The sequence below is a fragment of the Tinamus guttatus genome, unplaced genomic scaffold, assembly GCF_059628265.1.
Source record: "Tinamus guttatus ecotype Peru unplaced genomic scaffold, ASM5962826v1 Tinamus_guttatus_pri_ptg000011l, whole genome shotgun sequence".
Classification (NCBI taxonomy): domain Eukaryota; kingdom Metazoa; phylum Chordata; class Aves; order Tinamiformes; family Tinamidae; genus Tinamus; species Tinamus guttatus.
Window position 1 is genome coordinate 139,450 of NW_028288545.1, and position 121,896 is coordinate 261,345.

General features: G+C 50.2%; 1 protein-coding gene across 2 annotated transcripts; it reads right to left on the reverse strand.

Moving 5' to 3' along the window:
• Window positions 1–68,263: 68,263 nt before the first annotated feature.
• NID1 (nidogen 1) lies at window positions 68,264–109,705 on the reverse strand. 2 transcript variants are annotated; one of them, XM_088522792.1, is made up of 20 exons: window positions 109,493–109,705; window positions 101,032–101,331; window positions 99,675–99,904; window positions 98,589–99,016; window positions 97,332–97,481; window positions 96,060–96,311; window positions 94,670–94,870; window positions 93,142–93,387; window positions 92,073–92,216; window positions 90,256–90,384; window positions 87,099–87,242; window positions 86,183–86,305; window positions 79,162–79,377; window positions 78,759–78,931; window positions 77,347–77,473; window positions 74,453–74,624; window positions 72,391–72,548; window positions 71,495–71,618; window positions 70,248–70,360; window positions 68,264–68,493 (listed from the first exon to the last, which is right to left on the reverse strand). In XM_088522792.1, exons 1-20 carry the CDS (start codon window positions 109,703–109,705, stop codon window positions 68,372–68,374), a joined length of 3,765 nt encoding a protein of 1,254 aa, XP_088378918.1. In that variant the 3' UTR covers window positions 68,264–68,371. The 2 variants fall into 2 exon arrangements, with proteins under 2 accessions (XP_088378918.1, XP_088378925.1); XM_088522799.1 differs by lacking the exons at window positions 87,099–87,242; window positions 109,493–109,705 and having other exon boundaries at window positions 101,032–101,387.
• Between the last annotated feature and the right edge of the window lie 12,191 nt (window positions 109,706–121,896).

The following is a 121,896-nucleotide window of genomic DNA, read 5'->3' on the forward strand; positions in this document are numbered from 1 at the left end:
CGCTCTGCGTCGCCCCGGCCCTGCTGCCTGCACAGGGACCTCTCTTCCTGGCTCTGGGAACGGGCAGCGGCACCTGGGGCTCCCATCCATGCAAGCAGGGAGCTGCGGTGCCAGCGCCGGGCGCTGCTGGCCCTTGGCCATCCCCAGGAGAAGCAGCTGCTGCCGCTCGGGCCAGGAATTGCCCTGCACAGGGGTGTCCCGTTCCCCCAGCTCCTGCGCTGCCACCGGCACCCTTGATGCCACCACCGGCATGCTGAGCTCCCTGGCACACCTCACCTGAACATGGTGCTCAGCCAAAGCTCCTTGGCCTCCTGCGTCCTGCAGCGAGAAACAGAAGCAGCGTCAGCGCGCGCCGCTCCTCCTCATCATCGTGGACAGAGACCCAGGGCCTCAGACATATCTGGCCTACTTGGCACTGCTCAACAGCCCTCAACGTGTCCCCAAGACTCACCCGAAAGTGAGCACGCAGGGGCCCATGGGCCAGATGAGGATGAGGCTGTTGAGGCACTTGAGGCCCCCAACCTCCTCCTCCTCCTCATCTGCCCGCCTGGCCGCCGCCTGCTCCTTCCTGCACAGCACCCACAGGTCACGGAGCGGCACCTGGTGCTTGATGAGGAAGGTGGATCCACATCTGCCGGGAGGAAGAGTAGGGAACACTTTGTGGCTGGGTGCTGGGAGGGGTCCCAGTGCCAGCACACGCAAGGGCACTTTGGAAAAGCCTGCGAGAGCTCAGCTACAGGCCCTTCTGCTGCTCAGCCGAGGGCACCTGCGTTGGCCTCCAGGTGCAGCACAAGCACGTGCCGCTTTGCCGCCCCGACAGGGCTCCGGTGAGCAGCCCATGCCCGTTGGGTCAGCGGGGAGCATTGAGGAGGCGCCTTCCGCTGCGGCGGGAGCCGCTGCAGGAGCAGCAGTGCGCGGGTGCAGGGGGCAGAGGCGGTGGCGGGGGGAAGGACAGCTCTGGCCGCTCTTCTCACCTGAGCTTGGCGACGGCGATGGCGTCTGGCAGGAGCAGGAGATGCCTGCTCTTGGTGTGCTGGCGCCGGGTCACCAGCACACGGTCGCAGAGCAGGAGCCGGGGGCTCCTGCGCGACACAAAGGCGCCAAGTGGCGCCGGGAGCCGGGAGGCTCCCCCGGGCACGAGTCCGTGGCCAGCGGAAGGATCCGCGCGGCCAGGATCCCCGCACCCTTGCTGCGTGCCCTCAGCGGGGCCATCTGCGCCCCGGGCGCCGCAGCACATGGCCTGGCCCATGGTGACACGGCCAGGCAGAGGGCTGCGGTGTGAGCCTTTCCCACGCCGACGTACAGCAGGCGCTGGTCAGGTCGCACCGAGCCTACAGCGCTGATTCTTTGCCGAGAATACCGCTGGGCTGGGAGCCTGTGACTCCTTGCTGCCCCGCACCGGCACAGCGCTGCACTGGGGCGTGGGCGGGCACCGCTGGCCTTATCACCCGCATGCCAATGGGGCACATTGTGATGCGCCGCCCGGGTCGCGGGGCAGTGCCGGGCTTGGAGCGGGTCTCTGGGCGCTGAGGGGGATTCTGCCGCTGCCCGGTGACTCTGCCACTGTCACAATGTCCTGTGCTGTTGGGGCGGGCACTGCTGATGGCTCCGGCACGCCCCCTCTGCTCTCCCCATGGCTGTGGGGCCTACATGCCCAGTGCCGGCTCCTGCCCTGGAGTGGGTCTAAAAGAGTCAAGGAGCTGCCTTTGCGGGTGCCAGTGATGGCTCCCAGGCAGAGGCGCACGGTGCTGGGGTGAAAGGAGCACACGGGCTTGGGGAGCATCTTGCTGCCAGCTTCAGCAGCCAGCTCTGTGTCGGTGACAAGCCCCAACGCACAGGCCTTCCCGCCCAGCTGCAGCACGCCCTCTTGCAGCTTGGCTTTGTGATTTGGCAGATGCATGCAGCCAGATACTGAAATCCGCGTACAGGTGTATACACTTAGCCAAACAGAGCAATTGCAATGTAGGGCTCAGTCACCCTACTGCGGCTGTGATTCCCGTTCCTGGTCTCTCTAATACACTCAGTGTCATGATGCTGGACATGCCCAGTCACTGGGAGTGAATGTGTGTGTGTGTTGAAGCCCGCTCGAGCCCGTGGTTCCCTTGGCAGATCCTCTGCTTGTTGTTCAGGTCTTACGCTCTGTGTGGGTCTGAGCCACATTCACCCTTCCCCCATGCTGGCCTGGCTAAACTCAGCAAGACATTTACATTCTCCTGATCAACTCCGCAAGAAACATTATGACACCATTTCCCTGGACGCATACAGCTGCTCATCTCAAAGCAAGTTTGCCCTCTGGTGCCCTTTGCATTGAGATAAGGCAGCTCCCTGTGCAACAGTGGTGGGGAACGAGTCCCACCTTACGGTATTGCTGAGCTTCATGGGCACCCGGCCCTGGCCCATCTGCTGGGATCCTTCTTCCACGGGAGGAGTTGCTTGGTCGGTCACAAAGGGCGAGACGCCTCAGGCCAACAGGCCTGCCCTCGATCCCCGGCAAGGGACAGAGCAGCTGAGGCTGGCTGCCATTTCCAAGCACATGAGGGACAAGGAGGTGATGAAGAGCACTCAGGACGGATTGACAAAGGGATGGGAAATCAGGCCTAGGCAGTCTGCGAGTGTGGGCAAAGAGGACCCTCCAGGAGTGCCACCAGGGAAAATGCCACGTGCGCACGTAGGCAGAAACAACCCTAGGCACCAGCAGAGGCTGAGGGGCAGCGTGCTGGAAAGCAGCTCTGCAGCAAGGCCCTGCGAGTCTCGCTGGGCAACAAGTTGACCGTGAGCCTGCAACGTACCCTTGCATTGCAGCCAAGGCGACAAGCGGTGCCCTTGGCTGCGCTAGGAGGAACACGGCCCGCAGGTGGAGGGAGGCCGTCCCTGCCCTCAGGCCTGGCGAGGCCGCTGCTGGAGAAGAAGGCTGCGCACGGAGCTGGGCTTCCCAGCACAGGAGAGCTCTGGAGCTCGTGCTGCGAGTCCACGCAAGGGCTGCAAAGCCACGGAAGGGCCTGCAGCATGTCTGCAGCGGGGAACGGCTGAGAGAGCTGGGGCTCTTCAGCCTGGGGAAGAGAAGCCTGAGCGGGGATGTGACTCTCTGAAGGGAGGCTGTAAGGAAGGTGGAGCCAGGCGCCTTTGAGTACTGGCCAGAGAGGCAAGGGGCACAAGCTGAAATGCAGACAGGCAGTTGTGTGTGAGTGAAGGAAGAAGCCTCTTGCAGAGAGGGTGCCTGAGCACTGGCAGACGTTGCCCAGAGGGCTTGTGGAGACACTCCCCTTAGAGCTTCTCAGGAGGGGTCTGGGCATGGTGTGGGGCGGGCTGCTCCAGGCCACCCTGCCGGGGCATGAGGTTGCTCGAGAGGTGCTGCAGCAGTTCTTGCCAACCTGCACACTTCTGCTTGCTGCATGTGCCTTGAAAGGGGCTCCCAAAGGACAAAGATTCATTTTCTTCATTTCTTCATTTTCTTCTTTTCTTCTTCATTTTCTTTCCTTCTCCCAAAGCTGCTAGATTCGGGCTCACGTGTGCCAAGGACTGGGAGCCCAGCTCAGCTTGCTGAGCGTGACTGTCATGTCAGCCACGCGTCAGTGCCTTGAGCCCAAAGAGAGACACCCTTGTCCCTGGGGAAGTGCCCAGGCTGCTGCTCCTGTGTGTCCTGAGGTGCTTACAGGCCAGCAAAGGGCCACTGTGTTTTCCTGGCACTCCCACGCTGGTCACAGTCAAACACCGGGAGCTAGCCCCAAGGAAATCTGTGCGTTTGAAGGTGCTTGGAAGCTCTGCCTTGCAACTTCTGTGGCCCCTGAAACCTTTCACAGCACCAGCTGTGTGGCCAGTCTCTTCCTGCGCACATCCAGCACCAAGACAAAACGCCTCTGGCTTTGGCAAGGGAGAGCTGAAAGCCACGTGATGCAAGAGCTGCAGGTTGCTGAGAACGCCCAACGCCTTTTGCAAGTGGCAGTGGCCCGCTGACGCAGAGGCATTACTTGCCCAAATCTCCCCTGCCCTCTCCAACAACAGCATGGGCAGTGCTACCGCTGCTCAGTCCCTTGTCCTGCTGCTACAGCCCTAGGACCCATAGGACTGTCTAAAAGGTGGTGGAAGACAGGTAGTGCCTGGGACTTTGAGACAGAGACAAGGAGCCCTCCAAGAGTCCTGTGGAAAAGTGCTGTATTGCAGTGAGGTTACGTGGCCGTGAATGCAAAGCTCCGCTGCTCCTGGTGCAGAGCTGCCCGCAGCCCTGGCTGGCACGTTCCATGCTCAGCACAGACAAGATCCCGGAGGTAAAAGCACACGGCCTGTCGCATCAGGATTCCCCTTGTTACAAGGTGCTAAGCGTGCTGCCCAAGGGCTTTTTCCTTTTGGTTCTTTACTTCTTTTCTCCTTTTCCTTTGCTTTTTCTTTCTTTTTTCTTTTTTCTTGTCCCTCTGTTTTTTTTTTCTTTTCCTTTATCCTTTTCTTTTTCTTTCTCTCATCTTTTCCTCCTCATTTTCCTCTCCCTTTTTTTTTTCTCCTTTGTAATCTCCCCTTCCTTTGCCCCTTGTTTCTCTCCCTTTCCCCACCCATTTCTCTGCCTCTTTTTCATCCCACTTTTCTTCCCCCCATTCATTCTTCCCATTTCTGCTCCTTTTAGTCTCCCCATTTTCTTCCCAATTTTCCTCTCCTCTTTTCTCTCCCCTTTATCACCCACTCTTCCTTTCTCATTCTCTTCCCTCTTTATTCTCTCCCCATTTTTTTCTCCCATTTTTCTTCCCTCCCTTTGTCCTCTCCTTTTCTTTCACCTTGCATCACCTCTTTTTCTCCCTTATGCACTCACCCACCTCTTTTCTCACACTTTACTATCATCTCCCCTTCTTCCCCCTTCCTTTTCTCTCACCAGTCTTTCTCCCCCCTCCCCCCACCGTTCCTATTTCCCTCTTTTTCTCTTCTACCCCTTTTCCCCTTTTTCAGCCTTTTATTTTCTTCCATTTCCACACCTCATTCACTTCTCTCTTCCTTAGTTCCACTTCCCTTCATTTATTCTCTCTTTCCTCAGGATTTTTTTTTGCCCCCTGTTCCTCCTCCCTTTTCTCCTTCTTCCTCCCTGTACCTTTATTCCCCTTTTGATCACCCCTGACCTTTCCCCCTCGCCCTTTCTTTTCTCCCACTAGCTTCTCCCCCTTCTTTTTCTTCTCCCTTTTCTTATCTCAGCCTTCTTTGCTCTCTTGCCTCTTTTCCCCCTTTTGTCTCCTGCTTTTTTGCTCATCACTCTTTTCTCACCCTTTCTTTCTCCACCCTTTTCTCTCCCTTCTTTTCTCTGCCTTTTCCTTGGCCCTCCCTTCTTTGCTCCTTTCTTTTCTCACATTTCTTTTCTCTCTCTTTCTTTTCTCTCCATTTCTCTCTCCGTTTATTCCCTTTCCTTTTCCCTTTCACTATCTCCTCCTTCTGTGTCTTGCCGTCTTCTCCGTCTCCATTCATTTTGCCTTTGCCGCCTTCTCTTTCTTTCTCTCTCTCTCCTGCTCTTTCGCCCTCTCCCTCTCCTTCTCCTCCTTCTCTCGCTCCTCCTCCATCCCCTTCTCCTTCTCCTTCTCAGTCGCCTCCTGGCTCTTGCGGCTCTCGCGGCCCGCAAGCAGCAGGCAGGAACGGGGGAAGCGGCGGCTGCGCGGCTCTCCTGGGAGCACCCGCAGCAGCTGGCGGGTGCAGAGCCGGCTGCCAGCGGTGCAGCCGGGATGGGGGGCGCTTCTTCCAGGGCCTCCTCCTCCTCCATGGGCAGCTGTTGGCGCGGAGCCGCAAGGTTAGGTGCACGGCTAGGACCTTCCTGGGCCCTTCTCCTTCCTCGCGAGCCCCCCGTCATGGCCAGGGCTGGCTCCGAGAGGCTCCTGCGCAGCGTGCGCAGAGCAGGCACAGGAGGGGTTGAGGTGCAGCGGCCATTTCTGCGCCTCCCGCTGGGGCTTCGCCCTCTCACCTGCTGCAGCGCCTCGGCGGCTGGGGAGCCTCCTGCAGCTTCACCCGCTGGGCTGCTGAGAGCAGAAGCGCGCTCCAGAGCAGCACCTGCATCCGCTGCAGGGAGAAAGAGGCTGTCAGCTCCTTGGTGCTGACCTCTGACGACGCAAAGGGGCACTCCCCGCGGGAGAGCACACAGCTCAGCCCATGGCACGGTGCAAGCCTAGCGCCTATGGAGGTGAGGAGCAGGCCGGGAGGGGACACAAGTGCCTGTGGGGACAGTATTGTGCACGAGGAGAGGGCTGCTGCAGCCCCTTGGGAGCAGCACTGTGAAGAGCAGGCCCGTACAGAGTTTGAACATGGGGGCGTCTTTCGGGGAGCAGTTTTGTCTCTTTGAACTTCTGACTAGTGTTACAGGAGGAAAGCACCGCCTTAAGGTCCTGGGCCCCTGCCCCTCTCGGCAGTGCCCCACATGTCTCCCGGTGGATGACCGAGCCGGCACGCTGCTCGGTGCCGGTCCTCAGGGCACCGTCCTACCTGCAGAGGCATCCGTGAGCTCAGGTGCCTCCGGAGCTGCCTCAGGCCCGCCGAAAGGGTTCAGCGGCTCCGGGAAAGGGCCCCGAGTGTACAATGCCTGCGGAGGAGATGGCTGGCTGTGGGAATGGGCCCTGCCATGAGCCCTTCGAAAACTCAGGTGGCTGCCGCCGTGGCCCAGCAAGGCCTGGGCCAGAGGCAGCCCCCACTCACCTGCACCTCCAAGAGGGCCTCCATGGCGCGGGGCGTCAGCGACCCCGGCTAGGCAAGAGAGCAGAGAGGACGCGTGAGCAGCTGCTCGCGGGGCCCTTCCCCAAGGCCCCCTGTGGTGCTGGGGCCGCAGCGCACACCCCTGCGACACTTACGGGACCGTTGAAGGCCACCACGTTCTCCACAAGGAGCCGAAGGGAGGCGAGGCGGGTGAGCCGGCTCTCCTGGGCTCCTGGGCTTTGGCTGGGCACAGGGCAGGGACGAAAGCAGAGCTCGGTCACTGCCACCCCCTCTGCTCGCTCCCCGCACACCAGCCACGCACCCCCACGCTGCCACCCTGGGCCCGGAGACTTCCCGCAACGCTGGCTGGCTGGCAGCAGCGCTCTGCGTCGCCCCGGCCCTGCTGCCTGCACAGGGACCTCTCTTCCTGGCTCTGGGAACGGGCAGCGGCACCTGGGGCTCCCATCCATGCAAGCAGGGAGCTGCGGTGCCAGCGCCGGGCGCTGCTGGCCCTTGGCCATCCCCAGGAGAAGCAGCTGCTGCCGCTCGGGCCAGGAATTGCCCTGCACAGGGGTGTCCCGTTCCCCCAGCTCCTGCGCTGCCACCGGCACCCTTGATGCCACCACCGGCATGCTGAGCTCCCCGGCACACCTCACCTGAACATGGTGCTCAGCCAAAGCTCCTTGGCCTCCTGCGTCCTGCAGCGAGAAACAGAAGCAGCGTCAGCGCGCGCCGCTCCTCCTCATCATCGTGGACAGAGACCCAGGGCCTCAGACATATCTGGCCTACTTGGCACTGCTCAACAGCCCTCAACGTGTCCCCAAGACTCACCCGAAAGTGAGCACGCAGGGGCCCATGGGCCAGATGAGGATGAGGCTGTTGAGGCACTTGAGGCCCCCAACCTCCTCCTCCTCCTCATCTGCCCGCCCGGCCGCCGCCTGCGCCTTCCTGCACAGCACCCACAGGTCGCGGAGCGGCACCTGGTGCTTGATCAGGTAGGTGGATCCACATCTGCCGGGAGGAAGAGTAGGGAACACTTTGTGGCTGGGTGCTGGGAGGGGTCCCAGTGCCAGCACACGCAAGGGCACTTTGGAAAAGCCTGCGAGAGCTCAGCTACAGGCCCTTCTGCTGCTCAGCCGAGGGCACCTGCGTTGGCCTCCAGGTGCAGCACAAGCACGTGCCGCTTTGCCGCCCCGACAGGGCTCCGGTGAGCAGCCCATGCCCGTTGGGTCAGCGGGGAGCATTGAGGAGGCGCCTTCCGCTGTGGCGGGAGCCGCTGCGGGAGCAGCAGTGCGCGGGTGCAGGGGGCAGAGGCGGTGGCGGGGGGAAGGACAGCTCTGGCCGCTCTTCTCACCTGAGCTTGGCGACGGCAATGGCGTCTGGCAGGAGCAGGAGATGCCTGCTCTTGGTGCGCTGGCGCCGGGTCACCAGCACACGGTCGCAGAGCAGGAGCCAGGGGCTCCTGCGCGACACAAAGGCGCCAAGTGGCGCCGGGAGCCGGGAGGCTCCCCCGGGCACGAGTCCGTGGCCAGCGGAAGGATCCGCGCGGCCAGGATCCCCACACCCTTGCTGCGTGCCCTCAGCGGGGCCATCTGCGCCCCGGGCGCCGCAGCACATGGCCTGGCCCATGGTGACACGGCCAGGCAGAGGGCTGCGGTGTGAGCCTTTCCCACGCCGACGTACAGCAGGCGCTGGTCAGGTCGCACCGAGCCTACAGCGCTGATTCTTTGCCGAGAATACCGCTGGGCTGGGAGCCTGTGACTCCTTGCTGCCCCGCACCGGCACAGCGCTGCACTGGGGCGCGGGCGGGCGCCGCTGGCCTTATCACCCGCGTGCCAATGGGGCACATTGTGATGCGCCGCCCGGGTCGTGTGGCAGTGCCGGGCTTGGAGCGGGTCTCTGGGCGCTGAGGGGGATTCTGCCGCTGCCCGGCGACTCTGCCACTGTCACAATGTCCTGTGCTGTTGGGGCGGGCACTGCTGATGGCTCCGGCACGCCCCCTCTGCTCTCCCCATGGCTGCGGGGCCTACATGCCCAGTTCCGGCTCCTGCCCTGGAGTGGGTCTAAAAGAGACACGGAGCTGCCTTTGCAGGTGCCAGTGATGGCTCCCAGGCAGAGGCGCACGGTGCTGGGGTGAAAGGAGCACACGGGCTTGGGGAGCATCTTGCTGCCAGCTTCAGCAGCCAGCTCTGTGTCGGTGACAAGCCCCAACGCACAGGCCTTCCCGCCCAGCTGCAGCACGCCCTCTTGCAGCTTGGCTTTGTGATTTGGCAGATGCATGCAGCCAGATACTGAAATCCGCGTACAGGTGTATACACTTAGCCAAACAGAGCAATTGCAATGTAGGGCTCAGTCACCCTACTGCGGCTGTGATTCCCCTTCCTGGTCTCTCTAATACACTCAGTGTCATGATGCTGGACATGCCCAGTCACTGGGAGTGAATGTGTGTGTGTGTTGAAGCCCGCTCGAGCCCGTGGTTCCCTTGGCAGATCCTCTGCTTGTTGTTCAGGTCTTACGCTCTGTGTGGGTCTGAGCCACATTCACCCTTCCCCCATGCTGGCCTGGCTAAACTCAGCAAGACATTTACATTCTCCTGATCAACTCCGCAAGAAACATTATGACACCATTTCCCTGGACGCATACAGCTGCTCATCTCAAAGCAAGTTTGCCCTCTGGTGCCCTTTGCATTGAGATAAGGCAGCTCCCTGTGCAACAGTGGTGGGGAACGAGTCCCACCTTACGGTATTGCTGAGCTTCATGGGCACCCGGCCCTGGCCCATCTGCTGGGATCCTTCTTCCACGGGAGGAGTTGCTTGGTCGGTCACAAAGGGCGAGACGCCTCAGGCCAACAGGCCTGTCCTCGATCCCTGGCAAGGGACAGAGCAGCTGAGGCTGGCTGCCATTTCCAAGCACATGAGGGACAAGGAGGTGATGAAGAGCACTCAGGACAGATTGACAAAGGGATGGGAAATCAGGCCTAGGCAGTCTGCGAGCGTGGGCAAAGAGGACCCTCCAGGAGTGCCACCAGGGGAAATGCCACGTGCGCACGTAGGCAGAAACAACCCTAGGCACCAGCAGAGGCTGGGGGGCAGCGTGCTGGATAGCAGCTCTGCAGCAAGGCCCTGCGAGTCTCACTGGGCATCAAGTTGACCGTGAGCCTGCAACGTACCCTTGCATTGCAGCCAAGGCGACAAGCGGTGCCCTTGGCTGCGCTAGGAGGAACACGGCCCGCAGGTGGAGGGAGGCCATCCCTGCCCTCAGGCCTGGCGAGGCCGCTGCTGGAGAAGAAGGCTGCGCACGGAGCTGGGCTTCCCAGCACAGGAGAGCTCTGGAGCTCGTGCTGCGAGTCCACGCAAGGGCTGCAAAGCCACGGAAGGGCCTGCAGCATGTCTGCAGCGGGGAACGGCTGAGAGAGCTGGGGCTCTTCAGCCTGGGGAAGAGAAGCCTGAGCGGGGATGTGACTCTCTGAAGGGAGGCTGTAAGGAAGGTGGAGCCAGGCGCCTTTGAGTACTGGCCAGAGAGGCAATGGGCACAAGCTGAAATGCAGACAGGCAGTTGTGTGTGAGTGAAGGAAGAAGCCTCTTGCAGAGAGGGTGCCTGAGCACTGGCAGACGTTGCCCAGAGGGCTTGTGGAGACACTCCCCTTAGAGCTTCTCAGGAGGGGTCTGGGCATGGTGTGGGGCGGGCTTCTCCAGGCCACCCTGCCGGGGCATGAGGTTGCTCGAGAGGTGCTGCAGCAGTTCTTGCCAACCTGCACACTTCTGCTTGCTGCATGTGCCTTGAAAGGGGCTCCCAAAGGACAAAGATTCATTTTCTTCATTTCTTCATTTTCTTCTTTTCTTCTTCATTTTCTTTCCTTCTCCCAAAGCTGCTAGATTCGGGCTCACGTGTGCCAAGGACTGGGAGCCCAGCTCAGCTTGCTGAGCGTGACTGTCATGTCAGCCACGCGTCAGTGCCTTGAGCCCAGAGACACCCTTGTCCCTGGGGAAGTGCCCAGGCTGCTGCTCCTGTGTGTCCTGAGGTGCTTACAGGCCAGCAAAGGGCCACTGTGTTTTCCTGGCACTCCCACGCTGGTCACAGTCAAACACCGGGAGCTAGCCCCAAGGAAATCTGTGCGTTTGAAGGTGCTTGGAAGCTCTGCCTTGCAAATTCTGTGGCCCCTGAAACCTTTCACAGCACCAGCTGTGTGGCCAGTCTCTTCCTGCGCACATCCAGCACCAAGACAAAACGCCTCTGGCTTTGGCAAGGGAGAGCTGAAAGCCACGTGATGCAAGAGCTGCAGGTTGCTGAGAACGCCCAACGTCTTTTGCAAGTGGCAGTGGCCCGCTGACGCAGAGGCATTACTTGCCCATATCTCCCCTGCCCTCTCCAACAACAGCATGGGCAGTGCTACCGCTGCTCAGTCCCTTGTCCTGCTGCTACAACCCTAGGACCCATAGGACTGTCTAAAAGGTGGTGGAAGACAGGTAGTGCCTGGGACTTTGAGACAGAGACAAGGAGCCCTCCAAGAGTCCTGTGGAAAAGTGCTGTATTGCAGTGAGGTTACGTGGCCGTGAATGCAAAGCTCCGCTGCTCCTGGTGCAGAGCTGCCCGCAGCCCTGGCTGGCACGTTCCATGCTCAGCACAGACAAGATCCCGGAGGTAAAAGCACACGGCCTGTCGCGTCAGGATTCCCCTTGTTACAAGGTGCTAAGCGTGCTGCCCAAGGGCTTTTTCCTTTTGGTTCTTTACTTCTTTTCTCCTTTTCCTTTGCTTTTTCTTTCTTTTTTCTTTTTTCTTGTCCCTCTGTTTTTTTTTCTTTTCCTTTATCCTTTTCTTTTTCTTTCTCTCATCCTTTCCTCCTCCTTTTCCTCTCCCCTTTTTTTTCTCCTTTGTAATCTCCCCCTCCTTTGCCCCTTGTTTCTCTCCCTTTCCCCACCCATTTCTCTGCCTCTTTTTCATCCCACTTTTCTTCCCCCCATTCATTCTTCCCATTTCTGCTCCTTTTAGTCTCCCCATTTTCTTCCCAATTTTCCTCTCCTCTTTTCTCTCCCCTTTATCACCCACTCTTCCTTTCTCATTCTCTTCCCTCTTTATTCTCTCCCCATTTTTTTCTCCCATTTTTCTTCCCTCCCTTTGTCCTCTCCTTTTCTTTCACCTTGCATCACCTCTTTTTCTCCCTTATGCACTCACCCACCTCTTTTCTCACACTTTACTATCATCTCCCCTTCTTCCCCCTTCCTTTTCTCTCACCAGTCTTTCTCCCCCCTCCCCCCACCGTTCCTATTTCCCTCTTTTTCTCTGCTACCCCTTTTCCCCCTTTTCAGCCTTATATTTTCTTCCATTTCCACACCTCATTCACTTCTCTCTTCCTTAGTTCCACTTCCCTTCATTTTTTCTCTCTTTCCTCAGGATTTTTTTTGCCCCCTGTTCCTCCTCCCTTTTCTCCTTCTTCCTCCCTGTACCTTTATTCCCCTTTTGATCACCCCTGACCTTTCCCCCTCGCCCTTTCTTTTCTCCCACTAGCTTCTCCCCCTTCTTTTTCTTCTCCCTTTTCTTATCTCAGCCTTCTTTGCTCTCTTGCCTCTTTTCCCCCTTTTGCCTCCTGCTTTTTTGCTCATCACTCTTTTCTCACCCTTTCTTTCTCCACCCTTTTCTCTCCCTTCTTTTCTCTGCCTTTTCCTTGGCCCTCCCTTCTTTGCTCCTTTCTTTTCTCACATTTCTTTTCTCTTTCTTTTCTCTCCATTTCTCTCTCCGTTTATTCCCTTTCCTTTTCCCTTTCGCTATCTCCTCCTTCTGTGTCTTGCTGTCTTCTCCGTCTCCATTCATTTTGCCTTTGCCGCCTTCTCTTTCTTTCTCTCTCTCTCCTGCTCTTTCGCCCTCTCCCTCTCCTTCTCCTCCTTCTCTCGCTCCTCCTCCATCCCCTTCTCCTTCTCCTTCTCAGTCGCCTCCTGGCTCTTGCGGCTCTCGCGGCCCGCAAGCAGCAGGCAGGAACGGGGGAAGCGGCGGCTGCGCGGCTCTCCTGGGAGCACCCGCAGCAGCTGGCGGGTGCAGAGCCGGCTGCCAGCGGTGCAGCCGGGATGGGGGGCGCTTCTTGCAGGGCCTCCTCCTCCTCCATGGGCAGCTGTTGGCGCGGAGCCGCAAGGTTAGGTGCACGGCTAGGACCTTCCTGGGCACTTCTCCTTCCTCGCGAGCCCCCCGTCATGGCCAGGGCTGGCTCCGAGAGGCTCCTGCGCAGCGTGCGCAGAGCAGGCACAGGAGGGGTTGAGGTGCAGCGGCCATTTCTGCGCCTCCCGCTGGGGCTTCGCCCTCTCACCTGCTGCAGCGCCTCGGCGGCTGGGGAGCCTCCTGCAGCTTCACCCGCTGGGCTGCTGAGAGCAGGAGCGCGCTCCAGAGCAGCACCTGCATCCGCTGCAGGGAGAAAGAGGCTGTCAGCTCCTTGGTGCTGACCTCTGACGACGCAAAGGGGCACTCCCCGCGGGAGAGCACACAGCTCAGCCCATGGCACGGTGCAAGCCTAGCGCCTATGGAGGTGAGGAGCAGGCCGGGAGGGGACACAAGTGCCTGTGGGGACAGTATTGTGCACGAGGAGAGGGCTGCTGCAGCCCCTTGGGAGCAGCACTGTGAAGAGCAGGCCCGTACAGAGTTTGAACATGGGGGCGTCTTTCGGGGAGCAGTTTTGTCTCTTTGAACTTCTGACTAGTGTTACAGGAGGAAAGCACCGCCTTAAGGTCCTGGGCCCCTGCCCCTCTCGGCAGTGCCCCACATGTCTCCCGGTGGATGACCGAGCCGGCACGCTGCTCGGTGCCGGTCCTCAGGGCACCGTCCTACCTGCAGAGGCATCCGTGAGCTCGGGTGCCTCCGGAGCTGCCTCAGGCCCGCCGAAAGGGTTCAGCGGCTCCGGGAAAGGGCCCCGAGTGTACAATGCCTGCGGAGGAGATGGCTGGCTGTGGGAATGGGCCCTGCCATGAGCCCTCCGAAAACTCAGGTGGCTGCCGCCGTGGCCCAGCAAGGCCTGGGCCAGAGGCAGCCCCCACTCACCTGCACCTCCAAGAGGGCCTCCATGGCGCGGGGCGTCAGCGACCCCGGCTAGGCAAGAGAGCAGAGAGGACGCGTGAGCAGCTGCTCGCGGGGCCCTTCCCCAAGGCCCCCTGCGGTGCTGGGGCCGCAGCGCACACCCCTGCGACACTTACGGGACCGTTGAAGGCCACCACGTTCTCCACAAGGAGCCGAAGGGAGGCGAGGCGGGTGAGCCGGCTCTCCTGGGCTCCTGGGCTTTGGCTGGGCACAGGGCAGGGACGAAAGCAGAGCTCGGTCACTGCCACCCCCTCTGCTCGCTCCCCGCACACCAGCCACGCACCCCCACGCTGCCACCCTGGGCCCGGAGACTTCCCGCAACGCTGGCTGGCTGGCAGCAGCGCTCTGCGTCGCCCCGGCCCTGCTGCCTGCACAGGGACCTCTCTTCCTGGCTCTGGGAACGGGCAGCGGCACCTGGGGCTCCCATCCATGCAAGCAGGGAGCTGCGGTGCCAGCGCCGGGCGCTGCTGGCCCTTGGCCATCCCCAGGAGAAGCAGCTGCTGCTGCTCGGGCCAGGAATTGCCCTGCACAGGGGTGTCCCGTTCCCCCAGCTCCTGCGCTGCCACCGGCACCCTTGATGCCACCACCGGCATGCTGAGCTCCCCGGCACACCTCACCTGAACATGGTGCTCAGCCAAAGCTCCTTGGCCTCCTGCGTCCTGCAGCGAGAAACAGAAGCAGCGTCAGCGCGCGCCGCTCCTCCTCATCATCGTGGACAGAGACCCAGGGCCTCAGACATATCTGGCCTACTTGGCACTGCTCAACAGCCCTCAACGTGTCCCCAAGACTCACCCGAAAGTGAGCACGCAGGGGCCCATGGGCCAGATGAGGATGAGGCTGTTGAGGCACTTGAGGCCCCCAACCTCCTCCTCCTCCTCATCTGCCCGCCCGGCCGCCGCCTGCTCCTTCCTGCACAGCACCCACAGGTCGCGGAGCGGCACCTGGTGCTTGATCAGGTAGGTGGATCCACATCTGCCGGGAGGAAGAGTAGGGAACACTTTGTGGCTGGGTGCTGGGAGGGGTCCCAGTGCCAGCACACGCAAGGGCACTTTGGAAAAGCCTGCGAGAGCTCAGCTACAGGCCCTTCTGCTGCTCAGCCGAGGGCACCTGCGTTGGCCTCCAGGTGCAGCACAAGCACGTGCCGCTTTGCCGCCCCGACAGGGCTCCGGTGAGCAGCCCGTGCCCGTTGGGTCAGCGGGGAGCATTGAGGAGGCGCCTTCCGCTGCGGCGGGAGCCGCTGCGGGAGCAGCAGTGCGCGGGTGCAGGGGGCAGAGGCGGTGGCGGGGGGAAGGACAGCTCTGGCCGCTCTTCTCACCTGAGCTTGGCGACGGCAATGGCGTCTGGCAGGAGCAGGAGATGCCTGCTCTTGGTGCGCTGGCGCCGGGTCACCAGCACACGGTCGCAGAGCAGGAGCCAGGGGCTCCTGCGCGACACAAAGGCGCCAAGTGGCGCCGGGAGCCGGGAGGCTCCCCCGGGCACGAGTCCGTGGCCAGCGGAAGGATCCGCGCGGCCAGGATTCCCGCACCCTTGCTGCGTGCCCTCAGCGGGGCCATCTGCGCCCCGGGCGCCGCAGCACATGGCCTGGCCCATGGTGACACGGCCAGGCAGAGGGCTGCGGTGTGAGCCTTTCCCACGCCGACGTACAGCAGGCGCTGGTCAGGTCGCACCGAGCCTACAGCGCTGATTCTTTGCCGAGAATACCGCTGGGCTGGGAGCCTGTGACTCCTTGCTGCCCCGCACCGGCACAGCGCTGCACTGGGGCGCAGGCGGGCGCCGCTGGCCTTATCACCCACGTGCCAATGGGGCACATTGTGATGCGCCGCCCGGGTCGTGGGGCAGTGCCGGGCTTGGAGCGGGTCTCTGGGCGCTGAGGGGGATTCTGCCGCTGCCCGGCGACTCTGCCACTGTCACAATGTCCTGTGCTGTTGGGGCGGGCACTGCTGATGGCTCCGGCACGCCCCCTCTGCTCTCCCCATGGCTGCGGGGCCTACATGCCCAGTGCCGGCTCCTGCCCTGGAGTGGGTCTAAAAGAGACACGGAGCTGCCTTTGCAGGTGCCAGTGATGGCTCCCAGGCAGAGGCGCACGGTGCTGGGGTGAAAGGAGCACACGGGCTTGGGGAGCATCTTGCTGCCAGCTTCAGCAGCCAGCTCTGTGTCGGTGACAAGCCCCAACGCACAGGCCTTCCCGCCCAGCTGCAGCACGCCCTCTTGCAGCTTGGCTTTGTGATTTGGCAGATGCATGCAGCCAGATACTGAAATCCGCGTACAGGTGTATACACTTAGCCAAACAGAGCAATTGCAATGTAGGGCTCAGTCACCCTACTGCGGCTGTGATTCCCGTTCCTGGTCTCTCTAATACACTCAGTGTCATGATGCTGGACATGCCCAGTCACTGGGAGTGAATGTGTGTGTGTGTTGAAGCCCGCTCGAGCCCGTGGTTCCCTTGGCAGATCCTCTGCTTGTTGTTCAGGTCTTACGCTCTGTGTGGGTCTGAGCCACATTCACCCTTCCCCCATGCTGGCCTGGCTAAACTCAGCAAGACATTTACATTCTCCTGATCAACTCCGCAAGAAACATTATGACACCATTTCCCTGGACGCATACAGCTGCTCATCTCAAAGCAAGTTTGCCCTCTGGTGCCCTTTGCATTGAGATAAGGCAGCTCCCTGTGCAACAGTGGTGGGGAACGAGTCCCACCTTACGGTATTGCTGAGCTTCATGGGCACCCGGCCCTGGCCCATCTGCTGGGATCCTTCTTCCACGGGAGGAGTTGCTTGGTCGGTCACAAAGGGCGAGACGCCTCAGGCCAACAGGCCTGTCCTCGATCCCTGGCAAGGGACAGAGCAGCTGAGGCTGGCTGCCATTTCCAAGCACATGAGGGACAAGGAGGTGATGAAGAGCACTCAGGACAGATTGACAAAGGGATGGGAAATCAGGCCTAGGCAGTCTGCGAGCGTGGGCAAAGAGGACCCTCCAGGAGTGCCACCAGGGGAAATGCCACGTGCGCACGTAGGCAGAAACAACCCTAGGCACCAGCAGAGGCTGGGGGGCAGCGTGCTGGATAGCAGCTCTGCAGCAAGGCCCTGCGAGTCTCACTGGGCATCAAGTTGACCGTGAGCCTGCAACGTACCCTTGCATTGCAGCCAAGGCGACAAGCGGTGCCCTTGGCTGCGCTAGGAGGAACACGGCCCGCAGGTGGAGGGAGGCCATCCCTGCCCTCAGGCCTGGCGAGGCCGCTGCTGGAGAAGAAGGCTGCGCACGGAGCTGGGCTTCCCAGCACAGGAGAGCTCTGGAGCTCGTGCTGCGAGTCCACGCAAGGGCTGCAAAGCCACGGAAGGGCCTGCAGCATGTCTGCAGCGGGGAACGGCTGAGAGAGCTGGGGCTCTTCAGCCTGGGGAAGAGAAGCCTGAGCGGGGATGTGACTCTCTGAAGGGAGGCTGTAAGGAAGGTGGAGCCAGGCGCCTTTGAGTACTGGCCAGAGAGGCAATGGGCACAAGCTGAAATGCAGACAGGCAGTTGTGTGTGAGTGAAGGAAGAAGCCTCTTGCAGAGAGGGTGCCTGAGCACTGGCAGACGTTGCCCAGAGGGCTTGTGGAGACACTCCCCTTAGAGCTTCTCAGGAGGGGTCTGGGCATGGTGTGGGGCGGGCTTCTCCAGGCCACCCTGCCGGGGCATGAGGTTGCTCGAGAGGTGCTGCAGCAGTTCTTGCCAACCTGCACACTTCTGCTTGCTGCATGTGCCTTGAAAGGGGCTCCCAAAGGACAAAGATTCATTTTCTTCATTTCTTCATTTTCTTCTTTTCTTCTTCATTTTCTTTCCTTCTCCCAAAGCTGCTAGATTCGGGCTCACGTGTGCCAAGGACTGGGAGCCCAGCTCAGCTTGCTGAGCGTGACTGTCATGTCAGCCACGCGTCAGTGCCTTGAGCCCAGAGACACCCTTGTCCCTGGGGAAGTGCCCAGGCTGCTGCTCCTGTGTGTCCTGAGGTGCTTACAGGCCAGCAAAGGGCCACTGTGTTTTCCTGGCACTCCCACGCTGGTCACAGTCAAACACCGGGAGCTAGCCCCAAGGAAATCTGTGCGTTTGAAGGTGCTTGGAAGCTCTGCCTTGCAAATTCTGTGGCCCCTGAAACCTTTCACAGCACCAGCTGTGTGGCCAGTCTCTTCCTGCGCACATCCAGCACCAAGACAAAACGCCTCTGGCTTTGGCAAGGGAGAGCTGAAAGCCACGTGATGCAAGAGCTGCAGGTTGCTGAGAACGCCCAACGTCTTTTGCAAGTGGCAGTGGCCCGCTGACGCAGAGGCATTACTTGCCCATATCTCCCCTGCCCTCTCCAACAACAGCATGGGCAGTGCTACCGCTGCTCAGTCCCTTGTCCTGCTGCTACAACCCTAGGACCCATAGGACTGTCTAAAAGGTGGTGGAAGACAGGTAGTGCCTGGGACTTTGAGACAGAGACAAGGAGCCCTCCAAGAGTCCTGTGGAAAAGTGCTGTATTGCAGTGAGGTTACGTGGCCGTGAATGCAAAGCTCCGCTGCTCCTGGTGCAGAGCTGCCCGCAGCCCTGGCTGGCACGTTCCATGCTCAGCACAGACAAGATCCCGGAGGTAAAAGCACACGGCCTGTCGCGTCAGGATTCCCCTTGTTACAAGGTGCTAAGCGTGCTGCCCAAGGGCTTTTTCCTTTTGGTTCTTTACTTCTTTTCTCCTTTTCCTTTGCTTTTTCTTTCTTTTTTCTTTTTTCTTGTCCCTCTGTTTTTTTTTCTTTTCCTTTATCCTTTTCTTTTTCTTTCTCTCATCCTTTCCTCCTCCTTTTCCTCTCCCCTTTTTTTTCTCCTTTGTAATCTCCCCCTCCTTTGCCCCTTGTTTCTCTCCCTTTCCCCACCCATTTCTCTGCCTCTTTTTCATCCCACTTTTCTTCCCCCCATTCATTCTTCCCATTTCTGCTCCTTTTAGTCTCCCCATTTTCTTCCCAATTTTCCTCTCCTCTTTTCTCTCCCCTTTATCACCCACTCTTCCTTTCTCATTCTCTTCCCTCTTTATTCTCTCCCCATTTTTTTCTCCCATTTTTCTTCCCTCCCTTTGTCCTCTCCTTTTCTTTCACCTTGCATCACCTCTTTTTCTCCCTTATGCACTCACCCACCTCTTTTCTCACACTTTACTATCATCTCCCCTTCTTCCCCCTTCCTTTTCTCGCACCAGTCTTTCTCCCCCCTCCCCCCACCGTTCCTATTTCCCTCTTTTTCTCTTCTACCCCTTTTCCCCCTTTTCAGCCTTTTATTTTCTTCCATTTCCACACCTCATTCACTTCTCTCTTCCTTAGTTCCACTTCCCTTCATTTTTTCTCTCTTTCCTCAGGATTTTTTTTGCCCCCTGTTCCTCCTCCCTTTTCTCCTTCTTCCTCCCTGTACCTTTATTCCCCTTTTGATCACCCCTGACCTTTCCCCCTCGCCCTTTCTTTTCTCCCACTAGCTTCTCCCCCTTCTTTTTCTTCTCCCTTTTCTTATCTCAGCCTTCTTTGCTCTCTTGCCTCTTTTCCCCCTTTTGCCTCCTGCTTTTTTGCTCATCACTCTTTTCTCACCCTTTCTGTCTCCACCCTTTTCTCTCCCTTCTTTTCTCTGCCTTTTCCTTGGCCCTCCCTTCTTTGCTCCTTTCTTTTCTCACATTTCTTTTCTCTTTCTTTTCTCTCCATTTCTCTCTCCGTTTATTCCCTTTCCTTTTCCCTTTCGCTATCTCCTCCTTCTGTGTCTTGCTGTCTTCTCCGTCTCCATTCATTTTGCCTTTGCCGCCTTCTCTTTCTTTCTCTCTCTCTCCTGCTCTTTCGCCCTCTCCCTCTCCTTCTCCTCCTTCTCTCGCTCCTCCTCCATCCCCTTCTCCTTCTCCTTCTCAGTCGCCTCCTGGCTCTTGCGGCTCTCGCGGCCCGCAAGCAGCAGGCAGGAACGGGGGAAGCGGCGGCTGCGCGGCTCTCCTGGGAGCACCCGCAGCAGCTGGCGGGTGCAGAGCCGGCTGCCAGCGGTGCAGCCGGGATGGGGGGCGCTTCTTGCAGGGCCTCCTCCATGGGCAGCTGTTGGCGCGGAGCCGCAAGGTTAGGTGCACGGCTAGGACCTTCCTGGGCACTTCTCCTTCCTCGCGAGCCCCCCGTCATGGCCAGGGCTGGCTCCGAGAGGCTCCTGCGCAGCGTGCGCAGAGCAGGCACAGGAGGGGTTGAGGTGCAGCGGCCATTTCTGCGCCTCCCGCTGGGGCTTCGCCCTCTCACCTGCTGCAGCGCCTCGGCGGCTGGGGAGCCTCCTGCAGCTTCACCCGCTGGGCTGCTGAGAGCAGGAGCGCGCTCCAGAGCAGCACCTGCATCCGCTGCAGGGAGAAAGAGGCTGTCAGCTCCTTGGTGCTGACCTCTGACGACGCAAAGGGGCACTCCCCGCGGGAGAGCACACAGCTCAGCCCATGGCACGGTGCAAGCCTAGCGCCTATGGAGGTGAGGAGCAGGCCGGGAGGGGACACAAGTGCCTGTGGGGACAGTATTGTGCACGAGGAGAGGGCTGCTGCAGCCCCTTGGGAGCAGCGCTGTGAAGAGCAGGCCCGTACAGAGTTTGAACATGGGGGCGTCTTTCGGGGAGCAGTTTTGTCTCTTTGAACTTCTGACTAGTGTTACAGGAGGAAAGCACCGCCTTAAGGTCCTGGGCCCCTGCCCCTCTCGGCAGTGCCCCACATGTCTCCCGGTGGATGACCGAGCCGGCACGCTGCTCGGTGCCGGTCCTCAGGGCACCGTCCTACCTGCAGAGGCATCCGTGAGCTCGGGTGCCTCCGGAGCTGCCTCAGGCCCGCCGAAAGGGTTCAGCGGCTCCGGGAAAGGGCCCCGAGTGTACAATGCCTGCGGAGGAGATGGCTGGCTGTGGGAATGGGCCCTGCCATGAGCCCTCCGAAAACTCAGGTGGCTGCCGCCGTGGCCCAGCAAGGCCTGGGCCAGAGGCAGCCCCCACTCACCTGCACCTCCAAGAGGGCCTCCATGGCGCGGGGCGTCAGCGACCCCGGCTAGGCAAGAGAGCAGAGAGGACGCGTGAGCAGCTGCTCGCGGGGCCCTTCCCCAAGGCCCCCTGTGGTGCTGGGGCCGCAGCGCACACCCCTGCGACACTTACGGGACCGTTGAAGGCCACCACGTTCTCCACAAGGAGCCGAAGGGAGGCGAGGCGGGTGAGCCGGCTCTCCTGGGCTCCTGGGCTTTGGCTGGGCACAGGGCAGGGACGAAAGCAGAGCTCGGTCACTGCCACCCCCTCTGCTCGCTCCCCGCACACCAGCCACGCACCCCCACGCTGCCACCCTGGGCCCGGAGACTTCCCGCAACGCTGGCTGGCTGGCAGCAGCGCTCTGCGTCGCCCCGGCCCTGCTGCCTGCACAGGGACCTCTCTTCCTGGCTCTGGGAACGGGCAGCGGCACCTGGGGCTCCCATCCATGCAAGCAGGGAGCTGCGGTGCCAGCGCCGGGCGCTGCTGGCCCTTGGCCATCCCCAGGAGAAGCAGCTGCTGCCGCTCGGGCCAGGAATTGCCCTGCACAGGGGTGTCCCGTTCCCCCAGCTCCTGCGCTGCCACCGGCACCCTTGATGCCACCACCGGCATGCTGAGCTCCCCGGCACACCTCACCTGAACATGGTGCTCAGCCAAAGCTCCTTGGCCTCCTGCGTCCTGCAGCGAGAAACAGAAGCAGCGTCAGCGCGCGCCGCTCCTCCTCATCATCGTGGACAGAGACCCAGGGCCTCAGACATATCTGGCCTACTTGGCACTGCTCAACAGCCCTCAACGTGTCCCCAAGACTCACCCGAAAGTGAGCACGCAGGGGCCCATGGGCCAGATGAGGATGAGGCTGTTGAGGCACTTGAGGCCCCCAACCTCCTCCTCCTCCTCATCTGCCCGCCCGGCCGCCGCCTGCTCCTTCCTGCACAGCACCCACAGGTCGCGGAGCGGCACCTGGTGCTTGATCAGGTAGGTGGATCCACATCTGCCGGGAGGAAGAGTAGGGAACACTTTGTGGCTGGGTGCTGGGAGGGGTCCCAGTGCCAGCACACGCAAGGGCACTTTGGAAAAGCCTGCGAGAGCTCAGCTACAGGCCCTTCTGCTGCTCAGCCGAGGGCACCTGCGTTGGCCTCCAGGTGCAGCACAAGCACGTGCCGCTTTGCCGCCCCGACAGGGCTCCGGTGAGCAGCCCGTGCCCGTTGGGTCAGCGGGGAGCATTGAGGAGGCGCCTTCCGCTGCGGCGGGAGCAGGGGGCAGAGGCGGTGGCGGGGGGAAGGACAGCTCTGGCCGCTCTTCTCACCTGAGCTTGGCGACGGCAATGGCGTCTGGCAGGAGCAGGAGATGCCTGCTCTTGGTGCGCTGGCGCCGGGTCACCAGCACACGGTCGCAGAGCAGGAGCCAGGGGCTCCTGCGCGACACAAAGGCGCCAAGTGGCGCCGGGAGCCGGGAGGCTCCCCCGGGCACGAGTCCGTGGCCAGCGGAAGGATCCGCGCGGCCAGGATTCCCGCACCCTTGCTGCGTGCCCTCAGCGGGGCCATCTGCGCCCCGGGCGCCGCAGCACATGGCCTGGCCCATGGTGACACGGCCAGGCAGAGGGCTGCGGTGTGAGCCTTTCCCACGCCGACGTACAGCAGGCGCTGGTCAGGTCGCACCGAGCCTACAGCGCTGATTCTTTGCCGAGAATACCGCTGGGCTGGGAGCCTGTGACTCCTTGCTGCCCCGCACCGGCACAGCGCTGCACTGGGGCGCGGGCGGGCGCCGCTGGCCTTATCACCCGCGTGCCAATGGGGCACATTGTGATGCGCCGCCCGGGTCGTGGGGCAGTGCCGGGCTTGGAGCGGGTCTCTGGGCGCTGAGGGGGATTCTGCCGCTGCCCGGCGACTCTGCCACTGTCACAATGTCCTGTGCTGTTGGGGCGGGCACTGCTGATGGCTCCGGCACACCCCCTCTGCTCTCCCCATGGCTGCGGGGCCTACATGCCCAGTGCCGGCTCCTGCCCTGGAGTGGGTCTAAAAGAGACACGGAGCTGCCTTTGCAGGTGCCAGTGATGGCTCCCAGGCAGAGGCGCACGGTGCTGGGGTGAAAGGAGCACACGGGCTTGGGGAGCATCTTGCTGCCAGCTTCAGCAGCCAGCTCTGTGTCGGTGACAAGCCCCAACGCACAGGCCTTCCCGCCCAGCTGCAGCACGCCCTCTTGCAGCTTGGCTTTGTGATTTGGCAGATGCATGCAGCCAGATACTGAAATCCGCGTACAGGTGTATACACTTAGCCAAACAGAGCAATTGCAATGTAGGGCTCAGTCACCCTACTGCGGCTGTGATTCCCGTTCCTGGTCTCTCTAATACACTCAGTGTCATGATGCTGGACATGCCCAGTCACTGGGAGTGAATGTGTGTGTGTGTTGAAGCCCGCTCGAGCCCGTGGTTCCCTTGGCAGATCCTCTGCTTGTTGTTCAGGTCTTACGCTCTGTGTGGGTCTGAGCCACATTCACCCTTCCCCCATGCTGGCCTGGCTAAACTCAGCAAGACATTTACATTCTCCTGATCAACTCCGCAAGAAACATTATGACACCATTTCCCTGGACGCATACAGCTGCTCATCTCAAAGCAAGTTTGCCCTCTGGTGCCCTTTGCATTGAGATAAGGCAGCTCCCTGTGCAACAGTGGTGGGGAACGAGTCCCACCTTACGGTATTGCTGAGCTTCATGGGCACCCGGCCCTGGCCCATCTGCTGGGATCCTTCTTCCACGGGAGGAGTTGCTTGGTCGGTCACAAAGGGCGAGACGCCTCAGGCCAACAGGCCTGTCCTCGATCCCTGGCAAGGGACAGAGCAGCTGAGGCTGGCTGCCATTTCCAAGCACATGAGGGACAAGGAGGTGATGAAGAGCACTCAGGACAGATTGACAAAGGGATGGGAAATCAGGCCTAGGCAGTCTGCGAGCGTGGGCAAAGAGGACCCTCCAGGAGTGCCACCAGGGGAAATGCCACGTGCGCACGTAGGCAGAAACAACCCTAGGCACCAGCAGAGGCTGGGGGGCAGCGTGCTGGATAGCAGCTCTGCAGCAAGGCCCTGCGAGTCTCACTGGGCATCAAGTTGACCGTGAGCCTGCAACGTACCCTTGCATTGCAGCCAAGGCGACAAGCGGTGCCCTTGGCTGCGCTAGGAGGAACACGGCCCGCAGGTGGAGGGAGGCCATCCCTGCCCTCAGGCCTGGCGAGGCTGGAGAAGAAGGCTGCGCACGGAGCTGGGCTTCCCAGCACAGGAGAGCTCTGGAGCTCGTGCTGCGAGTCCACGCAAGGGCTGCAAAGCCACGGAAGGGCCTGCAGCATGTCTGCAGCGGGGAACGGCTGAGAGAGCTGGGGCTCTTCAGCCTGGGGAAGAGAAGCCTGAGCGGGGATGTGACTCTCTGAAGGGAGGCTGTAAGGAAGGTGGAGCCAGGCGCCTTTGAGTACTGGCCAGAGAGGCAAGGGGCACAAGCTGAAATGCAGACAGGCAGTTGTGTGTGAGTGAAGGAAGAAGCCTCTTGCAGAGAGGGTGCCTGAGCACTGGCAGACGTTGCCCAGAGGGCTTGTGGAGACACTCCCCTTAGAGCTTCTCAGGAGGGGTCTGGGCATGGTGTGGGGCGGGCTGCTCCAGGCCACCCTGCCGGGGCATGAGGTTGCTCGAGAGGTGCTGCAGCAGTTCTTGCCAACCTGCACACTTCTGCTTGCTGCATGTGCCTTGAAAGGGGCTCCCAAAGGACAAAGATTCATTTTCTTCATTTCTTCATTTTCTTCTTTTCTTCTTCATTTTCTTTCCTTCTCCCAAAGCTGCTAGATTCGGGCTCACGTGTGCCAAGGACTGGGAGCCCAGCTCAGCTTGCTGAGCGTGACTGTCATGTCAGCCACGCGTCAGTGCCTTGAGCCCAAAGAGAGACACCCTTGTCCCTGGGGAAGTGCCCAGGCTGCTGCTCCTGTGTGTCCTGAGGTGCTTACAGGCCAGCAAAGGGCCACTGTGTTTTCCTGGCACTCCCACGCTGGTCACAGTCAAACACCGGGAGCTAGCCCCAAGGAAATCTGTGCGTTTGAAGGTGCTTGGAAGCTCTGCCTTGCAAATTCTGTGGCCCCTGAAACCTTTCACAGCACCAGCTGTGTGGCCAGTCTCTTCCTGCGCACATCCAGCACCAAGACAAAACGCCTCTGGCTTTGGCAAGGGAGAGCTGAAAGCCACGTGATGCAAGAGCTGCAGGTTGCTGAGAACGCCCAACGTCTTTTGCAAGTGGCAGTGGCCCGCTGACGCAGAGGCATTACTTGCCCATATCTCCCCTGCCCTCTCCAACAACAGCATGGGCAGTGCTACCGCTGCTCAGTCCCTTGTCCTGCTGCTACAACCCTAGGACCCATAGGACTGTCTAAAAGGTGGTGGAAGACAGGTAGTGCCTGGGACTTTGAGACAGAGACAAGGAGCCCTCCAAGAGTCCTGTGGAAAAGTGCTGTATTGCAGTGAGGTTACGTGGCCGTGAATGCAAAGCTCCGCTGCTCCTGGTGCAGAGCTGCCCGCAGCCCTGGCTGGTACGTTCCATGCTCAGCACAGACAAGATCCCGGAGGTAAAAGCACACGGCCTGTCGCGTCAGGATTCCCCTTGTTACAAGGTGCTAAGCGTGCTGCCCAAGGGCTTTTTCCTTTTGGTTCTTTACTTCTTTTCTCCTTTTCCTTTGCTTTTTCTTTCTTTTTTCTTTTTTCTTGTCCCTCTGTTTTTTTTTCTTTTCCTTTATCCTTTTCTTTTTCTTTCTCTCATCCTTTCCTCCTCCTTTTCCTCTCCCCTTTTTTTTCTCCTTTGTAATCTCCCCCTCCTTTGCCCCTTGTTTCTCTCCCTTTCCCCACCCATTTCTCTGCCTCTTTTTCATCCCACTTTTCTTCCCCCCATTCATTCTTCCCATTTCTGCTCCTTTTAGTCTCCCCATTTTCTTCCCAATTTTCCTCTCCTCTTTTCTCTCCCCTTTATCACCCACTCTTCCTTTCTCATTCTCTTCCCTCTTTATTCTCTCCCCATTTTTTTCTCCCATTTTTCTTCCCTCCCTTTGTCCTCTCCTTTTCTTTCACCTTGCATCACCTCTTTTTCTCCCTTATGCACTCACCCACCTCTTTTCTCACACTTTACTATCATCTCCCCTTCTTCCCCCTTCCTTTTCTCGCACCAGTCTTTCTCCCCCCTCCCCCCACCGTTCCTATTTCCCTCTTTTTCTCTGCTACCCCTTTTCCCCCTTTTCAGCCTTTTATTTTCTTCCATTTCCACACCTCATTCACTTCTCTCTTCCTTAGTTCCACTTCCCTTCATTTTTTCTCTCTTTCCTCAGGATTTTTTTTGCCCCCTGTTCCTCCTCCCTTTTCTCCTTCTTCCTCCCTGTACCTTTATTCCCCTTTTGATCACCCCTGACCTTTCCCCCTCGCCCTTTCTTTTCTCCCACTAGCTTCTCCCCCTTCTTTTTCTTCTCCCTTTTCTTATCTCAGCCTTCTTTGCTCTCTTGCCTCTTTTCCCCCTTTTGCCTCCTGCTTTTTTGCTCATCACTCTTTTCTCACCCTTTCTTTCTCCACCCTTTTCTCTCCCTTCTTTTCTCTGCCTTTTCCTTGGCCCTCCCTTCTTTGCTCCTTTCTTTTCTCACATTTCTTTTCTCTTTCTTTTCTCTCCATTTCTCTCTCCGTTTATTCCCTTTCCTTTTCCCTTTCGCTATCTCCTCCTTCTGTGTCTTGCTGTCTTCTCCGTCTCCATTCATTTTGCCTTTGCCGCCTTCTCTTTCTTTCTCTCTCTCTCCTGCTCTTTCGCCCTCTCCCTCTCCTTCTCCTCCTTCTCTCGCTCCTCCTCCATCCCCTTCTCCTTCTCCTTCTCAGTCGCCTCCTGGCTCTTGCGGCTCTCGCGGCCCGCAAGCAGCAGGCAGGAACGGGGGAAGCGGCGGCTGCGCGGCTCTCCTGGGAGCACCCGCAGCAGCTGGCGGATGCAGAGCCGGCTGCCAGCGGTGCAGCCGGGATGGGGGGCGCTTCTTGCAGGGCCTCCTCCTCCTCCTCCATGGGCAGCTGTTGGCGCGGAGCCGCAAGGTTAGGTGCACGGCTAGGACCTTCCTGGGCCCTTCTCCTTCCTCGCGAGCCCCCCGTCATGGCCAGGGCTGGCTCCGAGAGGCTCCTGCGCAGCGTGCGCAGAGCAGGCACAGGAGGGGTTGAGGTGCAGCGGCCATTTCTGCGCCTCCCGCTGGGGCTTCGCCCTCTCACCTGCTGCAGCGCCTCGGCGGCTGGGGAGCCTCCTGCAGCTTCACCCGCTGGGCTGCTGAGAGCAGGAGCGCGCTCCAGAGCAGCACCTGCATCCGCTGCAGGGAGAAAGAGGCTGTCAGCTCCTTGGTGCTGACCTCTGACGACGCAAAGGGGCACTCCCCGCGGGAGAGCACACAGCTCAGCCCATGGCACGGTGCAAGCCTAGCGCCTATGGAGGTGAGGAGCAGGCCGGGAGGGGACACAAGTGCCTGTGGGGACAGTATTGTGCACGAGGAGAGGGCTGCTGCAGCCCCTTGGGAGCAGCGCTGTGAAGAGCAGGCCCGTACAGAGTTTGAACATGGGGGCGTCTTTCGGGGAGCAGTTTTGTCTCTTTGAACTTCTGACTAGTGTTACAGGAGGAAAGCACCGCCTTAAGGTCCTGGGCCCCTGCCCCTCTCGGCAGTGCCCCACATGTCTCCCGGTGGATGACCGAGCCGGCACGCTGCTCGGTGCCGGTCCTCAGGGCACCGTCCTACCTGCAGAGGCATCCGTGAGCTCGGGTGCCTCCGGAGCTGCCTCAGGCCCGCCGAAAGGGTTCAGCGGCTCCGGGAAAGGGCCCCGAGTGTACAATGCCTGCGGAGGAGATGGCTGGCTGTGGGAATGGGCCCTGCCATGAGCCCTCCGAAAACTCAGGTGGCTGCCGCCGTGGCCCAGCAAGGCCTGGGCCAGAGGCAGCCCCCACTCACCTGCACCTCCAAGAGGGCCTCCATGGCGCGGGGCGTCAGCGACCCCGGCTAGGCAAGAGAGCAGAGAGGACGCGTGAGCAGCTGCTCGCGGGGCCCTTCCCCAAGGCCCCCTGCGGTGCTGGGGCCGCAGCGCACACCCCTGCGACACTTACGGGACCGTTGAAGGCCACCACGTTCTCCACAAGGAGCCGAAGGGAGGCGAGGCGGGTGAGCCGGCTCTCCTGGGCTCCTGGGCTTTGGCTGGGCACAGGGCAGGGACGAAAGCAGAGCTCGGTCACTGCCACCCCCTCTGCTCGCTCCCCGCACACCAGCCACGCACCCCCACGCTGCCACCCTGGGCCCGGAGACTTCCCGCAACGCTGGCTGGCTGGCAGCAGCGCTCTACGTCGCCCCGGCCCTGCTGCCTGCACAGGGACCTCTCTTCCTGGCTCTGGGAACGGGCAGCGGCACCTGGGGCTCCCATCCATGCAAGCAGGGAGCTGCGGTGCCAGCGCCGGGCGCTGCTGGCCCTTGGCCATCCCCAGGAGAAGCAGCTGCTGCCGCTCGGGCCAGGAATTGCCCTGCACAGGGGTGTCCCGTTCCCCCAGCTCCTGCGCTGCCACCGGCACCCTTGATGCCACCACCGGCATGCTGAGCTCCCTGGCACACCTCACCTGAACATGGTGCTCAGCCAAAGCTCCTTGGCCTCCTGCGTCCTGCAGCGAGAAACAGAAGCAGCGTCAGCGCGCGCCGCTCCTCCTCATCATCGTGGACAGAGACCCAGGGCCTCAGACATATCTGGCCTACTTGGCACTGCTCAACAGCCCTCAACGTGTCCCCAAGACTCACCCGAAAGTGAGCACGCAGGGGCCCATGGGCCAGATGAGGATGAGGCTGTTGAGGCACTTGAGGCCCCCAACCTCCTCCTCCTCCTCATCTGCCCGCCTGGCCGCCGCCTGCTCCTTCCTGCACAGCACCCACAGGTCACGGAGCGGCACCTGGTGCTTGATGAGGAAGGTGGATCCACATCTGCCGGGAGGAAGAGTAGGGAACACTTTGTGGCTGGGTGCTGGGAGGGGTCCCAGTGCCAGCACACGCAAGGGCACTTTGGAAAAGCCTGCGAGAGCTCAGCTACAGGCCCTTCTGCTGCTCAGCCGAGGGCACCTGCGTTGGCCTCCAGGTGCAGCACAAGCACGTGCCGCTTTGCCGCCCCGACAGGGCTCCGGTGAGCAGCCCGTGCCCGTTGGGTCAGCGGGGAGCATTGAGGAGGCGCCTTCCGCTGCGGCGGGAGCCGCTGCAGGAGCAGCAGTGCGCGGGTGCAGGGGGCAGAGGCGGTGGCGGGGGGAAGGACAGCTCTGGCCGCTCTTCTCACCTGAGCTTGGCGACGGCGATGGCGTCTGGCAGGAGCAGGAGATGCCTGCTCTTGGTGTGCTGGCGCCGGGTCACCAGCACACGGTCGCAGAGCAGGAGCCGGGGGCTCCTGCGCGACACAAAGGCGCCAAGTGGCGCCGGGAGCCGGGAGGCTCCCCCGGGCACGAGTCCGTGGCCAGCGGAAGGATCCGCGCGGCCAGGATCCCCGCACCCTTGCTGCGTGCCCTCAGCGGGGCCATCTGCGCCCCGGGCGCCGCAGCACATGGCCTGGCCCATGGTGACACGGCCAGGCAGAGGGCTGCGGTGTGAGCCTTTCCCACGCCGACGTACAGCAGGCGCTGGTCAGGTCGCACCGAGCCTACAGCGCTGATTCTTTGCCGAGAATACCGCTGGGCTGGGAGCCTGTGACTCCTTGCTGCCCCGCACCGGCACAGCGCTGCACTGGGGCGCAGGCGGGCGCCGCTGGCCTTATCACCCGCGTGCCAATGGGGCACATTGTGATGCGCCGCCCGGGTCGCGGGGCAGTGCCGGGCTTGGAGCGGGTCTCTGGGCGCTGAGGGGGATTCTGCCGCTGCCCGGCGACTCTGCCACTGTCACAATGTCCTGTGCTGTTGGGGCGGGCACTGCTGATGGCTCCGGCACGCCCCCTCTGCTCTCCCCATGGCTGCGGGGCCTACATGCCCAGTGCCGGCTCCTGCCCTGGAGTGGGTCTAAAAGAGACAAGGAGTTGCCTTTGCGGGTGCCAGTGATGGCTCCCAGGCAGAGGCGCACGGTGCTGGGGTGAAAGGAGCACACGGGCTTGGGGAGCATCTTGCTGCCAGCTTCAGCAGCCAGCTCTGTGTCGGTGACAAGCCCCAACGCACAGGCCTTCCCGCCCAGCTGCAGCACGCCCTCTTGCAGCTTGGCTTTGTGATTTGGCAGATGCATGCAGCCAGATACTGAAATCCGCGTACAGGTGTATACACTTAGCCAAACAGAGCAATTGCAATGTAGGGCTCAGTCACCATACTGCGGCTGTGATTCCCGTTCCTGGTCTCTCTAATACACTCAGTGTCATGATGCTGGACATGCCCAGTCACTGGGAGTGAATGTGTGTGTGTGTTGAAGCCCGCTCGAGCCCGTGGTTCCCTTGGCAGATCCTCTGCTTGTTGTTCAGGTCTTACGCTCTGTGTGGGTCTGAGCCACATTCACCCTTCCCCCATGCTGGCCTGGCTAAACTCAGCAAGACATTTACATTCTCCTGATCAACTCCGCAAGAAACATTATGACACCATTTCCCTGGACGCATACAGCTGCTCATCTCAAAGCAAGTTTGCCCTCTGGTGCCCTTTGCATTGAGATAAGGCAGCTCCCTGTGCAACAGTGGTGGGGAACGAGTCCCACCTTACGGTATTGCTGAGCTTCATGGGCACCCGGCCCTGGCCCATCTGCTGGGATCCTTCTTCCACGGGAGGAGTTGCTTGGTCGGTCACAAAGGGCGAGACGCCTCAGGCCAACAGGCCTGCCCTCGATCCCTGGCAAGGGACAGAGCAGCTGAGGCTGGCTGCCATTTCCAAGCACATGAGGGACAAGGAGGTGATGAAGAGCACTCAGGACGGATTGACAAAGGGATGGGAAATCAGGCCTAGGCAGTCTGCGAGTGTGGGCAAAGAGGACCCTCCAGGAGTGCCACCAGGGGAAATGCCACGTCCGCACGTAGGCAGAAACAACCCTAGGCACCAGCAGAGGCTGGGGGGCAGCGTGCTGGAAAGCAGCTCTGCAGCAAGGCCCTGCGAGTCTCACTGGGCATCAAGTTGACCGTGAGCCTGCAACGTACCCTTGCATTGCAGCCAAGGCGACAAGCGGTGCCCTTGGCTGCGCTAGGAGGAACACGGCCCGCAGGTGGAGGGAGGCCGTCCCTGCCCTCAGGCCTGGCGAGGCCGCTGCTGGAGAAGAAGGCTGCGCACGGAGCTGGGCTTCCCAGCACAGGAGAGCTCTGGAGCTCGTGCTGCGAGTCCACGCAAGGGCTGCAAAGCCACGGAAGGGCCTGCAGCATGTCTGCAGCGGGGAACGGCTGAGAGAGCTGGGGCTCTTCAGCCTGGGGAAGAGAAGCCTGAGCGGGGATGTGACTCTCTGAAGGGAGGCTGTAAGGAAGGTGGAGCCAGGCGCCTTTGAGTACTGGCCAGAGAGGCAATGGGCACAAGCTGAAATGCAGACAGGCAGTTGTGTGTGAGTGAAGGAAGAAGCCTCTTGCAGAGAGGGTGCCTGAGCACTGGCAGACGTTGCCCAGAGGGCTTGTGGAGACACTCCCCTTAGAGCTTCTCAGGAGGGGTCTGGGCATGGTGTGGGGCGGGCTTCTCCAGGCCACCCTGCCGGGGCATGAGGTTGCTCGAGAGGTGCTGCAGCAGTTCTTGCCAACCTGCACACTTCTGCTTGCTGCATGTGCCTTGAAAGGGGCTCCCAAAGGACAAAGATTCATTTTCTTCATTTCTTCATTTTCTTCTTTTCTTCTTCATTTTCTTTCCTTCTCCCAAAGCTGCTAGATTCGGGCTCACGTGTGCCAAGGACTGGGAGCCCAGCTCAGCTTGCTGAGCGTGACTGTCATGTCAGCCACGCGTCAGTGCCTTGAGCCCAGAGACACCCTTGTCCCTGGGGAAGTGCCCAGGCTGCTGCTCCTGTGTGTCCTGAGGTGCTTACAGGCCAGCAAAGGGCCACTGTGTTTTCCTGGCACTCCCACGCTGGTCACAGTCAAACACCGGGAGCTAGCCCCAAGGAAATCTGTGCGTTTGAAGGTGCTTGGAAGCTCTGCCTTGCAAATTCTGTGGCCCCTGAAACCTTTCACAGCACCAGCTGTGTGGCCAGTCTCTTCCTGCGCACATCCAGCACCAAGACAAAACGCCTCTGGCTTTGGCAAGGGAGAGCTGAAAGCCACGTGATGCAAGAGCTGCAGGTTGCTGAGAACGCCCAACGTCTTTTGCAAGTGGCAGTGGCCCGCTGACGCAGAGGCATTACTTGCCCATATCTCCCCTGCCCTCTCCAACAACAGCATGGGCAGTGCTACCGCTGCTCAGTCCCTTGTCCTGCTGCTACAACCCTAGGACCCATAGGACTGTCTAAAAGGTGGTGGAAGACAGGTAGTGCCTGGGACTTTGAGACAGAGACAAGGAGCCCTCCAAGAGTCCTGTGGAAAAGTGCTGTATTGCAGTGAGGTTACGTGGCCGTGAATGCAAAGCTCCGCTGCTCCTGGTGCAGAGCTGCCCGCAGCCCTGGCTGGCACGTTCCATGCTCAGCACAGACAAGATCCCGGAGGTAAAAGCACACGGCCTGTCGCGTCAGGATTCCCCTTGTTACAAGGTGCTAAGCGTGCTGCCCAAGGGCTTTTTCCTTTTGGTTCTTTACTTCTTTTCTCCTTTTCCTTTGCTTTTTCTTTCTTTTTTCTTTTTTCTTGTCCCTCTGTTTTTTTTTCTTTTCCTTTATCCTTTTCTTTTTCTTTCTCTCATCCTTTCCTCCTCCTTTTCCTCTCCCCTTTTTTTTCTCCTTTGTAATCTCCCCCTCCTTTGCCCCTTGTTTCTCTCCCTTTCCCCACCCATTTCTCTGCCTCTTTTTCATCCCACTTTTCTTCCCCCCATTCATTCTTCCCATTTCTGCTCCTTTTAGTCTCCCCATTTTCTTCCCAATTTTCCTCTCCTCTTTTCTCTCCCCTTTATCACCCACTCTTCCTTTCTCATTCTCTTCCCTCTTTATTCTCTCCCCATTTTTTTCTCCCATTTTTCTTCCCTCCCTTTGTCCTCTCCTTTTCTTTCACCTTGCATCACCTCTTTTTCTCCCTTATGCACTCACCCACCTCTTTTCTCACACTTTACTATCATCTCCCCTTCTTCCCCCTTCCTTTTCTCGCACCAGTCTTTCTCCCCCCTCCCCCCACCGTTCCTATTTCCCTCTTTTTCTCTTCTACCCCTTTTCCCCCTTTTCAGCCTTTTATTTTCTTCCATTTCCACACCTCATTCACTTCTCTCTTCCTTAGTTCCACTTCCCTTCATTTTTTCTCTCTTTCCTCAGGATTTTTTTTGCCCCCTGTTCCTCCTCCCTTTTCTCCTTCTTCCTCCCTGTACCTTTATTCCCCTTTTGATCACCCCTGACCTTTCCCCCTCGCCCTTTCTTTTCTCCCACTAGCTTCTCCCCCTTCTTTTTCTTCTCCCTTTTCTTATCTCAGCCTTCTTTGCTCTCTTGCCTCTTTTCCCCCTTTTGCCTCCTGCTTTTTTGCTCATCACTCTTTTCTCACCCTTTCTGTCTCCACCCTTTTCTCTCCCTTCTTTTCTCTGCCTTTTCCTTGGCCCTCCCTTCTTTGCTCCTTTCTTTTCTCACATTTCTTTTCTCTTTCTTTTCTCTCCATTTCTCTCTCCGTTTATTCCCTTTCCTTTTCCCTTTCGCTATCTCCTCCTTCTGTGTCTTGCTGTCTTCTCCGTCTCCATTCATTTTGCCTTTGCCGCCTTCTCTTTCTTTCTCTCTCTCTCCTGCTCTTTCGCCCTCTCCCTCTCCTTCTCCTCCTTCTCTCGCTCCTCCTCCATCCCCTTCTCCTTCTCCTTCTCAGTCGCCTCCTGGCTCTTGCGGCTCTCGCGGCCCGCAAGCAGCAGGCAGGAACGGGGGAAGCGGCGGCTGCGCGGCTCTCCTGGGAGCACCCGCAGCAGCTGGCGGGTGCAGAGCCGGCTGCCAGCGGTGCAGCCGGGATGGGGGGCGCTTCTTGCAGGGCCTCCTCCATGGGCAGCTGTTGGCGCGGAGCCGCAAGGTTAGGTGCACGGCTAGGACCTTCCTGGGCACTTCTCCTTCCTCGCGAGCCCCCCGTCATGGCCAGGGCTGGCTCCGAGAGGCTCCTGCGCAGCGTGCGCAGAGCAGGCACAGGAGGGGTTGAGGTGCAGCGGCCATTTCTGCGCCTCCCGCTGGGGCTTCGCCCTCTCACCTGCTGCAGCGCCTCGGCGGCTGGGGAGCCTCCTGCAGCTTCACCCGCTGGGCTGCTGAGAGCAGGAGCGCGCTCCAGAGCAGCACCTGCATCCGCTGCAGGGAGAAAGAGGCTGTCAGCTCCTTGGTGCTGACCTCTGACGACGCAAAGGGGCACTCCCCGCGGGAGAGCACACAGCTCAGCCCATGGCACGGTGCAAGCCTAGCGCCTATGGAGGTGAGGAGCAGGCCGGGAGGGGACACAAGTGCCTGTGGGGACAGTATTGTGCACGAGGAGAGGGCTGCTGCAGCCCCTTGGGAGCAGCGCTGTGAAGAGCAGGCCCGTACAGAGTTTGAACATGGGGGCGTCTTTCGGGGAGCAGTTTTGTCTCTTTGAACTTCTGACTAGTGTTACAGGAGGAAAGCACCGCCTTAAGGTCCTGGGCCCCTGCCCCTCTCGGCAGTGCCCCACATGTCTCCCGGTGGATGACCGAGCCGGCACGCTGCTCGGTGCCGGTCCTCAGGGCACCGTCCTACCTGCAGAGGCATCCGTGAGCTCGGGTGCCTCCGGAGCTGCCTCAGGCCCGCCGAAAGGGTTCAGCGGCTCCGGGAAAGGGCCCCGAGTGTACAATGCCTGCGGAGGAGATGGCTGGCTGTGGGAATGGGCCCTGCCATGAGCCCTCCGAAAACTCAGGTGGCTGCCGCCGTGGCCCAGCAAGGCCTGGGCCAGAGGCAGCCCCCACTCACCTGCACCTCCAAGAGGGCCTCCATGGCGCGGGGCGTCAGCGACCCCGGCTAGGCAAGAGAGCAGAGAGGACGCGTGAGCAGCTGCTCGCGGGGCCCTTCCCCAAGGCCCCCTGTGGTGCTGGGGCCGCAGCGCACACCCCTGCGACACTTACGGGACCGTTGAAGGCCACCACGTTCTCCACAAGGAGCCGAAGGGAGGCGAGGCGGGTGAGCCGGCTCTCCTGGGCTCCTGGGCTTTGGCTGGGCACAGGGCAGGGACGAAAGCAGAGCTCGGTCACTGCCACCCCCTCTGCTCGCTCCCCGCACACCAGCCACGCACCCCCACGCTGCCACCCTGGGCCCGGAGACTTCCCGCAACGCTGGCTGGCTGGCAGCAGCGCTCTGCGTCGCCCCGGCCCTGCTGCCTGCACAGGGACCTCTCTTCCTGGCTCTGGGAACGGGCAGCGGCACCTGGGGCTCCCATCCATGCAAGCAGGGAGCTGCGGTGCCAGCGCCGGGCGCTGCTGGCCCTTGGCCATCCCCAGGAGAAGCAGCTGCTGCCGCTCGGGCCAGGAATTGCCCTGCACAGGGGTGTCCCGTTCCCCCAGCTCCTGCGCTGCCACCGGCACCCTTGATGCCACCACCGGCATGCTGAGCTCCCCGGCACACCTCACCTGAACATGGTGCTCAGCCAAAGCTCCTTGGCCTCCTGCGTCCTGCAGCGAGAAACAGAAGCAGCGTCAGCGCGCGCCGCTCCTCCTCATCATCGTGGACAGAGACCCAGGGCCTCAGACATATCTGGCCTACTTGGCACTGCTCAACAGCCCTCAACGTGTCCCCAAGACTCACCCGAAAGTGAGCACGCAGGGGCCCATGGGCCAGATGAGGATGAGGCTGTTGAGGCACTTGAGGCCCCCAACCTCCTCCTCCTCCTCATCTGCCCGCCCGGCCGCCGCCTGCTCCTTCCTGCACAGCACCCACAGGTCGCGGAGCGGCACCTGGTGCTTGATCAGGTAGGTGGATCCACATCTGCCGGGAGGAAGAGTAGGGAACACTTTGTGGCTGGGTGCTGGGAGGGGTCCCAGTGCCAGCACACGCAAGGGCACTTTGGAAAAGCCTGCGAGAGCTCAGCTACAGGCCCTTCTGCTGCTCAGCCGAGGGCACCTGCGTTGGCCTCCAGGTGCAGCACAAGCACGTGCCGCTTTGCCGCCCCGACAGGGCTCCGGTGAGCAGCCCGTGCCCGTTGGGTCAGCGGGGAGCATTGAGGAGGCGCCTTCCGCTGCGGCGGGAGCAGGGGGCAGAGGCGGTGGCGGGGGGAAGGACAGCTCTGGCCGCTCTTCTCACCTGAGCTTGGCGACGGCAATGGCGTCTGGCAGGAGCAGGAGATGCCTGCTCTTGGTGCGCTGGCGCCGGGTCACCAGCACACGGTCGCAGAGCAGGAGCCAGGGGCTCCTGCGCGACACAAAGGCGCCAAGTGGCGCCGGGAGCCGGGAGGCTCCCCCGGGCACGAGTCCGTGGCCAGCGGAAGGATCCGCGCGGCCAGGATTCCCGCACCCTTGCTGCGTGCCCTCAGCGGGGCCATCTGCGCCCCGGGCGCCGCAGCACATGGCCTGGCCCATGGTGACACGGCCAGGCAGAGGGCTGCGGTGTGAGCCTTTCCCACGCCGACGTACAGCAGGCGCTGGTCAGGTCGCACCGAGCCTACAGCGCTGATTCTTTGCCGAGAATACCGCTGGGCTGGGAGCCTGTGACTCCTTGCTGCCCCGCACCGGCACAGCGCTGCACTGGGGCGCGGGCGGGCGCCGCTGGCCTTATCACCCGCGTGCCAATGGGGCACATTGTGATGCGCCGCCCGGGTCGTGGGGCAGTGCCGGGCTTGGAGCGGGTCTCTGGGCGCTGAGGGGGATTCTGCCGCTGCCCGGCGACTCTGCCACTGTCACAATGTCCTGTGCTGTTGGGGCGGGCACTGCTGATGGCTCCGGCACACCCCCTCTGCTCTCCCCATGGCTGCGGGGCCTACATGCCCAGTGCCGGCTCCTGCCCTGGAGTGGGTCTAAAAGAGACACGGAGCTGCCTTTGCAGGTGCCAGTGATGGCTCCCAGGCAGAGGCGCACGGTGCTGGGGTGAAAGGAGCACACGGGCTTGGGGAGCATCTTGCTGCCAGCTTCAGCAGCCAGCTCTGTGTCGGTGACAAGCCCCAACGCACAGGCCTTCCCGCCCAGCTGCAGCACGCCCTCTTGCAGCTTGGCTTTGTGATTTGGCAGATGCATGCAGCCAGATACTGAAATCCGCGTACAGGTGTATACACTTAGCCAAACAGAGCAATTGCAATGTAGGGCTCAGTCACCCTACTGCGGCTGTGATTCCCGTTCCTGGTCTCTCTAATACACTCAGTGTCATGATGCTGGACATGCCCAGTCACTGGGAGTGAATGTGTGTGTGTGTTGAAGCCCGCTCGAGCCCGTGGTTCCCTTGGCAGATCCTCTGCTTGTTGTTCAGGTCTTACGCTCTGTGTGGGTCTGAGCCACATTCACCCTTCCCCCATGCTGGCCTGGCTAAACTCAGCAAGACATTTACATTCTCCTGATCAACTCCGCAAGAAACATTATGACACCATTTCCCTGGACGCATACAGCTGCTCATCTCAAAGCAAGTTTGCCCTCTGGTGCCCTTTGCATTGAGATAAGGCAGCTCCCTGTGCAACAGTGGTGGGGAACGAGTCCCACCTTACGGTATTGCTGAGCTTCATGGGCACCCGGCCCTGGCCCATCTGCTGGGATCCTTCTTCCACGGGAGGAGTTGCTTGGTCGGTCACAAAGGGCGAGACGCCTCAGGCCAACAGGCCTGTCCTCGATCCCTGGCAAGGGACAGAGCAGCTGAGGCTGGCTGCCATTTCCAAGCACATGAGGGACAAGGAGGTGATGAAGAGCACTCAGGACAGATTGACAAAGGGATGGGAAATCAGGCCTAGGCAGTCTGCGAGCGTGGGCAAAGAGGACCCTCCAGGAGTGCCACCAGGGGAAATGCCACGTGCGCACGTAGGCAGAAACAACCCTAGGCACCAGCAGAGGCTGGGGGGCAGCGTGCTGGATAGCAGCTCTGCAGCAAGGCCCTGCGAGTCTCACTGGGCATCAAGTTGACCGTGAGCCTGCAACGTACCCTTGCATTGCAGCCAAGGCGACAAGCGGTGCCCTTGGCTGCGCTAGGAGGAACACGGCCCGCAGGTGGAGGGAGGCCATCCCTGCCCTCAGGCCTGGCGAGGCTGGAGAAGAAGGCTGCGCACGGAGCTGGGCTTCCCAGCACAGGAGAGCTCTGGAGCTCGTGCTGCGAGTCCACGCAAGGGCTGCAAAGCCACGGAAGGGCCTGCAGCATGTCTGCAGCGGGGAACGGCTGAGAGAGCTGGGGCTCTTCAGCCTGGGGAAGAGAAGCCTGAGCGGGGATGTGACTCTCTGAAGGGAGGCTGTAAGGAAGGTGGAGCCAGGCGCCTTTGAGTACTGGCCAGAGAGGCAAGGGGCACAAGCTGAAATGCAGACAGGCAGTTGTGTGTGAGTGAAGGAAGAAGCCTCTTGCAGAGAGGGTGCCTGAGCACTGGCAGACGTTGCCCAGAGGGCTTGTGGAGACACTCCCCTTAGAGCTTCTCAGGAGGGGTCTGGGCATGGTGTGGGGCGGGCTGCTCCAGGCCACCCTGCCGGGGCATGAGGTTGCTCGAGAGGTGCTGCAGCAGTTCTTGCCAACCTGCACACTTCTGCTTGCTGCATGTGCCTTGAAAGGGGCTCCCAAAGGACAAAGATTCATTTTCTTCATTTCTTCATTTTCTTCTTTTCTTCTTCATTTTCTTTCCTTCTCCCAAAGCTGCTAGATTCGGGCTCACGTGTGCCAAGGACTGGGAGCCCAGCTCAGCTTGCTGAGCGTGACTGTCATGTCAGCCACGCGTCAGTGCCTTGAGCCCAAAGAGAGACACCCTTGTCCCTGGGGAAGTGCCCAGGCTGCTGCTCCTGTGTGTCCTGAGGTGCTTACAGGCCAGCAAAGGGCCACTGTGTTTTCCTGGCACTCCCACGCTGGTCACAGTCAAACACCGGGAGCTAGCCCCAAGGAAATCTGTGCGTTTGAAGGTGCTTGGAAGCTCTGCCTTGCAAATTCTGTGGCCCCTGAAACCTTTCACAGCACCAGCTGTGTGGCCAGTCTCTTCCTGCGCACATCCAGCACCAAGACAAAACGCCTCTGGCTTTGGCAAGGGAGAGCTGAAAGCCACGTGATGCAAGAGCTGCAGGTTGCTGAGAACGCCCAACGTCTTTTGCAAGTGGCAGTGGCCCGCTGACGCAGAGGCATTACTTGCCCATATCTCCCCTGCCCTCTCCAACAACAGCATGGGCAGTGCTACCGCTGCTCAGTCCCTTGTCCTGCTGCTACAACCCTAGGACCCATAGGACTGTCTAAAAGGTGGTGGAAGACAGGTAGTGCCTGGGACTTTGAGACAGAGACAAGGAGCCCTCCAAGAGTCCTGTGGAAAAGTGCTGTATTGCAGTGAGGTTACGTGGCCGTGAATGCAAAGCTCCGCTGCTCCTGGTGCAGAGCTGCCCGCAGCCCTGGCTGGTACGTTCCATGCTCAGCACAGACAAGATCCCGGAGGTAAAAGCACACGGCCTGTCGCGTCAGGATTCCCCTTGTTACAAGGTGCTAAGCGTGCTGCCCAAGGGCTTTTTCCTTTTGGTTCTTTACTTCTTTTCTCCTTTTCCTTTGCTTTTTCTTTCTTTTTTCTTTTTTCTTGTCCCTCTGTTTTTTTTTCTTTTCCTTTATCCTTTTCTTTTTCTTTCTCTCATCCTTTCCTCCTCCTTTTCCTCTCCCCTTTTTTTTCTCCTTTGTAATCTCCCCCTCCTTTGCCCCTTGTTTCTCTCCCTTTCCCCACCCATTTCTCTGCCTCTTTTTCATCCCACTTTTCTTCCCCCCATTCATTCTTCCCATTTCTGCTCCTTTTAGTCTCCCCATTTTCTTCCCAATTTTCCTCTCCTCTTTTCTCTCCCCTTTATCACCCACTCTTCCTTTCTCATTCTCTTCCCTCTTTATTCTCTCCCCATTTTTTTCTCCCATTTTTCTTCCCTCCCTTTGTCCTCTCCTTTTCTTTCACCTTGCATCACCTCTTTTTCTCCCTTATGCACTCACCCACCTCTTTTCTCACACTTTACTATCATCTCCCCTTCTTCCCCCTTCCTTTTCTCGCACCAGTCTTTCTCCCCCCTCCCCCCACCGTTCCTATTTCCCTCTTTTTCTCTGCTACCCCTTTTCCCCCTTTTCAGCCTTTTATTTTCTTCCATTTCCACACCTCATTCACTTCTCTCTTCCTTAGTTCCACTTCCCTTCATTTTTTCTCTCTTTCCTCAGGATTTTTTTTGCCCCCTGTTCCTCCTCCCTTTTCTCCTTCTTCCTCCCTGTACCTTTATTCCCCTTTTGATCACCCCTGACCTTTCCCCCTCGCCCTTTCTTTTCTCCCACTAGCTTCTCCCCCTTCTTTTTCTTCTCCCTTTTCTTATCTCAGCCTTCTTTGCTCTCTTGCCTCTTTTCCCCCTTTTGCCTCCTGCTTTTTTGCTCATCACTCTTTTCTCACCCTTTCTTTCTCCACCCTTTTCTCTCCCTTCTTTTCTCTGCCTTTTCCTTGGCCCTCCCTTCTTTGCTCCTTTCTTTTCTCACATTTCTTTTCTCTTTCTTTTCTCTCCATTTCTCTCTCCGTTTATTCCCTTTCCTTTTCCCTTTCGCTATCTCCTCCTTCTGTGTCTTGCTGTCTTCTCCGTCTCCATTCATTTTGCCTTTGCCGCCTTCTCTTTCTTTCTCTCTCTCTCCTGCTCTTTCGCCCTCTCCCTCTCCTTCTCCTCCTTCTCTCGCTCCTCCTCCATCCCCTTCTCCTTCTCCTTCTCAGTCGCCTCCTGGCTCTTGCGGCTCTCGCGGCCCGCAAGCAGCAGGCAGGAACGGGGGAAGCGGCGGCTGCGCGGCTCTCCTGGGAGCACCCGCAGCAGCTGGCGGGTGCAGAGCCGGCTGCCAGCGGTGCAGCCGGGATGGGGGGCGCTTCTTGCAGGGCCTCCTCCTCCTCCATGGGCAGCTGTTGGCGCGGAGCCGCAAGGTTAGGTGCACGGCTAGGACCTTCCTGGGCACTTCTCCTTCCTCGCGAGCCCCCCGTCATGGCCAGGGCTGGCTCCGAGAGGCTCCTGCGCAGCGTGCGCAGAGCAGGCACAGGAGGGGTTGAGGTGCAGCGGCCATTTCTGCGCCTCCCGCTGGGGCTTCGCCCTCTCACCTGCTGCAGCGCCTCGGCGGCTGGGGAGCCTCCTGCAGCTTCACCCGCTGGGCTGCTGAGAGCAGGAGCGCGCTCCAGAGCAGCACCTGCATCCGCTGCAGGGAGAAAGAGGCTGTCAGCTCCTTGGTGCTGACCTCTGACGACGCAAAGGGGCACTCCCCGCGGGAGAGCACACAGCTCAGCCCATGGCACGGTGCAAGCCTAGCGCCTATGGAGGTGAGGAGCAGGCCGGGAGGGGACACAAGTGCCTGTGGGGACAGTATTGTGCACGAGGAGAGGGCTGCTGCAGCCCCTTGGGAGCAGCACTGTGAAGAGCAGGCCCGTACAGAGTTTGAACATGGGGGCGTCTTTCGGGGAGCAGTTTTGTCTCTTTGAACTTCTGACTAGTGTTACAGGAGGAAAGCACCGCCTTAAGGTCCTGGGCCCCTGCCCCTCTCGGCAGTGCCCCACATGTCTCCCGGTGGATGACCGAGCCGGCACGCTGCTCGGTGCCGGTCCTCAGGGCACCGTCCTACCTGCAGAGGCATCCGTGAGCTCGGGTGCCTCCGGAGCTGCCTCAGGCCCGCCGAAAGGGTTCAGCGGCTCCGGGAAAGGGCCCCGAGTGTACAATGCCTGCGGAGGAGATGGCTGGCTGTGGGAATGGGCCCTGCCATGAGCCCTCCGAAAACTCAGGTGGCTGCCGCCGTGGCCCAGCAAGGCCTGGGCCAGAGGCAGCCCCCACTCACCTGCACCTCCAAGAGGGCCTCCATGGCGCGGGGCGTCAGCGACCCCGGCTAGGCAAGAGAGCAGAGAGGACGCGTGAGCAGCTGCTCGCGGGGCCCTTCCCCAAGGCCCCCTGCGGTGCTGGGGCCGCAGCGCACACCCCTGCGACACTTACGGGACCGTTGAAGGCCACCACGTTCTCCACAAGGAGCCGAAGGGAGGCGAGGCGGGTGAGCCGGCTCTCCTGGGCTCCTGGGCTTTGGCTGGGCACAGGGCAGGGACGAAAGCAGAGCTCGGTCACTGCCACCCCCTCTGCTCGCTCCCCGCACACCAGCCACGCACCCCCACGCTGCCACCCTGGGCCCGGAGACTTCCCGCAACGCTGGCTGGCTGGCAGCAGCGCTCTACGTCGCCCCGGCCCTGCTGCCTGCACAGGGACCTCTCTTCCTGGCTCTGGGAACGGGCAGCGGCACCTGGGGCTCCCATCCATGCAAGCAGGGAGCTGCGGTGCCAGCGCCGGGCGCTGCTGGCCCTTGGCCATCCCCAGGAGAAGCAGCTGCTGCCGCTCGGGCCAGGAATTGCCCTGCACAGGGGTGTCCCGTTCCCCCAGCTCCTGCGCTGCCACCGGCACCCTTGATGCCACCACCGGCATGCTGAGCTCCCTGGCACACCTCACCTGAACATGGTGCTCAGCCAAAGCTCCTTGGCCTCCTGCGTCCTGCAGCGAGAAACAGAAGCAGCGTCAGCGCGCGCCGCTCCTCCTCATCATCGTGGACAGAGACCCAGGGCCTCAGACATATCTGGCCTACTTGGCACTGCTCAACAGCCCTCAACGTGTCCCCAAGACTCACCCGAAAGTGAGCACGCAGGGGCCCATGGGCCAGATGAGGATGAGGCTGTTGAGGCACTTGAGGCCCCCAACCTCCTCCTCCTCCTCATCTGCCCGCCTGGCCGCCGCCTGCTCCTTCCTGCACAGCACCCACAGGTCACGGAGCGGCACCTGGTGCTTGATGAGGAAGGTGGATCCACATCTGCCGGGAGGAAGAGTAGGGAACACTTTGTGGCTGGGTGCTGGGAGGGGTCCCAGTGCCAGCACACGCAAGGGCACTTTGGAAAAGCCTGCGAGAGCTCAGCTACAGGCCCTTCTGCTGCTCAGCCGAGGGCACCTGCGTTGGCCTCCAGGTGCAGCACAAGCACGTGCCGCTTTGCCGCCCCGACAGGGCTCCGGTGAGCAGCCCGTGCCCGTTGGGTCAGCGGGGAGCATTGAGGAGGCGCCTTCCGCTGCGGCGGGAGCCGCTGCAGGAGCAGCAGTGCGCGGGTGCAGGGGGCAGAGGCGGTGGCGGGGGGAAGGACAGCTCTGGCCGCTCTTCTCACCTGAGCTTGGCGACGGCGATGGCGTCTGGCAGGAGCAGGAGATGCCTGCTCTTGGTGTGCTGGCGCCGGGTCACCAGCACACGGTCGCAGAGCAGGAGCCGGGGGCTCCTGCGCGACACAAAGGCGCCAAGTGGCGCCGGGAGCCGGGAGGCTCCCCCGGGCACGAGTCCGTGGCCAGCGGAAGGATCCGCGCGGCCAGGATCCCCGCACCCTTGCTGCGTGCCCTCAGCGGGGCCATCTGCGCCCCGGGCGCCGCAGCACATGGCCTGGCCCATGGTGACACGGCCAGGCAGAGGGCTGCGGTGTGAGCCTTTCCCACGCCGACGTACAGCAGGCGCTGGTCAGGTCGCACCGAGCCTACAGCGCTGATTCTTTGCCGAGAATACCGCTGGGCTGGGAGCCTGTGACTCCTTGCTGCCCCGCACCGGCACAGCGCTGCACTGGGGCGCAGGCGGGCGCCGCTGGCCTTATCACCCGCGTGCCAATGGGGCACATTGTGATGCGCCGCCCGGGTCGCGGGGCAGTGCCGGGCTTGGAGCGGGTCTCTGGGCGCTGAGGGGGATTCTGCCGCTGCCCGGCGACTCTGCCACTGTCACAATGTCCTGTGCTGTTGGGGCGGGCACTGCTGATGGCTCCGGCACACCCCCTCTGCTCTCCCCATGGCTGCGGGGCCTACATGCCCAGTGCCGGCTCCTGCCCTGGAGTGGGTCTAAAAGAGACACGGAGCTGCCTTTGCAGGTGCCAGTGATGGCTCCCAGGCAGAGGCGCACGGTGCTGGGGTGAAAGGAGCACACGGGCTTGGGGAGCATCTTGCTGCCAGCTTCAGCAGCCAGCTCTGTGTCGGTGACAAGCCCCAACGCACAGGCCTTCCCGCCCAGCTGCAGCACGCCCTCTTGCAGCTTGGCTTTGTGATTTGGCAGATGCATGCAGCCAGATACTGAAATCCGCGTACAGGTGTATACACTTAGCCAAACAGAGCAATTGCAATGTAGGGCTCAGTCACCCTACTGCGGCTGTGATTCCCGTTCCTGGTCTCTCTAATACACTCAGTGTCATGATGCTGGACATGCCCAGTCACTGGGAGTGAATGTGTGTGTGTGTTGAAGCCCGCTCGAGCCCGTGGTTCCCTTGGCAGATCCTCTGCTTGTTGTTCAGGTCTTACGCTCTGTGTGGGTCTGAGCCACATTCACCCTTCCCCCATGCTGGCCTGGCTAAACTCAGCAAGACATTTACATTCTCCTGATCAACTCCGCAAGAAACATTATGACACCATTTCCCTGGACGCATACAGCTGCTCATCTCAAAGCAAGTTTGCCCTCTGGTGCCCTTTGCATTGAGATAAGGCAGCTCCCTGTGCAACAGTGGTGGGGAACGAGTCCCACCTTACGGTATTGCTGAGCTTCATGGGCACCCGGCCCTGGCCCATCTGCTGGGATCCTTCTTCCACGGGAGGAGTTGCTTGGTCGGTCACAAAGGGCGAGACGCCTCAGGCCAACAGGCCTGTCCTCGATCCCTGGCAAGGGACAGAGCAGCTGAGGCTGGCTGCCATTTCCAAGCACATGAGGGACAAGGAGGTGATGAAGAGCACTCAGGACGGATTGACAAAGGGATGGGAAATCAGGCCTAGGCAGTCTGCGAGCGTGGGCAAAGAGGACCCTCCAGGAGTGCCACCAGGGGAAATGCCACGTGCGCACGTAGGCAGAAACAACCCTAGGCACCAGCAGAGGCTGGGGGGCAGCGTGCTGGATAGCAGCTCTGCAGCAAGGCCCTGCGAGTCTCACTGGGCATCAAGTTGACCGTGAGCCTGCAACGTACCCTTGCATTGCAGCCAAGGCGACAAGCGGTGCCCTTGGCTGCGCTAGGAGGAACACGGCCCGCAGGTGGAGGGAGGCCATCCCTGCCCTCAGGCCTGGCGAGGCTGGAGAAGAAGGCTGCGCACGGAGCTGGGCTTCCCAGCACAGGAGAGCTCTGGAGCTCGTGCTGCGAGTCCACGCAAGGGCTGCAAAGCCACGGAAGGGCCTGCAGCATGTCTGCAGCGGGGAACGGCTGAGAGAGCTGGGGCTCTTCAGCCTGGGGAAGAGAAGCCTGAGCGGGGATGTGACTCTCTGAAGGGAGGCTGTAAGGAAGGTGGAGCCAGGCGCCTTTGAGTACTGGCCAGAGAGGCAAGGGGCACAAGCTGAAATGCAGACAGGCAGTTGTGTGTGAGTGAAGGAAGAAGCCTCTTGCAGAGAGGGTGCCTGAGCACTGGCAGACGTTGCCCAGAGGGCTTGTGGAGACACTCCCCTTAGAGCTTCTCAGGAGGGGTCTGGGCATGGTGTGGGGCGGGCTGCTCCAGGCCACCCTGCCGGGGCATGAGGTTGCTCGAGAGGTGCTGCAGCAGTTCTTGCCAACCTGCACACTTCTGCTTGCTGCATGTGCCTTGAAAGGGGCTCCCAAAGGACAAAGATTCATTTTCTTCATTTCTTCATTTTCTTCTTTTCTTCTTCATTTTCTTTCCTTCTCCCAAAGCTGCTAGATTCGGGCTCACGTGTGCCAAGGACTGGGAGCCCAGCTCAGCTTGCTGAGCGTGACTGTCATGTCAGCCACGCGTCAGTGCCTTGAGCCCAAAGAGAGACACCCTTGTCCCTGGGGAAGTGCCCAGGCTGCTGCTCCTGTGTGTCCTGAGGTGCTTACAGGCCAGCAAAGGGCCACTGTGTTTTCCTGGCACTCCCACGCTGGTCACAGTCAAACACCGGGAGCTAGCCCCAAGGAAATCTGTGCGTTTGAAGGTGCTTGGAAGCTCTGCCTTGCAAATTCTGTGGCCCCTGAAACCTTTCACAGCACCAGCTGTGTGGCCAGTCTCTTCCTGCGCACATCCAGCACCAAGACAAAACGCCTCTGGCTTTGGCAAGGGAGAGCTGAAAGCCACGTGATGCAAGAGCTGCAGGTTGCTGAGAACGCCCAACGTCTTTTGCAAGTGGCAGTGGCCCGCTGACGCAGAGGCATTACTTGCCCATATCTCCCCTGCCCTCTCCAACAACAGCATGGGCAGTGCTACCGCTGCTCAGTCCCTTGTCCTGCTGCTACAACCCTAGGACCCATAGGACTGTCTAAAAGGTGGTGGAAGACAGGTAGTGCCTGGGACTTTGAGACAGAGACAAGGAGCCCTCCAAGAGTCCTGTGGAAAAGTGCTGTATTGCAGTGAGGTTACGTGGCCGTGAATGCAAAGCTCCGCTGCTCCTGGTGCAGAGCTGCCCGCAGCCCTGGCTGGTACGTTCCATGCTCAGCACAGACAAGATCCCGGAGGTAAAAGCACACGGCCTGTCGCGTCAGGATTCCCCTTGTTACAAGGTGCTAAGCGTGCTGCCCAAGGGCTTTTTCCTTTTGGTTCTTTACTTCTTTTCTCCTTTTCCTTTGCTTTTTCTTTCTTTTTTCTTTTTTCTTGTCCCTCTGTTTTTTTTTCTTTTCCTTTATCCTTTTCTTTTTCTTTCTCTCATCCTTTCCTCCTCCTTTTCCTCTCCCCTTTTTTTTCTCCTTTGTAATCTCCCCCTCCTTTGCCCCTTGTTTCTCTCCCTTTCCCCACCCATTTCTCTGCCTCTTTTTCATCCCACTTTTCTTCCCCCCATTCATTCTTCCCATTTCTGCTCCTTTTAGTCTCCCCATTTTCTTCCCAATTTTCCTCTCCTCTTTTCTCTCCCCTTTATCACCCACTCTTCCTTTCTCATTCTCTTCCCTCTTTATTCTCTCCCCATTTTTTTCTCCCATTTTTCTTCCCTCCCTTTGTCCTCTCCTTTTCTTTCACCTTGCATCACCTCTTTTTCTCCCTTATGCACTCACCCACCTCTTTTCTCACACTTTACTATCATCTCCCCTTCTTCCCCCTTCCTTTTCTCGCACCAGTCTTTCTCCCCCCTCCCCCCACCGTTCCTATTTCCCTCTTTTTCTCTGCTACCCCTTTTCCCCCTTTTCAGCCTTTTATTTTCTTCCATTTCCACACCTCATTCACTTCTCTCTTCCTTAGTTCCACTTCCCTTCATTTTTTCTCTCTTTCCTCAGGATTTTTTTTGCCCCCTGTTCCTCCTCCCTTTTCTCCTTCTTCCTCCCTGTACCTTTATTCCCCTTTTGATCACCCCTGACCTTTCCCCCTCGCCCTTTCTTTTCTCCCACTAGCTTCTCCCCCTTCTTTTTCTTCTCCCTTTTCTTATCTCAGCCTTCTTTGCTCTCTTGCCTCTTTTCCCCCTTTTGCCTCCTGCTTTTTTGCTCATCACTCTTTTCTCACCCTTTCTTTCTCCACCCTTTTCTCTCCCTTCTTTTCTCTGCCTTTTCCTTGGCCCTCCCTTCTTTGCTCCTTTCTTTTCTCACATTTCTTTTCTCTTTCTTTTCTCTCCATTTCTCTCTCCGTTTATTCCCTTTCCTTTTCCCTTTCGCTATCTCCTCCTTCTGTGTCTTGCTGTCTTCTCCGTCTCCATTCATTTTGCCTTTGCCGCCTTCTCTTTCTTTCTCTCTCTCTCCTGCTCTTTCGCCCTCTCCCTCTCCTTCTCCTCCTTCTCTCGCTCCTCCTCCATCCCCTTCTCCTTCTCCTTCTCAGTCGCCTCCTGGCTCTTGCGGCTCTCGCGGCCCGCAAGCAGCAGGCAGGAACGGGGGAAGCGGCGGCTGCGCGGCTCTCCTGGGAGCACCCGCAGCAGCTGGCGGGTGCAGAGCCGGCTGCCAGCGGTGCAGCCGGGATGGGGGGCGCTTCTTGCAGGGCCTCCTCCTCCTCCATGGGCAGCTGTTGGCGCGGAGCCGCAAGGTTAGGTGCACGGCTAGGACCTTCCTGGGCACTTCTCCTTCCTCGCGAGCCCCCCGTCATGGCCAGGGCTGGCTCCGAGAGGCTCCTGCGCAGCGTGCGCAGAGCAGGCACAGGAGGGGTTGAGGTGCAGCGGCCATTTCTGCGCCTCCCGCTGGGGCTTCGCCCTCTCACCTGCTGCAGCGCCTCGGCGGCTGGGGAGCCTCCTGCAGCTTCACCCGCTGGGCTGCTGAGAGCAGGAGCGCGCTCCAGAGCAGCACCTGCATCCGCTGCAGGGAGAAAGAGGCTGTCAGCTCCTTGGTGCTGACCTCTGACGACGCAAAGGGGCACTCCCCGCGGGAGAGCACACAGCTCAGCCCATGGCACGGTGCAAGCCTAGCGCCTATGGAGGTGAGGAGCAGGCCGGGAGGGGACACAAGTGCCTGTGGGGACAGTATTGTGCACGAGGAGAGGGCTGCTGCAGCCCCTTGGGAGCAGCACTGTGAAGAGCAGGCCCGTACAGAGTTTGAACATGGGGGCGTCTTTCGGGGAGCAGTTTTGTCTCTTTGAACTTCTGACTAGTGTTACAGGAGGAAAGCACCGCCTTAAGGTCCTGGGCCCCTGCCCCTCTCGGCAGTGCCCCACATGTCTCCCGGTGGATGACCGAGCCGGCACGCTGCTCGGTGCCGGTCCTCAGGGCACCGTCCTACCTGCAGAGGCATCCGTGAGCTCGGGTGCCTCCGGAGCTGCCTCAGGCCCGCCGAAAGGGTTCAGCGGCTCCGGGAAAGGGCCCCGAGTGTACAATGCCTGCGGAGGAGATGGCTGGCTGTGGGAATGGGCCCTGCCATGAGCCCTCCGAAAACTCAGGTGGCTGCCGCCGTGGCCCAGCAAGGCCTGGGCCAGAGGCAGCCCCCACTCACCTGCACCTCCAAGAGGGCCTCCATGGCGCGGGGCGTCAGCGACCCCGGCTAGGCAAGAGAGCAGAGAGGACGCGTGAGCAGCTGCTCGCGGGGCCCTTCCCCAAGGCCCCCTGCGGTGCTGGGGCCGCAGCGCACACCCCTGCGACACTTACGGGACCGTTGAAGGCCACCACGTTCTCCACAAGGAGCCGAAGGGAGGCGAGGCGGGTGAGCCGGCTCTCCTGGGCTCCTGGGCTTTGGCTGGGCACAGGGCAGGGACGAAAGCAGAGCTCGGTCACTGCCACCCCCTCTGCTCGCTCCCCGCACACCAGCCACGCACCCCCACGCTGCCACCCTGGGCCCGGAGACTTCCCGCAACGCTGGCTGGCTGGCAGCAGCGCTCTACGTCGCCCCGGCCCTGCTGCCTGCACAGGGACCTCTCTTCCTGGCTCTGGGAACGGGCAGCGGCACCTGGGGCTCCCATCCATGCAAGCAGGGAGCTGCGGTGCCAGCGCCGGGCGCTGCTGGCCCTTGGCCATCCCCAGGAGAAGCAGCTGCTGCCGCTCGGGCCAGGAATTGCCCTGCACAGGGGTGTCCCGTTCCCCCAGCTCCTGCGCTGCCACCGGCACCCTTGATGCCACCACCGGCATGCTGAGCTCCCTGGCACACCTCACCTGAACATGGTGCTCAGCCAAAGCTCCTTGGCCTCCTGCGTCCTGCAGCGAGAAACAGAAGCAGCGTCAGCGCGCGCCGCTCCTCCTCATCATCGTGGACAGAGACCCAGGGCCTCAGACATATCTGGCCTACTTGGCACTGCTCAACAGCCCTCAACGTGTCCCCAAGACTCACCCGAAAGTGAGCACGCAGGGGCCCATGGGCCAGATGAGGATGAGGCTGTTGAGGCACTTGAGGCCCCCAACCTCCTCCTCCTCCTCATCTGCCCGCCTGGCCGCCGCCTGCTCCTTCCTGCACAGCACCCACAGGTCACGGAGCGGCACCTGGTGCTTGATGAGGAAGGTGGATCCACATCTGCCGGGAGGAAGAGTAGGGAACACTTTGTGGCTGGGTGCTGGGAGGGGTCCCAGTGCCAGCACACGCAAGGGCACTTTGGAAAAGCCTGCGAGAGCTCAGCTACAGGCCCTTCTGCTGCTCAGCCGAGGGCACCTGCGTTGGCCTCCAGGTGCAGCACAAGCACGTGCCGCTTTGCCGCCCCGACAGGGCTCCGGTGAGCAGCCCGTGCCCGTTGGGTCAGCGGGGAGCATTGAGGAGGCGCCTTCCGCTGCGGCGGGAGCCGCTGCAGGAGCAGCAGTGCGCGGGTGCAGGGGGCAGAGGCGGTGGCGGGGGGAAGGACAGCTCTGGCCGCTCTTCTCACCTGAGCTTGGCGACGGCGATGGCGTCTGGCAGGAGCAGGAGATGCCTGCTCTTGGTGTGCTGGCGCCGGGTCACCAGCACACGGTCGCAGAGCAGGAGCCGGGGGCTCCTGCGCGACACAAAGGCGCCAAGTGGCGCCGGGAGCCGGGAGGCTCCCCCGGGCACGAGTCCGTGGCCAGCGGAAGGATCCGCGCGGCCAGGATCCCCGCACCCTTGCTGCGTGCCCTCAGCGGGGCCATCTGCGCCCCGGGCGCCGCAGCACATGGCCTGGCCCATGGTGACACGGCCAGGCAGAGGGCTGCGGTGTGAGCCTTTCCCACGCCGACGTACAGCAGGCGCTGGTCAGGTCGCACCGAGCCTACAGCGCTGATTCTTTGCCGAGAATACCGCTGGGCTGGGAGCCTGTGACTCCTTGCTGCCCCGCACCGGCACAGCGCTGCACTGGGGCGCAGGCGGGCGCCGCTGGCCTTATCACCCGCGTGCCAATGGGGCACATTGTGATGCGCCGCCCGGGTCGCGGGGCAGTGCCGGGCTTGGAGCGGGTCTCTGGGCGCTGAGGGGGATTCTGCCGCTGCCCGGCGACTCTGCCACTGTCACAATGTCCTGTGCTGTTGGGGCGGGCACTGCTGATGGCTCCGGCACGCCCCCTCTGCTCTCCCCATGGCTGCGGGGCCTACATGCCCAGTGCCGGCTCCTGCCCTGGAGTGGGTCTAAAAGAGACAAGGAGTTGCCTTTGCGGGTGCCAGTGATGGCTCCCAGGCAGAGGCGCACGGTGCTGGGGTGAAAGGAGCACACGGGCTTGGGGAGCATCTTGCTGCCAGCTTCAGCAGCCAGCTCTGTGTCGGTGACAAGCCCCAACGCACAGGCCTTCCCGCCCAGCTGCAGCACGCCCTCTTGCAGCTTGGCTTTGTGATTTGGCAGATGCATGCAGCCAGATACTGAAATCCGCGTACAGGTGTATACACTTAGCCAAACAGAGCAATTGCAATGTAGGGCTCAGTCACCATACTGCGGCTGTGATTCCCGTTCCTGGTCTCTCTAATACACTCAGTGTCATGATGCTGGACATGCCCAGTCACTGGGAGTGAATGTGTGTGTGTGTTGAAGCCCGCTCGAGCCCGTGGTTCCCTTGGCAGATCCTCTGCTTGTTGTTCAGGTCTTACGCTCTGTGTGGGTCTGAGCCACATTCACCCTTCCCCCATGCTGGCCTGGCTAAACTCAGCAAGACATTTACATTCTCCTGATCAACTCCGCAAGAAACATTATGACACCATTTCCCTGGACGCATACAGCTGCTCATCTCAAAGCAAGTTTGCCCTCTGGTGCCCTTTGCATTGAGATAAGGCAGCTCCCTGTGCAACAGTGGTGGGGAACGAGTCCCACCTTACGGTATTGCTGAGCTTCATGGGCACCCGGCCCTGGCCCATCTGCTGGGATCCTTCTTCCACGGGAGGAGTTGCTTGGTCGGTCACAAAGGGCGAGACGCCTCAGGCCAACAGGCCTGCCCTCGATCCCTGGCAAGGGACAGAGCAGCTGAGGCTGGCTGCCATTTCCAAGCACATGAGGGACAAGGAGGTGATGAAGAGCACTCAGGACGGATTGACAAAGGGATGGGAAATCAGGCCTAGGCAGTCTGCGAGTGTGGGCAAAGAGGACCCTCCAGGAGTGCCACCAGGGGAAATGCCACGTCCGCACGTAGGCAGAAACAACCCTAGGCACCAGCAGAGGCTGGGGGGCAGCGTGCTGGAAAGCAGCTCTGCAGCAAGGCCCTGCGAGTCTCACTGGGCATCAAGTTGACCGTGAGCCTGCAACGTACCCTTGCATTGCAGCCAAGGCGACAAGCGGTGCCCTTGGCTGCGCTAGGAGGAACACGGCCCGCAGGTGGAGGGAGGCCGTCCCTGCCCTCAGGCCTGGCGAGGCCGCTGCTGGAGAAGAAGGCTGCGCACGGAGCTGGGCTTCCCAGCACAGGAGAGCTCTGGAGCTCGTGCTGCGAGTCCACGCAAGGGCTGCAAAGCCACGGAAGGGCCTGCAGCATGTCTGCAGCGGGGAACGGCTGAGAGAGCTGGGGCTCTTCAGCCTGGGGAAGAGAAGCCTGAGCGGGGATGTGACTCTCTGAAGGGAGGCTGTAAGGAAGGTGGAGCCAGGCGCCTTTGAGTACTGGCCAGAGAGGCAATGGGCACAAGCTGAAATGCAGACAGGCAGTTGTGTGTGAGTGAAGGAAGAAGCCTCTTGCAGAGAGGGTGCCTGAGCACTGGCAGACGTTGCCCAGAGGGCTTGTGGAGACACTCCCCTTAGAGCTTCTCAGGAGGGGTCTGGGCATGGTGTGGGGCGGGCTTCTCCAGGCCACCCTGCCGGGGCATGAGGTTGCTCGAGAGGTGCTGCAGCAGTTCTTGCCAACCTGCACACTTCTGCTTGCTGCATGTGCCTTGAAAGGGGCTCCCAAAGGACAAAGATTCATTTTCTTCATTTCTTCATTTTCTTCTTTTCTTCTTCATTTTCTTTCCTTCTCCCAAAGCTGCTAGATTCGGGCTCACGTGTGCCAAGGACTGGGAGCCCAGCTCAGCTTGCTGAGCGTGACTGTCATGTCAGCCACGCGTCAGTGCCTTGAGCCCAAAGAGAGACACCCTTGTCCCTGGGGAAGTGCCCAGGCTGCTGCTCCTGTGTGTCCTGAGGTGCTTACAGGCCAGCAAAGGGCCACTGTGTTTTCCTGGCACTCCCACGCTGGTCACAGTCAAACACCGGGAGCTAGCCCCAAGGAAATCTGTGCGTTTGAAGGTGCTTGGAAGCTCTGCCTTGCAACTTCTGTGGCCCCTGAAACCTTTCACAGCACCAGCTGTGTGGCCAGTCTCTTCCTGCGCACATCCAGCACCAAGACAAAACGCCTCTGGCTTTGGCAAGGGAGAGCTGAAAGCCACGTGATGCAAGAGCTGCAGGTTGCTGAGAACGCCCAACGCCTTTTGCAAGTGGCAGTGGCCCGCTGACGCAGAGGCATTACTTGCCCAAATCTCCCCTGCCCTCTCCAACAACAGCATGGGCAGTGCTACCGCTGCTCAGTCCCTTGTCCTGCTGCTACAGCCCTAGGACCCATAGGACTGTCTAAAAGGTGGTGGAAGACAGGTAGTGCCTGGGACTTTGAGACAGAGACAAGGAGCCCTCCAAGAGTCCTGTGGAAAAGTGCTGTATTGCAGTGAGGTTACGTGGCCGTGAATGCAAAGCTCCGCTGCTCCTGGTGCAGAGCTGCCCGCAGCCCTGGCTGGCACGTTCCATGCTCAGCACAGACAAGATCCCGGAGGTAAAAGCACACGGCCTGTCGCATCAGGATTCCCCTTGTTACAAGGTGCTAAGCGTGCTGCCCAAGGGCTTTTTCCTTTTGGTTCTTTACTTCTTTTCTCCTTTTCCTTTGCTTTTTCTTTCTTTTTTCTTTTTTCTTGTCCCTCTGTTTTTTTTTTTCTTTTCCTTTATCCTTTTCTTTTTCTTTCTCTCATCTTTTCCTCCTCATTTTCCTCTCCCTTTTTTTTTCTCCTTTGTAATCTCCCCTTCCTTTGCCCCTTGTTTCTCTCCCTTTCCCCACCCATTTCTCTGCCTCTTTTTCATCCCACTTTTCTTCCCCCCATTCATTCTTCCCATTTCTGCTCCTTTTAGTCTCCCCATTTTCTTCCCAATTTTCCTCTCCTCTTTTCTCTCCCCTTTATCACCCACTCTTCCTTTCTCATTCTCTTCCCTCTTTATTCTCTCCCCATTTTTTTCTCCCATTTTTCTTCCCTCCCTTTGTCCTCTCCTTTTCTTTCACCTTGCATCACCTCTTTTTCTCCCTTATGCACTCACCCACCTCTTTTCTCACACTTTACTATCATCTCCCCTTCTTCCCCCTTCCTTTTCTCTCACCAGTCTTTCTCCCCCCTCCCCCCACCGTTCCTATTTCCCTCTTTTTCTCTTCTACCCCTTTTCCCCTTTTTCAGCCTTTTATTTTCTTCCATTTCCACACCTCATTCACTTCTCTCTTCCTTAGTTCCACTTCCCTTCATTTTTTCTCTCTTTCCTCAGGATTTTTTTTTGCCCCCTGTTCCTCCTCCCTTTTCTCCTTCTTCCTCCCTGTACCTTTATTCCCCTTTTGATCACCCCTGACCTTTCCCCCTCGCCCTTTCTTTTCTCCCACTAGCTTCTCCCCCTTCTTTTTCTTCTCCCTTTTCTTATCTCAGCCTTCTTTGCTCTCTTGCCTCTTTTCCCCCTTTTGTCTCCTGCTTTTTTGCTCATCACTCTTTTCTCACCCTTTCTTTCTCCACCCTTTTCTCTCCCTTCTTTTCTCTGCCTTTTCCTTGGCCCTCCCTTCTTTGCTCCTTTCTTTTCTCACATTTCTTTTCTCTCTCTTTTCTCTCCATTTCTCTCTCCGTTTATTCCCTTTCCTTTTCCCTTTCACTGTCTCCTCCTTCTGTGTCTTGCTGTCTTCTCCGTCTCCATTCATTTTGCCTTTGCCGCCTTCTCTTTCTTTCTCTCTCTCTCCTGCTCTTTCGCCCTCTCCCTCTCCTTCTCCTCCTTCTCTCGCTCCTCCTCCATCCCCTTCTCCTTCTCCTTCTCCTTCTCAGTCGCCTCCTGGCTCTTGCGGCTCTCGCGGCCCGCAAGCAGCAGGCAGGAACGGGGGAAGCGGCGGCTGCGCGGCTCTCCTGGGAGCACCCGCAGCAGCTGGCGGGTGCAGAGCCGGCTGCCAGCGGTGCAGCCGGGATGGGGGGCGCTTCTTGCAGGGCCTCCTCCTCCTCCATGGGCAGCTGTTGGCGCGGAGCCGCAAGGTTAGGTGCACGGCTAGGACCTTCCTGGGCCCTTCTCCTTCCTCGCGAGCCCCCCGTCATGGCCAGGGCTGGCTCCGAGAGGCTCCTGCGCAGCGTGCGCAGAGCAGGCACAGGAGGGGTTGAGGTGCAGCGGCCATTTCTGCGCCTCCCGCTGGGGCTTCGCCCTCTCACCTGCTGCAGCGCCTCGGCGGCTGGGGAGCCTCCTGCAGCTTCACCCGCTGGGCTGCTGAGAGCAGGAGCGCGCTCCAGAGCAGCACCTGCATCCGCTGCAGGGAGAAAGAGGCTGTCAGCTCCTTGGTGCTGACCTCTGACGACGCAAAGGGGCACTCCCCGCGGGAGAGCACACAGCTCAGCCCATGGCACGGTGCAAGCCTAGCGCCTATGGAGGTGAGGAGCAGGCCGGGAGGGGACACAAGTGCCTGTGGGGACAGTATTGTGCACGAGGAGAGGGCTGCTGCAGCCCCTTGGGAGCAGCGCTGTGAAGAGCAGGCCCGTACAGAGTTTGAACATGGGGGCGTCTTTCGGGGAGCAGTTTTGTCTCTTTGAACTTCTGACTAGTGTTACAGGAGGAAAGCACCGCCTTAAGGTCCTGGGCCCCTGCCCCTCTCGGCAGTGCCCCACATGTCTCCCGGTGGATGACCGAGCCGGCACGCTGCTCGGTGCCGGTCCTCAGGGCACCGTCCTACCTGCAGAGGCATCCGTGAGCTCGGGTGCCTCCGGAGCTGCCTCAGGCCCGCCGAAAGGGTTCAGCGGCTCCGGGAAAGGGCCCCGAGTGTACAATGCCTGCGGAGGAGATGGCTGGCTGTGGGAATGGGCCCTGCCATGAGCCCTTCGAAAACTCAGGTGGCTGCCGCCGTGGCCCAGCAAGGCCTGGGCCAGAGGCAGCCCCCACTCACCTGCACCTCCAAGAGGGCCTCCATGGCGCGGGGCGTCAGCGACCCCGGCTAGGCAAGAGAGCAGAGAGGACGCGTGAGCAGCTGCTCGCGGGGCCCTTCCCCAAGGCCCCCTGCGGTGCTGGGGCCGCAGCGCACACCCCTGCGACACTTACGGGACCGTTGAAGGCCACCACGTTCTCCACAAGGAGCCGAAGGGAGGCGAGGCGGGTGAGCCGGCTCTCCTGGGCTCCTGGGCTTTGGCTGGGCACAGGGCAGGGACGAAAGCAGAGCTCGGTCACTGCCACCCCCTCTGCTCGCTCCCCGCACACCAGCCACGCACCCCCACGCTGCCACCCTGGGCCCGGAGACTTCCCGCAACGCTGGCTGGCTGGCAGCAGCGCTCTGCGTCGCCCCGGCCCTGCTGCCTGCACAGGGACCTCTCTTCCTGGCTCTGGGAACGGGCAGCGGCACCTGGGGCTCCCATCCATGCAAGCAGGGAGCTGCGGTGCCAGCGCCGGGCGCTGCTGGCCCTTGGCCATCCCCAGGAGAAGCAGCTGCTGCCGCTCGGGCCAGGAATTGCCCTGCACAGGGGTGTCCCGTTCCCCCAGCTCCTGCGCTGCCACCGGCACCCTTGATGCCACCACCGGCATGCTGAGCTCCCTGGCACACCTCACCTGAACATGGTGCTCAGCCAAAGCTCCTTGGCCTCCTGCGTCCTGCAGCGAGAAACAGAAGCAGCGTCAGCGCGCGCCGCTCCTCCTCATCATCGTGGACAGAGACCCAGGGCCTCAGACATATCTGGCCTACTTGGCACTGCTCAACAGCCCTCAACGTGTCCCCAAGACTCACCCGAAAGTGAGCACGCAGGGGCCCATGGGCCAGATGAGGATGAGGCTGTTGAGGCACTTGAGGCCCCCAACCTCCTCCTCCTCCTCATCTGCCCGCCTGGCCGCCGCCTGCTCCTTCCTGCACAGCACCCACAGGTCACGGAGCGGCACCTGGTGCTTGATGAGGAAGGTGGATCCACATCTGCCGGGAGGAAGAGTAGGGAACACTTTGTGGCTGGGTGCTGGGAGGGGTCCCAGTGCCAGCACACGCAAGGGCACTTTGGAAAAGCCTGCGAGAGCTCAGCTACAGGCCCTTCTGCTGCTCAGCCGAGGGCACCTGCGTTGGCCTCCAGGTGCAGCACAAGCACGTGCCGCTTTGCCGCCCCGACAGGGCTCCGGTGAGCAGCCCGTGCCCGTTGGGTCAGCGGGGAGCATTGAGGAGGCGCCTTCCGCTGCGGCGGGAGCCGCTGCAGGAGCAGCAGTGCGCGGGTGCAGGGGGCAGAGGCGGTGGCGGGGGGAAGGACAGCTCTGGCCGCTCTTCTCACCTGAGCTTGGCGACGGCGATGGCGTCTGGCAGGAGCAGGAGATGCCTGCTCTTGGTGTGCTGGCGCCGGGTCACCAGCACACGGTCGCAGAGCAGGAGCCGGGGGCTCCTGCGCGACACAAAGGCGCCAAGTGGCGCCGGGAGCCGGGAGGCTCCCCCGGGCACAAGTCCGTGGCCAGCGGAAGGATCCGCGCGGCCAGGATCCCCGCACCCTTGCTGCGTGCCCTCAGCGGGGCCATCTGCGCCCCGGGCGCCGCAGCACATGGCCTGGCCCATGGTGACACGGCCAGGCAGAGGGCTGCGGTGTGAGCCTTTCCCACGCCGACGTACAGCAGGCGCTGGTCAGGTCGCACCGAGCCTACAGCGCTGATTCTTTGCCGAGAATACCGCTGGGCTGGGAGCCTGTGACTCCTTGCTGCCCCGCACCGGCACAGCGCTGCACTGGGGCGTGGGCGGGCACCGCTGGCCTTATCACCCGCATGCCAATGGGGCACATTGTGATGCGCCGCCCGGGTCGCGGGGCAGTGCCGGGCTTGGAGCGGGTCTCTGGGCGCTGAGGGGGATTCTGCCGCTGCCCGGTGACTCTGCCACTGTCACAATGTCCTGTGCTGTTGGGGCGGGCACTGCTGATGGCTCCGGCACGCCCCCTCTGCTCTCCCCATGGCTGTGGGGCCTACATGCCCAGTGCCGGCTCCTGCCCTGGAGTGGGTCTAAAAGAGTCAAGGAGCTGCCTTTGCGGGTGCCAGTGATGGCTCCCAGGCAGAGGCGCACGGTGCTGGGGTGAAAGGAGCACACGGGCTTGGGGAGCATCTTGCTGCCAGCTTCAGCAGCCAGCTCTGTGTCGGTGACAAGCCCCAACGCACAGGCCTTCCCGCCCAGCTGCAGCACGCCCTCTTGCAGCTTGGCTTTGTGATTTGGCAGATGCATGCAGCCAGATACTGAAATCCGCGTACAGGTGTATACACTTAGCCAAACAGAGCAATTGCAATGTAGGGCTCAGTCACCCTACTGCGGCTGTGATTCCCGTTCCTGGTCTCTCTAATACACTCAGTGTCATGATGCTGGACATGCCCAGTCACTGGGAGTGAATGTGTGTGTGTGTTGAAGCCCGCTCGAGCCCGTGGTTCCCTTGGCAGATCCTCTGCTTGTTGTTCAGGTCTTACGCTCTGTGTGGGTCTGAGCCACATTCACCCTTCCCCCATGCTGGCCTGGCTAAACTCAGCAAGACATTTACATTCTCCTGATCAACTCCGCAAGAAACATTATGACACCATTTCCCTGGACGCATACAGCTGCTCATCTCAAAGCAAGTTTGCCCTCTGGTGCCCTTTGCATTGAGATAAGGCAGCTCCCTGTGCAACAGTGGTGGGGAACGAGTCCCACCTTACGGTATTGCTGAGCTTCATGGGCACCCGGCCCTGGCCCATCTGCTGGGATCCTTCTTCCACGGGAGGAGTTGCTTGGTCGGTCACAAAGGGCGAGACGCCTCAGGCCAACAGGCCTGCCCTCGATCCCCGGCAAGGGACAGAGCAGCTGAGGCTGGCTGCCATTTCCAAGCACATGAGGGACAAGGAGGTGATGAAGAGCACTCAGGACGGATTGACAAAGGGATGGGAAATCAGGCCTAGGCAGTCTGCGAGTGTGGGCAAAGAGGACCCTCCAGGAGTGCCACCAGGGAAAATGCCACGTGCGCACGTAGGCAGAAACAACCCTAGGCACCAGCAGAGGCTGAGGGGCAGCGTGCTGGAAAGCAGCTCTGCAGCAAGGCCCTGCGAGTCTCGCTGGGCAACAAGTTGACCGTGAGCCTGCAACGTACCCTTGCATTGCAGCCAAGGCGACAAGCGGTGCCCTTGGCTGCGCTAGGAGGAACACGGCCCGCAGGTGGAGGGAGGCCGTCCCTGCCCTCAGGCCTGGCGAGGCCGCTGCTGGAGAAGAAGGCTGCGCACGGAGCTGGGCTTCCCAGCACAGGAGAGCTCTGGAGCTCGTGCTGCGAGTCCACGCAAGGGCTGCAAAGCCACGGAAGGGCCTGCAGCATGTCTGCAGCGGGGAACGGCTGAGAGAGCTGGGGCTCTTCAGCCTGGGGAAGAGAAGCCTGAGCGGGGATGTGACTCTCTGAAGGGAGGCTGTAAGGAAGGTGGAGCCAGGCGCCTTTGAGTACTGGCCAGAGAGGCAAGGGGCACAAGCTGAAATGCAGACAGGCAGTTGTGTGTGAGTGAAGGAAGAAGCCTCTTGCAGAGAGGGTGCCTGAGCACTGGCAGACGTTGCCCAGAGGGCTTGTGGAGACACTCCCCTTAGAGCTTCTCAGGAGGGGTCTGGGCATGGTGTGGGGCGGGCTGCTCCAGGCCACCCTGCCGGGGCATGAGGTTGCTCGAGAGATGCTGCAGCATCTTGCCAACCTGCACACTTCTGCTTGCTGCATGTGCCTTGAAAGGGGCTCCCAAAGGACAAAGATTCATTTTCTTCATTTCTTCATTTTCTTCTTTTCTTCTTCATTTTCTTTCCTTCTCCCAAAGCTGCTAGATTCGGGCTCACGTGTGCCAAGGACTGGGAGCCCAGCTCAGCTTGCTGAGCGTGACTGTCATGTCAGCCACGCGTCAGCGCCTTGAGCCCAAAGAGAGACACCCTTGTCCCTGGGGAAGTGCCCAGGCTGCTGCTCCTGTGTGTCCTGAGGTGCTTACAGGCCAGCAAAGGGCCACTGTGTTTTCCTGGTACTCCCACGCTGGTCACAGTCAAACACCGGGAGCTAGCCCCAAGGAAATCTGTGCGTTTGAAGGTGCTTGGAAGCTCTGCCTTGCAACTTCTGTGGCCCCTGAAACCTTTCACAGCACCAGCTGTGTGGCCAGTCTCTTCCTGTGCACATCCAGCACCAAGACAAAACGCCTCTGGCTTTGGCAAGGGAGAGCTGAAAGCCACGTGATGCAAGAGCTGCAGGTTGCTGAGAACGCCCAATGCCTTTTGCAAGTGGCAGTGGCCCGCTGACGCAGAGGCATTACTTGCCCAAATCTCCCCTGCCCTCTCCAACAACAGCAAGGGCAGTGCTACCGCTGCTCAGTCCCTTGTCCTGCTGCTACAACCCTAGGACCCATAGGACTGTCTAAAAGGTGGTGGAAGACAGGTAGTGCCTGGGACCACTCACCTGCACTTCCAAGAGGACCTCCATGGCACGGGGGGTCAGCGACCCCGGCTAGGCAAGAGAGCAGAGAGGACGCGTGAGCAGCTGCTCGCGGGGCCCTTCCCCAAGCCCCCTGCGGTGCTGGGGCCGCAGCGCACACCCCTGCGACACTTACGGGACCGTTGAAGGCCACCACGTTCTCCACAAGGAGCCGAAGGGAGGCGAGGCGGGTGAGCCGGCTCTCCCGGGCTCCTGAGCTTTGGCTGGGCACAGGGCAGGGACGAAAGCAGAGCTCGGTCACTGCCACCCCCTCTGCTCGCTCCCCGCACACCAGCCACGCACCCCCACGCTGCCACCCTGGGCCCGGAGACTTCCCGCAACGCTGGCTGGCTGGCAGCAGCGCTCTGCGTCGCCCCGGCCCTGCTGCCTGCACAGGGACCTCTCTTCCTGACTCTGGGAACGGGCAGCGGCACCAGCAGATGCATGCAGCCATATATATTGAATTACTTTTTTACCCTTTCTCTACTCTGCTGTGTAACTGTCCAATACTTTTAAATTCAGAGGTTTTTTTTCTAATTGTATTTGACTTGAACTGTGTTGCTTCTCTTTTGGATCTGTGCCTTAAAACTGTTTTCCCCATCCATTCAGCTCTAATGAAATATAATACAGAATCCTACTGTGCTGGTCTCTTTGTAATGAGAGACACCAGACATCCCTCTTGTATAGGAAATCAGTTTCTCATCTGTCTGTTGAAAGCAGTGTCCAAGACAATTCTCTGGATCTGTTCAAAGGAAGTGGCAGTTTTGTCTGAATTTATGAGGGGAGGAGAAGCCTAGGGAAAGCTTATAGATGTTGGACTGTGGTACGAGAGCTGATAGCTGCCAGGTGGGTAGAAAACAGCCACGGCTGCGGCTGCCTGCACCTACTGGTGTATCAGTGTTTGTCTCCCAAGTGAGTATAACAGGTAATTGCAAGCACTAGATTTAGGGGGAAGGTGCTGAAGTAGGAGTCGTTGCTGGGTGCTCCCCTACGAACTGAGCAGGGCTTGTGTAGTGCCTCTTAGGGAAGCATGAGAGAGCACAGTAACACTGGTAATTAGGTACAGGGATTCCACCTCTTCATGTTGTTCATTAGGGATTAATTAATGGACAAAACAGGGCTACATCAGCTGTATTTCCAGTACATGCCTTTTGGTGCAAGATCCATTCATATCTTCTGCCTTCATGTGTACAGTCGGCCTGTTTGAGCACTTTTGCCTGAACAGAGAGGTTCATGTCTCAAGCTTTCTGTACATACCATAAAGCTCTGGCAGAGAATAAGTCTTCTCATAAGAGAGAACAAGAGCCAGCTGTGAGGCTTTGAATTTCATGTTCTCTCCAAACCGAATGCCACTGCACTGGTGCAGGATTTCTGAAGGCCAGCAGCCATGGTGTGAGCAAGCCAGACCTCGGTGAAAGAACAAAGGGACTGCTGACTAAGGGATAAGCAAGTGGGCCAAGGTCAGAGGGAGTAAAAGAGCTGAGACAAACAACTCGAGGGGGACGGCTGTTAAACATAAGGGCACGTGGACACTGCTAGTTATCCTATTGTACTGTATAGACGCGTGGACACGGGGTCTTAACCAACCATTGCTAAGAAGCGCTGGCGTGTTCATGGAAGCATTGCTTATAAGCGCGCTTGGAACCCTGAATAAATTGGCACTGCTTGATCACATTGATCGTGTCCGTGGTGTCTGAGACTCCCGCGTCACACTGGAATTCACAATGCCTAACACTCACTGTCCCATTTGAATGCCTTAAATTAGTAACTGTAGACTTGCAAGGAACAGACTTACCCTCTTATTTAAGAGAAAACAACTACCTAGCACTGTTGTCATTTTTAGCACTTTGTACTATATACCACAGCTCTGTATTATTTAAAGGTGAGATTTGTTCCTTAATTTTGAATTTATTTATATTCTGCTGAGAAAAGGGCAACACAAGAATTCCATGCTATTAGCCTACAGCCTCCACAACTCGTTCATCATGTGGTGTAGTAAACAGAGTCACTTAACACCGTTCTATTTACAGCGTGCAAGCAAGTAGAATTCAAAAACGTAACACCTTCTTTACAGAAAAAGGAAAAAGACACTAAAGCTTTGAGAAATGTATGTTTGCATAGACAACAACCAAAGAAAACACTGAACTGCCTTTTGCATCCTTGGTGGTGGCACTCTCCATTAACCTCAGTGCAGCTGAATGCACGAGGTTTTAAGCAGATATTAGAAAAAAAAATGTGTTGCAGCTAGCAAAAAGAATTTTCCTTGCAAAGTAGTTTCTAAACGTGGCACCCAAACTCATCCACGATTTCAAACATTGCACTCAAATAATCGAGGTTTTCAAATCAGAGCAGAAGAAAAAATATATGAGAAAGCAACTGATTAAAACATATTACTGAACTCCAAAATCAGGTTATTCCTAAACAAAATACTGATCAGTCATATTATCTGGAAAATCTTTTCAATTAACACAGTTGGGAGGATTGCAAATTACTGACATGATTTGACAAGAAGTTGACTTTTACACTGCTGAATTTGTGAATCACTACAACTAATACATTTTTATTAGTGGACTTAGAAAGATCTTTGCCAAGACCTTTCAACCAATGCTTTGTCCTCTGTAAATACAGGAAGAAACCCCAAAGATCGGATCAACATGCGACTGTAACCAGACTATTTTTTGACCTTCTGCCACCAGATAGTGTCCAGTTACACAAACTGTAACAGCATTTGCATTATTAATAATAATAAAATCAGAATTGCTGAATGCTCACTCTTAAAGCTCTTGCTAATATTTAGGATAAGCTCTTTTCCAGGGAGATTTGACTTTTGAAGCCTTATTTTTGATCTCTGTACAATCTTTAAACCAGGAATGACAAAGTCTTTGATGTGGATTCTTACATAAACAGAAGCAATAAACTACAGAACATCTAACTGCAAATAAAGGAATGTTAGCCAGGATTGCAGTAATGCAAAATATCCTTCCTAAGGGTAGAGGGAGAAGTGGAAATGAGAATGCAAGGAGGGGGCCCAGAGAGTGAATACCATGAGCAAGTGGCCAACTGAGCAAACAGTAAAGATCAGGAAAACCAGTATAAGCAAAATGAAACTCTTCCTGTGTGGCAGGGACCTTGGCATGTGGTCTCCTACCTCTCCTCTGAGAGTTACTGTTAAGCCATTCTGTTGTAAGGAAAATTCAAGAAAGGGTAAGAAACACTGAAGAGAGCCCAGAGACAGTAACAATATAAAAGACAAAATAATAAAAGTAAGATTTTAAGAGCCAGGCAGCAACGTGCACTGGAAAACACAGCCTTTTCACCTTCCACCTTTATTCCTCTATCATCCATGTAATTAAACACAGTGCAAGCAAGGGAAACTCAGTTCCCACATCTGCCAGCAAATAACGATGCAGGCACCAGGGGGCCTCAGTCTTTCACTAGCAAAAGAGGCCATCGCATGGCCTATTCACTTGGTGATTAACATCCTTCCAGGTCGTTGTTTAGCAGAGTTTAAAAATGTACCCGTAAGGAAAAAGAGATAGGAGCAATAGAAGGGGAACACTAAAGCTGATCTGCACAGAAGTCTGTAATGAACGGGCTAGAATGCGACTCCAACTCAGTTTTACTACTTGTATGGCATGATTCTATTGGGGGAAAACAAAAAAACTTTATGTTACAGAAGTGTCATAGAGGGAAAACGAGTGATTCACAACTGAGAAAAAAAAAGGATTAGTTTGAGATATTTTTATCAGCTACACTAGTAGGTAATGACAGGTTTTTACAGTAACCCATGCTGTTTGAAAAGGAAGCAAAGTTCAGACATGGAACTTTATGATTTCCTGGATTGTTTGATTGTAATTCAAAGAATTCTCTATCATCTGTTTTCCTCAAAGTGATGCCTGCAAGTGAAGAAAACTATTTAGAGTCTTATCCTGTAGGGTTACAAATCAATGTGTCCACTCAAATGGACTTCACTTAGACCACTCAAATTATATATATAATCTTTCTCCTAGAGACCCTGGGCTTGTAATTGCTAGCATACTCTAAATAATTTTCAGATGCTGTGTTTTGCATGTCTGACAACCAGATGAACTCAGAGTGATTGAATTCACATTTTCTACAGAATTACCTTGATTTCTTTTATGTTAAAAAAAAAATCACTAGGATTACAGCCAAGTTGTTGCAGAGGTGACTATAGAGCAAAGTAATAGGACTGTGTGATAGAGACAATTATGAGGACAATGTGATGCCCAATCTATTTTCCATTTGGGGCAATTATAGCTGGATGCACCTTAGAGTTCCAGTCAGTACACTGATCCGAGACACAGAAAACAGAAAATACTCTTTTGCTCAACTCCCTGAGAATCATCAGAAAGCCTGAAAATGTACAAGCACCTAGCAAAGTAGTACTCAAATTCACATCCTCTCTTTAGAATTGTAATTTACTTGGCTACCTGCAACACTGAATCAGAAATATGCAATTACTGTAACTAAGGTGATATCAGGCCATTTTGCCTAATGACACTTGATCTATATACAAGACTGTAGTTCATTTAAGGACTATGTGCAGCTAGCTAGCTATTTGACTAATGATATTGACAGAGTATTCATGGTTTAAAACACTGCTCATGTCATGCTACTTGATGGTATACCTTGGCATCAAGGATTAAGCTCTGTGACAGACCTGAAGTCATACTGTACTTGGCTGTATTTTGCTCCTGAACGTTTTGGTAATGTAAAAGACTAGACTGTCTTTTAAACATCGCACAAGATGGTAACACTAACAGTAACTCAGAATGGAATAAACACAGAATGTGAAACACAGACAAAAACAGAAAACAAGAGGTCTTATCTCTGATGTAGCCTTCAACTACTCTTGATTATTTCTACCTCCTCCATATCCATTACTGCAGCACCTTCTCTACGTGGTAGGAACCTGGGCAGAGCGCACCGGGTCTCTCCCCTAGCCTCTTTGCTCAGGTTTCCTATCTATGTAAATCAGGGAAGAAGATGGAGAGAGCTGATGGCCACAGAAGCACAGCAATCCTGTTAACTGTGCCCCCTGCCACAACTTCACACACGTTTGCATCTACTGCCTCAGAATCTGCCTCCCTTGCAGTTGCCTCCGACAGCACCCCCATTCTCCTTTCTGGGACAGATCTGTATCTCCTACGTGGTTGTCCTGCCTTTTTTCCCTCATGTTGAAAGCCCTGTACTATACAATTCCTCTGTGTGCTTCACATGTCTTCTAGATATCCCACCAGAGGAAGAAACAGGGGTTGCCCAGATCATTCAACATCACCACAAACAGAGACTGAATGCTGGTAAATAATTAAAAAAAACAAAGGCCAAAATATGTAATTCTGGCTACTTGTGAGACCAACAGTTTGTTCTTCACCCATCAGTTTAAGAATCTTTCTCAAGGAAAACACCAGTGCAATACAAAAGACGAATAAATATTACTGCAAGCCCAACCGCTTTGCCACAGAACGACAGCAACTGCTCACTCATTCCACAGGCAGTTGGACCTTTTGGTAGTGGAACCTCAAAGCCATCAATAGGTTCATTTGGAGGAAATAATATAGGAATCCTTTCTTCATTTTGCTAACATGCTGTCCCAAGCTTAGAAATAAGATAAAGGACAGTTTTCAAGTGAGGCAGAATTTAAACAAAGGCAGCAATTCAATTACTTACTAAACACACTTTTGCCAAAGCCCCAGCTGGGGACTTGGATTCTGGAGGTATTATTTACTTCATGCCCGGAAGAAAAGTAGGGGGCTTTTCACAGCTGTAGTCTCTATAAACAAGTATTTCCTACTTGATTTTTTTTAGGTAAGATCTTCATTTTATAGTGCAGCCCTAATGTTTCTTCCAAGCAAGACACTATAAAATCCTACACAAAATTAAGCTGCATTTAAACATACGATAAACTGATTCAGTGTGAAATCGTCAATGAGGGGCCATGATCCTCTGACCCTCTAATAATCACCTGTCATTCTTAATTTTATGCCTGGAAGTTAAAATATAATTTGTTGTGACAAAATTGTGCAATTGAAGAATTGCAGAGTAAGCACTTTGCCAGCTTGGAACAACACGGGGCAGGATGCTGGGTTTCAGCACGCCACAGCGGATTTTCCCCACATGTAGATAGCTCTCCAGCTCTCCAGAGGATAAAAAGCATGTAGGAGTTTTCAAAAACCCTTCAGCATGAAAGGTTGCTGACTCACCCCATCAGTTCATCAGAAAATCAGTACTACTAACAACATGATTAATTGATTTGCTCCTTACTATATTATTGATAAAACATTACTAAGGTTCTTGTGATCAAGTATGTTTGTTTGCTGGAAGATCTAAGTGGAAACATTTCTGCTACATTTCCCTGTGTAGCCCCCAGCATGGTTCAGCACAAATCTCCTGCAACTCCACACAACATCTTAGACTCCAACAACTCTGCTTGTGGTCGCACTGCCCATCTTCCCACCAGGTAGCTGAAAAAGTTAACTGTACTGGAAACTCAGACACCACATATCACTTCCTTCTGTAGGCACCTTGTTTAATAGAATTTTTTTTAAAAAATCTTTATTGCCTGTACTACAGATACCTGTAGAGAGTGTAAACTTTAATATTTCACCAGATATGCAAATAATTCTGGAGAAAGAGTTATCAAGCACCTTCATTTCAATGCATTTTTGGTATTTACAGTAATACATACCTGATTAAGTGTATGAATAAAATGAATTAACAGTTATAAAAAAAGTTATATAAAATAATTTTAAAGTGTTCTGTATAGTTTGTTACCTTTTATGATAAATATATAATTAAAGAGGAAGTTGTCACATATTTAAGACCCAGAATTGTCTCTGTTTATAATGTGAAAACCTAGAGGAGAATCACCCAGGGACTGTAGTGTCTGAAGAGGGGAAATGGGGATGTTAGTAGCTAACTGCTCAGGCCACCAGACTGCAAGGGGTAGTGTTCTGGCAGAAGGCTCCCAAAGCCTATTTTGGTCTGTTGTTGCAGGTAAGCTGCCCTCCCAACACAGAGAGTGGACGGTTAACTTCTCTCCCAGTTATGTACCACTATTTTGATATAAGAATATGCATTTTCATTTTCCAACTCCATAGAGATAATAAAAAACATTTCACCTTTGCTTTGATTTCCAGTATAACTTTTTGCTGTTACTGAACACTGGCATATGAACGGGATACCACCATCACTTATTTTGTAAAGCCCTAAGACATAGAGGATCTTCTGAAAAATCACATTTTTAACTGCCCGTGGTTTCTCATGGTCTATGAAAAGACATGTCAAGTTTGCTGAAGAAGATAAATGGCTAGGATGAGATTCAAAGGCTTATAATACAGGATGAAACATAAAAACCTTATCACAAAACCCTGAAGATGCAAAAAAATGTGCCCCTATCTCTTAAAAAAAGTTAAAAAGCCTTCAAATGAACCAACACCCAATCTTTGGCAAACAATCAGCAATTGAGATCCATATCTAAAACCTGCTAGGTGGATTTTAGGAAATTACTCCAGAACCCACATCAGCCAGGTGAGAAAAAAAAAAAATCTCTTTAAAACCAGTGTACCCTGTCAGCAAATGGATAAGGCACTTCTGTAGCACTCACAAGAGTGAGAAGGCAAGATTCAATTTTGAAAATTGGAGCATGCTGGCAGTGGAAGCAATGCAGTTAGACATTAGATGTGTGTAGTTATTAGGTGTTCTCACCCACATCTGTTCATCCCTGGGACCCACAGCTGTTTCTCATCTAAAACTAGGGCCAGCTGCACTTGTGCTGGGCTAAGCATGCCTCTGTGCTGATGAGATGCCAGTCTCGGGAATGAGTCACACTGTTCTATTTTGTACTTTAATTTTGCCAAGAGATCCTGCCTTCTAGCCCAGCACACGTGCTGCTACGCCACCACATTCATCTTTAAAAGAAAGAAGACAGAATCACTAGGAACAAGAAGCAGCTGGACCCAACCTGGGCGGCCCAGTCTTGCCTAACTGGTACAAAGTGGTTATTGCTAGTGCGTGTGGCTGCACGTCTCTGTTGTGGCCTGGTGGAGCACTTATCTTTAGGGTCTGACTGTGCTGACAAGACTGAAGCATTTACAGTACATTTCCAGGAGTCTGCTGCTCAAGCTTGTTTTAACTCTCAGTTTCTTTCTATACAGTCCACTCCAACTGTGTTGTCAGGGCAGCGGCAAGAACGGCCTCCTGGTGTCGCCAGACAGAGGTGAGTACAGCCACCATTATTCACCGTGCAATAGTTATGTCCTGAAAAAGAGATGTAGAATGTTAAAGAACAGCAGAATAAAGTGACAAAACACATCTCCCAAAAGTGTAGATTTCATGACTACATTAGAGGGACAAGTCATGCTGAGGTTCAGAGTGAAACTTTGGAAGATAAGAGTCATCATATCCTTTGCATGAACTTCTGTTTCACCTCAAAAAAAGATCCAGATATTTGTGAAAAAATAGGACAAGCAAAGTAAAGAATTTTGGCTGTTCCTGAAACATGCTTTATAAATTGGCTGAGCGGTCACACACATAATAGAATGAAGAGATGGTGACTGAAGAAATATGGAAGTGAAACAGAGGAGAACCAAGTCCAAAATACTACAGGATATCACCCCTGGACAGCAGCCACTACAATTACATAGAAGAATGATCGATTAAAACAAAAACAAAAAATCTAGGGGAAGTGGAGAAGAACATTAATGTTGAGGGATAAAATGAAAAAGACAACAGTGATGTGGAAAGGTGATAGGAAATCAGAGAGAAAAAAAACACTTTAATAGACATATGGTGAGAGGGAAGTCCCAAGGTTCTGAATAATACAACCTAGTTATTTACTCAGAGCAAACATTGTCATACAGTGCCTACCACAACAGAACTGTGAATTAACCAGTAGTAACAACAACAACAACAAAAATCTCAAATATGATGTTCATAGAATCATAGAATGCTTAAGGTTGGAAGGGACCTCTAGAGATCATCTAGTCCAACCCCCCTGCACACGCAGGGTCACCTAGAGCATGTGGCACAGGACTGTGTCCAAGCAGGTTTTGAAGATCTCCAGAGAAGGAGACTCCACAACCTCTCTGGGCAGCCTGTTCCAGTGCTCTGTCACCCTCACTGTTAAGAAATTTTTCCTTAAGTTCTTGTGGAACTTTTGATGCTTCATATGCCTCTTTTTTATATTCTGAATGAAACATTCACTTAAATTATTCAATTTGTATAATAATAATAATAAAAGATATGCAGATTGAACCCAAACTAACTCCGTGTTTTTTTTTCTTTTTTTCTTTTTTTTTTTTTTTTGGTCTGAAGTAAAAGACCAGATCCCCTACAAATCTAACAGCACTGGAATAACAACAATGCAGACTTTTCTCCCAACTGCAAATTGCTAAAAACAATATAACTTGCAATGGTATTGCTTCCAAAAGAACAAACTGTTATTTCAAGACTATCAACTTCCTATCTTTTAAGCTTCACACGAGACTTTTCAATAATACATCTGAGAAGCTTAGCGTTCACAGAGCAGAAGGATCAGCCTGACCACCTGCTGTTTTCTGAACATTCCTGTTTTTAAAACACTGGATCACACATCCCAGGACATCCGGAGACTATGAGGTTTCTATAGTTTTATATTAAGAATGCATAATTAAAATACGTAAATAAAAGACCCTAGCCATGAACATAGCATTCTGTTTAGATGATGGCAATATAACAGCTTTTGTTACAGGAGATTTTCACCTTGCTCATAATCCTCATTTTGATTTTTCCATAAAGGGCGAAACAGGTCCCTTGCCCTTGCCCCCTCACCATTCTGGTTCCATGGAACTTCTGCTTTTACGGAACAAGTTTCAAGTGGTTTTTGACTTCTCAAGAAATAAAAATCGAAGCAATAATCAGCTCCTCACTAACTACCTAGACTGGTCTGCAGGACCCTAGTGGGTGCTGCTGATAAATCATTTGCATGCTAAGGTGCTGTACAGCTGAAGAAAGTTGAGAAACATCTGGATTACCTCCTGGGCACTGTGCAAAGGCTGTAGTGATTCCATAGAGACGAGAACGCTTGTGAGGCTGGAAGTTATCATTTTCTATCGAAACTGAGCGATCCACAGCTACAACAGCATCCCTTCAGTAGGTAGGAGAGAATATACGGAAGCAAAATGAACTTGAAAGTACACAGACAAGAGAAAAAAAAAAGAAAAGGTGGGGAGGAGAGGAATCTAGAGCTGGTTTTTGTCATGATTAGGCAGCAACTTCAGAAGCAGAAATCCAACAAACGAGACCCCATCTTTCATAGACAACTCAAACACAACTCTTATTCTAGGCAGCAAAGAGATCTAGCTGCAGGAAGCCCCTTCCAACATAGAGCTGCATCCCTCTAAAGGAACACAACTCAGTACTCGCAGTGGCAGAGCTGACATTAGTTATTATTCATAATGATTATGAGCGATGTTGTATTTCAGCTGGAGCCTGATAACCAGAAGATAGGAACACAAGCTATTCAGAAGCAGTCATTTCTTTCTTTTAGAAAAAGCGCAGACCACTGACAGAACTGTAAAACTGCTTCCCATGTATGCAAGAATGTTCTAGAATGGTATTTCAGAGCTATTTTCTAAGCATTCTAGCTTGGCAATTCTTACTATTAATAGCTCTTCCTGCAATTGATGGAAGCATTTGTGTAGCAGGTTTGCAAATACAACTCACATCACTACAAATTCAAGTCAAAATATAGATTTAAAAACACATGGTTTGTGAATTTTTTGTAGGAATTCTAATAAATACTAATGTCTAGAAGTTTTAAAACATTTTTGATGAAGAGTGTTGTCAATAGTAAAAATGTCTTTTTCTTGTTTCTTGTTGAATATTCAGTTAATACTGAGGATAGAAAGCCTCAAATGAATAATTCCTGCTTTCTACATCACAGTAAGGACAGCCAGGAGGTAAACATGTAAACTCCCACTCCTGTAAACTCCCACTCCTTTCCCAAAACTGCTCAGGGTTAAGTTCTTTTCTTAGAGAACAAGTCATTATGTTGATACCCCTTCCCCCCAGTTAACTGGCAACATCAGTAGGTCAACTCTGCATATTCACTCCACCCTGCATCAGCTATTGCCAGGAAAGGAAGGGAAAAAAAAAAAAGAGAGAGAGAGAAAAGGAATGTGCGAGTGGTCAAAAACAAGAAACACAGTGTTTACTTCAATTTCTGACAGGGGGAATAACAGATTAAAGCATTCCATATTTTCTTTAGCAGATAACATACCTTCTCCAGTCTGTGTAGTATAAATTCTTCCCATAGCTTGTAACACTAAAAGGGTATTGAATTCCTTCAACGATCTTTCGCCGACCAAGCTGATTAGGGTTCATGCATTCCAGTCTCTTGGTGCCTGAATACAGTGAAACAATTAAGTCTTTGTACAAGACGAAGAGATCTCTGATGGGGGAGGAATGATAAACATAAGCACACAGGCACACACACAGCAAAACTTTCTGGAAGCCTTTCAGCACCCTACATGGACAAAGCCTTGCCCATGCCACAGACTGGATGGGAAGTACTTTGGTGTGACAGTGCTGCGCAGCACACCACCTAATTTACACGTACAGTATAGCCATGGCCATCACTCACAAGCCAACTCTCTTTGTACAGATGCAAGCAGTCTACTATGCACTTGGAGAACAGCATCAGTGAGCATAAAGAGCCATCAGCTTGTCTGAAGTAGGGGTTTTCAAGATTAGGGAGATCAGAAACAAAGGCAACTTTGCAATGAAAATACGACGTTCTGTGGGGCAGATTACACGAGGCAATGCTTTTTCTTGTCTTAAACTCTTATCTGTGAAGAGACAATTTCTTAAACAAAGGGCTAAATACTGTCTAAAACATATCCGTGTATAAGAAACATACACAACACATAAGAAACATATAAGAAACAGAAGAAACATAGATCTAAACCTGTCACGTGTTCCTAGAAAGTTGCTTAGTCAGAATCTAAATCTTTGAGTTTGCCCACAATGTCATGCAAATTCTAAAATGCTAGTAACAGTGTGATTACTAAAAGCAAAGAACAAGGTGTGAAGTCTTTGATGCAGTCCAAAGAAATTTGGGATTGGGCATACTTAAGCCTTCTATTATTATAAAGATATATTTCATCATCTCTTTACCTGCATCTACCCAGCACAACATTGAGGAATAAGTATCAAATGTCAGCCCATTTGGTAACCCCAGATCGTCTTTAACAAGAATTCTTCTGTTTGTGCCATCCATGTAGGAGGTTTCAATTTTGGGAGCTTCTCTGTTCCAGTCAGTCCAATACAAGTTTCTGAAGAGGAAGAAAAAAGGCAAGAATTAAGACAGTGATTAGCTGCAAATGATTTTGTTAATTTAAGAAAAACTCTAAGGAAACAAAAATAACAAAACAAAAAAATTAGTTAAGGCCATAAGAACTATATTGTGCTTAAATAGAGAAGCATAGTGAAGATTCATCAACTGTTGCAGTCTCCATCAACAAAACAAAAGAAAAAAGAAAAGAAGCACATACACATGTGTGTACATGCACACGTGCGCAAAATGCTTTCGGCAGGCATTTATGGGATTCATTCAAAATTACGTTTTCCTTTTCAGTGCACCAGATAAGCAAGTCACAACATACCTGGTCAGAGTATCTTATGGTTTTGAAAAAAACCTCTGAGTGATTAGCTCATTAACGCTGTAGTACTAACAGCCTTTTGTTAGTGACTGTTTTTAGTTTGGATGCACTTTCCGAAGTAACTGAGAATTAACAAGGCCCACAAAGCAAACATCTTTGTTGCTCATTATCTAACACTGAGAATAAATCTATGGGGAAACTGAGAGGCCTGTATTACTTGCCCTGAAGCCCGAGCTCTGCCAGAGTCAATGTAGTTGTGCACAGAACACAGGTCTCCCCTCAGGCTGACTATGCCTGTGCCTCTCCTCTCCCTTCACACAAGTAAGTGCATTTCTCTTCTCTACCCTGCTGTCATGTGATGCTCAAGCACAGATGTTTTCACCTTATCTGACTTAGTTGAAAAGTTTATATAATTATATAAATGAGAGAAGTCAGTACCTCTACTTTTTCATTTAGTTTTCAATCATCTGCAAGTTCAAGTGCTGTGGGCACTGATTGTTTATTTGGTTGGGTTTTTTTTCTTCCACTATAAATCTTGATTCCAAACATCTGGAAAGAGGATGCATCTTCCAAAAATCTCTCACTGGACAATATACCACATGTGTTCACAAATGAATTCTCACATAACAGCATTCCAAATGCCTCACATCAACTGAGTAATCATTTATTAGAGCTTTCCAGAAACTCATGACCAAAAAGGAAGCCTCTCTGCTGCTGTGCTGCTGAGTATTTTTGACTGAAATGTCTCTTCTCAGAAGTGGCTTTGATGCAGAAAGTTGCACCAAGTTAATAGCAGACAAGTTCAGAAGTTAATGAACACCTATTCAGCATTATAATGGGTGTTCTATTTGGTTTAATTTTCCCTGTTTTTGTTACAGTATTCAAGAAAAATAATGTCAGCTGATCAAAGACTACAAAAAATATGTCTGTTTCTGTTTTTTCAGACAAGGTCATAGCCTGAAAAAAATGTAAGTTGTCTTATTGAAATCCCACAGGGCCATTTCTGTGATTGCACTTTACAAGGCCAATCCTATAGTATATAGTTATCTGTATTTTCAGAAAAAAAAAAAAAAAACACACACACATTTAGTAGAACCTTTTCAGGCAGCTGAATAACAGGAATGAAAAATGACAGAAAAGATACTGCGGGAGTTTTTGAAAAAAGAATATTGTACAGGAAGCATGTCTAACACTAGGAAAACGAAAGTATCGAGTTGTTTAATGTAGTATTTTAATCCACTAATCTTGCAAAAATAAATTCTCTTAAATAGGGAAGATGCTTGCCATGCCGTAAACAACATACAGAAAGAAACAAGCATTTAATAGTCCTTTCAATAAAATATCATGGGATTGCACTGTTGCATTTTAAAGACATTTTATTTTCAATATTCTACTTAGATATAGGCCAATGAATTTATTCAATTTCTGTTTGTTAGTTGTTTTAGGAAAATACAGTCCTATTGCTGTCTAAAGACAGTCTAAAAATATGGACATTGAGTATATGCTCAAATTAAAGAAATTTAAAAAGCATTAATTAAATCAAGCTTTGCATGCATATCCTGAAAACATATTTATACCCTCTCACTGGATCTGCTACAATTGCTCTAGGGTTCACCAGGCCAGTGTCAAAGAGGACACGACGCTGACGACCATCCAGCTTAGCCACTTCTATTCTATCAAGTTGAGAGTCTGTCCAGAAGACGTTACGACCTAGATGATCCAGAGCTATTCCTTCAGGGCTTCCCAAGTCTGCAAAAGAATACAGAAAATAACCTTAGCCATCATATTTATTCCCAATATCTGGTATCAGCCTCATAAGCACTCCCAAGCTTTTAACTGAGAAGAGTCTTCTTTCCGTTTTCTGACTGTGGTCCACTTCGTATGGAAAATGTTAGCATGTCAGAAGAGAAGTGTGTATTTTGTTTTACAAAGCTGAAATCCTTGCAGATGCCTCCAAGGTATAAGTAAAAGGTCTATAATCAGAGAAAGACAGCAAATCCCAGTTCTAATACGTACACCACTACCGAACACATCAGAATCTTGTCTAGAATTCTGGAATTAAATAAGTGGTTGGAGCACTGGAGTGCCTCGTGGCCTCAAGAATAGCAAAACGGTAGGACAGAAACCATGCAGCAGCCTCCCCAGCTCCTCTTTTCTTCCACTACATGGGCATAAGTTTACTGGGCCAGTGGCTGGATGAGCCTGATGGAGCTGCACCCCTCCATGTTCAGGGTTACGGTGCCCAGGGGCCAGCCAATAGAACCTGTGTCTGGCTAAAGGCTTCCTCAGTCTTCTTTACACTATAATTGAGTTTCACCAGTGTCTAACCCAATTTACACATACATTGCTCTGCTACACTCAGACCCTAAAAGTTGACAGCAGAGACAACACAGCAGAGTTTATCAGAATCTTTCTTTACCCTATTTAGTAAGCCAGAACATAGAATGGATTTTATAATTTTTAATGCTCCCCCATAAACATTAGAGGCACCCCTCTGAAAATTGAACTTATTCTAATTTAAGCCAATGCAATACTTGAAAGATAATCAAGTTCCAAAGCACTAGAGATAATGACAAGTGACATTAGCTAACTGATGGAATTTAGAGTCATTTCCTTGTTTTTGCAGAGGAATTTTTTGGAACAAATTTTGGAACTGTATGTGCACAGCTTTCCTTGGACAGTTAGCTGTTCCAAAAGCAACAGGAAATATCAAATAATGACCTTACTGCTTTAGCCTTAGTAGTTCCTAACTCAAATGAAGGATGTAGAATAAATATATAGCACATGAAGGTTTAATTCAGCCAATGCAAGAACTGTTCTATGCTTTTCAAGGTCCATATATTCATTGAAAAAGAACTAGTAGGTAGGTGATATATAAAGACACCAAAGGCAGGTACACATAATTTTTTTTACTCCAGTTCCAGTTCCAAAAGAAACAGGAAATACTGCATGTAGTCACTTCCAAAAGACGCAAAATGACCCTTCGTACCAGTTAGCTGTCAAGGATACCTTGAAATGCAGATCCACACATTATACAAATGTCCATGAATGAGGGAATGTAGCATGTTGGCCTTCTATTACTTCTCAAGCTTATTTACTGATAGCCATCAAACACATATATGGCGGATAAACTGCATTTCTGGAGAAAAGACATTTGAGCCAGAAAACTGGATGCAGCTGTCTTACATTTGCAACTTTATTGTGAATAAGTTGCAGAATATTCTAGATAGCCTCTGCTTTCTCATCTGGATAGATTAAACTTGTCCTGGACACACATCCTTTTGGATGCCTGTCTGTTGTTGAAGAGGTGAATACAAACAAGATGTGCACAAGTATCCCTGCTTCTGACTCTCAGCTCGCACATCAGGGTAATGCTCATCAGCTCTCTCTTTACTCTTCTCAAGAGCACTTAGGCATTCTTTAGCTTAGGTGCACTGGCATCACACTGCTGCTTTTACTTCCCCAAGTGCCCACATGGAGCTTCACCTGCCAGCTGGCAGGAACCACATCACATGCAAGCCAGACCCCGTTAGGAAGTTCCTATCTCCTCTGTGCTACAGGCAGGAGCTGCTGAGGAAGGCCTCATTTTGAGGCGAGGGCAGGGACAATCCCCAGACAGCCTCTGGGATGAGGAGATCACCCAGTGAATGGTGGCAAAAGAGTTCCCAGTCTCTTTCAGAAACAGAAGGTGGCAGCAGGCAAGAGATCTGCTGCCACTGGTGCACAAGAGCCTGTTCCCTGGCCAGCTTCCTTTTTCAGCTATGAGCCAGGAGAGTTAAAAAAAAAGTCTAAGGAAAATTTGTTTCCTGTCTGGTTGACAATCAGCTAGAGAAACTGGCCTCTGTGAAGAGGGAAGGCAACATACAGGCTTCATATATCATCACCTTCCACCTCACCATCTTTCCAGAGCACAACTGCTCTAAGGCCAGCTCCTGTCACAAGATCTGTCCCTGGGAAATAGACAGGCTTGCACAGATATGCGTGGCTGGTAAGATTTAAGGGGAAAGCTCTCCTTCCAGACCTGCCTCCACAGCTGCAGATCTCAGAAAGCCTCCACAGGCAATACAGCTGCAGAAGCTGATGAGACCTGGATGGGGCCCTGCAATAAAACATGCCTCTGCAAAGCAACCCAGCTCGAATCACAAGAGCTTAAACAAAAAAAGTGCATTCCACAAAAATACATGTGAACTGAAGCAAGCAGCTGCAGCTCACAGAGGGGAAAAGGCAAAGATCAGAACAAAGACAGAAATTCTCATGGGTCTTCTGAAATAGAGAGAGATGTTTTCCTATTTCCTAAAATTTTAGGAGTGTCAGTTTTGGCTAGCCATGTCCAGCAAAGACAACAATTCAAGCGCTGGGTACTTAGCATTGCATTACTCTGACTCCTTATCAAAGAGCCAGTTAACATTTCATACGGAAAATAAAAAGCAGTAATTAAGAAGAGAAAAAACAAAGAAACTTAAGTTGCTACCTGTTTTGATGATGGTTGTTGGCTCTCCACCGTGTAAGCTAGCTCTGCTGATTGAAGGGCCACTGATGTCTGTCCAGTAAACCATCTTCTCCATGCAATCATATGCAACTCCAATAATAACTTTGTCCTGGTGGTCAACAAGCAAATTAGCAGAACTCATACTAGATAACAATTATTTGCCAGCCATACTAGCTTATGGGTCTAAATCTCCTTGCTTGAAACAACATTTGTGGACAGACTTGGGGTGGGGAGGTGGGCAGAGAAAAAGTTAGGATGGCTAGTCATTGCAAAGTAACTTAGAGAAGTACTTTCAGTTATAAGTCCCTTTTCACCAGCAGACACCATTTACAATTATTTTGAAGTGGTATTGTGCATATTAGTACTGAACTGCAGGTCTCAATTCTTCAATTTCATCTGCATATCCTTCTAAAGAAGGCTTGTAGTGTTGTTTTATGTGTTGCTCCTCATTGTTTCTCTCTCAATTATTCCTTGACTTCAAGGAGAAATAATCGCTTCATAAACTCTAACTGCACTTCTGTATTCACCAATCTATGCACAATGGCTGCATTTCAGTAGTGCTACCTATATAGCATAACTCAAAAAACACTCTAGCAATGTAAGTTTTAGCAGTTTATCAGTTTACTCTGTAAAATAAATACTCCATAAACCATACTGCTGTAGTGAATATGCTCAGAAGTGTGGAACATGCATACATAATAGTCTAGGCAGAAGAAAGTGGGACTAAAATTTGAATTCAAAGTTGAAACACTTTCCTCAAGCCTCTACTTTCCTCCTTCCAATGAAGGATTTCTTGGAAAAACACTAATTTTACATTGATTCTTCAACCTCCTTTTTCCTCTGGGAAAAAGATTTACCACCCACTGGGCCTACAAATGGATACAGGAACATGAAAAAGAAAAACAAACTATATATCCATAGGCAAGAATTACAGAGTATCGAGTGAAGAAACAAAGACATCAGAACTTAAGACAGAATTTTGAGGAAGCGTGAGAAAAAAAACACCTCATTAGTCTTCAATAACAACAGAAGACTCTTACAGGTCTCGAAGTTTTATGTCAGTTAGAAATGAACAGAAAGCCGGTGAAAGTCTGAGTGTAGCAATGTTTGTATGATGAGCTCTTGGAGGCATGAGACATCACAAATATTACATTTTTAATATATGATACATTCTTTCAAAGGCAGATTTTTTTTATATAGCTCAGCTTTACAGTCCTTTATTAACTGGATCAAGAATTTGCAATGACAAACTGACAGGATACTGACATTTTAATGCAAGGTAAAAACTGAGTTTTGAACTTAAATAATCAAATGACACAGAAAACAAAACCTCTTTCATCATCTTTTCTACAGTTCTTTCCACAACACATGGCCCGTTATAGAAGACTACTTACTGGAATATGCAAGAGTGCTTTTGCTCCGTTTTTCTTCATGTTGTTTCCCTCTAGGGGAACATGTTCAATTTTCCCACTTTGGGCAAACAGCAAATGTGTTCCAGGGGGGAGAGGTATTGTATCTGGTCGAACAGAGGGCCCAATAGCAAGAGGAGGAGCAGCCGTGCTCAAGCCTTGTTGATAAAGAAAGAAAGAAATGGAAACAAAATTAGCCTGTACAACACCACAAGCCTCCATTCTCCAGGGAGGTGAGTTACCAAAGAGATGCAGGCCTAGGCATATGACCACTGAGAGAGCAGAGGACTCTCCGCTCCAAGCCGCACTGGATCTCCAGCGCGTAGCCAAGCCCTGCACTGGGAAACAACACACTTCACACAGGAAAAAAAATGCTTTAACCACTTACATGGTGGTTGAACTCCTGGGCTGCTTCTGGTGCCATCAATTTCATTCCCATCCCTATCCACACACCAACAATATCCGGTGCTGGAATGACACTGAGTGGGGAGGTAATTCCCATGCTCATCACACTGGGGAATGAATTGACCAACTCTTGGGAAGAAAGTGCCTCCGCTTCCAAGAGCTCGTTCTTGTTCATGCTGACATTTGGTCTTCTCCACTTCTGTGGAAAGATACAGTTCCATGAATACTCTTATTTTAAGCTAGTATCTTTGTTACATTCACAACATATGTACACTGAGCAATTACAACACAAGCATTTTTGTCTCGAGAGGACTGTGGCACTGTTACAAACCTTGAAAGCAGCACATGCCTTCAGGGCACCTTCAGGAACAGTCTGCCTGACATAAATGTGAAGCTTCCTATCCAGCAGGGTTCAAAACAATCCCTGTCTTTTTCTCTGGGGACACAATAGCAAGAAACGTGTAAATGGAGCTGAACTAAGTTTACCCCAATGTCTAATTGGTTTGTGTCTATCCATGGGTCCTAAAATCTAACTAATTAGCCAGGTGACACAGTGCATAACGCTTTTATATATAGTTAAAAGAGGAGTCTCTGTTCAGAGTCACAAGAGAAAGTCATGACAAGAGGCTGATGCCAAGTTCTCTGAAACACTTGAGAGTTGTGACAACTCATTGCTCTGATGCACACTAGGACTTTGAAAGTTTTGGTATTAAATTTGAGCATCCCTTTCATATTTTAAGGAAAAAAAAAGATTGTTCAGTGCCTGGTACACACAGAAACACACATAAACAGAGAAACATAAAACACACAACAGCTACGTCACCTGCATATGTGTGACTGTAGCGATTACAGAGGAAAGATCAACTTTCAATCATCAGGAAATTAAGGGATAATCAGTTCTTTTGGTTTGAATTTTAAAACAGTCTTGTCTGAAAAAAATACATATTTTCATATGCTATTATCTTTCAAGAAATAGGGAACTTGATTTTACATCAATACATCCTTCCAGATGCCAAACAGCGTGATGAATCCAAGACATTTATTAATATAACCTTTTCTCTTCTCAAGTTAACCAAATCTGGGTGAGTTCAGGGATCTTAAGTGTAATGTAGAAGTGCTCTGTCCACTGGGAAAGAAAGATGTAATTATGGAGCTTATCTCCTTATCAATGATTTCCATAGGCCGTTAGAAATACCTCTGCAAAACATCTGCAAAAAAAATGAAGAGGCTTAAGCTCTCCAATTCCATTTATTCCTTTCATGCTTTTATACATGGGCCACATTGGTGGGCAGCATTAGCTGTCTGTGGCTCGGGCCAGAGCCCTCCGTGTTGAACACAAAGCTAATTCCATGTGCCTGCAGACAACTGCGGTGCAACAGTCACACAAATACAAAACAGCATAGTTGGGGGTTTTATTATTTATTTACACTAGTTATGCAAGCAAAAGCTTTGGACAAGTTTCATGCACCTGGACGCAATTAGAGAAACATAAATGTCTAGAGATCAGCTCACTCTAAACAACTATTTGGCCTCAGTTTTAATGTGGGTGGTGGAGAGCCTTGAGAGATTCTACACAATCAGACCCCAAAGGATTTATTATTTACCTCATACTTTATTAGCATGCATTCAGTGAAATATGTAGATACAAACATTGAATTGCAGTAATAGATAGAGCCACACTGCTTTTTTAGAGGTCATATTACGTGCGCTATGCCCATGAGAAGGCAGAAAGAAAGACTATTGGTAAATTGACCCCATCTTGTTTTTGTTTTGCAGTCCATCTGTATTATCTTTGAGGCACACCGTTAGCTCTTCCTCAGCAGGGATATAAAAATAATTCTAGAAGTGGACCATTTGTCCTGCCTGCCCCCAACTCCCAGAATTAGAAAATCTCAAACATCTTACAACATCTTACAATTGCCTTACAATTTTTCAAAATAAAAAGACTAGATGAATTTTATGAAAAAGGAGTTAGCAAGTACAAACTACGCAAACAAATATATTAACTTTCAGCTAGGAGCAAGCTTCTATACATAGAATACACTCCTATAATTAGGAAATTGAAATTTGAATAGACATCAGTATTTTAGGACATAACTCACATTTATATCTGCAGATTTGAAACAAGAATACCTGCAGAAGCTTTGAGGAATACCTATATTGCAATGATCAAACTCACCTCACAAACATTCTACTTATGCAATTCACCCCACTAAAGTCAAAAAAATAGACAAAATCTACTTCTCTAGGAGCCTGCGTATTATGTGTTTTCTTTTTTAAAAGCCTATCAGCACAGATTTTCCACTGCATAAGGAGATGCTAAATACCTATTTCCACTCACTTTCAGTGATAACTATCTTACTACCTCTGCTGTTGAAAGTTGTTCTTACAGATATTTATCATAAACATTACTTATGATATAAAGTAGAATATGTTGTCTTCCTTAAAGACTAGATTCACTAGATTCAGTTTTCATTAGATTGACTAGTCTTAGAATTCACTAGAATTACCACGTTCGTTGCATAAACAAGATCTCACACATCCTACAGCAGCATCTTCCCTGCACCTTTAGCAAGGCTGTGGGATGACATTTTTGCCCCTCCTGATGCAGCCATTCCCTTGAGCATGTGTCAGAAAACACAAGAAGACTTCTTAACCTAAGAGTTAGGGTGCTCAGCTAGGAGTGGGGAGCCTAAGTGTCAGTACGTAGATGATAGCCACAGTCTTTGAAGCAGAGAGATATCTGATCAGTATAATCAGTGGATTATCCAGTGGGTAACTCATGTTATCGTAAAGTCGACACTGACATCTGGTCAGCTAAATCAAGACCTGAATCAATTGCTGCTTAGATTTCCAGTCACTATAAAGACAGTCTCCACATCTAGCTTAGAGACCCCTGAAGGAAAGCAAGCTGCATCCCAGCCCAGCACTGCAGCCTAGGAGGCAATGGAAGCACAAAAACTTAAATACAGGCGACAGCTGGTTGTGATAAGGAGACTGTTTATGTAATTATACATTTTCTCAGTGCTCTTACGACAAGATGGTCTTATTACGCAAACCTTAAATTGTTTTAATTAACTGTCTGAAATGAGGCTAGCTATGACTGAGTTTGAAAGATCAGATTCACATGGTAAATAAAGCACATTACTTCTCCTCAATGAGTTAACAATATGAAGTTTGACATAACATATATCAAGAGTTGGCATGTATTTAGATCTCACAGGGACTACCTTGTAATTCAACTTCCAGACAAACATTATGGCGAGCATCTTTTCTTGCCTTCAGCACACTGGTCTGATAAAGGTACTTAATGCTTTCCCTTTAATATAATCAGCCATATTTCATCTAATCATAGTCCTTCAGAGATACAGAACGGCTCACATTAGGAGAGTTTTCTGGTCTCTTTGACTCCTGCATAACACAAACTTCCACTAACTACAGTAGATAAATATCATTTGCTCTTAATTCCTAGTATAACTGTGTTCTTTTATCTACTGCTATTCTTGACTCTTGAAAATGGAAAATAAGTCATGCCTATTTTAAGGCTCCATTTGTATTTCTATATGGTATTTTACTTGGGCCTACAAGCCAGCATTATTTTTTAAACAGAGTATTACATTGTAGGTTACCTTAATTTGACAAATGACTAAAATCTGAAAAACACCTAAGTCAATGGGTAAATATCATAAAGTATCTTGGTATCTTTAGTAAGTTCCAACCTTATTTTGTCTTGGTTTTAAATTTTCTTATTAGATATTTAGTTTCTAAATTAGGATTCTGGAGAAAAATTGACAACTACAGTTCACATGATTTGTGGAAGACAAATAGGCTGCAAAAGACGAGAACTACAAGACCCGGTGACTAGATGAAACAAGCTCACAAAATCAACAGGTCATTTCACACAGTCAGATGACAGGGTATGCTTTCAGGAATACCCTGTATAGATCAGCTTCTGAAGATGAAGACACATGTTGGAAAATGATGACTATGGAAAGCTAACAGAAGATAGTCAATTCAATGCAGCTACCCAGCTGAATGCCATAAGAAGTGTGAGGGGGCATAAAAAAGAATTCAGCATCTACATAGGCAACACTGCACAGGTATGGAGAAGCAAATTATTATCATCTCACATGCAATTTGTGAGATCATTCATAGCTTACTGTGTCCAGTTCTGCTGTCTGAAGTTCAAGATATCAGTGAAAATTTAAACCAGTGTACGGAAAATTGCTCCTAAAAGGGAAGCCCTAGTTTAAAACAGGGACTGAAAGCCAGACAAAGAAGTAATGTTTTCGCAGAGGGAATTACAGTCCAATACATTATACCTATCTCAATTATTTAGTTTTGTGGTATCCTTCAAAAATCTGTAAAGACCTCATATAGCTACTCAAACAGATTTACATTGAAAAGTTAAAACTTCAGAAATGTTTTAAAACTGTATCTGAAAATCAAAGAGTACTTAGAAATTTCTCATGTGGATTCACTTCATTCCTCACATATCACAAGAAGTATTACTAGGATTTTTAACTGCTGTTCTCAGTTGTTGCCAAAAAAAACAAGACATAAAAAATAACACACTTCCCTCTGTCCATTCATTTTGCTTTGGAATTCTTCTCTTACAGTGCTGTGCTCTCAGAGCATTTCTCATGTGAAATGGATTGTATACAGACTAACAGGACTACGTATGGCTCTTAATGGTCATACCCCCAGTCCAAGAATCTGGATTTGTTTCTGTTTAGTAAACAGTGTCTGGGGTCTGCAGGGGCAGAAACACTCAGACATCTGGTTTTTTGAAATGGAAAAATGAAGCGTGAGGAAATAATGAAGCACAGACATTCTTAATAGCTGGAAGTAATGGGACATTCTAACATTAACTCTTTCATTGACCCACTGGCTTTCTCTGGAATTACTGTAATGCTACAGATATTTTCCTATAATGTTTTCCCTACGAGAACTGACAAATGATTTCTAATGCCAAAATCAATAGTTTTTTTGCAAAGTTCTGATGCAAGACCAAAATGTGCAACACAAACTCATTACTTGCCGTGTCTACTTGTTTTAAGAGTTCCTGTTCAGCACTGGCTATATTCAACAATATGTTTCATAAAATAATAAAGATGCCCAAATAAACAGCAATTGTGCAGCAAAACAAATGAGTATTTGGATGAATTAAATTTTCCGTGCTGTTAACCAGGATTTCAGTGACTTGGTTGAGGCAAATTAGATCAAAACCTTACTGGATAAAAAAGGGAAGAGGAGCCTCTAATTAAAGCTAAATACAATAGATTCTCATCTGGAAGCTCCATCCTCGAACAACTTGCTTTGCAAGTTAAGTGCTAAAAATAAACTAAGCTGCTTTTCATTAGGCTTCAGAAAGTACATTTTGAGTCCAGCTACAGGAAATGATCAACTGCTAGATTGTTGCATACACGCTTGTAAGAGTACATGCTGCCTGAGTAACAGATGACATCCTAAGGGCAGCTATTTTTCCATGACCTCTCCTCTGAAGGAGCAGCTAAGATTGTGAACGCTGCCATTGATGCAAACTAGTAGAGCAAGAGCATTAATCTCCTGCATAGGGTTCAGCAAAAGTGATATTTGTCATCTACCAAGTTTTGCTGGTTGCAGCACTTCATGAGCACAACTGAGGCAAACATTTCTAAAGCACGTTCTACTGGTAGAGCAAAACAGCATTAACAAGACAGGCACGCATGAAGATTAACAAATAGTTAATATAGAAATACTAGGTTATTCTCCATCACTAGCATTAATATGAAAAAGCAAGCAGGCATTCATACATAAAAAATAAGTTAAATAACACCGAAATACTGGCAAAAAGTGACAAAACCTACAGCTTCAAAACTAAATGCTGCAAAACATCCCACAAACTACACCCTGCTTTTTTTTCTCTTTTTTTGCCTTTCCAATGAATGCGTTTTTGCCCTTTTGGTTCAAAGCATTAGCACCCACTTGTGCATACAGCAAAAACTTCAGAATTAGGGATGATGGTGGCAAACAGAGGAGCAAAGAAAGAATGTTCCAGCTAGACAGCAGGTAGTGATGTTTTATCATGCAGACAAGCACGTTTAGGCAAGCATTCAATTTTACATTAAAAAAATCCTATGTTAAAAAAAAATAAAAAATACAGCTTTGAATTACCAAAGACTTGGACTAAAAAGACCTGGGGCTTTGAATCTGCTCAGAAATAAGGCCTAATTTCTTGAATGAGAGCATGCACTGTTCTAGAAAACCTAAGTGCAGTCTCCTGGTTTTGCCATGCTTTTGAATGAAAGTAACAACAGCAATGCTACTTGGTGCTTAAGTGATCCTTACTTCTTATTTTCAGCATGGCTTCAAGATCAGGCGTTTAATACTTCAAGACCCAAACTGCAGAGCATACATGCAAGAACAAAGTGCAAAGGGATAAGGAAACCTCTGCTGAATAGGAAAAAAACTGAGTGAAAACAGAAACATCTTAGTGCTAGTTTCTAATCAGCCCAGTTTTTAATTAACTGGTTAGTTTTTCTGGACTCCTGCTGGTTATACTGGGGAAAGCAGGCATCTAGATATCACTGAAGACACTAATGCAGGTAACTCTGGTTTTACCCTTCACTTTACTCCTATAATTGTTCTTCATACATTCCATAAGACATCTAGAATTGTTGGTAGTGTACATGAAATGCAACCAATTATTCACAGAATTGGTCTGTCACCAAACGTTTATATAACGCAATCAGAAAATACCACCAGACTGGGACTAAGGACTGCTGGGAATAGAACAATTAAAACATAATACAGGGGATGTCAAGCAGGAGAAGGGATAGCAGCCAAGAAACAGATTCTAACACAAGATTGGTGAAGTTCAAAACTTGAGAGACTGTGGGAGAACAAACAATAAAGACCATAACAAGAAAACATGCAATTTGATCCATAGAGAAAACTAACGTATGTCATCCAATTCCCAAATCATATTTCTCTTCCTACTTTCAAGAACTATAAAATTTTACCTCCTAACACACACCGGAAACCATCCCCACGATAACCTGCCTTACAGTGGCAACTGAAGGAACCGGGTGTGTTGTAGCAGAAAGCATCTGGATGACAGCGGCCCTGTTGACATTCATCTACATCTGCAAAATAAAAGAGCAATTTCAGATAACTGTTCTTCCTGATGGACAGCAAGTTACAAATCCAAGTAGTAAATTAAGTTACAAATCTGTTTTCTGACTTTCAGGTACCTATTTGAGGATATCCAATTGGAATTACAGACTTCAAATTATCAGAATTTGGAAGAATGTCTGTACAGAAACACTAATTTTAAAAAGTATGCATGTATTATCATTCTGACTTAAATTCCTGCACCTTCCTATTCTCAGATCAACAATGTTGATGGGTAACTGTTAACTTACAGTACTCTAGATTAACATGCCCATGTTTTACAAAAAGTAAACTTATGGATAAACACAGTAAGAGGGTATGATTTGGCCAGCGAGATTTCCAATATGGAAAATAATGTAGTGTAGGGGGGAGTGTAGTGGGAAGCAGCCTTATCCGAAGAAATGAAACACAGCACAGCATTTCTACAAACTCAGAATTCTAAGCACCATATGTCACCATCTTAATATTATAAAACAGTATTGTACAAACAGTTCTAGCAGATGACAATCTGATCTGCTAACTGCAACTATTGCAATTTTTATACCTACCTCATGTCTGACCAACTAGAGCACAAATACTGAATAGTAAATTCAAACACGGGTGGAGGAAAGGACATGAGCTTAACGCAGGGCTTGTCTGCGGGATTAAATTACAACATTTCCTATTTTAAATAAGAAGTAACTACAGGACGCGGCTTGGTTGGACAACCAGCCAAACTGTACAATAAAGAGTATTAAAAAGACCACAATGAATAGTGCTACCCACCCTCACAGGCTCGCCCGTCACCAGAGAAGCCAGGGAGGCAGGAGCAGATGTAGGCAGACCCTCCTGTGTACACACACTGGGCACGCTGAGGAATGTCGCAGTTGTGTGTGCCTGTCTGACAGTGGTTTATAGTATATTCGACAGCTGCAGGTAACATCAAAAAAAATTAATTTCCCTCATCAAAGTCTGAAGCTTTCAGTACATTTATAGAGTGAGAACTGAAAGGATACAAAAGTTTTTTTTTTTTTTGACGTTACATATTTTTAAATGTTTTGAAAAGAAAGGGCCTCTCAGCATCTCAGAAATATTTGTTAATATGCAATATGGGAGAAAGGCTACCACAGTCAAACTCTAGCATCCAAGATACTTTTGTTCATAGAAAATGGTCCCAGATGAAGAAATGCAAGGCATTAGGTGGATTAGGAACTGGCTGGATGGCAGAGCTCAGAGGGTGGTGATCAGTAGTGCAGAGTCTAGTTGGAGGCCTGTAGCTAGCGGGGTCCCCCAGGGGTCAGTCCTTGGTCCAGTCCTGTTCAATTTATTCATCAATGACCTGGATGAAGGCACAGAGTGCTCCCTCAGCAAGTTTCCTGATGATACCAGACTGGGAGGAGTAGCTGATGCCCCAGAGGGCTGTGCTGCCATCCAGAGGGACCTGGACAGACTGGACAACTGGGCGGTGAAAAACCTCATGCAATTCAACAAGGCCAAGTGCAAGGTCCTGCACCTGGGGAGGAATAACCCCAGACACCAGTACAGGCTGGGGACTGACCTTCTGGAGAGCAGCTCTGCAGAGAAAGACCTGGGTGTCATGGTGGATGATAAGGTGACCATGAGGCAGCAGTGTGCCCTCGTGGCCAAGAAGGCCAATGGGATCCACGGGTACATTAAGATGAGCGTCTCCAGCAGGTCGAGGGAGGTGATCCTGCCCCTCTACTCAGCCCTGGTGAGGTCGCATCTGGAGTATTGTGTCCAGTTCTGGGCCCTACAGTACAAGAGGGATGTGGAGCTGCTGGAGAGAGTCCAGCGCAGGGCTACAAGGATGATCTGCCCTATGAGGAGAGGCTGAGGGAGCTGGGCGACGGGTGTAATTTCCCCACTCGTTTGGTGATTATGGATCCAGAGCAACTTACTGTCTCAAGCCAAAATGAACCTGCCAAAAGGTAACTGGAGCATTTAAAATGTTTGTCTTGTGCTAGAACTAGAGGAAACAGCCAGAAATTGAAGCATCAAAAGTTCCACAGGAGCTTAAGGAAAAGTTCTTAACAGTGAGGGTGACAGAGGCAGGAACAGGCTGCCCAGAGAGGTTGTAGAGTCTCCTTCTCTGGAGATCTTCAAAACCCGCTTGGACGCAGTCCTGTGCCACGTGCTCTAGGTGACCCTGCCTGTGCAGGGGGTTGGACTAGATGATCTCTAGAGGTCCCTTCCAACCTTAAGCATTCTGTGATTTTATGATTTCGGAGACACCTCACAGACTAGCTAAGTGGCCAGTTTGCTGCACTGGGAATTACTAGATATTCCGCTATACTAGCCTAGCATTGATCCAGGATTGTTGTCACTCGGCAACAAATAGGAACTGTGACTCACTCAATGGGCAAATAAACATATTTGTCAAGTAATAGAGAGATTTTGACTAATTCTGGCAGCTGGGGCCTCCCTGCAGTTACTTCTCAGTGTTGGAGACTGTGGTATTTAAAAGAACATAATACTACAGAATTGTTGATCCCAGAAGTGCACATGTCCACAGCATGTGCATCTAGGATCAGACTTTCAGCTACTACAGCAAGGAGGCACTGGGGCTTTCTTTACACAATTCTTAGTAAGAGCTGTCAGAGCACAGAGAGCAGGCTCTACAATGCTCTTTTCACCATGTACACAGATGGAAAACACCACTGTATTAGTATGAATATTGCAAAATTTTGCAGTCACAGCAAGATCTGAAAACAGTCATTTTCTCCATTTCTCTGGAGAAAATAAGACTGTCTAAACAGCTGGTAGATCTGTTCTGCCTGAAGAAGTTTTAGACTGCAAAACTATTTATTTAGAAATGGATTTTAAAAGCACACATTTTAGAACTGGACTTCCTAATAAGTCCCCTAGTCTCGGTCTATAAATAGAAGAAGAGCATTTATTTACATCTCTCTTATGCCATTTGATGAGTCACAGAGCTGGTATGAAAAAGTTGCAGTTTTAGAAAGGCTGAGGCAGAGCTGGTATCCCAGAACAAGAAGCAAAAGCACAAAGAAGGCAACTGCTGTCTCTGCAGAAATTCAAGTTGTCTATGGGCTATAATCCCTCTCCTGGGAGATGGGCAACAAGAACATTTATTTTCATCCTGCTGGATGAACACAGTTCCTCTTCCATTTGCAAGTCTTAGGGATGCAAAGATTGGTTTTGACTGAAGGAAGGGATCAAACTGCAACCATTCAAACTAAGCAAGGAATTACGTAGCATTTGGAACAATTGTGTCAGATCAGCTTCCTGGGGAAGTTACAGAATGATGCCAGTGAGGTCATGCCTGAAGAAAATAAATGCAATACCTAGTAGTCTTGAGCATGAGATGCAGTGAAATGATGACAAATTAATAATAGCTCCCATTATAATATCTTCTTTCACAAATTTGAATTTTGCTTCTGTGAGAAATTTGAAGCTAAATAATGGTGCAGAAAAGGTAGAAGCATTCAATAAACCATTCCTTTTTATATCTGCATAAAATAGGAATGGGCAATTTTTATGAGAGGAAACCATAATTACTTTAGGCAAAGTTTTTGTATCCTAAAGTTCCACAGGAACTTAAGGAAAATTTCTTAACAGTGAGGGTGACAGAGCACTGGAACAAGCTGCCCAGAGAGGTTGTAGAGTCTCCTTCTCTGGAGATCTTCAAAACCCGCTTGGACACAGTCCTGTGCCACGTGCTCTAGGTGACCCTGCGTGTGCAGGGGGGTTGGACTAGATGACCTCTAGAGGTCCCTTCCAACCTTAAGGATTCTTTGATTCTAATGGATTGTAATCAATAACTGCTGCACAAACTCCTAAACTCCGCTCAACTCAAGCTAGAGAGAGCACAGCTCCTACCTAGCAGCTCTTCCTTCTGGACCTGCGAGATGAAACACAACCCAGCGCCGCCAGGCAGTGCCGTAAGAAACATGTTACTCACCCACACATGTCCGCCCATCTGCTGCAAACTGGTACCCGTCCACACACTCGCACCGGTAGGTGCCCAGCTGGTTACTGCACACGGCGTTGCTGCCGCACAGCGTCGGCTGCTCTGAGCACTCATCAACATCTAGATTATTATAAAGATTCCAGTTATTGCAGTGCTGCATTCAGTACGGGTGCCATAAAAGCAGAAACTGTGCAACTGTTGAGTAACAGATTGTATTTAATGAACATTTTGGATAGATCACACCTTTTACAATATATTAATAACCTGAAAATAAGCTTATAGGTAACTGTACTGTCAATTAATCTGCTCAAAAAACAGAAGAGGTGCTGTAGTGAGGTATTAAGGACAAGGAATAGGAAATCACAGAGGGACAAAAAGAAAGCATTGAGAAAGGAAATGCAGGCTAAAGATGATTCTAATAGTGAGGAACGCAGAAAGAACAGGAGCTTTCTAGGTAAGAGTTCTCTTTGTTATCCACACATATCTGTAATGCACACTGCTGCTCACCTCAGGAATGGAACACTGGGAGGATGGTTAATTCATAGGGCATATGCATATATATATGTATATGTATACATAAATGTAATGAGTATTTCATTAATACACTCATTTTCGAGAGGTGAAAATGTATCTGTGCTGTGATCTCATCATGAAACAAAAAAAAAACATAAATAACACATGGCTCCTCAGTAACCTGCAAATTCTTTTTAAGGCCAGGAGACAACGAATACACAGAAGTAATGTATATTATGTTAAAATATGGACTAAACCAACACTGAAGACAAAAATCTTTCCATTTAGCTTTGAACTACATATTTTTGATCTTATATGCAATAACTAGGAATATTCTAAAAGGCACTAGTATACATACATGTGCTACTAAATATACATATACATGTATACAGATCACATGTTCAGAAGCTAAAATGATTTTTTTTTTTTTTTTTTTTTTTTTTTACTAAACAGTGCTACATAACAGTCACCAGCTACAGTTTAGCTAAAATTAACACGTGGAAGACATTTACTTATGTGGAGATTTTGCTTCACTGTGTTCTGCTGATAGTTGTGTGTGTTATATCTTGAACAATCAGGTTTTAAAAGCCTCCAGTAAGCAGGGGGCCTTTCTGGGACACGCAGAACAGATTAAAATATGAAAAGGAAGCAAACTTCACACTGCAAAGCAATCCTGGCTTTGTCAACTTAACAACACGTTTCATGCCAAGATGATAATCAAATAGAGAAGTGGAGCTTTATCTTTTTCTTTAACTTACAAAACATCTCTAAGCCATGTCATATACTACAGAGAGAAGATTTTAGACAACAGCAATGCTGTACAGAGCTGGAGAATAAAAGATTTCTTGAAAGGAAGTTTCAAGTTAGATCTTGGAAAAGATTGTTTCAAGATCCTACATCCCCTACACCTGTGCTCTGTATGCATGTGCACATGCCATTCCTCCTCTCCTTCAAGAGCTTCTAACTTAGTAGACTGATTTTAACAAGATTTCACAGAAGAGTACAATTCTGACAGGTAAGTTCCTACTAGTTTTATGAGAAAAGGAATTAGGTATGAAAGATGCCTTGTAAACTAGCAAGAAATACGGAACTTTGACCCTGCGGCGGAATCAAATTTGCTGGATTTGGTTATTTAGATATGTCGAGTGTCCCAGCATTCCTCTAAACTAGCTCTTCCAAAACCAGTCTCTTAGGACTGTTTATTTTCCTGGAATTGCTAGTCCTAAAGGTCAATGCATTCCAAATAAACCAGATTCTCCATTAGCCGCCATTTTGTGACGAAAGACTTCTCATACCATAACAAACATGTCCGTCTCCATGGAAGCCAATGGAACACTCGCAGGAAAAGTGATTCCCCGTCCCGGGGCGACACACTGCGTTGGTGTCGCAGTTATGGGTGCCGGTGTAGCACGGATTCCGGTTAATATCAGCAGAACCATCTGACAAGAGAGAAAATGGTTAGCTAAAACATCTGTCCAAGCAGAAGGGCCAAGACACAGCCCAGAAGATCACTTGCAATGTGCATCCTGTGAGAAAAGAGAACACGTTTTGCATCACCCTGTAGGCAAGATGCAAGTATCAAATGTGACATCAGCACCTGCATTCCTTGTTACTGCTGCAAAAAACTGTTTAGCTAATAAACAAACAAAAAACCAACAAATTAAAAAAAATGAAGACAACAACTGACCCTAGGCCCCAAATATGATACTTAATGCCCATTTTGGTCATTGTAATTAGCAGAACTTCATCACTGGAATAAAAATAGAGAGATAAAACAAAGAGCATAGTTCTTCCTGTGCTCATCTGGCAGACACATTCAAAGTGTTCATTTGCTTTCTTCTGATTTTTGAGCATTTTGGAGAGAGGAGGGGCACAAAGAAGACAGGCTCACAAGCAGCCATTTCAGGAATAGAAAAAACAACTGCAAATTAAGGAAACACACTGACAAAATGCTAGCAAGTTTACAGGCAGTTCCAATAAGACACCTCATCAGCTGTCTTACTTTCAAAGATATAGTGTCGTGTTTCAAGACAAACTATAGAAATTAGTCTCCCCCATGGCAGATCTTACCGCCTTGTATTACCCTTTGTTCCATTCATATAAAAAAAAAAAAAGTAGAGGAACTGTAATTTAGATAAAGAGCAACTGTACATTCCATGAATCCAAGCAGCATTAGATTCAAGTTGACATGCAGAGAATATTTCAATTAATTGGACACTTAAGCTCCACTGAAAGCTCCTGGCTTTCACTAACCCAAGGAATAAATTAATTTAATTCCTTAGCACCCAGCTAAACTAGACTAGAAGAGCTTGGCTCTTAAATATTCTCAAAAGAGAAAAGGGAAGAGTTCCAGTTCATACGTACCACTGATGGGCCCGATGGAATTACTCATTGCATATCGCAGAATCTGCTCGTCTCTGTTGTAGAGGACAAACACACTGTCCACCAAGAGCTGCTGAGTAGCAGGAGCGGCATGCAGAGACTCCTCATGAAGGCACTCATCAAAGGAGATGGTCTGGCGCCACTGATAGGCGGCCGTGTACGAGGAGGCAGCCCCATCCCTTTCCGGCTCCGTCACCGTGTACTCCCTCGTGGACGACGAAGTGATCACTGCAGAATGGGAACAGACACAGAGGAGCTATTAAAGTACACCTATTTGCAAGCAAAAGGAGAAAACGTCAGCTGACTAGGCTTATTTTGTTGTCAGGCAGCAAAGCCTTGAAGGATGTGCCATATAAAAGACCCAGATCAAATTTAAAATTTGAACTTTACTTTGTGGGGAGACACTTCCCCAGAAAAAACAGCCTTTCTACAGAGCACGGAGATGTTCAACAGCTCCTCTGAAACTCTGAAGTAGTTTGGCATAAAGCAGAAGTTTCCTGTTGCCTCCGAAATATCACAGTGCACATCAACAGCCCAAATAGGAAGTGGGTTCAAAACCGGCTGCTGAAGCAAGACCCTTGTGAAAACGGAGCAGCAGTGATGCAGCTACACCACTTGGAGCTGTCTACAGGAATCAGAGCACACCCTTGGAGCAAAGTGTATTCTCCTAAGTATCCAAATGCACTCAAATCCTTGGATACAGCCCAGGCTGCAGCATCTTTGACAGAGGGGCTAGCTGGCAGGCAGCAGCACTCCAGCCACACTATGATTTTGTTCTGTTGAAACACCTGTGACTTTATCCAGGAAGAAGAAAGCAAAAAAAAACAGATGAAAGCAAAAGAAGAGGCATTCTGCTATAAATGGTGAAATGAAAAAATGGTTGCTCTTAACAAATCTCAGTATTTGAAAGAAGAAATTGAGCAAAACAATGAAAAAAAATGGTGGAAAAAATGGTAATTAATGGTAATTTTCTTGCCAATCATTCATATTAAATTCAAATGATACTGACAAATGTTTGTTATCAGCACACAGCACGGTCACTGCTATGCAGCTTACATAACACGTACCGGTGCATGAACAGCCTGTACGCTTTCACTGGACAACACCAAAGTCTACTTAATGACAAATCCCTACAGATAGCTATATCCCAGTCTGGCTCCTACTGAAGAGCTGTGGACACCACAAGAAGTTGTGTGACCTGTATGACTGCCATCAGCAGTTCACAGACAAGACTAATGGAAAGCGAATCGGGCATGTTTCGCCAACATCAGTTCAGAGAAACTGAAGCTTAAACTTGGAAAGTCTCCAATAAAAAGATTAGAAGTATTTGTATTGTCCCAGTTATAATCTACTTTCTTCCAGGACCTATTCCTCATAGGCAAAAAGCAATTTTGTATTAACTGAGGGGCCAAAAATACATCTGCAAAGAATGTAATCGAATTAGAGACTGTCTTCTTTCCACTCTGAGAAATGTACGCTGTCATATGATTTCATTCTTAGGGCACCTTACCAGAACTGGAAGTGTGATAGAGCTCAGTGTATGGTTCTATATGGACCGATGAACCAGAGGGAATCTCAGGTATTCTGCCCTCCATTTCTGTGCTGATGGTAAGGTGACCATGTTCATCAATTCCACTGAATTTCTGCTTGATAACCATCTTCTCGTTGTTGCCAAGAAAAGTTACTTCAGTTTGCCGTGTAAACTCACCACCTAAAGAAATAGTATTAGTTAAGTCACTTACCATGAACTTCTAAATCCTTCTATGAAACTGTTGTTTCTAGTAGCTAGAATATAAATGAGTATTTTCTGCCAGCCTTTAGGCAGTCTAATTACTAATGCTTTGGGTTCCGAAAGAAATACCTTCCAGAAGCATATGGATAATACCCTCGGATACTATAAGCAAACTATCTTTTCTTAAATACTGAACATGCTGAAGTACAAGTAAGCCTTAAGAAGTAGTGAAAACAAAGTTCATCAAAACCTTTGATTTTATAATATCTGTTAAAATGGGAAATTAGTTGTACATTTTAGAGAAAAATCTCAATTCAAAATACCTTCAGTTAAACAGATTCAGTACATTTATTTCCAAATCAAAATCAAATGAAACACATGTTGTAAATTACAGGAAGAAATTCAAACACACAAAATGAAAGAAAAAAAAAATGCTATGCTCAGCTAACACGATAATCTAAATTCCTGCTACAGCACTGTAAAGAAGAAAAAAGAAAACACATGTTCTCCTAAAACAAGCTAAGCCTGCAGCTTAAATTCATATGCACAAAAGAGACCCCAGGCCCATACCTACATATGAACCTTAATTCTGAAATGCGGTTTCCTTCAAACAAGTTAAAAGAAGCATTAGCATCTCATGCAGAAATCGCTTGTTTAGAGTTTCAGACCTTCAAGAGGTCAGACTCTCTGTGTTTTGCACCTTTGGCACAATCTAAGCCAGGCCTAATTAGATATTAATTCCCTGAAAATAAGTCTATCAGGAAAATGAAGTCAGCAAGAAGGTGAACGCACAGCTAGAGTGCATCTCTAGAAGAGCACTGGCAATTAACGTTAGACCGCTTGTAGATTACAGGCATCTTATTGCAGTAGTTCTGCATATTTTGGTACTAAAATGTCAGACGACTTCTAATAATCTCTTTCTTATATGGAAACTAGCCAATTTGTCAGTCTCCTCTGTAAGAGATTTAAATGCTTGCGCACTGATTGTAAAATAAAGATCCCAATATCTACATGGTGTAAACAGGAAAAAATGGTAAGTTTCCTGACAAAGCAATCCATATTCAACTCAGAACAGTAGTTTTTCACCCTGTATTGCAAATAAACATTTATTTTCTCTGAAGCCAGATGAAATAACATTTTTAAACACTATTTTTAATTAAAAATTTACCAGTAACACTGAATCCGTTCTTATATCCTTCTTGTTCCACAGCAAACATCCATCCTATGATACCTCCGATAGAGGCAAGAGGCAGTAAAGAATACCCCAAGGTCTCTGGGATCGTGCTGATGGCAGTGTAGGCACGTCCTTGGTTCATCACAACATAGGAGTGGAGGTCAGTATTCTCAAAGACAACTGGAACTGGGTTATTTCCTACAAAGATTCTTCCTTTGACTTTCCCATTGACCCTCTGAGGAGATCCTGGCAAAAAGCAATCAGAATAAAATGACAGTTCTCACATATCCTCCAAGAAACATGCTCAGAGCATTCCCTATGTTCAAAGAAAGACATTAACATGAACATGAAGAGCAAAAACAGCAAACACGCAAAAAAATATTTAAATTGGCTAGAGGGGAAGCTGCCTACAAATAGTGTGCCAGTTTGGTTATATGTTTTTGTCATTACACGGTGACCGAGTGGCTGTAACTGCCTAAAGAGATGTTTGTTATCCTCATTAGCAATTTTTCATCTGTAGATAACTCAGTGAACAGACTAAGCTGTTACAGTATCTCTGGCCATAAGTGGCATATAGTAATTTTGGTGGAAAATCATACCCATACCTCCTGATTGCAAATGCATTAGAAGCATTTAACCCTATTAGAAAGCTACCACCAGTAGACACTTAGAATAGCTTTGTTTCCTCTCTGGAAAAGCCTGCAGTCAGCTATTTTAGTTTTTGAAATGCATCTATAGTCTGAGTCAATTCACCATGAGGATTACAAGTGTATACATAAGGAATTCCTCCATTGATCCTATACAGGAACAAAGTGTAAATGGATATCTAACAAAAATCTGGCAGATTAGCCCTTTAATAAAGAAGCTTAAGAACCAGATGAAGGGCAGCCATGCTATTTATTTTGTTGATCAAAGTTAATTTGTTCATCCTTTTTTAGCTGTCCATTTCTAGACTAGATCAGATTATAAAACATATCAGAATTCCAGAAATAAACACTGGATATTATGATACCAATTAAATTGTTTATTACATAGGAGTATGTTTATTCTAAAAAGTCATACTAAAATGAGATGCATTAAATTGAACACCGGAAATAATTTGGTTCATTTAAAAACCCGATCTCTTTTTTATAGTTCACTTCTTAATTTTCCTTTCCAATCATACATCTTTCAAGAAGTACTTTTTTTTACTCTTGAAAACAAGTCATCTCATTCAAAAGTGTCACGTGTAATTGCTGCACAAGTGTCTAATTTTCAAAAAGTTACCTTCTGCTACACATTGTCTGCCATTTCCTTTGTACCCAGCAATACAGCTGCAACAAAAACCATTCGGATAGTCTTTGCAAACAGCATGAATGGAGCACTGGTGGCGGTTGTTAGCACAGGTCTGTTGGACATCCGTGTGGTAGCGGAACACTGTAGAAATAAGGCCAGCCATGTAAATAAACTACAGGTAGTAACTACAGTATTTGCATACCCTGGGTGCTGTTTCAAAATCCCAATAGCCTCAGTGGATCACATTTTTTGTTTTGTCTTTACGAAAAACAAACAATTGCAATTGACTTTTGCCAACACTGCAATATGCAAATAACAGTCCGCTACTTTTCAGGAAAACACCAAGGCTTCAGATGTTAGAAATCTGGGTAGTTCTATTGACTTTAGTGGATCTGTACTAATCTTCAGCAACCTAGAAACTCTCTTGGTGAAACTGAGCACATAAAAAGCTTAACGTTCCAATTTCCAAATCAAAACAAAAACCAGCCTCACTAAACTCAGAACAAATACAGTACTTAGGAGCCAGTACCAGCTGTACTCTGTAATTCTAGTTGGCTTACCCCATTAATTCATACTGATGGCAATCTGCTCATCTAGTTCAAGGAACATTTAACATCTGGACAGTCAGTCATACTGTTTTGAATTTTCTATAAACACTCCTTTGGAAGTTAAATTTGCCAAACCTGTGTCCTTGTAAAACATGAGGCCATGAAACCCTAAGCTGACAATTTTTACAGCAGATTCTATTCTCAGCCTTTATTACATCACCTGTATGCAGCAATATGCCTATGCAAGGCAAAAAATAAATAGGTTTCCATAGAATTCCTCATAAAATCCTACCAGGAATAGTCAGTTAAGGCAGCTATTGAAGTCCTACAACAACAGTCCTGGGCAAAAAACATGGATAAAGCAGTTTCTACCAAGAATGTGTTGGATTTAAAAACAGCAGTATCCCCTGGGGGAGGCTTTCTTTAGGACAGACTTAGGTTCCACAGACCTCTTGCTCTCCTGTAAGCTTGACTAGTAGGATAAATTGACTCAACTGGCAGGATGTGAATCAGAGGTGATATTCGACTTAAATGCCTCCATGAATAACACAACCTCATTAAGCATGCACAGATTTTTAAATCAAGGGTAGGGAGAAAGAAACAGATTACTCTTTTTAATAACTCAATTTCATGTGCATCTGTGATATTTTTCCAACCTACCTTTTGCGGCAGGACCCAAGCACTACAAGACAGACCTTACCTATCCCTGTTTCATCAAATTCTTCCACATCTATGACCTGGGGCTGCTGTGGGGGGAACTGCTGGACTTGAAACTGGCGAGGTGCAGTTTTTGCTGTTGGGAAATCTTGCTGACCATAAAAAGACTCAGTTGAAGGTACTTCTGTTATGTCTTGGTATGAAGTCATAAAGTCTTCTGCAGCTAGGTGAGGAACACTGTACGTAATGTGGTGCTGGTCCCCTTCTATACTGTCCATAGTGCTGGTTACGTGTTCCAGTCTTATTTCAGTGGAGCCATAATCAGCCATAAATGGTTTTGAAGTCATCTCCTGGTCTTGTTCAATGGACTCCAGGCTCTCCAAAATGCTGCTGATCTTGGCAGGCACAATACTGTCAGATGAGCTGCCAATCTCAAACACCCAGACACCCTGCCTGCCAGCATTGCTACTTCTGTCAAAGGGAAGCATATGCAAAAGAAATCAGTCAAGTACAAATTCTACAATACTTACATCCTACACATAAAATGTTGTAACTCCACAGAGAAATACCAGGGCAAAACTGCTGAGCTATGCATCTCTGCATATAACTAAATAGGTATAGTTTATTAAGCTATAACACACTTCAAAGCCTGGGCAGTGTTTCCCTTCCTCAGCTAGAGGTCTCCTTGAGAATTTTTACCCTCCTTGTCTCCAAAGAGATGGGAACAAAAGGAGGAAATATTTGAGCCACAAGCATCTTGTTAAACAGTCGTTAGAGCTTTCCAAAACACTTCCTTCGATTCTCGCCCACATTTTTGCAGAAAAAAAAGCTGTGAAGTTGAAAATATTAAGAGATAAAGTTCTAAACAAGCGGTCCAGGTTTTAGAAGGCCTAAGTATATAACAGCTATCAGTGACAAGAGAACTGTGAATTTTTCTGACAAAGTAGACTGAAGTTCTTATATTCTTTGAGAGGGTGCATATTTGTCACTGGCAGGCAAACTCTGCAATATCTCATAAAATCACTGACAGCATTTGCTATTTCTCATTGTCTCATGCTGCAATTACTAAAAAGAAAATGAAAATCCCTGTTGGTTTGGGGGAAAGTTTAAACAAACAAAAAAAGCATACTTCTGTAGGTTTCTGATGGCCTCTTCATCATTAGCAATGACATTGTAGGATCCTGGTTTTTCCCAAAAGTAGTAATTTGTAGAGGCTTGACTAAAGCCAACCATAGCAGGACTCCTTCTATCATCATTCTTGGAGTATGTACTATAGAACTGCAAACCATCTTCTGGATAAAGGAAAATAGCATAGGAACTGGAGTCAGAAGAGGCTAAAACAGCCTGGAATGTGTTTCTCTGTGAAGAAAATTTAAAAATCACTTACTCATGGAAAAATAGTCAAAAACAGACAACAGGATGGCATTTTGTAAAAACACACATATTTTCATTTATTACCAAGAGGTAATGTACCATATACCTATTGTAGACTTGTCAGTCAATCAACTTTTCAGATAAATCAACATTAAGCAAGCTTACATTTTGCTATGGTAGTTTTTGCTTACATATGCATAAGTATAAAAAGTTAAGTTGAAGGTGTCACAAAATAGCCATAGAGGCTGCTGAAAACACAGCGATTAAATTCTATAAACATGCAGAGCATGCTAGACAGTCTTTTTTAAAGTGATGCATGATGTGATGTATTAGACTAATTAAAAAGAGGTATGAAATTGATATGAGCATATTTATAAACAGAATAATTGAAGAGGAGTTTAAGTTTTATATTGTTGCAACTCTGGCATTCTCTGCAGGAACACTCCTACACACTATAGGAACCATGAAGATAGTGCCTCATACATCAGCTATTCCTCACTACCACAGTGTGCAACCATTACTGTGAAATGAAATAGCAGCAATACAAAAGCAAGTTTCTTCCAAATAAGCTACCTACTTCTTCATTCAAGGAAGATAAATAGTCTCCTACTGCAATAGTAGTTACAATAATGAGCTTTTTTGTGAATGCAACGTCAAAAAATGAGTTTATAGTTTATTATAATTAAAGTTTCTGTTAGTCCATATACCTACCACATTTTGAATATCTGATGTCAAATAAAATGACTTAAGAGCCTGTCAAACAGCACAAGCCAATTGGATTACACTGCACAGATACAGGACATGACATCCTAGTTTGCAGTTATTGCCACATCACAAGTAACAGTTTCAAAATGTGGATTGTTGGGCAATATAAAAAAATTAATCTATTTAGACTTAAGCATTTTCTTCTACATGACTAATACTATAAAATAGAAGTCAAGCAAAAACTCTCATCTTGCTATATCCTTTTCAGCAACAAAAGAATATATTCTTAACTTCACAGGATTTATTCACTTATAAAGTAATTTAAGCCTTCAGAACAATAGGTTATGGTGTTAAATTACTGCTGAACACACTGTGCAAGATGCTTCAAAGCTCTGCTTAATGCTCACCTTTTCTTTCAAAGCAACATCTTCTCCAGGGGCCTGGTAAGGAGCCACAAGCTTCCATGTAACAATCACAACACTGCTAGGATCAAAGGTGGTCTCAGGAAAACCTCCTTTGATGAAGTCTGAAGCAAGCTGTAAGACATCTGGGGATGAATCTTCTCTGTAATAAACGTTTCCATGTCCATCTGTTGTATCCAGATCAGCCATAAAAGGAGCAATAGCCCCAAAACTGACTGGGAATTGACCGAGATACTCTTCTTCATTTGAAGGTTCATTTACAGCAATAATCCCATTAGTTGAAACCTAACAAAAAAAGGGAGATTGTAAGATAAATACTGTTCATAAGACTCTCTCCCGCACCTTTGTGCTTGAAGTCATAGTATTTTCATTGCATTTCTAAAACAAATTCAGTCAAAAGCCAGTCTGGTATTTGTGAAGTAACTGAAATTGTACAAGTTTTGTTCTGATCCCAATCAGGAATCTTGGGATTTCAGTTTTCTAAGAGTCCTTATTAAGGATAAATGTAGGGATAAGCCTAAGCTCCCCAGAAGATGATTTTAGGTAGGTATTTTAATTTCAAATTTAAATTTATTGCCTTTTCCAACAATCTCCACATTTCATGTTTTGCCAGTTATCTCACAGACCCAGTGCATCCCTTTTGTGAGCAGTGCATGAATCCACTTAAATAATTACAAACACCCCTCACTATTTTTTGCTGTTACTCTCTTACAAAGTACTTTTACAAGAACATGACTTGGAATGGTGGAGAGGAAATAAATACTTGCAAAACTTTCTCCTCTGATTATCCAGTGAGGTAAACTCTTACTTAATGTTTAAAACAGAGACTATAGGGAAGCTGTATCAAAGGAACACCGCTTAGAATCTAACTTCCACTACGAAAGCGGAGGAGGCTTAGTCCAGCATAGAATATAAAACTGTCCATTCCTATAGAAGTCTGACACTGATAAAATAAGGGAAAGGAAAAAGGAAGCAGCTCTCTTAATCCCCCCACAGACACATGGAAATAGTCATGCAACAAGAGGTCGTCCTATTTCCATAAAAGCCTGTGTAGGTTGTTAGAAAGGGAGTGGGTCAGTTGAGATTTTCTTTCCTGCTACAGCACTGACTCAGAAAACTTCTGGGCAAGGTACCAGTCTACATAGATATGTCCATCTAAGAAGCTGCTCCATTCTGCTCAAATATTGCAAAAGTTTAGGTGAGTCTTTTGAGACGATGACAGAATTTACTTTGACTGGCCAGGGCTGTTCCAGTTTTCTCTTCTTTATAATCATCCACCGAGGAAACTTTTTGTCACTGTACAATGTAGACCACAATGTGCTGCTGCTTATTCCAGAAGCCAAGGAAACAGAATTTCTATGACAGATACAGGCCATTCAATAAATTCCTTCTCAGCAGGGAGTAACAATTCCTTTTTGTGTGTCCTGTCATAGTAATATGGAAAACTGACTCTGTTACTTGAGAAAGATTTAGTAGTAACAAACACATGTGAAACTCTTGGTCCAAAGACTGCAGCTACGGCTGGCTCAGGGAGATTTAACTGGCCAAGGAAAGGGTTATTCGCAGGCCACCACCTCCAGCTCAGACATAGATGCCAGGCAGGTCCTCACGTGACAGTTAACTCTCTCTACAGCGTACAGGCAGCAAACCAGGGCTGGCTCTCACAGACGAGGCAACCAAGACGAGGCAACCAACCGGCATCAGGCCCTGAAGCAGTGCATAGACTGCACTCCCACACACCTTTTCATTCCAGGCTTTTCTTTCAGGCAGGTATGACACCACAGGAATCAGACACTCACAAATATATTTTCAGTTGTTCGACTCCCTGGTGCCAGAAACACATCTGACTACCTACAGGCAGCCATGCACTTGGACTCTGGAGCTGCTGCCAGACATCCAGGAGGCTCACATGGGCACAGAGGTCTCCAAAACAGCACCTTTAGCTGTGAAACTAAAGAGCAATTTTCTACAGATTTGCCTCATTCATGTAATTTATTGCATGTCCAAGAAGAACGAATTGCTACTGTTCTTTTCCATGTTTGAGACGTTCAGAACCTACATAACCTTTGTCAACACCTGGAAGAACACAGAAATAGCCACAGTGACTCAGACCGCGAGAGCAGCTAGCCCAGCACCCTGTCCCTGGCAATGGCCACCAGCTCACAGCTTAAGAGCAGCAAGGGAAAGATGTGCATGTACCCCCAACACCAAGCAGCCCCTCACATTCAGCTGAAGGGATTCCCTGGGTTTGACTGTTTAGTCACCCTCAGTTGATCTCCTTCAAACATTTGTTAAGTCTTCCCTTGAACATATGTAAAAGTCACACAAAATCTTTTAAAGGAATACCACAGAGCTGACTCGGACTCTGAGCTCTCTTCTGCATTTTTGGTTGTTTTGAACTTGGCTCCCTGCTTCATTTGATGGCCGTTTTGTACTTGGACACACTCTCAAATGTTGTCATCTGTCATCTCTCTTCTGCAATTTCTCCTCCAGAGCAAAGACTTGCAGCCTATTTACTCATTCGCTGCCTAAAAGTCGTTCCACGCCTCTGATCATCCTCCTTGTCTGGGATTTTCCTCTCCCCTCCACCACTCAATGCTTCTGAAAACAAGGAAGCGAGTACTGCATATATCTGCCAAAGCACAGATGAACTCCAGATTTGCCCAGTGATATAATGGCAATTTCCAGTTTGTACTAAATTCTTAATACTTCTGAACATTTGTTGCACTTTCATATTTCTCCTGAACCAATGCTTGAAACAATGTTTTCTTCAATTTTTTTTTAAACATACCTCCAAGATCTTGCTCTGGAAGGACAACAACCAGCTCAGTATCTACAATTTTACCTGTGAAACTATGATGGCTTTTCCTTATTCACATTTATCTACAGTAGATTTCAACTGCTAATTATTATGTAGACAACCAGCACTGGGAAGTCCTTTTGAAATATCCCCCAGTCATTTCCAGAACATCCTCTAGCATCAGATAAGCACTGCACTCACACTGCCTTTCAGAGAAAAAATTATTAAAGGCCACTTCGCTAGAAGCGTGTAGGTTACTGGCATGAAACCTCTAGTGACCATAAAGATTTCAGGCTCCTAACTGTTAAATGTTGTTGAAATTCACCAACAGGTTCAGAAGCTGCTTCATAATCTCTTTTTTCTCAACAAAACCGAGCTAAAAAAACCTAAGCATCCCAAAATTCAGTTGCCGTACTGGTACTGTATTTGTTGCTTACGATATAAAATGAAAACAAAGAGGAAAAGAACAGAATTTGGCAGCCCCCATGAAAACTATCCAAATTCTAATTAGTTCACTCAGCTCCAAGGAATGGAAACAATTATTGAACATACAGAGCAAGTTGTTCATAGACTAAGGCTTAATATTCCTGAAGAGACTGTGCAAAAACATCTGTATACAAGATGACATCAGCAGTGGCAGCAACGAAGAGGGGCCCCTCCACACCCACTCACTCTTCCCTCCTCTACAAATTTGCTACTGCAGCAAGCAGGAAATGGACAAGTTTTTCAATGCGTCTCACAGAAAACGAAGGGAGATTTCAGCATGTTTCAAAATTTCAGCATAACCTGCTGCAGGCTTATTTAGCACAGGTAACAAGCACTAAGTAATTAATCAGCGTGGGGCACACAAGTCTTTCAGGGACCTTGGCTGCTTACAACTTGGCAACATCCTTTAAAATGCGGATCTCCATTAGTGCTGCTACAGGCAGCAAATCACAGAAAGAAAGAGGCTAGTGCAAGTACTTAAGCTAGAAATACCCCTTCACATATCACACACACCTAGCCCTTGGACCCTCCCTTGCCTACCAAGGGTCAGAACACGTGCCCTGGGTATCAGTCACCTCGATACAGGATCATGGCTAACAGGACCCATTGCCTCAGCGTTACAAGTGGCTAACATGGTGCATCAGAAGGGATTTTAAAAAAGGGTTAACTGTATGGACTATATCAGCACCAGATGCATAAGCTATGCAGTGTAATAAACCAGTGTTTAGATGCTACAGTGAAAAATACTTCAGCAAAAGTTAAGAATGTATAAAAAAAAAAACAGGAAGATGCCTTTATTCATAAAAGGTATATGCAAAGTGTTTTAGCACTATGTGATCTGCACAAGCATACTCTACTTGTGACTTATTTTATTTGTAACTTACAGTGGCTGTAGACCCTAAAGAGAACTATGAATTTTAGGAGCATAGACTAAAGAGATAGCAAGTTTTACCACGGTGCAGACTCTTCCCTCGCAGGCAGCCACATGATACAAACCTAGTTCAGAACGGCTCCCCAAGCATCTGCTACACCTGCACACCACAAAACACCTTTCATCACTGTAAAGCAAAGCTAAGACTTATCCTGAAAGTTAAAGGCTCCATTCTACCACTTGAAGACAGCAGAAAAGATGGTCATCATTACAGTGGACTTGCTGAGGCACTTTAGCATGCGGGTGGACTCCACCATTAAAACTGGCACTTAACAGTTCCTGTTGTAGGTAGAGAGCAGGGATTTGTAGTGTCAGGTCTAAGTTTTTCCCTTACTTCTTGCTTATACAGTTTGAGACAAGTAGCCTGAGTCCCACTCTAAATATTCTTCTGAGAGATGCAAGGTGTTTGAAATAGTATAGAAATAGTACAGAGTATTTAACAGAGTTTAAGGGTGCAGACTTCAGGTCTGCATGCACCCTATACATGGAACAGACTAAAATAACAGTAAGAGAAAATTCAATCAAGACCACTAAATATTACAGAATAGGAAGCAGAGATCAGAAGAAACCATACCTCTTTTCAGATGCTTTTGGCTATTGATTTCTTAGATTACTAAAAAATTAAGTGTATCAAGTAATTTTATTAAGGAGATAAAAAACACCAACCATTCTCATTCTATGCTTGGAGCTTATAAATGAGACACTTCAGATTCAATGTTAAGGAAATACTTGAATGAAAATTGAAGGCTCTCTGCCACCTAGAAGACATTTGTAAATCCTTAAATGAAAATAAATAAAAAATGAGGATTTTGTAAAGAGATTCTAGTGTAGAGAATGAACTTTCATCATTATTGAAGAGAAGTTTTCAGTTTTCATATTATTAATACATTTATATTGACACAGATAATAAGTAGCATGATTTAACCTCACCCTGTTCCTTTTAAGCTCACACTAGTAAGTTAAAGTGTGGACCACTAAATAAACAGAAGTAATTCGGAGTAAGCACAGGGTTTCATTAAAGCAGCATTCCTGTCAAAAGGGAAAGAAAAGAAAAAGGCCTTAGGGGGGTGTTGTCTTAAGACCAGCTCTACTGTACATCTTTCCTTTTAGGGTATAATTCTATTTAAATGGACAGGAACTAAAACAGATGTATTTTTAGCAAGTTAGGCTTCTGAGCAACACACATAGTTAAGATATATTCATGGATCGTACTAGAACAAATCACATACACTGTCTATAGACAATCCTGTCTCAAGTAACCAAGGAAGGAAAAGGAGGCATAAAAAGAAGCAACAAATCACTCTGGCAAAGAAAGGGAGGGAGGGAGACATATAAAAAACAGAGAGGGAGGAAGAAAAGCAATAATACAAAGAGCAAAATAAAAATCAAAGACTCAGACAAATGAGATATTTCTCCCAGACCAGTTACCAGACATTCGAGGACATGAACTTTTCTAGGTAAGAGAGTTTAGAACAATTGAATTTGTTTGTATAACCCAGTGCCAGTTGAGTTAAAGCAGTAAAACTTTCTAATATAAACACAGCCAAGTATTCCTTAGCAAGTTAATAACAGTAACAATTAACAAATTAATGCAAACTTGACTTATAAGGCTCTTGCTCTTCCCTAAAAGGAAGCAATCCCAAATCCTTCAGCTTTTCCTCCTCAGTAAGTCCTAGCATAAACAAGATAAAAACTTTACTAAATATGTCCTAATAAATCAAATAGCTCAGCATGGGTCAGGGATAGGATTTAATATTATAAACTTAGTTTTACTGTTGCTTAGGAAAACACCATGTTTTCCTTGAAGATACCCTCATAGAATCTTAGTATGTGAAAGCCTCATGTTTCGATTTATATATATATATATATAAATTCTCTCTTCTAGCTATATTAAAAAAAAAAGTATTGTTGCCAGGAATTTTAAGACAAGACAGTACTAAGCAATCCTTCCTTAGGGCTCCCTACCTTACTTATTCATATGCAGGGCTAATTCAAACAACTCGGCTTCTCCACTGTTCGAGAAACAGAGACAGGAAGACAGGACAACATGGAAATTTTGAGCTGATCAAAGGTGAAAGCTGCATAATGTCAAGCACTCAATAATCAGGACAAACTTTTCACATTATTCTGATCAACCTTACAGAAATATGTATTTCACCACAATAACTCAAACCTGATCCATAAATTTCTGGAATAATTGCATGTTAATAACTTGGTAATATTTACTATCAAATAATCAATAGTACTTACTATCAACTAGCAATATTTCAGTAAATCCTCGTTGTAGAATAATACCATATAGCTTAATAAGTACTTACGAGCAATATATAACAAAACTGTGTGTTTTGATTGTGCATTTAGGACTGTTCAATACAGTTGTATAACAGACACCTATCTCCTTTCCCTATCCCCCTACTTTACAATATAAGATTATGTAGCCTGATACTGAAATATCATTATCAGACTCTGCCTATATCAAAATCAGCCATCCTTAGCATTCAGTAATTACGCTGAAATATCTCTAGAAGTGATTCTGGGGTAGTCTTACATAGGTATTCCTCCAGATAAAAGAAAAAGAAAAAAAAAAAGGAAAAAAGGAAAGAAAAAAAAAGAAAAAAAAACAAGCAAACTAGAAACACTCCTATCCTTTAAGGCCTGAGCAAGTTACAAGATCATTAAACTGAAGAAACTTTGTGTTGTTAGCCCATTCACTGCTCTTTGAAAACTGTCACCTTTCAGCCCTTATCCTATGCATTGTTCTCAGTGACTGGATATACCGCCCACTATCTTTCAAGATGTCTGTATGGAAAAAAAAAAAAACGTATTTTTTACTTGGGCTGGCTAATCAGTTACCAAATTGTGAGTAGTGAGGACATGATAATGAACTAATGGTCAAACTGCACTCTGAACTCCAGTTAATACCTGCAAATCACCTTTACCACTAGAGTCAGTTAAAAACATCCCTTTTCAACAGAGGCATAACTTGAATACCTCTGGATCTTGGATTTCAGGCATGATTCCAGGGCATACCTCGGTGGCGACAGCATAGAAAGTGAAAGGGGCACAACCTAAGGGGTAATGATAGTGTAATTCAATGCAATTCAAACATGCTGAATCCTTATGTGAATATCCGCATGTGGTAGTAAAACAGACTCAAATATAAGTGAACTGCACCAAATTTGGCGTAAGAGCAGCCATGTGAAGGGTCCTGCATTCCTTAAAACAAAGCCATTAGAAGGTGTGAAGTTAAATTCCTTGAAGGTCTCCATGTAGTCCCAAGAGTGATACCTTAGGCACAAGAAGCTAACGCATGTTGGTTTATCTGCACAGGGTAACTGATCAGATTAGCAGGTTAAACACACCAGGCCTTGCCTCCTAAAACTCTTCCAAATATGCTAGTTAGTGTCTTCAACTGCCAGCCCAGCTGAGGCCTCGGGGGAAAAGGAGCAGCAGTGATAAAGCAGGCAGAGCCGCAAGCCAGGACTCCAGCAAAGCTCTGAAGACACGCTGCTATCTTCAACAATTTCATCTGGTTACCTTCAAGCAGTTCTGCTGCAGGCAATCTGTTTTCAATCCTGCTAGCTGATACTACACGTCCAGCACGAGCTGTAAGCGCCCCCCTTGCTGCGGGCTGCAGGCCCAGGCCGGCACACACGCTGCAGGGAGGTCTGCAGCAGCACGGGGCCTGCAGCTGCTCCGGCTGCGGGCTCCCTCGCACCAGCGGAGCTTGGAGCTGCGAGCATCACGACAACAGCCCTGGGACGTTAAGAAACGGGGCAGAACAACTTTCACAACGTAAGGGATGCCGCACGTGGAGGTGTCAGGCTGCTCATGAGAAACTCACTACTGACACTGTGCGACTTGGGCACAGTGTCAAACACAGACCATGACAAGGGGCATTTTGTAGCTCTCAGCGCATCCCATGCAGAAGGCACACGAGTTACGTGGGGCTGCCGCTTGCTCTGACGCAACTCGCTAAACGCGCCTTTCTTTTTTCCCCTCTGGTGCATCGCCTCCCAGAGAGGCCACAAAGCATCAGCAGCAGCCGCGGCACCGAGACGCGAGGGGCACAGACCGGACACGAACCGCCCAGGACACAGCGGCTCTTGTGAGCGCCACACAAGCGCCGCCGCGACCAGAGCCGCGAGGAGCGGCACCCGCCCGCGCCGCTGAAGCGGCCGCCGCCGCGCCAGGCCCGCGGGCCCCCGCGCGCTCCCGCCCTCACTCACGTGCAGGGCGCGCACGGCGGCGCCGTAGAAGCGCAGCGCGGTGCGCAACGCCAGCGCGCCCGAGCGCGCGTCGTCGCCGGGCTCGAGGGCGGCGTCGCCCCGCTCCGCGCCGTGCGGCAGCAGCCGCCGCAGCGGCTCCGCGGGCGCGGCGAGCGCCAGGGCCAGCGCCAGGGCGAGGGCGGCGCCGCGCGGGAGCCTCTGCGCGGGGCGCATCGCGGCGGCAGCTCCCGGCGCGGCCCCTCCGCGCGGGCCCCTTATGAGCGCGGGCGGCGCGGGGCGGGGAGCAGCGCCGCCGCCAATGGGGCGAGGGGCCCGCGCCGCCCCCCAGGGGGCACCCGCGCCGCCCCTGAGGTACCGGCAGCGCCTAAAACCCCAACGGCCCTGCCCGCGGCCCCGGCACCGGGGCGGTGCGGTTCCGGGCGGCGGCTGCTTCCAGGGCGGCGGCCCCCACCCATCGGGTGATTATATATATGTATATATATATATATACACACATACATATACACAAATATATTTTTTTTGTATGAGCTCTAGGCTGCGAACTCTTCTAGCGGTAGCTGCCCCGGAGGTTTTACCAGCAGTTGCAGTGTGGTACAATAATATAGCAGCAGCTGGCGTGCTGAAACAAAGTATGAATCAAAAATCAATAGGAATCAAAAATCAATAGGAATGAAGAGTATTAATTCTTATATTCTGAAATCTCTTCAACACCAGCTGCTTGATACTGGAAGAAACACACTCAAATGCATTTCATAATTAACTCCATCACTGTTATAGCTTCATTTGATTGTAAAATAAAATTCAAAAAAAAAAAAAGCTGTAAATGCAATTTTACTTACAAGATGTATACAAAATAAACACGGACAATCTATATAGCACCTTTCTGACTCTGCCTTCCTACCTTATAGTCTTGGTTATAATCGCAAGAAACACTTGGAATCAGGTGAAGACTGAATGTATTTGATACCTGTTCCTAAGCTCTCAAGACATTTCCAGAAAGCAGCAGTGTTTAAGGATTCAGTCTTGCACAGGACTGCATACACCACAGTCTTTTACCACAATGTTTTCCGTAGGGGAAAGGAGCTGGAATACTACTCACAGCCGCATTTTACATAGCCAGATGCAACACCACCTTACCTTAAACACCTGCTCATTCCATTTCTCTCATTTGCCCCCTTAGTATTTGTCTTTCATTCCTCTGGTTTTGGTAATTTCCAAGAGCCCAGGGTACCCCAAGGCAATAACTATGCCTAAATACAGGTCACTTGTGTATCAAACCATTATCATCCCTAGCACCTACTTCCATTCCACTTTTCTATTTCAGAAAAGACAGCCACAGAGACGAGCAGCACTGTCTGTAGCTTCTCCTCCAATTTCTCTGTATTTGCAGAGCTCAGAAGACAGTAATTGGTGGGTTCAGGGATATCTGGCCAAGCAGTGCTATGACAGGAGACTCTTGGCTGCATCACCACCAGTGCGCAGTCACTGGTTTATACTCACAAGACCCATGTGGGGTATCTTTCTCCTCATTTGACAAGACAGATACCCAAACTACAAGCAATTAAGTAGTATCTCCTCACTCAAGTCAGTGTTTACAGTGTAATACCTTCTTGTAGTAAATCTGAAATTCAATTATATGCTAAAAAGTTAAGTGTATTTAATATTAAAAAGCTCTGTGTTTAAATCACTAATAGCTCTATAATTAAAAATCCTCTATGGCCATCATATTGTGATTGTTTAGTATATATTTTGAGAGGAAGTTTCTATTGTAATTGAGTAAATTTACCTCATATGCAGCCCCCACTGTGATGAGTAATGAGAATCATTAGTTCCAAGACTCAAAAAGTTTTTAAGTTGTCCTTTCTAGCGTATTCACTAATGACCTGGAAAGAGGGCGCAAAGGCATGTTCACAGACATAGTAATTAACTTGGGGGACGTTAATTGCAAACAGCAATCAGAACTGAAAATGCAAAAGGCTTGAGAAAGATTAAAGATGAAAAGAATGGAATAACGCCAGCTAATATACCATGGAACAAAGTCTTTCAAAACATAAATGTTAAATGCCAAAAGCAACATTGTATTTTTAGTGGGTAACAAATTTGGTATGACAGCAGTTTGCAAAGCAACACCATGCCCAAAACAGCCAATTAGATCCCAAGCTACAAATGAGCAGGTTTTATTCTGCTACAAGAAGGCAAATGACATTTTGTAAAGGGATAATAGTGACACTGCTTTTCCACAGATGAGACATCTCGCAAAAATGTGCCACTGGAGAGAATTCAGAGGGAAACAATGAAAAAGTTCAGAGGACCAGAGGCAAAAACTAACTAAAGAATAGAGCGTGTGTACTTAGCTAAATGATAAAGGGCACTAAATTTAATTACCAGCTCATATTAGAGATATGAACTGTCTTAAACACAAATATTTGAAGGGTGTTACCAAACAGAGGCAGGAAATGTATGTGCAAGTTTGAGAAGTACAGATAACTAGGGGATGAAAGGAACTAGAAGAAACCATGAAACCAAAAGTCAGGAAACGCTTCCTAACCAGGGGGTCTATTTTCCAATTGGGCATAGCAGAAGCAGCATGATAGAACCCTTTGAGTTGCCACACCATATTGGCTGGCTTACTAAAAAACAAACCTTGAGGAATAACTCTAACTTTGGTCCTGTGATAAGACAAGCCATCAGATTTTTGACTTGAGTTTCTATCTTATATGCTACTTAAATCACAGAAATACACATGCTTATATTTGAATTTTTCCACTGCCTAGATGTGAGGAGATGTGGAAAGGGGGACTGCAGATCCTGCTTCAGATGTCACCCTCTTGGCTTTCTCAACCTCCTCCTCAGGTTCTAGAAACAGAGGGAGGGAGTTAAAATGCTCTCTTTGCTGGTGCGATTGAAGAAAGCAAAACTATGTCACAGGTCCGTGTCCATGAGGATCTTCAGCTGCCCAAAGCGTTCTAGTGGATCATCAAGAAGCGTTCTAGTGGATCATCAAAAGTAATCATGTGGTAATAAACTGAAAAGAATTGGACAGTTGGGATAATGACAGGAAAGAACAGAACTGAGGTCTGCTGAGAAGGAACATTTTCAGAGACACAAGGTCATGGGAATTAGAGGGTCACAAGCGAAGGCAAGGCTTGCAGGAAGATCATGGAGTGAGCTCCATAAATTTAAATCATTCTGCTTAATGTTCGCTAGAGTGAAACACTAAGAGATTCCTTCTATAACTCTAAATGAGCCCTCTATCATTAAGGAGGTTGCAGAATTTAGGCACAACACACACAAAGAAGATACTTTGCAGTTGAATTCTGTCCAGAAAGAGACTAATTTTTGAAGCACAGTTAGATGCTCAAGAAATACAAATGAAGACAATATTGTAACATGCCCTCTCCATTGTTATAGATATCAAAGATTGAAAAGTGTCTTCTTTTTTTCTCTCGTGTTGAAATATTGCAAAGCAACTAAAGGACAACTTCCCTGGGAACTCACATCCTGTTCCGAAGAACAGCTGGGCAGCCGTGGGGATGTGCAACACTTGGCTGATGACCTGGTCAGTACAGAAGAGCTACACTGCTGGGAGAATATTATGCAGAGCAGCAACACACTTTTCATTGCCTGAAGCAGGGGAAGAAGCATGGGAGAAGCAATAGTTCTCAGGCCCTGGCTGGGTCTGCTACTAGGAGAAATTATTTATATTTCTAAGGTTAGTTCCAACTATTTCTGTGTTCCAGTACTAGGACTGATAACTATATCAATAAGGGACAGAAAAAAATCACCACAAAGGAAGCCATTCAGCAATATTTTGCTTATACAGCATCTGCTGTGAGACTAAAAGAATAAACACTCTGTCTCACGGATAACTTACCATATCAGATAGAATAGAAATAGTAAACACAAGGAAAATATATCTCTCTCTGGTCTGATGAAGAGATGTTATTTAATGACACGTTTTACCATCACTGTGCACCCAAATGAAAAATATTGCTAAATTTTGCTTTCGTTCTTAGGCATCCAGACTTCTGCTGCAATGAAAATAAATGTGAATTTCAGCTGCACAGAGAGTGCAGAGTAATATGGTAATATTACCACACTTGATGGTAATAAACAAGAAAAGAAAAGCCAGCTGCTAATCTGATGTTTGCAGACATTAGAAATTCAACCGTAAATCACACTACAGAAGCTTAGCCTCAACTATTCCATGAAAGTAAACTCAAAAAGGACTAATAAAGCCAGAAACATTGGCACAGATTTCCATGCGATATTTAAGCCCTTATCTCACAGTTTACTGTTTGCAGGACGTGTCTTTCCAGCATATACTCATGGAGCCTGACTCAATTCCATGACTGCTAGAAAAACACAAGTTAAAACACAATACAGTACAGGGCTTCAAGACGAGTCTAAACGATCATTACAGGCACTTACCATTTTTCCCTATCAATTATCTCTTTTAGGAAAAAAAAAAAAGGGGGTGGGGGGAATTGACTTTTTTTTTTTTTTTTTTTTTTTTCTCTCCCTGAAACCCATTTTTCTGAAGTGGAATCCATTGCCTCAACTGGGGAGATTCATCAAGAATGAATATACCATTAACTTGGCCAGCTGTGAGTAAAGCAGAGAACCACATTTTCAATCAGGGTAAACAACGCTATGGTGCAAGAAAGGCTGACAACCTTAAGCACCATTTTTCACAAGATAAGGTAAGAGATCTTTATTAAAGTCATCAGCTGTCCTTTTGATGTGATCTGAAAATTATCTTGTGGCTCATTTTTGTATGCACAAACAGTTCTGAAATCTATGCATAGATAGAGAACAGTGTTCATTATTTGAGTTTATCCTCAGCCAGGTTGAATACTAGATATTACAATTTCCTACAATTAGACTGCTTTTAAACACTTTCTTTGTTGGACAAGATCTAAGGGAGAAATTTCCTCCATTAAAGGAGAATTTCCTCCATTCCTTCTCCATTAAGATAAGTCTGTCTCCTGACAACTTCTAGTCAACTGTTCAGTAATCTACGTTGAAAGTTTGTCTTTTAATGATAAAAGAATGCAACTGTTTCACATGGAATAACTCTATGAAGTCCATTCCTATGCCCCTTGGTATTTAGAGATGAATGATTATGTATCTATAAGCTCCGACCAAATTCCTACATTCATTACACTCATTACACTGTGCACTTTCAGCAGCGTGATAAGCCTTCTCAATGATGAACAAAAACCTTTCTGCATTCAGGAATTCACTCAGCATATATCAAAGTTTTCACCAAGTTATTGAAATTTATTTGTGAGCTTAAGATATTTTGGTGAAAGAGGGCAGACTTAAGCTTGTCCTTAAAGGAAAAAAAAAAAAAAAAAAAAAAAAAAAAAAAAAAAGCTTGCCAGAGCTTGCCTTTCATATCAAGCGTACTCTCCAAAATAGGCAAAATATTGGTAATACAAAAAGTTAATGATAAATGTTGGGTAACAACCTTGCATTTTCAGAAGTTTTTCATCTCTTTTTCATTTTTTCCTAAGATTTCTAGTCCTGGAATTTAAAATTGCATCTATTGCATCTATGAGATGCATCCATTTCTTTCCTAGATACACAAAAGTTTAAAAACTTAGTGTGCATTTTAGCCTGAAGAGTTTCCGTGCTTTGAAATAAACTACATTTTAAATGGGTTGGAAATACTGCATATAGCTGTCTGTAACATTCTTTGCATGGATAATACTGAGTGAATAGTTTTCTCTCCTTTAAAAAAAAATTTTGCATCAAGTGAATTTTCAACTAGCCTGAAACAGTCCAGATCCAAGAACCAGGAATAATTCAGTGAATTACAACTATTTATTCCCCTGATCCTAGGACTTTATGTTTCTGTTCACTTCACATGGAAACTGTAGACTAATATAAACATGGCACACTCATTTCTTCCCAAACTTACTTTTGTGCTTTAGCTTAGCTCTTAACATAGTTTTGCCACAGAGCAACAGTAAACCATTAAGATCTGCACTGCAGCGACTCTGCATGGAAATAATCACTGCCCCTGGGAAAAGAGGCATTACTTGCAAGCACAAGGGCTAATGCAAAAACTCTTATTCTTTGCTGAAGTTACAAGGAACTGGAACTCTCTTCCTGCAAAAGCTTGCTGAGAGCAGACTCCGTGGGTAGTCTACACTCCTAATTAAAAAAAGGGACAGAGTTTCATCCCTGAGGCCAAGCAGCAAGGACTGGATCATATCCCAACTGCTTAATGCCATCTTCTAAAGCATTCTGGCCATGTGCACACTACATAATATTTGGAGCAAGATCTCTGCTAGGTCCTTGTAGCCCTAAGATACCAAAAAAAAAAAAAAAAAGTTTTTTGGTATGCTCTTTCATTTCTAAGTGGCTAAAATAAAGCGAACCATTATGCAGTTCTGAAGTGGTTTAGTTACAACATGAAACTGAGGGTATATGTCATATGCCAGAGGCTATGGAGCAGGCAGGAAATGAACTAACACTTAAGCAGGTTGGATATTCAGGGGTCTAGTGCACAAAGCAGATCTCTGGCCCTCTTCTATTTAACACTATAGATATACCTAATATACCTGCAGTCCAAGTAAATCAGAGGCGTATTTACACAGAGTTTCTCAAGGAGGAGAGGCAGTAACTCCTAAAAAATAAAAGGCTACCTAAGCCATTTTCATGTTATTTCTTCTTGCTGCTCACCAGTCGCGACTGGACTTCATCTGAATTATTTTTCTTGACACATCTCCTCCCCTTTTCATGAACCCTAAGCTCCTTGAACCATTTATAATATCCTTCTCCCTTTAACTTTCCCTCACAAGAGCTCTGAAGTCTGTACTGATGTGTCTCCTTCCTCCTCTTTTCCAGTACAGGCTTTATATTAACCCTTTGGGATCTAAGACCTGACCCATTTTAAGGCTCATTGACCAGTTCTCATTCCTGGAATTCTTTCTCAGAGAAATTCACGTCTGCTTTCCTTTAATTGCAAAAATCTCCTATTATTCTCCCAAACTTCCTGCAAGGAAAATATTTTAATGGCTTCCAACAGCACAGACATTCTAAAGCCCAGTCTGCTAGCACCAGCTTATTTACAAAATCAGTTAACTTACAGAAATTAGTCATTCAATAAAAACATATTATTTAAAATAAGATTATCTTAATCTGGTTCTTCAATTCTCCATTTTTTCTTGAGATACAGTAAATGCTTAAGATATATTTAATGCCCTTGTCCCCTAAATCAAGGATCCAAAACAGTAACTAACATCCATCTTTACGGCTATAAAGCACAATATAAAATTGCCATTCAGAGACTCCTTTTCAGCATCAGTGTACAGTTCATACAATCCAAAAATATATGAACACACAAACAGTGAAAACAAACAACATGGAAAATGTGCATTACATCAGATGTAAGTTTTAATAAAAAGATGGATTTTGCAGATTTACTGATATTTACGTTTTTATCGTCAGGGAATCTAAGTTCTGAGGAACGGGCCACGTCCGCTGAACAAACAAGGCCATTGTGCTCCCACTGAAGGAAGCCTTCTGTCCTCCCCTTCTCCCAAAACGGTAACTCCAATGCAGTACCCAGCACAGGACTTTGCCTCATTCAAAATGGACTTGTTTTCTGCAACTTACTCCCTGCAGTAGCCTTACAGCACATAGCAGATTTTTATGTGGCAATCACAGTATAATAGCCTCAGCAGACTTTCTCATTATTCCTGTGTCAAGCCTCAAAACCTCCTCAGCTGATTTAGGAAACTCTTGTTAAATTGCTTCACAAAGAGAAAAATGAAGGCACCGGCAGACTACAGCTTGTGTGCCTAGCGAATAGAAGATACACAGGGAATTCACGGGAGAAGATCTAAAACTTTTGCATCAATTTCCATTCCATGTGGTGGATGCATTAAAAGAGTGGCCTGAAATAATTAAAAGCTAATTATGGTCTCCATAAATTCTGCCATAATTCTGAAAACAGGAAATATGCTTCAGAATACAGTACAACAAACAGCAGTACTGAATCATCCTTGTTAGGACAGCATTTTTTGGTTATTCTCTACCCAAAGATAACAAAATATAAAAACATATAAAATACAGAAGAACTGCTTGGAATGATTCTGTGCTGAATAAGATCTTACCCTTCAAACACCCACAGCCCCAGCTCTACTGACCAGCAAACTGACCAAAACTAACTAACTTTTCTTGTTTGTGATGCCTATTTTCATACATTTCACTATGACACTGAACCACTCACCAATGTGACCTGCACATTTCACCTATGTTTTCTCAAATACTTGGCAGTGATCCTACCCAAGCACACTTAGCATCGTAAGCATTACAAATATAGAAAAAAAAAAAAAGCATATTACCGTTATTATTTTAGTACCACTAAATCTGGTAGTTTTTGCTAGTTATTAAGATTGCTAAGCTCCCTGAATTTTCCTAAGGTTTTCTCAAGCTTTTCAGAATGACTTGAACAGAAAACCCCCCAAACAGAAGTATTTTCTACAGACAAGGCCTCAGAAAATACTGTCACCTCCAAAAAGTCCATGCTCTCTGAGCACATTTTGGCCCTCCCGCTACAAGCCATAACCAGATGTTGCACATGCTGACCCAGCAAAGGAACTGAGCTGTTATTCAGTTGCTGTCCCAGCATCTGAACGAGCTGCTCTCAGCTGTTTCAGCTTTGCTGGAGCCAGACTCAGTCAAGGGAGGCAGCAGCCTGCAGGACTTCACTGGCCTCAGTGCCCTCACCTACATCCGAGGGTGTCTTTTTTAAATTGAGAAGGGACAAACCACAAAGGTAACAGACAGGATTTGGAAAAAGAGTCAGGTGAGAGGAGGATGATAGGAAAGACAAAGAACCTGGGCCTTTTGAGTAACAGGAATGAAAGACAAGCCTTGACATGATAGTATTAGCATATGAGAATTACCCCTGACATTGATAGCACTTGTGCCTGAAAATTATCCCATTCACTTTGAGGGAGCTGATCCAATGGCAGAAACAAGCAGGAGAGAAAGCCTTGGGTTATCCAATCCTGCAGTCAAACAAGCAAGGGGTGGACTGCTCCCTAACCACGCACAGACTCCCAATCTGACCACATAAAACCCAGCAGGGTCTGCTTCTCCTGCTGCCACTGGCACTTGTACAAAAACAAACAAACAAAACCAAGTCTCTTCTCTGATTGAAGATCTCACTGATATTCTTGACTCATGCCCAGCTAACATGGGTGAATTCTGAAAACAACTGCCAGCTGCTGTGTTTGCACTAAAGCAGGAATGCTGTTGCTCACTAATCAGGAAAAAATGTTTACAGAAAAGGACAGGCTCTCCTTACTCTTTGGGCCCAAGGCAGGTACTACTGGTGCTGGCCCACCATCCTGCACAAAGTGCGTAAAGTTAGTGCTAACCAAAAAGACGGCAGCACACAAGGACTAAGAGGCTTAAACTGTGTATTTGAGAGTTGCTTCTTGTTGAGACTGACCCAACAAAAGTCAATGTGCTTCCCACATCTAATCAATTCCATCAGAGTCCACTCAGTGACTGTTAAGAGTTCTTGGCATTTCAAGCTGTTTAGGACATTTCATAGACTGAACCTAAAATGAAGCAGATGCTGAGGCCTCCAGCATGTTTTTCCCTGTCAGTAAGCAAAGCTCCAAGAGTATGACAGTCAACATGCAATGGCTGCAATAAATGATATTTTTAGTATTGCACGACTTGCCACCTTTAATAGGTGAGTTTTCAGATTTCGCATTGCGATTCACTGAAGCTGTGTCAAGCTGGCACAACCACCACAAGGGAAGCCAAAGCTCACATGCAGCCAAAGCCTGTGCTGCAGGAGGTAAAACCCTGTACATGCAGTTCTGCAGAGTGACTTCAGAATAGAAACAAGGCTTGAGCAAACTTAAACAGCCAGCAAGGCATGAGATTCCGCTGCTGTAAGGACCCTCTCACCTGTCAAGTTTCTCACCTTAAAAATGAGACTCTCACTTTTAGAAAGTAGACGGGATGGGCTCACCCTCTACATCTCTGCCGGGAATCTGGGACAACCACTGCACCCTTCTGGTGCACCTGCGGGGTGCCTCGTGCCTCACCTCTTTCTAGAAGGACTCTCTGCACCTCCCTGTACTTCAGACCTACGATACTTAACAGACAGAGCCAGGGGCAGCCCTGCCACAGGCGGCTGGCCATACCCCAGACGCTGCTCTGCATAGTGGTGACACCTTGCTCCCTTTGCTCGAGACAACCATCGCCACTCACTTTGCAGACTCTTAAGGCTGCGATGGGTGGCAGTTTGCACAGGCCATGCTTGGAGAACAGCAATGCCCACCCACACACTACAGGTCTCTTAGGACAAGGCTCCCTCCAGCCTTTTTTCACCGTCCTTCATTACAGAAAAGTACCAACAGCACCCTCTGATGGTCCCTGATTAAAATCATTTGAAGCAAGCAGGCTGGCTGGACATGCTACTGCTACTGTAAAGACTACAGGAAAATTACCTTTTTACTGATCATATTAATAGACGGTTTCCTGTCTAAGTGGCCTGCAGCTGCCTCCAAATGACTTTCAAAAGCAGTTACAGTGACTTCATACAATCAAAAATACTTAGACTGAGACCGGAAAAGGTCACTTAAAGCTATTAAACAGGCTACCGTGATTGCATGGACTTTGTAGGTTTATGTGGAATTCAAACGAGATTGTGAAATATATTCCCCATGATCATGTGAGTGGATGGAAACAGTATATATACACAAAGAGCAGAATAATCCTTAGTCTTATTACAAAGGCTGAGCAAGTTTTGCCTTGACTATGTTTAGGAAGCTTAAGAGGAGAGATGGTTGCATTATTTTCTAATAAAAAGTTATTTTTCCCCAAAGTAAACCTTATGTCTTCCAACATTAAAATCATTTTTGATATGCCATTATTATTATGGCATAAAGAGAACAGAGTGTAGAAATAACTACTTTTCATCCTTTCATTCTATTCACTAAAAACTATTTTTATAAAGTTCTACAAACTAAACTAATGCAATTAATCTACATTTAGTGTGCCGCAATGAAAGCATCTGGAAGATTAAACTTTGCCTGTGCAACTAGTTTTTTTAATACATAACTATGCAGGAGACTGATTCCCTGCCCGAACTTACTTCTGACTACCAGATCACACCATGTTTTTAATTGAAACCTTTCTCTCACATGACTATTTTGCCCCAATTCAAATTTATGGATACACAGAGTAAAGCAGGTAAGATGTTGGAATAGACGTGGGAAGATCTGGCTAAATTAGAATCTCAGCCGTTTACAGCTCTGATCACAGCCAGTTTGCATACTCTGCCTTCAAATACACAGTCCCAGATATTTCTTCTTCATATCTTCATACTTTTCATATCATATCTTTGAACACAGGCCACATTTTTCCAGCCAGATGCAATAAATGTCTTTATGATGTAGAGCTCTTAAGATTGTAATTTTATTATACTTGTGATTCTCTATAGTCTGCATTCTCTTTTCAGAAACCAGTACTTCGCATGATATGTGTAATGGGAATCTGAGAAATAATTTAGACAAGTCCCAAAATATGACAATCCCAGCAAGCTTTACCACATAAAGCTTGAAAATAGCTGTTAGCTGAAAAAAAATCCTCTTTAATTCACACAGACCAGACCATGCACATCGCAAAATCCTTCTGATTAATCAGACTCAAATTCAGCTGCTCATTATCTTTCATTGAAGTATTTTGAATTTATCTATATATATTTTCTATAAATTATTCAAGTGGTTGTACTACCTTTGCATAGTTGAGTTTTAGCTTTAGTTTTATCTTTTTAACCTTAGTCCATCAATATTTGAGAAATTAAGACAAAATACAGCAGTTTCTCACATAACATCCTCTGCGATGGCATATTTAAGAAGAAGCAAATATAGCTGCACACAGAAACACATTTCATCTTAATCGTCTTAGTAGCAAAAACAAATGAACTCTTTTCACTGCACATTATCTGTTCTAACCCTAGGCCTGGAAACCTGCCATTGTATTACACACGAGCCTGCTTCAAAATAAACCACAGTCGGCCCAGCTGGAGGTGACAGAAGTATGTCCAGGATAAACACCTATTCCAACTCTCCGGCCCAGCTGTTAAATCATTCTGTCTCTCTGCCCTTTACAGCACGCAGCACCAGAGTGTTCCCATCCTCCTCACAAGGCGCCTCAGCAATCTTTACCCTATGCTCACTGAAATACACTATGAAAGGCTCAGGACAACCAGCCTGCAACTACAACGATCTTCTGATGTGTCCTCAGAGAAGCCCTTATTCTGCCAAACATCAGTTCTCACATGCCTCATATCCTACAAACAAGTGCATTAAATCCCTATTAACTATTTTGCTTCACAAAAAATTGTTGCACATCAACCC

Coding starts and splice junctions, on each gene's coding strand:
- NID1 (XM_088522792.1), bottom strand. CDS start 109,705: ATGCGCCCCGCGCAGAGGCTCCCGCGCGGCGCCGCCCTCGCCCTGGCG. Junction 97,482..98,588: donor ATTTGATGAAACAGGGATAG/GTAAGGTCTGTC, acceptor TTATTTCTACAG/TGTTCCGCTACCACACGGAT. Junction 74,625..77,346: donor AACAACCATCATCAAAACAG/GTAGCAACTTAA, acceptor ATTCTTTTGCAG/ACTTGGGAAGCCCTGAAGGA.